The following is a 121,896-nucleotide window of genomic DNA, read 5'->3' on the forward strand; positions in this document are numbered from 1 at the left end:
AGGTCAGAGGGAGAAGCAGACTCCCCATGGAGCTGGGAGCCCGATGTGGGACTTGATCCCAGGACTCCGGGATCATGACCTGAGCCGAAGGCAGTTGCTTAACCAACTGAGCCACCCAAGCCCCACCGAAGGCAGAGGCTTTAACCCACTGAGCCACCCAGGCGCCCCTCGAAATTTTTTTTTAAGATTTTTTGTCCATTTATTTGAGAGAAAGAGCACGCAGAGCTTGTGGGAGAGGGGCGGAGGGAGAGGGAGAAGCAGGCTCCCCACTGAGCAGGGGGCCGATGCGGAGCTCGATCCCAGGACCCTGGGACCATCACCTGAGCCAAAGACAGACACTTAACCAACTGAGCCATCTAGGCGCCCCTGGAAATTTTGTTTTATTTTATTTTGTTTTTGTTTTAGTTTTTGGATTGGACATCTTAAAATAATAGTCCTTTACTACAGATGGTCTGCGAAGCATTGACGCAGGCTGCTTCACTTCAGAGTGGCTCCTCGACGTTGGGAAATGTCAGTTCATTTCCTGAGGTGCAGTGGGCCACCAGCTTTCCCCTCAAACTGCAGGCCCTTTACTCGGAAAAGAGGTGGAAAGAGAAGAGAAGAACTGGTTGGAAAGCCTAGGAGGACAAGGAGGTGTGGGGGAAATGGCAGGGGCACAGGCAGGGAAGGGCCTTGAGTGGCGTCTGTCCACAGGAAATCTCTGTCCTTCAGTAGGGAGGGAGGTGGTCGGCAGGTTCTCCTTCACTGGTCTCAGCTGACAAACGCAAGGCAGAAAGTGGGGGTGAGTTCTGGAATCCTCTTCTTTCTCCACTGTGGGTCATCCTGCGTTGACTCAGGAGAGTGTGGTGGTTAAGCCAAGCTCCCCGTCACTGCACAGAGTGGAAAGACACCTCCACACCCCCCACCAGGCTTTGATGTCTGTGTTCTCTCCTCTCGTCTGGCACTTTGCCCAGCCTTCAGGAATGCTTCGGTGGACAGAACAGGTGCTGTCAGCATGGCCCTGAGGGGCCCGGGAAATCTTTCTTTCTTGGTTTGGAAGCAGCTAGATTGTGCTCTCACGGGTTTTCCCTCGAAGCCATTTTCCCCTCCTCTGTATCTGTGTGCTTGGTTTTTGAGGTCTAAGGCAGGATGTCGTACTGATCCTTCTTCGCCGTTCAGCGTCTATACAGCATTCCTGCCCATAGAGATGTTTGGAACCTGCTTCTTACCTGCCTGTCTTGGTGTCTTACACCAACCGTGTCTTTTTTTTCAGTTCCTCAATTGTTATGTCAAGCGGGACAGGATTGAGATCAGAGCTCTGTGGCACTCCCTGAGTGACTTCTCTTCCTGTTTCCATGGACTCAGTACCCCATCTTCTGGGTTCAGTTGTTTGACAGATTTATTCTTCTACATAACCGTCCTATTGTCTAGCAAGATATTGTGGGAGGAACTGATAACCTCTTTCCCTTCCCTTCCTCTGCCCCCATCTCTTCTATCAGAGAGAGAGAAACCTGGAATAATAGTAGCAGTGTTGGGGTGCCTGGCTCAGTCAGCAGAGAGTGCAAATCTTGATCTCCGGGTCATGGGTTCAAGCCCCACATTGGGTGTGGAGCCTTCTTAAAAAAATAATAATAGTAGTAATAGTAAGAATAATAAAATCTGATTGGAGTTTGCTTTAAGGCAGCAAAGAGAAAAAATTTTTTTACCATAAAACTTGGTATAATCTTTTATTAATTTTAATTTCAGTATACTTAACATACAGTGTTGTATTAGTTTCAGGTGTACGATATAGTGATTCAACACTTTTCTACATTAGTGCTCATCATGGCAAGCGCGCTCTTGGATCCCCGTCACCAATTTCTCCCATCCCCCCACCCTCATCCTCTCTGGTGACCATCTGTTTGTTCCCTATAGTTCAGAGTCTGTTTTTTGGTTTGTCTCTTTTTTTTTTCTTTGTTCATTTGTTTTGTTTCAGAGTCTGTTTTTTGGTTTGTCTCTTTTTTTTTCTTTGTTCATTTGTTTTGTTTCTTAAATTCCACATGTGAGTAAAATCATATGGTATTTGTTTTTCTCTGACAGCTCATTTTGCTTAGCCTTATACACGCAGAGAGGAAAACTCTTCAACACAGAGTGGTGTTTGCTATAATTCAGCCAGACTCCGGTGCTAGGAGAGAGCTAGGGGTTCCTCCTCAGCCCTGTAATAGAACTTAGGCTGGTTTCTGTGAGGAGAGCTCGCTTCAGAAGTGGTATGGTGAAGGAAGGCCACTGGGTAGGCTAACCTGGACCTGGAATTTGGGGTACACATTCACCTCTGTTCATGAGCTTGGAACAGTTGTTCTCCCTGGGGGCAAACTTTCCCTTGGGGCACACGTGACGTCTGGCAGGTTTTCATTGTCATGACTTGGAAGAGGAGGTGTTTCCCTGGCATCTGGTACACAGGCAGCCACTCTCCCCAGCAAAATGGTGTCAGGCCCCAAATGTCAGTGGTGCCTAAGTTGGAGAAATGCTGGTCCAGAATTTAGCCCATTTTAAAAACCTGCCCCACTGAACTTGGGGGAAGAAAAATATGCATCTGGCCAAACTCGAGGCCACCTCCCTAAAGATTCTAGTTTCATTGGTCTGGGGCCCAGCCCTGATGTGATGTTTTCATGAAATGCCCACCCCTCCCCCTGGCCCTTTGTGGTTGGCCAGGGTTGAGAGGCCCAGGTGAGTCTGGTCTGACAGAGGCCACAGGTGAGGTGGCTCTCCCTCATTTTCTTGTGACCCAGGGTGTTATTGAAGGGTTGTTGGCTCCCTGAGCAGGGAGCAGCTGTGGAGAATCTCATTGGAGATGGAGAAAAGCACCCACCCCCAGCCCTAGAGGGGTAAGATGGAAGTTCAAGTCAGGGGCTTTTGTGAGAACTGGGATAAAAGAATTTGAAACCCTTCTGGATGGATGTTCCCAGGGCTCTTAGCCTAGCTAGTGGATCAGACTAGTGGCCAAGGAGAAAGTTGCCCCTCCTCAATGTGGCCCTTGCCTAGGCACAGGGCTCCTTGACCCAGAGGGGGCTGGATTTCCACTCCGACATGCCTCTTCCTCCAGGCACCTTTGCACAGTGCACAACCTGATGCAGCGGCCCTGATCGCAATTTGCCTTAGCTAAGACCCCCTTGGGGCAGGAAACAAGCCAGGTGCTGCCTTGTGGGTTCACAATACAACAAAAACAAAACAAAAACATTTGGGAAAGACTCAAAGAAGAAACCAGATCCGTCCTGCAGGCAGCCTTGAATCCCTATCCTGATGGCGGGCCACAGGTTGGAGGCTTTGGGCTTGTCCTGATGTCCTTGGAGGTGGTCGAGAACAACCCAGGAAATGGTGAAACTGGGCTGCAGAAAACTGCAACAGCTGCATTCCCAAGACTGGGGGTGGACATGGGGAATTTTCTGTGCCTTGTGCCTGTCCATCAGCTGACCTGGAAAGAGAACCTCAAGCCCCATTCCAAACCCCATTCCAAACGGCAGTTCAGCAGGCTCCCCTTCCAGCTCTTGATTCATTCCCTTACAAGAGAGAAACAAAAAAGCTGTAGTATGGACGTTGGTGTCCTCAGAGCCGCACACCTAACTTCAAATCCCCTCTGTGCCCATAACGGTGAACTGGGCAAGTTTCCAAGCACCGGTGTCTTCTTGGGTAAAATGGGCATAATAGTACCGAACCTGAGACGTGGTCGTGAGGGTCAGATCGGTGAACGTGGCCGTTAATAGCCAGGCCGCAGGGGCCATTGTGGACCCGATCGGTTGTCCCTTCACCCAGAATGGCTCACGCGGCTCTCAGCACAGATGACAGCGTGGGGGGTCTGGGATCTGGGAGAAGGTTGGGCACCCGTGTGTGTATTCGGGGTGCGCGGAATCAGAGAGCAGGAAGGTGTTTGGGGTCATCCGACGTGCTAGGGCACGTTCCTGGAGCTCTCCGGCCCTAGGGGGCCAGCCCCACTTCCAGAAGAAGCGCTGGGAGCAGAGGAGGGGCTGGGTCAGAGCCCCGGACCGCGCCAGCGTCCGGGGGAGGCGGAGGAAGGAGGGCAGGCCCCAGGCGAGCCGGAGGGAGGGCGAGAGGGAGGGGTAGCGGCGAGAGGAGGAGTTTTCCAGCTAGGCTTCACCCGCTCGCCGCGCAGCCCCTCGGCCCCGTCTGTCTCCTCCGCCGCCTGAAGGCGCGCGGCGCAGCCGAGCCGGAGCCGAGCCCAGCCGAGCGAGCGCAGTGCGCGCCATGGGGAGCCCCGCACTCCGGGCCGCGCTGCTGCCGCCGCCGCCGCCCCTCCTGCTGCTGCTGCTGCTGCTGCTGCTGCGGGTCCCGCCGAGCCGCGCCTTCCCAGGTAGGACCGGAGGCGGGGCAGTGTCCTCGGCCGGGCGCCCTTTGTCTGCCCGGGACTTGGCTTTGGCGGCCCCGGGGGCGGGCGGCGGCGCGTATCGGGCTCGCGTCTGGGCGCCGGGAGGGGAGAGCCGGCTGTCGGCTCCACTCCGGGCGCCGCGAGCCGCGGACCCTCTGGTCTGCGCTGCCGGGTGCCCGAGCGGACCCACGTTAGCGCCCGAGACCACGAAGGGAAGTTTGGCGGCGGGCTAGTTTCTCCCCACCTGGAGTTGTGCCAGACACGGTGTCCCGCCGACACCTCGGCGCACCGCCGAGGCCCAGGGGGCGGGGGGCGGGCCCGCAGCTTGTCCTGGAAGAAGCCCCTACCCGCTCCCCCTGGAGGGCCCGGGCCACCCCTGGGGGCTGCAGGGCAAGCGCCGGGGGCGAGCAGCTCCCTGGGACGGCACAGGCTGGGGCCTCTCCCGCATCCCCCAACCCCCCCTGCTGGGGATTCCGAGAAAGTCTGCGCCTCTGGGAGAGAGGTGCCAGCTGAGAGTGGTCACTTGTGGCAGGCGCTCGGTTAGCCCCAAGGAACCGGGACTACACGCCCGCTGCTCGGCGAGGCAGGGGGTGTGGTTTCTTGTTGCTCGGGGGCGTGGTCTCTAGCATCTAAGGGGCCCCAGGTAGTTATTCGGTAGTTATTCGGGGCTCTCTTGGTGTTGACAAAAATCTTCCGATTTGGTGTTCACAAAATCTTTTTAGATTTGTCCTTTAAAAAAGCTTCAGCTGACTCCCTCATCTGGGAGTCTTTGGTCAGCAGAGGCTTCAGGAGAGCAGGACAACATGGATGCACCCCTGTCCCCCAGCAATGGAGAAGAAATCCGGGGGTGCAGTTTAATTTAGTGCTAATGGGAAGGTGGGTGGTGTGAACTTCAGGGCGTGCAGACATTTGACTTTGTGCTCAACACTATGGGTAGTTTAAATCGGGGGTCCAAGGAATGAACCTACCAAGTTCTGGGTGACAGACCGGTGTCGGTGGAGGGTTCCCAGGTAGTGGGGTACAAAGAGGTAGAGAAAGCTGCTGGAAATACTCCGCACAGCCCCAAATGAATGAATGACTCAAACAAGTGTGTAAAGTGATATATACGGCAACTGTGTTTTGAGCTGTTTGGTAGGAACTGATTCTGGGCAAAGTAGAAAGGAGACTTCATCCTCTGCCCCAGGCAAGTGCCATTCCCATGCTGCCCACTGCTGTTTAGCAGGAGTTGGGTTACAATGAACCAAGAGGGGAAGGGGAGGTCAGTACTGGACAGGGAGCAAGAGAGAAGTTGAGAAGCTGGAGACAGCCTTTCATGCTGAAGTCCCAGGAATCTCTGAGCTTCCTGTAAGTCTGCTGGAGCCTTTCTCAGCCAAGGGGCCTCTTCTCTTTTTCCATCTGAAATCCCTCTGCTCTCCTTTCTCCCAGCTTCTACCCTAATATAGTGTAGCTTGCTGCCAGGGCCCAGGCATCCGCAGGAAAATGGGTGTTCCAGTTTGGGCGCGCCTCTCTGTCTCTGGGGAACTGCCCCTGGCTAATTCTGCCAGCCTGCAGGCTGCCTCCACTTTGGCCCCTCTCAGTGGGGTCTCTCAGGAAATGTGCTCTGCTGGGGCTTGGGAAGGCTGGGGAGGGGAGACTCTCTAGGCCAGTGGGTCCCAGGGCAAATCCCATCAGCAGAATTGACCCTAAGTGCTGGGCGACAGAGAGGGTTTGCAGATCATTTCAGAGGAACTACCTTAGCAAGTGGACATTATGTCTCTGGTAAGAGAGAAGGTAAGAGGCCTGGAATCAGGAACCTCTAAAAGAGGGAGGCGGGGACGAAGGGCCCCATCACAACCACCACCATTATATAACTATCTGAGATTTAATAGCAAAGCTGTCAGAGTGAGAGTAAATCATTCCCACTCCTGGAAGGTCTCTGGAGTTCTTCCATCTTTGAATTTGATGCAGCTTTTTTGGCATCGGATTCATTCTTTGCAGCCCAGCAAATACACCGTGTCTACAAAAATCCACATGAAATGTATAGAAAGTTTGTAGCAAAGTTATCTGTGTTTGATTGTGTTTGTATGGCTATAAGAGATAAAAGTTTTTATTCTGTTCTTTTTGGGGCTTTTTTTGAGGTATAGTTGACATTACATGTTAGTTTCAGGTGTATAACACAATGACTTGCTATTTGTATACATTGTGAAATGATCACCACCAGAAGTCTAGTTACCATCAGTCACCATATGTAGTTACAATTTTTTTTTCTTGTGTTGAAGACTTGGAAGATTTACTCTGAGTAACTTTCAAATATCCAATACAGTATTAATTAACTGTAATCACGATGGTGTACATTAGTACATCTGCATGGCTTATTTATTTTGTGACTGGAAGTTTGTACGTTTTGACCCCCTTTGCCCATTTTACCCATTCCCCCCACCCCCAACTCTGTAACCACCAGTCTGTTCTCTATATCTACGAGCTTAGGGTTTTTTGTTTTGTATTTCAAATTGTACATACAAGGGAAGTCAGATGGTGATTTGTCTTTCTATCTGACTTACTTCACTTAGCATAATGTCCTCAAAGTTCCATGTTGTCCATTGCTAATGGCAAGATTCCTTTCTTTTTTGGGCCTGAATAGTATTGCTCTGTGTGTGGTGTGTGGTGTGTGTGTGTGTGTGTGTGTGTGTGTATCTACACCACATCTTCTTTAACCACTCATCTATCAGTGGACACTTGGGTTGCTTCCATATCTTGGCTATTATAAATAATGCTGCAAAGAACATGGGGATGCAGATATCTTTTTGAGTTAATGTTTTCATTTTCTTCGGATAAACACCCAGAAGTGGAATGAATGCTGGATCATATGGTAGCTCTGTTTTTAACTTTTGGGGGCACCTCCATACTGTTTTCCACAGTGGTGCCCCAGTCTGCATTCCCACCAACACAGCGCAGAGGGTTCCCTGGTCCCCACCTCCTGGCCCATGCTTGTTACTTCTTGTCTTTTTTTTTTTTTTTTTAAAGATTTTATTTATTTATTTGTCAGAAAGAGAGAGAGCGAGCACAGGCAGACAGAGTGGCAGGCAGAGGCAGAGGGAGAAGCAGGCTCCCCACAGAACAAGGAGCCCAATGCGGGACTCGATTCCAGGACGCTGGGATCATGACCTGAGCCAAAGGCAGCTGCTTAACCAACTGAGCCACCCAGGCATCCCCTTCTTGTCTTTTTGATGATAGCTATTCTAACAGGTGTGAGGTGACAGCTCATTGTGGTTTTGATCTGCATTTCCATTTTTCTTCTGTGCTTAAATCAACTCTTAAAACCTCATTTACACCTGAGAGTTCGGAGGTTCATGCTACCTCATCCTGGAAGCCAAGTTGAAGATGAAGAATGAACAAAGTGGGCCCCAAGAAAGGCTCCATGAATCTTATGCTGGGAGAAAACTGGTGAGCAGGCGTGGTTTCACCAGTCAGGAAAACCCAGTGAGGTTTGTTCAAAGCCCAGCCAGATCACATGAGCCAGAGCCGTCCTCCGAAGTGCCACCTTCATAGATAAGTATTAGGAAGTGAACACCTGCCCCACAATCTACAATTAAAGTCTCTCCGGAGGCAGGCTAAGCTAGAAATTTCTCTTTGGAGTTAAAAGGTGTAAGGACCTGACAAAGTTCCTCTTCATTAAAAAGGGGGAATTAAAAAGCAGGGAGTTTGGGGAGAGCAGGACATCTTCATCGAGCATTTTCTTCACCGAGAAACTTGCAGTCCAGTCACAGCTTTGTGAGCTCAAAGACACACCAGAAACTGTCCTTCAAGCACTGTCTTCAGACCTTCCCATCTCATCAGTCTTTACACCATAACTGAAATACAGGCCCTCTCTTTTCCATGATTACCGTACCATTCTCACTTACAATCTCCCTCATTCTGATTCATTCTACTTTCTCTGGCCAGATACTGGTCTTTTAAGTACAACTACTTTTACACCGACTCAAACACTGAGAGTGGCAGCTGCCTGTCCTCTCTCACGTTAACTAGATAGTTCCCTCAATTGGGAAGCTTCTGCCTTCCGTTAAACACCCACGGCACTCCATGTTTCTCTTGCAGTGTTTATGACATGTGTTGTACGGTACAATAATTTACACACTCCTGTATACTTCTGGATTCTGACTTCTGGAAGGCGGGCACTACCATGTCTTCCCCTTCTTTGTATTCTGGGGCCTAGCCGAGCACCTGGAGCCAAGAGGGTGTTTGTGCTGGTCAAGTTACTGGCCCTGTAATGTGGCTGATGGGCCACTGGAAAGAAAGGAGCTGAGAGAATCGTGCACGGGTCAACAGGGCTCTGTGCCACCAGGAATCTCCATGCAGAGTGACTGTTGCTCGCTGGCCATAGAGGTTGCTTTTTCAGTCCCTGAACACCCTCTGCTTAAGCAATAACCTTCTCTGTTGGGGGTTGTAAGGTGAGAGACTTACTGCAGCCACAAGCTGGAGCATACATTTATTATTTTTCTTGGCCTCTTTGCTATAGTGGTTGAATGCTTTCCTTAGTGAAAGCGAATGTGTGCGCTCCATCAATTCCCCTTTCAGAGAACACGGCTAAAATGGGTAATTGAAAGTGAAAATTGAGTTTAAACAGAAGAAGGATTCCTTTTGCCAGGCTATCCCATAGTATGAGCTTGTGGCAGCCAAGTTATGATGAATACCCAGGTTACAGACTCACTTCCAGCTGAGCGGCGTGAACGAGTTCCAGGTCCTGGGGAGTCGCTCATGTCGGCCCCTTCCTTAGGTTGGCCCTTGCGTGAGTTCTCGACTGTCAGCTTTTATGGGCCATTGTTTATGGAAGCCTTTTAAGCCCCAGTTCTTTTTTCTTGGATATTTGAAAGTAGTTCTGAAATGGAAACTTTTTCCTGCCTTTTCTGATGAAAACGGGGCTCTACCCAGAGACTTTCAAGCGGACACAGAATGATGGTGTGCTTTGGACAGCGGGGTGAAGAAGGTGGGGAATTCCTTCTCTTGGTGTTTTCTGTCTTATGGGGAAGGAGACACGGGCTTATCTTTGGGGGGAAATGATGTAGCAGCGGTGGGTTGACAGGCTCTGGCAGCCCAGAGAGCTGCCATTGCAGGAGCCCTGGGCCTGGACATTGGAGAACGATGCTTGTGGATGGCTGAGGCCCGTGACAGTGGCCCCCAGGCCCAAGAAAGTGTAGCAGAGGTCCGGGCACTTCTCTATGAACATCCTAGAAATTGGAAAGAAAAATCCGCATGGGTGTTCTTTTTCTGGGGAGAAGGCCCTTCTCCCAATTCAGAACCACTACTCACTAGAAGCTCTTCATGAATTGCCTGAGCAAGCTGCCCTTAATGGACACAACATTGCACATGCGTAGTAAGATGAAATTGTCAGAGTAGGAAAACTGCGATTGAACTGCTGAGCTGGGGGTTCCTCAGGTCTCTACCAGAGGTACATCTTCTCCTCCTCGCTTAAAAAGCAACACCCAACAAAGCAGGCATAATCATAGATGGTAATTGCCTTCGGGCCTGGGTTGGCAACTCGTTGTACCCCTCGCTTAGCCCAGAGTCTGCGACCTGGAGGAGGATCTTTAGTCTGTATTCGTGGCTTAAAGAACCAGCTAAAATAATTTATCGCGGCGGAGAACAAGGGTTCTGTTTCAAATATCCTTGTAGGATTTCACTGGAATTTCCAAGATGCTAATTCCCAGAGAAAAAGGAATGCACGATGGCAAAACGTCAGAGGAAATTTGCACTGGCCTGAACGGGAGACCCACTCTGGACAGGCGACGAGCCAAGGCATAGTTAATGGCTGGGGCTGTTGGATGTCAGATCCCCCTGAGACATTATTCTAGGAGACTCAGAAACTCCTGGGAGTCCCAGAGGCAGGATTTGCAGATCAAGGTTTAAGGCTAAAGCTTGTGCAAGAGAGAAGCCATTGGTAGCATTGCTGAGCTCCCAAGTTTTCCAGATGATAATTGGTTTCACCTGGATCTTACGATCCGCATGGCGCGCTTGACCCAGAAACCTCTGGAGTGTTCATTCCGGAGATGCATGATTCACTCGCCCGTAATCCTTAGCACATACTGGATGTCTCTTTCTGCATTGTTCTCCAGGGAGAGGATAAATGGGCTTGGACCTAATGGCTTGGATTATCCCAGAAGTTTGGGGTTGTAAATTGAGTATCATGGTTTTAAAACTTTTTTATGAGTAATAGTCAGACAAATCCGAACACAGATTTGGGGGCAGACTTTCTGCTTTGGCCTGGAAATAGCATTGTGCGCTATCTCCTGCCCCGCTTGTTCTTGAGGTGACCTGTTGCGTGTTGGGTTCCAGGGGACTGGCCCCTGATTTCTCATGTCCCATTGCTGGCTGTTGGCAGCGTCCTCCCGGTTGTGCCGCGTGAGCGTTGTCTGTCCAACACCGACTGCATCCTGGGACCCTCTGACTGATGACTCTGGCCGGCCACTTACTGTGTGGGTGGCTGAGCTGAGTGACCGTGCCAGATCCAGGGATCCAGGAATGTTCAAAAACACTGGTTAATTTAGGGCCACAGGGCAAAGACTGAGCCAAGGTTTGGCAGGCTCACTGTGGAGTGGTGAGGAAGTGGTGGCGTGGCCACGTCCCCCACCTTCTGTGACTCTGCCCCCAGATTGGCCGTTCCATATAGGAACTCTAACAGACTTGTTGCCACTGACTCAGCATTCGTCAGACAAAGGCTCCAAGTCCTTTAAATATCCAGTGTTGAAATCCTGTTTCCACTTAGATTCCCATCTAGCTTTCCAAGGGGTGGAAACATGCTCTTTCCCCATTAGTTACTCATGGATCTGAGGCCTCCGGCTATGTGAGCAGGTCCTGGGGTCTCTTGTCCATTTCGTGTCCTCATGGTGGCTCGCAGCGTGTCCGTGGCATGAGAGCTGCTGGGAAGAACGCCTCCGGCCAGTGACCCTGCTGGGCTTTCAGGCTCTGTGGAGATTCTTGGAGGAGTTTCTCATCCACATCCAGGCTCCCCTGCGTGGGCTACCTGGTCTCTGGAACCATGGGATATCCGACTGGGAGGGCCCGAGACATAGCTCCTTGTGTCTTAGGGATGAGCCTCTGAGGCCCAGCGAGCTGGAGGGCGTTTGTCTGGGGTGACCTAGGGCATGAGAAGCACAGCTGAGTTTAGAGCTAAGTGGTGGCTCCAGAGCTCCCATCACTGTGCCCCGCCCCTGCTCTGGCCTTGCCCTGAATTGGGTCTTCAAGTGCTCACCCCGTGTGAGGCACCTGCCGGGCCCCGGGGGGAGAGGGGCAGGCCAGAACCAGTCACACGGCATGCGCTTGCCGGGCCCGTCCCCGTGTATTTCGGCATGGTTGTGTCTCCCGACACTTGGCTGCCACGGCAGGCTCTCACTCCTGGGGCCGCTTGCATGTTCCTTGAGGGCTGGGAGTCCCAGATGCTCCCTCTCTCCACCACTTGCTTTGAGCTCCCCAACTGATAGGTCACCATATTCTTAATGAGATCGAATTCATATCCCAGACCATTCACCCATGGAAACCAGTGCGGTGATTTTCAGCGTGTTCACAGAGTTGTGTATCCATCAGCACAATTTTAGAACATTTTCATTCTCCCCCCAAAAAACCCTGTGCCCCTTAGCCATCACTCCCCACCCCTGACACCCAAGCTCTAAGCAACCGTTTGCCTGTTCTCTGTCACTACACATTTACCCACTCGTTACATTCTGTATAAGTGGAATCATGCAGTATTTGTCCTTTTGTGCCTGGCGTCTTTCAGGGAGAGTCATGTTTTCAAAGCCCGTCCGTGTTGAGGCAGATATCACTCACTACTTGATTCCTTTGTACGGTTGAAGTCTATTCTACTGCGTGGGTAGACCACATTTTATCCATTCATCAGCTGATAGACATTTGTGTTTCCACTTTTTATGAGTAATACAGTAAACAGTCCTGTAAGTTTGTGGGCATATGGTTTCATTTCTCTTGGGTAGATACCTAGATGATTTTCCAAAGCAACTGTACCCTTGTCCGTTCGTACCAGCGGCATGTGGTGGTTCCAGCTTCTGCACACCTCAATGACTCTTGATATTATCTGTCATTTTGATTAAGTGCTATCATTTTAGCTCAGGTCATTAACGGCTTCTACTCAAGGACAGAGTGAGAAAGCAGCGTCTGTTCTGCCAGCTACGAAAGGGGACTGGTGAGAGTCACCTACGGCTGTCTGCCACCCTTTCACTGCTGGCTGCAGGTCCACTGCTGGTTATCAGGCACCCTTGGGTGCATTAGAAGGAAAATGAGAAGGAAACGCCTTGTGTGGGTATGGGGGTACTGGGCTTGGTCAGGAGACAGACTCTGGGCTCATTAGGAAAAGGATAGAGGCCGACCCAGGACTCAGGACTGAAGAGTGGCGGGCAGGATGGTTGGAGACCCTGCTCCCTCTTTTGGTGGGTATGATGATGTAGGCAAGTCCCTGAACAACCTTACGCGTGTGTTGGTCCTTGTTCTCAGTGGCTCAGCCCATGTGGAATCCACCATAGTATTTCACGGCTTGTGACTGCTTAAAAGAACAAAGCAAGAAAGGGTACTGGCATATGGACAGCATCCTGGCATGCAGGAATCCTGGGATCCCCGGGACCAAGTGAGACTAGCGGAAGCTTGGGCCCCATGGAGCAGCATGTGCATTCGAATAAGATCCCTCTACTGATCCTTATCCACGGTGAAATTTCAGAAGTACTGGTGTGATGAATGAGTTCAGCCCTTTGCCAGAGCAGGGCGGCTGGCCTGTTTCTATGGGCCACACAATAGCTCTCCATCCCTCCTTCCCCCCCTTTCCTGTGGGCTTTGCCTTCATCAGGGTCGCTAGACTTCCTTTCCGAAGTTCCCGACATTTCTGAGATAAGCCAGCCCAGCCTTTAGGTCTCTACTCCCTCTTCCAACTCCAAAACAAACCCAACCCCGAGAGGGACCTTGACTCTGTGTCCTTTTTTTTTTTTTAAAAGATTTTATTTATTTATTTGACAGAGAGAGATCACAAGTAGACAGAGAGGCAGGCAGAGAGAGGGAGGGAAGCAGGCTCCCTGCTGAGCAGAGAGCCCGATGTGGGACTCGATCCCAGGATCCTGAGATCATGACCTGAGCTGAAGGCAGCGGCTTAAACCACTGAGCCACCCAGGCGCCCCTGACTCTGTGTCCTTTTAAGCCCTCCTGCCTGGCTGAACCTCCAACAGCAGCAGCAGCAGCAGCAGCAGCAAAGCCGTCTTTCGGTGATGGGTGACAGGGGCCTCGTGTGGCTCTGCTCTGCAGTGAATTTGTCCTTTAGAAATGATTTCAGCTCCTTAAGAAAGCCACATGAGGACGGTCTGGGCCTCCCCTCTCCCACCAGCGAGACCTCATCCTGTGACTGAGAACTGGCACCTCGGGGACTACACATCTTTGTCCTAGAAACTGATGCCCTGGGGTGAGGGAGGAGGCAGCCCTGTTGGGGGTGGGGGACAACACCAGTGGGAAGTCAGAAGAGCACACGCTGCCCCTCGCCCTCAGCACCCCCCATGCCCCTCCCCGTAGCCCCACGAATTGGGCAAGTCAGGAAGACTGAGCTGGTAACAGCAATAAAAAGGGAGCCTCCCACTTTTCCGGGGCGGGGGGGCGCAGGGGAAGTTAGGGTTGATATTCTGCTTTGGCAGATCTGGGCTGGGGACTAGGAATCTAGGGCAGGGATCTTCAAAGTCAGTCTGGGCAGGCCAGATGGGGCCCGCTGCCTAGTTTTGTGTGACCAGCGAGGTGAGAATGGTTTTTCAGTTTTAAAATGGTTGAAGTCAGAAGGAGAATTTTTTCTAACACGGGAGGATTCTATGAGATTCAGATATCTGTGTCACTGGGTCCCAGCCCGGTTCCCCCGTCTGGGTACTGTCTGTGGCCAGTTGGTGATACCACGGCAGGGTTGAGCAGTCATGACAGAAGACCGTGTGGCCTGCAAAGCCAGAAGTATTTATTGTCTGGCCCTTTACAGAAAAAATCTGCCTCACCTGAACTAGGGCTTTGCTGTTCCAGGTATGGACCGTGAACCAGCATCGTCCGGGAGCTTTGGAGAACTCTAGAATCTCAAAACTCACCTCAGACCTAGGAAATCAGAATTTACCTTTTAACATACTCCTAGGTATTTCGGGCTGCTTGCTGCTCATTCCCCATGAGGCTCATCTTGGCCTTTGGTCGAGGGTCTTTTAAGAGCTATAGGCCCACATGCTGTAACTAGCACCATACACTATTGCTGTCGATTCATGTGACAGAGATCGGGGTGTCTCGTTATCTGTGTTTGAGGCTTGGTCACCTTCCAGGCCCTCTAGAAACGAGGGTCTATTCTCTGCCAATTCTCGGCCAAGGTCTGGTATCCTAATTCAAAGCTGGAGGCCGACTGGCCTTTGCTAGCTGCTGGCAGACTTCCTTGAGGCTTCGTGCGTTTCTCAGCATCTTTCTGGATCTGCTGCCCTGCCAGGACCTTGCTATGTGGCATGGCCTGCAACTCTCCCCAGGCCCCTAACCTGGGTGCTGGGGGCTTGACTTGGACAATGTATCTTTTGCTGTTCTCTTAGGTGCGGTTAATCTTTCTGCTGGTCAGGACCATCCCTAATAGAACATTTCTATAAGTGGCTTCCTTGAAGCACTGCTTCCCGGGGAAGTTCACAGATATATTCTAGGAGCAGCAGAAAGCTGGGAAACTGCTGGGTTAAGGAGGCTTCTTTCGTACAGGACTGCTCAGGGTCATTGATATGCTAATGACCTCATTAAGTCTTTTTTTTTTTTTAAGATTTTATTTATTTATTTGACAGGCCGAGATCACAAGTAGGCAGACAGGCAGGCAGAGAGAGAGGAAGGGAAGCAGAGAGCCCGATGCGGGGCTCGATCCCAGGACCCTGAGATCATGACCTGAGCCGAAGGCAGAGGCTTAACCCACTGAGCCACCCAGGCGCCCCTCATTAAGTCTTTTTTAAAAAAATATTTTATTTTATTTATTTGACAGACAGAGATCACAAGTAGGCAGAGAGGCAGGCAGAGAGAGAGGAAGAAGCAGGCTCCCTGCTGAGCAGAGAGCCTGATGCGGGGCTTGATCCCAGGACCCTGGGATCATGACCTGAGCCAAAGGCAGAGGCTTTAACCCACTGAGCCACTCAGGCGCCCCTCATTAAGTCTTTTTAAAAAAATTATTTATTTAACAGACAGAGATCACAAGTAGACAGAGAGGTAGGCAGGCAGAGAGGGGGAAGCAGGCTCCCCACTGAGCAGAGAGCCCGAGGCGGAGCTCTATCCCAGGACCCTGAGATCATGACCTGAGCCGAAGGCAGAGGCTTTAACCCCCTGAGCCACCCAGGTGCTCATTAAGTCTTCAGGGAGAGGACCAGGGAGGCTAGGGGAAGACCACCGACCAGCAGGGGCAGCACCACCTGGGAACTTCTTTGATCTGTAAATTCTCAGGCCACCGCATCCAAAGCTACTGAACCTGGCTGTGAGGGAAGGGGGGCCTAGCAGTCTGTTTTAAAAAAACTTCTTGGTGATGCCGATGCTTTGTGCAAGTGTCAGATCCACCCGTGTGGTCATTTCCAAATTGTTTTCTCACGGCATCTCACTAGACTAGGGTTTCACATTTGGTTTTGTGCTTTTTATTTATTTTTTATTAAAGTTCATTTAGCATACAGTGTTATATTAGTTACATGTGTACAACATAATGATTCAACAATTCTAGACGTGACTTAGTGCCCACCACGGTAAGTGTGGTCACCATCTGTCACCCATGTTAATACAGTATTATCGACTGTATTCCCTATACCTTACTTTTCATCTCTGTGACTTAATTCTTTTATAAAATTGGAAGTTTCTCCCTTTCACCCAGCTCCCCACCCCCTCCCCTCTGGCAGCCACCAGCTTGTTCTCTATAGTTAAGGGTCCATTTAGGTTGTTTTTGTTTGTTCATTTGTTTTGTTTTGTTTTGTTTTGTTTTTAGATTTGACATATGAGTGAGATCTTATGGTATTTGTCTTTCTCTGACTTGTTTTATTTAGCGTAGATTCCTGTAGGTCCATCCATGTTGTCACAAATGGCAAGAGCTCATTCTTTTTTATGGCTGAGTAGTATGCCACTGTATGTGTGTGTGTGTGTGTTTGTGTGTGTGTGTGTGTGTGTGTTTGTGTCAGAATGTGTGATTGTCTTTATCCATCTGTGTATCCATGGACATGTGGGTTTCTTCCATATCTTGGCTACTGTAGATAATGCTGGTATAATGGTGGGCATGCAGATATCTTTTCCAGTCGGTATTTTTGTTGTCTTTGGGTAAATACCCAGTGGTGGAATTACTGGATCATATGGTAATTCGATTTTTAATTTTTTTTAAAGACCCTCCATAGTGTTTTCCACAGTGGCTACACCAGTTTCTTTCCCACCAACAGTGCCTTTTTCTCCACATCCTCGCCAGCACCTCTTATCTCTTGTCTTTTTGATTCTAGCCATTCTGACAGCTGCAAGGTAAGATCTCACTGTGGTTTTGGTTTGCATTTTCCCGATGATGAGTGATGGTGAGCATCTTTTCATGGGTCTGTTGGCCATCTTGTGTCTTTGGAAAAATATCTGTTCAGGTCCTTTGCCCATTTGAATCAGATTCTTTTTTTTTTTTTTTGTATGCATGTGCTGAGTTGTATAAGTTTTTTTTTTTTTACATATTTTTGGATATTAATACCTTATTATATAGGTCATTTGCAAATATCTTCTCCTAATCAGTAGGCTGACTTTTCGTTTCGTTGATTGTTTTTTCCACTGGGCAGAAGCATTTTATTTTGATATCGTCTCAATAGTTTATTTTGGCTTTTGTCTCCCTTGCGTCAGGATACATATCTAGAAAGAAGTTGCTACGGCCAATGTCAAAGAAGTTACTGCTTGTGTTCTTGTCTAGGATTTTTATGGTTTCAGGTCTCCCACTTAGGGCTTTCCTCCATTTTGAGTTTATTTTTGTGTGTGGTGTTAGGAAGTTGTCCTGTTTCATTCTTTTGCATGTAACATGCTAGTTACAGCATGTGGGCCTATATTTCTTAAGTACCATTTATTGAAGAGACTGACTTTTCCCTGTTGTATACTCTTGCCTCCTTTGTCATAGATTAATTGACCATAGAAGTGTGGGTTTGTTTCTGGGTTCTCTATTCTGTTCCTTTGATCTACGTGTCTGATTTTTGTGCTGGTACCATACTGTTTTGATGATGACAGCTTTGTAGTATAGCTTGGAATCTGGGATTGTGATACCTCCAGCTTTGTTCTTCTTTTTCAAGAGTGCTTTAGCTATTCGGGGTCTTTTGCTGTCCCATACCGATCTCAGAATTGTTTGTTCTAGTTCTATGAAAAATGCTATTGATGTTTTGATAGGGATTGCATTAAATCTGTTGATCGCTTTGGGTAGTGTGAATAGCTTCACAATATTAATGATTCGAGTTCATGAGTCACCATATCTTTCCATTGGTTTGTGTGATCACATGTTAAAAAAAATTATTTATATGACAGAGAGAGATCACAAGTAGGCAGAGAGGCAGGCAGAGAGAGAGGAGGAAGCAGGCTCCCTGCCGAGCAGAGAACCCAACTCAGGGCTCAATCCCAGGACCTTGGGATCATGACCTGAGCCGAAGACAGAGGTTTTAACCCACTGAGCCACCCAGGCGCACCACATTTGTTGTTTTTAAAGGAAACTGTGTTTTTGGTTCCAGGATAGGACGTTTGAGAAGATGACATTGAATTTCTTTTTTTTTTTTAAAGATTTTATTTATTTGACTGACAGAGATCACAAGTAGGCAGAGAGGCAGGCAGAGAGAGAGGAGGAGGCAGGCTTCCCACTGAGCAGAGAGCCTGATGTGGGACTCGATCCCAGGACCCTGGGACCATGACCTGAGCCTAAGGCAGAGGCTTTAACCCACTGAGACACCCAGGTGCCCCAACATTGAATTTCTTGAAGCTGGTGGAAGTGCCCACTGCAAACTCGGGGAGGGGGGGAAAGAAAAAAAAAAACACAAACTTTTGGGTAGCAACATCTGTCCCACATCTGTCCCACTAAGCAGTTGTATGCATACTTACTTAATAGAAGTTTCTTCCAGTTGAAGCCACCAACTTTTGGCTGGTGCGAACATGTGTTCTTTAAAATGTGTTTTTGTGTATTAAAATGTGAAGAAAGCCAGGAACAGCCCTTGAGATCTATTTCTCTCCTCTGCACAACTGCCCCTTCTAGGATACTCTTTTTTTTCCCCCCCTCCTGAAAAATTTCCTCAGGGAAATCCCACCCCACCTTTCTAGATCAGTCAAGTCCAGTTGGCTTTTGCTGGTGCCCTTGTCCACAGCGAGTGACCCTTCTCTCCACGGGAACGCCCCAGGAAGCCTTCAGATCTGAGGGGATGGCCTTTCCCCAGGCAGCACCTCTCAGTGCAGGGCAGCTGGCTATTCCTTCTCAGTGCTCAGCCCACCACCTCGCCTTCCAGAGCTTTCTTCTTTGCATATTGTCAGGGCAGGTGGTTGGGTGGACACTTTTCATTCTTTGCTATCGAAGAGTTTATAAATGCTGTGTTGTCTCTGAGTTTGAAAATGCCAGTGACACTGAGGAGGAACCGGAATGGGGGGTGGGGACGCAAAGTTCTCTTGCCCAGACCTTTGCTCTTCTTGTTTATACAGAGGTGAGGCCGCAAGAGCTGACGTGGTTGGTGGGTTCTTGGCTTGGTTACCTTCTGCCCAGAACTGTAAAGAAGCACAGTCACCTCACTGTCAGGCCATGTGACCTTAGCCAGCACCACATTCTGGGGCCTTCTGCTGAAGGCCTTGCCACAGCCTGCCTCCCTTGGATTTCGTGTGTGTTTCAGTTGACCTCTGAGGAGGACCGCTGAACCTTTGCGGGACCTTCTGCCATTGCTTTCACGCCGCTGTCTGGTTTCATGTTAAAGGCTGACATCTTATTGTATGTCAGCCTCAAATGTGTGTGGTCAGCCTCCAGAGCCTTGGGGATCCCCCTTGGTGGGGACAGGCGTTGCTGTTTGTTGAGGGCCCCTGCTTTGGGCTGACCTCGGAATCAGGAGCCTGTCTTCTCCCTGTTTCTCCTCTCTTCCAGCTTTAGGTGGAAGTGGGGCAAGGCCACGCTGTGGTTCTTCATAATATGAAACAATAGAAGGAGAAAAAAAACTGACAAAAATATATTCTTTTTCCCTCAAACGAGAGTAATGCCTTCCTTTGTAAAGTCCTCCTTTCAAGCTGCTTTTTGTTAGCTGTGTAAAATATGCCCGCCCTGAAAATTTCCCACACCACATGCTGTCTTGTCTTTGCTGATGAAAGGCGGAGTGCCTGGGCACTGTGGGCGCCATCCACTCTGCCCAGTGTCTCCCCTTTGAGGTTTTGTGTGGAAGAGTTTCAACACAGGAATGAATATTCTCTCAGGAGAGGCAGCTGTAGAAGCAAGGCTGTCTCTGTGAGCTGCTCTGTGGCGGGGATCGCTCTCTCACCAGCTCCCTGCCTTTCCACTTGTATTTCTTTTTTCTGGAGGAAATAAAGTTAGAATAGATAGTTAAGAGGAGCCTGAATGGGGAGAGAAGGTGTTTGGGTGCAAGACAGGGAGGAAGAGTTCCCAGTGGGATGGAGCCCTGATTGCCCACAGCAGTGGCCCAGCCAGTGGTACCCTTACTGCCTTCCCTCCCTTCCCCAGCCCATCATGGTGCTTCCTGGGATCTCCTCCCATGAGCTACTCGTAGTTTCTCTTAGAGTCTGCTTTTGGGGAAACTCACATGAACAATGTCGAAGCTGGAACTTAACCCAAGATTTTAGGTTCTGACTCAAAGTTCTCTCTACTGCTGAATTCATTCCTGTCAAGCAGAACTGTCTAGGTCAGTCATTGAACCATAAGTCAGACTTCATGAAGAAGCCTGGGGAGTGTTTCAGTCATCGGTTGCTGTGTAAGAAACCATCCTGAACCTTAGTGGCTTAAACAACCCCCGCCACTTACTTGCTTGTGATTCTGCAATTTGGGCAGGGCTTAGTAGGGATGGCCCCTCTCTGCTCAACCACCCAAGATAGCTCCACTCATGTGCCTGGCACTTCCTCTCAGATGACTGGAATGGCCGAGATGGCTGGGCCTCCCTTTCTACCTCTTTGCAGTCTCCTGTGCTCTACATCTTCTCTGTCTCTCCGTGTTGCCTTCCTCTTTTCTTTCCATGCAGATAGCTTCTTTTTTTTAATCCACATTTTTATTTAAATTAAATGAGCCAAGATACTACATCATTAAGTACAGACGTAGTGTTCAATGATTCATTAGTTGCATATAATACCCATTGCTTATCACATCACGAGCCCTGCTTAATGCCCATCACCATGTCCTGCTCTGTGCTCTGTGCTCAGTCAGAATCTGCTGGAGATTATCTTCCTCTCTGTCTCCCTCTGCTCTTTCCTTGCTCTCTCTCTCTATCTCTCTGTGAAATAAATAAATAAAATCTTTTAAAAATAGAAAAATTTCTCTTTGCCTACTTGGTTTAGGTTTTTTTGCTGTTCTTTCTCCTGCTCCTTTAGATGTAAGGTTACCTTTTGCCCTCGGGATTTTTCTACTTTAAAAAAATTTTTTTTAATTTATTTTTTTAAATTTCTTTTCAGTGTTCCAGAATTCATTGTTTATGCACCACACCCAGTGCTCCATGCAATACGTGCCCTCCATAATACCCACCACCAGGCTCACCCAACCTCCTACCTCCCCTCCCCTCTTCTCGAGGAGTGAAATCCAGAGCCACTGTGACTCTTAAGGCCCCAGTACAGAACTGTCATGGCCTCATTCTTGTCACATTCTACTTGTTAAAGCAAACCACAAAGCAGGCCCAGGTGGTGGTGAGAGTGGGTAGACTCTGCTTACTGAAACGGAAAGGGGGGTATCGTCATGTGCAGCATGGGGGGAATCGGTCAGTTTGGTTTGGAAGAACATACTGGAGATGTGAGTTTAATTTCCCAGGGTGTTTGCCAGGTGCCTTCTGGTGAAATGCTGGATCTCAGATGAGCTCTCTGTGTGTTAGCCTGTTCAGCTACAGAATGCAGCCTGCCCCGATCCACTCACTGCAAGGACATGGAAGTGAATACATCTGTGTCTGAGGAGTATCCAAGGTTCACTTGCCAGTACTTCCTGATACTAGCCCCGCCTCCATCCTTTGTTCCCCCAGGCTTCTCTCATTTTCTCTCATTTTCATCAATGGCAAAGACTTGAAGAAAAGGTAACTCAAAATAGATCATAGACAAAATTATAAAACCTGTAAAACTTGTTGGTGATAATATGGGAGAAAAATCTTTGTGAGCTTGAGTTAGATTTTCTTAGATATGACACCAAAAGCATGATCTATAAAAGATAAAAAAAATCACTTCATCCAAACTTAAAATTTAAAAACAGTTAAGAGAATGAAGAGGGGGCACCTGGGTGGCTCAGTTGGTGAAGCGTCTGCCTTTGACTTAGGTCATGATCCCGGGGTCCTGGGATCGAGTCCCACATCAGGCTCATTGCTCAGTAGGGAGTCTGCTTCTCTCTCTCCCTCTGCTGTTCTCCCTCTCTGTCAAATAAATAAATAAAATCTTAACAAGCATACTTTTTTTTAATCATATTCAGTGAGTGAAGGAACATATGGTACATCATTAATTTTTGATATAGTATTCAATGATTCATTAGTTGCATTATAAAATCTTAAAAAAACATCTTAAAAGAGAGAATGAAGAGGAGATAAACCACAGACTGGATAAAGTTATTTACAAATGCCATATAGTCCTGACAAAGCACTTTTATCCAAAATACATGAAGAGATCTCGAAACCCCAAAGGATAAGAAAACAAGTAATCCACTGTAAAGGGTAGGCAAAAATATTTTTTAAAGATTTATTTATTTACTTGAGAGAGAGCATGAACAGGAAGAGCAGAGGGAGAAGGCAAGGGAGAGAGAATCTGAAGCAGACTCCACACTGAGCACAGAGCCCAATGTGGGGCTCGATCCCACCACCTGAGCCAAAACCAAAAGTCTGACACTTAACTGACTGTACTACCCAGGTGCCCCCATGAGTAGGCAAAATATTTTAACAGACACTTCACCAGAGAAGGTATATGAAAAGACAGCCAACATCATTACCCACCTATTAGCTGGATGAAGTTGGCCAACTGAACTTCCGCTTTCTTTTGCCAAATGTAAACTGCCACCTGCTCCCCTAGGGAAGTGATTTGTAATGTACAGTGCAAATATAGGGCATGGTCATAATTCCCCCCAAAAATAACTTGCACACATTTTTGTATCTTGGAGAGGGCTGACTAGCCAGTTCTCAATCTCCCTCATTGGACCTTATGTGACAGACACCCACAAATTGTTGGCTACGACTGCTCGGTAACCGCTGGCCACTAGCAATTTGAGGCTGATCATTTACTGTAAGCTCGAGTGGACGTGAGTGCCTCCCACCATGCTTTTCCAAACCAGTCTGGTTTGTAGGGCTCCCTAAAAAAACCTCCCACTGTCTGCTTCTTCTGCCCTCAAGTGTCCTAATGTCCTTTCATTTCAAGGAACTTGCATCATGTATGCTCTACAACAAAGGGCTTTAGTGTTTCTCGGTACCATCAATAACTAAGAGATTTCCTTTGACCTTGTTTTTTTTTCTTTGATTGCATCTGTAAACAGTGGTCAAGTTTGAGATGTATTAGTTTGAATTCTCATATTTTATCATTTTCTCTAGGACCTAGTGTTAAATTCAACACTGAATGCTTAGTAGGACACTGATTATGTGAGGCGGAAGTCACAGAACATTTTTCATCTAGTGTCTAAATTTGGAAAAAGAGGCCTGGACGAACAGCTGCAGTATCCCAACTGATTTTCCATTTCTGTGAATCCCAAAGGCCCCTCTCCATGCATTTAAAATTCCTGGAATTCCTGAAATTGAAAAAATATTGTGAGAGGAACACACAGGGTTGTCGTTGTTGTTGTTGTTGTTGTTTTTAACAGCTTTATTGAGGTATGCTTGACACAGTAAACTCCCCAAACTGCCTTTGCGCCTTTTCAAAAATTAATTGGCAGATTTGCTTATTGCTGGTCTGTTTCTGGGTTCTTTGTTTTGATCCATTGATCTTGATGTCTTGCATTTGCCAGTGTCACATTATTTTGATTTACTGTAGCTTTGTAAATAGTCTTAAAATTGGACAGTGTGCTTCCTCCAACTTTATTCTTTTCCAAAATTGTCCTGGCTATAAACTCCATATAAATTTTAGAATCATCTTCTCTATATCTACCAAAAAAAGCCTGCTGGGATTCTGATTGGAATGATGTTAAATTTACCAATCAGTGTGGGGAGAACTGCTATCTTTCTTATTGTGAAACTTCCAGTCCACAAACACAGTATATCTCTCCATTTATGTAGGTCATTTTTTTATTTCTTTCATTAGCATTGTGGAGTTTTCAGAATACAGATCGGGTATATGTTAGATTTGTACTTCAGTATTTCATTTCCTGGAGCTATTGGAAATGGTATTTTTAAAAATCACTTTCTAAAGATTCTTTGCTAGCAGATAGAAATACTATCGATTTTTGTGTTTTTTTTTAAAGTTGTGGTATAATTAACATAAATGTTATATTAGTCTCAGGTGTGCGATATAATCCAGCAATTTCATAATTAGTAAATGTTTTTTTTAAAAAGATTTTATTTATTTATCTGACAGACAGAGATCACAGGTAGGCAGAGAGGCAGGCAGAAAGAGAGGAAGGGAAGCAGGCTCCCTGCTGAGCAGAGAGCCTGATGTGGGGCTCAATCCCAGGACCCTGGGATCATGACCTGAGCCAAAGGCAGAGGCTTTAACCCACTGAGAGACCCAGGTGCCCCAGTAAGTGTTCTTTTTAAAAAAAATTTATTTATTTATTTGACAGACAGAGATCATAAGTAGGCAGAGAGGCAGGCGGGGTGGGGGGAAGCAAGCTCCCTGCTGAGTGGAGAGCCCAATGAGGGGCTCGATCCCAGGACCCTGGGACCAGGACCTGAGCCAAAGGCAAAGGCTTAACTGACTGAGCCACCCAGGTGCCCCTATTTTTAATTTTTAATTTTTAATTTTTTTGCCCCTAGTAAGTGCTCTTCATCCCCTTCACCTATTTCATCTATCCCCCCACCCACCTCCCCTCTGATAACTACTACTTTGTTCTCTGTAGTCGAGAGTCTTTTTTTTTCATTTGTTTTGTTTCTTAAATTCCATGTACAAGTGAAATCGAGTTTTCTATTTTGACTGTGTATCTTGAAACCTTGCTAACCTCAGGAGATAGTTCATTCATTATTTAGGACTTTCTAAGTAGATAATAATGCCATCTGCGAAGGGGGCATGTGTACTTCTTCCTTTCCAATCTGCATGCCTTTCTTTCTTTCTTGTCATATTGCATTGGCTAGGACTATCAGCATAATATCGAATAAGACTGATGAGGGTAGATGTCTTCACATTATTCCCAATCATTGGGAGAAAACACTCCATCTTTCCCATGGAACATAATGCTAATGTAAGCTTTTTATACATCCTCTTGACAAAGTTTCTTTCTGTGAACTTTGGACATGAATGGATGTTACATTTTATCAAATGCTTTTTTAAAATAATCATTTGATATGCTCATGTGAACTTTCTTTTTTAGTCTGTTAATGTAGTAGATTACATTGATTTTTTTATTGATTGAATTTTTAAATATTAAGCCAGTCTTATATTCCCAGGATATATACCACTTGATGTTGGTAATTTTTTTTTATGTATTGCTAACTTTTATTAAGTAATTATTTCACTGGTGACTTTTACATCTATGTTCGTGACGGATATTTTCCTGTATTTTTATTTTCCTGTAGTTTCTTTGTCTGGTTTTGGCATCAGAGTTAGGCTGGCCTCATAAAATGAACTGAGACATATTTTCTCCACTTCTTTCTGGAAGAGATTCTGTACAATATGATGTTATATCTTCTTTAAATATTTGGTAGAATTCACCAGTGAAGTCATCTGGGCCTGCAGATTTTAACTACAAATCCAATTTCTTTAGTATTTATGGCATTATTTGGGTTATTGATTACATCCTGTGTGAGTTTTGGTAGTTTGTGTTTTGAGGAATTGGTCCACTTCGTCTAAGCTGTCAAAGTTATATGTAGAGTTGTATGTAGTGTCTTTCTCTGCTCCTGAGATTGGTAACTTGTTTCTTCTCTTTGTTTTTCTTTGTCAGTCTTGCTAGAGTTTTATCAATTATATGAATATTTTCAAAGAGCCAGCTTTTGGGTTGATTTTTTTTCTATTATGTTCTCTATTGTGTTGTTTCATTGATTTCTGCTTTTATGTTTATTATTTCCTTCTTGCTTTGGTTTTATTATCTTCTCTTTATCTAATTTGTTAAGGTGGAAGCTTAGGTTATTGCTTTGATAACTTTTCTCTTCTTTCCTTTTTTTTTTTTTTTTTAAAAGACCTCTCTTTTAAAGACTTATTTATTTATTTGGTAGGGGGCACAGAAGAGAGACTCTCAAGCAGACTCACTGAGCACAGAGTCTGATGAGGGACTTGATCCCATGACCCCGAGATCATGACCTGAGCTGAAACCAAGAGTCAGACATTAAACCGACTGAGCCATCCTGGTGCCCTGTTCCCTCTTCTCCAATAGAAGCATCTGATGCTATGAATTTCCCTCTAAGTTCACTTTAACTGCATCCCTGCACTCTTTCTCTTCTCCTTCTTGAACTCTGTTGCCTTCAATGCTGGGCCTTTTGATTTTGTCCTGTAAGTCCCCAAACAACAGGAAGAGAGATTGAAAAAAGCTGACCAGGCAAGGGGGAAGACTCAGAGTTTTAGGTGCCTGCGGACCCGCTGCTATGTGCTATCACTCCTGCCCATCACCACCGCAAGGTTACCTGGGGCCTGGGACATAAGAGAACAAAGAAAACCAGCAAAAGAAAACTGGGAGATTTTCTACTCCCTGTGAATACCAGGAGTGTCCTTTTCCCATTCATGAGCCACAGCTACAGGGCTTCTTCTGGAACTCTGTCTGCAGCCAGTGTCCACTTCTATGTCTGGGCTAACCTGAGTTTAGCCCAGGGGAACATCACCACTGATTTGGTGGTACTTCGGATTCTGTCTTCTCCAGTCTGCCTGTTAATGTTTACTTTCCAGAGTCCTCAAATCACTGTTCAGTGTACTCTGTTCGGGTTTTTTTAGTTGTATTCTGTAGAAAGGTCAAGGTGGGGTGTACTTAACCCCATCTTACCCAGACCTGGAATCTTGTGAGCTGTTTTTCAAATGTTACATGATCTTCTTCATGGTGGCCAAGTAGGTGATTTCCTTCCTCCTGTCTTTCTTTCTTTTGTTTCTTCTTTTCTCTCTTTCTTACATTTCCTTGATGGTGATACCAAGTATACTGTTAGACCTTGATAAATAATTTCTGACTTGACTTTGTTCCAATGCAAGCATGCTTTTTGCATTTGCATGGTATTTTATAAGTATCACAATTTTGAGAAATGATGGGAATGCTTTGCATTGGAAAACATTTTTTTGCTTTCCAGAGAGATATCTACTAGGATGAGACTAGGAAACAATCTCAATTTTAAAAATAGGCAATGCTTATGGGGTCACCCCAAGAGTTCAAAAGGATAACATACCTATCTGTGACACAGGTATCATTTATTTGTGTTCCTTTGAGTGAACCCAGTTCCATCTAAAGTGGTTTTTTTTATGACATTATGCCAATAAATATCTGTTAATGATTAAAGGAACCAAACCATGCAGAACAGTTATGCATCAAATGCTATTTATACTTCTTTTGCCTTATTAGAGAACTCATATTAGTAGCAAATGACCAATCCTATCATCAGTCCAAAATTGGACTGGAAATTGTGAAATTAACAGAGATTCAGTAAAACACGATCTTTTACACAAATGAGGCTTCTGATAAACTTTTCAATTTCTTACTTTAAGACTGTTTTCATATCAAATGAAACAGCTTTCATACATAACTGAAATTATATCCATTTATGTAGCGAAGACTGAACCTGTGAGGAAGTGTGTGCCACATACTGTCTGCTGACTGTTTTCTACCACAGACCTAGGAGCTGTGCAGGTCGTGCGCTAGGCGACTGTGGCTCAGGGGGTTGGCTCTGCTCCCCACTCTGTGCAAGCTGTTTCAGATCCCAGGGAAAGCAACCATGCATCCTGATTTTGAGCAGATATCTGAACTTGACTGCAGCTGAATTTCAGTGAGAACCGGGGCTCAGCAAACAACAATTTGCGTTAACATCCAAGTTCTGCTCAAAATATCAACAAAAGCCAAATCCCCCCATTGAATAGGCTCTTTTGAAGTCTTCTCTTGTGAAACAACACTGTTGACGTGTAATTCATCATTAGCTCATAAAAACACTTTGGGAATATAAACCAGGATGGGCTGTAAAATGGAGCCTTGTTGCTTTCAACTAGAACACTCAGCCTGGATATCTGAGACCTCCTCTCGTTCTCTCCAGCCACTTTGTCGTCTTTCAAGCTCATCTTCCTCCTCATCTGTGCCCTTCTGCTCACGCTCTTGAACTCAGCCTTTCCCTCTGATGCAATGGCTGTGTTTAACAATCTTCAAAAGAATACACCAACTCCATGTTTAAACGGGAAGACACCCAGGCTCAGAGATGGTGAGGCCAGCCTCGGTCGCACAGCCAGCTGGCAGCGGAGCTGGATGAGGCTTCCTAGCATCCCACTCTGTTTTTTTTACTCCCAGGCTTCTAGAAAGGCACTGTGCTATTCGTAGAACCTCACCTTTGAAGAGACCATGCTGAATTGTTCAACCACTTTCACCTTTTTTCCTGCACCTTTCAAGAATGTGCAAAAAGGATGCGGAGAAATGGGAACCCTCCTACACTGTCGGTGGGAATCAAGCTGGTGCAGCCACTCTGGAAAACAGCATGGAGTTTCCTCAAAAAGTTGAAAATAGAGCTACCCTATGACCCAACAATGGCACTACTGAGTATTTACCCTAAAGATACAAATGTAGTGATCTGAAGGGGCACCTGCACCCCATTGTTTATAGCAGCAATGTCCACAATAGCCAAACTATGGAAAGAGACTAGATGTCCATCAACAGATGAATGGATAAAGAAGAAGTGGTATATACATACAATGGAATACTATGCAGCCATCAGAAACCCGAAATCTTGCCATTTGCAATGCTGTGGATGGAACTAAAGGGTATTATGCTAAGTAAAATAAGTCAGTCATAGAAAGACAATTATCATATGATCTCACTGATAGGAGGAATTTGAGAAACAAGACAAAGGGTCATAGGGGAAGGAAGGGAAAAATGAAACAAGATGAAACCAGAGAGGGAGACAAACCATAAGAGACTCTTAATCCCACAAAACAAACTTAGGGTTGCTGGGAGTTGGGGAGGTAGGGATAGTGTGGCTGGGTGATGGACATCGGGGTGGGTATATGCTATGGGGAGCGCTGTGAATTGTGTAAGACTGTTGAATCACAGACCTGTACCCTTGAAACAAATAATACATTATTTGTTAATTAAAAAAAAAAGAATGTGCATGGAAATCAACTCGAGATGAGTTTAGAAGTCAGGATAGACGTGCGAGTCTGGTTGCAGTTCATTTCTTGAGCTGAGTGCTTTTACGTGGCTCTGCTCAGTTCGTGACAACTCATAGGTCTATGCATGTTTCTGGAAACAAAACACTGATTAAAAAGTATATGGAAGAGCAATGACTCTCACGGTGGTCTGGCTGGGAAAAGTGCGGAAGACGAAACAAGTGGCATCTGGAGTGGCCCCTGATTTTTTTCTTAGGCCTCAGAACCTAATCTTCTACGAATGCCCTTTATGATGCCACAAGTCATCTCTCTCATCCATCTTAAAAATTCATTTTCCTCTTCAAGGTCTTTGATTCTGCTCTCTGGGTACGCTGGCTTCCCAGCGCCTGCCTAATCTTTGTACCATCAGTGTTGCAGGATCCTGCTTCAAAGCAGGCATTTGCTGAAAATCAGTGGTAATCATGCCGTGAGCTTGGCCCCCACCCCGGGGCACTTACTTATTTAGTATTTGCTGTGTGCACTTTCGAACAAGCCAGGGCCCATCTGGATTTAGAATTTCCCTGAATGTCTGTGCTCCAGGGTTCCAACAGTATGTGTGAGGGAGTTTGTAACTTCTTTTCTGAATGACGGCACAAAACCTCTTTTCTCTCTCTCTCTTTTTAAAAGATTTTTATTTATTTATTTGACAGAGATCACAAATAGGCAGAGAGGCAGGTAGAGAGAGAGGAAGGGAAGCAGGCTCCCTGCTGAGCAGAGAGCCCGATGCGGGGCTCGATCCCAGGACCCTGAGATCATGACCTGACCTGAAGGCAGAGGCTCAACCCACTGAGCCACCCAGGCACCCCCTCTTTTCTCTTTTTGCATTGAATCTGAGTCAGAGGAAGTGATTCTTCTTTGAGGCCTCTCTCTCTCTCTCTGTGTCCCCTACCTTTCCTTTTATAGCAGGGGAAGGGGCAGGAGCCCAAGTTTGTACCCAACAGTGGATTGAAAGCCATAGATCCTCCCCCGCTCCCCAGGGCTGACCAAGTGATCTTTTGGAGGTGTTCAACACTCCGCTTTTTAATTATTTCTCTCTCTTATGTTTAGAGTTGTCTATTGTCCCTTCCTTCACCGTTTTGCCCATCCCCCTCTCCCCAGTTTGCTTTGCAACCACATACAAGTCAACCCAGGGTCTGTGTGCGAGACATTATTTGGTATTACAATTTTACAGAACTACAGAATCTTAACCTTGGAAAGGGCCTTAGGTCTCCACCCTTGTCCCCAGGGCAGTGTTCCCCGGCTCACTTCCCCTGCTCAGTGAGCTTTGATGGTGTCTCAAGATGGGTCTCAAAGCCTTAGAAAATTTTCCCCCAAATTGAGTTGAAATCAGCCTCTGGGCAAACTTCCAGACATTGTCCCTGGTTTTCACTTTGGGGAGTATAGAGACCACGTCTCTCTTTCTATAGTTTCAGCCACAAGAAATTGGAACACAGGGATCCTGTTTACCTGTAGTCTAATGTTCTTCAGACTATAAATCAGTTTCCCAACCATTCAACAGGCTATTTGTTTCCTTATTTACTTGTTACTAAAGCTAGCGCCCATTGGCCGCTTTTTGGTTTTTCTTTCTAACATTTGCCAGCATATCTGTGTCATTCACAAAGTGTGGCCCCAGGAATTGGCCTAAACGGTCTGGTGCTCCTGGTGGAGTGGTTCAGTCTAGAATAAACTAGTCTTCTGGAGTGTAGCCTCTGCCCTCTTGCTGGTCACTTTTGCTTTCTCCTTTTTAGGACGTGCTTCCCCTGTGAGTTCACAGTGTGGACCACTAGACCCAGTTTGCCAGGGCGGATCCCACCACACTGGGTTTGTACGGCTTAGTCTGGGAAGAGAAGTACAAGACTTCAGGCTTATAATCTCTAGTCAGTTTCTCCTTGTAGGTTTCCAAACAGCTACTGCCTCTGATGATTTCTTCATCTGTCATTTTTGCCTGCCATAGTCAGTGCTGCTGATGTCCTGCCCCATCTCCCTTCAGCCCACCTCTGCTTTCTCCCACCGCCCAGGTAGACCGTTCCCACTCAAGATGACAGCTTCTTGCCTTACATGTCACTGTGCCTCAGAGGTTTTGCCTGCAGGCTTTCAACTGCTGTGGGAGCTTGCTTGGCAGAAAGTTCTGGAAGGGTAGAAGATAGAACACCCATGAGGCCTGTCCTCAGGCAAGGAGGGGCAGGAGTCAGTGGATAAATGGCCTAGCTTCCAACTTCGGTCCCCAGAGCTTCCCCAGTGGGAATGAGTCTGGTTTTCCCCAGAAGCAGCCTGCTCATTAGCACAACTTTGTGGACTTTTCTCTCTCTTTCTTTCTTTCTTTCTCACCTCCCAAGTGACCGACCTGCACCCAAGTCCTTGTCTCAGGGTCTGCTTTGGGAGGAACAAAATCAAGAACCTGTCCTCTCCAGCTTTGTGTCTTCTGAAAACTCTTCTTCTTAATTCTCCTTCCACTCCTAGAACTCCACAAAGCCCTACAGCGTGTCTCCCAGAAGAGCATCACCTATTAGTGGATTATGAACTCCAGTGAGTGGGTCAGGACCAACACCATTTTGAAACTAAAATGAAATAGAATAGAAAATATGAGAGGGCATGGCCCTCTCATATTGGTGTGTGACATTTATTTTTTGATCATATAAGTGTATGTGTTTACTGAGTCACAAGATACAATTTATTTCTTACTGTGGGTTGTGATAAAAAAGAAGTTGAAAAGTCACTGCCTTTGCAAACACAGTATATAAATCAGTATATTTTTAGGCTATTCCTATTGGCTTAAGGTATTACCATCCAGTCACAGGGATAGAAAATGAGGGAGTGTGGCCCTTCCTATGCATGCAGTGTGCTGGGTCAGAAGGGCATTCTCTGGAGTAAACCAAGGAAATGAGGTTAATTTGGCCTGATTTCTTCTTTGTGAACCAATGCTGATTCCAAATTATCACTGTTTAAAAACAATATCCTGGTTTTTCTGTTTAATAAGATGTTCTCAAATGCAACAGAGGCTAGAATTGAAGCTTTTCATGTCTGTCTTTTTCCACACCCCATAGTTTGACTGGTTTGAAAATTGCCCGTCCTTAGTCTTTTTTTTTTTTTTTTCCCCCGTCCTTAGTCTTTGACGCTTCTTTGCTTCCCTGTCATTGTTCAGTGACTGTGAGGAATCTGTCCACAGTCTGCCCTCCATGTTCTTTTAGGCCCCCAGGGGGAGGCTGCCTGGATCTGGGAAGTTGAGCTCTGGTGAGGCAGCCCGCAGGGGGCTCCCTACTCCTGTTTCAAGCCCTCTTTCTGACTTGTGCTTTTTTCCTAGTCTGATGGCGGTTCATCTCCTCAGTGGTGCCCAAAGCACAAGCAGGAGTTGAGAAAATCTCCTTTTCGTCAGTTAACCCGTTAATGTTTCCTCAGCTTCTCAGTAGTGCAAAATTCATCTTTATCTTTTCGTCACCTTAAAACTCCTCCTTTACACTAAAATATATGGAATCTGGGCATTTTGTATCATAATAGGATGGATAAGACGTGGCCCTTCCTGGTCACTAATTAGCGACTCTTCCACATAACTGTGGGAGTAGCAGGCCACGGTGGAAGCTTCCAGATTCCTGAGAGGGGAAGACTGCATTTAGAGCCGGGTCCTAAAACCTCCCAAACTCTCCCTTCCTGCTTTCCATCCTTGAGACGTGACATTTAAGTTCTTTTCTCTATTTGCTTTTTTGGAAATAGCTATTGAATAATTGTGAAAGTCACAGAAGGCCATTGAAAAAATTCCAAAAGACTGAAAAGCATAAAATATAAAAATTAAACCACCTGTGATCTACTACCCAGAGATAGATAACCACTTTTACTATTGGTGTTTGTCTTTCTAGACTCTATTCTATACATATATTCAGGCAATGAAAGCAATGTTATTTATCCATCTAGGTTTGGGTAATCTGCTCTTTGTAAACTTGAAATTTGTGATGGTTCCCTCTCCATTCTAATTAATATTCTTGCCAATGGAGTGTTGGGAAAAATTTCAAACATGCTGAAGAGTTGAAAGCATTTTTATGGTGAATAACCATATGGTACTGATTCGATCCTACAATAATTAATATTTATTATACATGCTTCATTGCAAATCTATCCATGTCTCTATCTATCTAGTGTTTTAAAGTTCAAAAATCTGATTTCCCCACATTAGATATATAGATCTTAGCACCCCTGTGGTTTAGTCTGCATACCATTATCATTTCAATTATTATTTGTATCATTATTTTTAATAGCCATATCACAATTTATTTAACTAGTCTCCTTTTTTTTTTTTTTTTTTTGAGAAGAAGAGAGAGCCAGAAAGAGAATCTCAAGCAGCCTCCACACTCAGTTCAGACCCCGACACGGGGCTCAATCTCATGACCCTGAGATCATGACCTGAGCCGAAACCAAGAGTCAGAGGCTTAACTGACTGTGCCACCCAGGCACCCCTAACTAGTGTCCTCTTGATGGACATTAGAGTATGTTCAACTTTTTGTTAGTATAAATACCATCACAATGGACATCCTTGTTTGTGCACACTTATCTGATTGCTTCCTTAGGATGAATTTGGAAGTGGCTGGCTCAAGGTTCTTGTATAGTTTTTCCTTTTTGATATATATTTTTTTTAGTTGAGGTATTATCAACATAACATTATATTAATTTCCAGTATACAGCATAATGGTTCGATACTTGTATGGTTCATGTATATATTTTTTAAGATTTTATTTATTTATTTGACAGAGAGAGAGATCACAAGTAGCCAGAGACAGGCAGAGAGAGTGGGGGAAGCAGGCTCCCTGCTGAGCAGAGAGCCCGATGCGAGGCTCCATCCCAGGACCCTGAGATCATGACCTGAGCCAAAGGCAGAGGCTTAACCCACGGAGCCACCCAGGAACCCCGGTTCATGTGTATTTCTAAGGATCTTCACGTGTATTGTCACTTTGCCTTCCTGAAAGACTCTTCCGCATTGTACATCTATAAGCAACGTTTCTATTTCCCCACACTCTGAGCAATACCAGATATTACTGATCTTTTAAAGTTTTTCCAATTTCTTCAGGAAAATACATTTTATAGATTTAATTTATCAGCCTTGCCTCGTTTGTTCTTTCCCAGACTTCAAATCCCTTCTCATCTTGCCATGGCGAGCAGCACTTCCAGGTCCTTCTCCCCTGGGCAGTTCCCAACTTCTTGCTGCAGAGATGGGAAGTTCCATTGTCTGCTTAAGTTACTTCATGGACATGACCTTGCTTCTAGTTGGCACAGTTTTGTGGTCTGAGCCTCAAAGAGGCCTTTTCTGTCCACTCTGATAACACTCTTCTCAGCCCTTTTCCAGATGTACTGACCACACAGAAAGTTTCTCCTGAGCATTGGTAGTGACAATGGTAGGATACTGGCATACATGTTAAGATAAGAAAGCGGGGCTCCTGGGGGGCTCAGTTGGTTAAGTGACTGCCTTCAGCTCAGGTCATGATCCCAAGGTCCTGGGATCAAATCCCGCATCGGGCACCCTCTTCTCCTTGGAGATCCTGCCTCTCCCACTTCCTCTCCCTCTGGCTGCTACTCCTCCTGCTTGTGCTTGCTCACCCTCTGTCACATAAATAAGTAAATAAAATCTTTGAAAAAATAAAGCAAAAAAGTATTTAGGTAGACATTAAGGAAGGACTGTGGACCATCTGAGAGGTAAAATGTTGAAAGCTGCTTGAGAGTAGGCTGGGAAGGCACGGTCTCCAAATCTGAGTCTTCATTGGGACACTCTGTCCTGGAAGCCAACGTCTGCATCAGATTATCTTCCGAGAGCATTTCCAGATTTAAGACTCTCTAATTTCATTGGCAAAGCATGCCTTTTACTTGAAGCCCAAATGGTCATTCTTAAGACCTTTGAGGATAAACAAGTTCTTCTAATTGCAAACAAATGAAAAACCAACCTAACAAACTTTTTGCATCAAAGACATTATAATTTCTCTGGTTGAAAAAAAAAGTTTAATTAAACATTGAGTAGAACAAAAGAATATATAATAGGGGTAAACTCATAACAACAACAACAACAATAGATAGCTCTGTACCTACCAGCCAGTTTAATAAAAAGAACATTACCCAAAAAGAGCACAAGGGTTACCTTGAAGTCCTCGCTTGCCCGCCCCCCCCCAATTCTATCCCTTCTATCACCTGAGAGGTAACCAATACCCAAACTTCAGGTTAGTCGTTAGTTATTCCTCTGGCTTTCTTTATGCTATTACTGAATGTTTATTTATTTACTTATTTTTTAAAGATTTTATTTACTTATTAATTTATTTATTTGTCAGAAAGAGAGAGAGCACAGGCAAACAGAGTGGCAGGCAGAGGCAGAGAGAGAAGCAGGCTCCCTGCCAAGAAAGGAGTCCAGTGTCGGACTCGATCCTAGGACGCTGGGATCATGACCTGAGCCGAAGGCAGCCACCCAACCAACTAGGCCACCCAGACGTCCCTATTTATTTATTTTTAAAGATTTTATTTATTTATTTGACAGAGTGAGAGACAGCGAGAGAGGGAACACAAGCGGGGGGAAGGGGAGAGGGAGAAGCAGGCTCCCTGCCGAGAAGGGAGCCTGACGCAGGGCTCCATCCCAGGACCCCGAGATCATGACCTGAGCCAAAGGCAGACGCTTAATGACTGAGCCACCCAGGCACCCCTGAATATGTGTATATCTCTAACAATGTATTATTCACGTTTGCACACTTTTTTGGACTTTTGTATGAATGAGCTCGTCCTGAGTGTGTTCTTCTGCAACGTGCTTTTCTCAGTCAACATTAGATTCTTGATTTTGTTTATATTACTGCATGTTGTTTCAGTTTGTTCCTCCTGATTACTATATAGAATCCCATTGCATCAATGGGCCATAATTAATTCGTGGTACTCTTGGCATGAGTTTGGGTTCTTGTTAGTTTTATGTTGCCACCAACAGTGCTGTGCGGAAGGTTCTTGTGCAGTTCCCTGGAATAATGTGCAGGAATTTTTTTGGAATGAATACCTAGGAGCGGAATTGGTGGATCACCGTACACACAAAACTTGAGTTTGCGCAATAATGCCTAATCATTTCCTAAAGGCATTGTACCAATGAAAAATTCGACCACCAGGGTGTTTCTACTGCTTCACATCCTTGTCAACACTTGATCTTACTCCATGTTTAATCTTTTCCCAAACTGGTTGCATCACTGTGGTTTTAACTACTATTATTAATGAGACTTTAGTAATCCTATAATAGCAATAATAATGTCATTATAAATACTTACAATAGTGTAGTTATATTCTCCTGGGAGGGTTTTTTTCATTTTTTTCATCTTCCAGTCAGTGCCAGGGTATAAGACAAGAACTTTTCTTTCTAGGCCTGGTACATGAAATGGATTTCTTTCTAGCTTACTCTTTACACTGAGTGCGTAGGCTTTTGGTATATCGATTCTGTGTGTGTGATGAGGGGAGAAGGGAGGTCTCCTCTGAAACTGCCAATCTTGAGTGGGCCTCGTCCACAGAAATCAAACCTCAGTTTTGATAGTTGTCCTTGAGATGAAAGGTGATACTCAACCTATGCTTGTCTGACCAGGTTCCTGCCTTTGCAAAGGTTTTGGCTTCTGACTGTTCCTTCTTTTTTGCAAACTCAAGATGGATTTCAAAAAGTAAACCAAAAAATTCAGAATTTTTAATTGATTTTTATATGAGCATGGTCAGGCCCCCAGGCCTCCCGATACTGCCTGAAATAAAGTTCTACTTGCTTGACTTTGAAATTGATTCCCTTTCCAACTTATAGTTACTTTAACTGTATTTTATGGAATTAGACCAGCACAATCTAGTAGTTTGATGGGTCTAAGGACACTTAGACCTTCTCAAGTTCACATACTAGGAAATTCTCAGGGGAGATGGCTACCCCGTCACTTGTTCAGGATTTTACAATAAAACAGAGTTGCCTTTGCTGATGTGCTAAGATGTTTCCCATTTCCTGCCTGCCTTCGGTTTTCATTTGCATTTCCTTGCTCAGCAACTCATTGAAGAGTGGTAGTTCTAGGAGTCATCTGCCTCCGTGTTCTAAAAATGCCCACGTCTTGCTTCCCCAATGCATCCTTAATGAAGAAAAAGATTCCATACCCAATTTGATTATGCTGTATGTAATTTGAATGGGACGTGACTACCATACATCTAGGGAAAACTTTCAAAGACCAATACCACCAAAACAATTTAGTGACAGGTTTTTTATGGGATGCAAAATAGTGTGTTTCTGTTTTCCATTCCCTTTGGATACGCTTCATGTGAATACACAGATTGAATAAAATACTTCCTGTATGTCATCCAGGGCAGTGCGTGGGGTAGAGTCTGTCCTCTGAAGAGTAGGTTCTTATTCCTCCTTACAAGCCATAAACACCTGTGTTAGGACTCCCTGGTGTCTGGTTTGGCCAATAGGCAGAATAAGGTGGTGCTACACAGAGCTGCCTCCGTGTGATAAAAGGTTAGAGAAATCACTGCTCCTTCATTTCACTTACCTTTCATTTGGCCATTTCCTTCTTACACTGGACTTGTATCTGCTCATCAGAGTTGTGGAAAATAGCTCAGAAAGGTATGAGGATGTGTACTTCCTTCTTCACTGGCCCATGGTTTCTGAGAACTGGTCTCATCCCTGCAGATGGGGACTTGACCAGCTCTACCAGTCCCCTCCCTGCACACTGTCTTGCCTTGACCCTGGGGCTCACTGATGACTTAAGTTGCTGGAGGAAGGACAAAAGGAGCTTGTCACTGCAGGCCCTTCTCCAGCAAGGGGCTGGGAAGGGGCCAACTTGCCAGCATGCTCCTGTATTGACAAGTTGCAGCATCCTTGACAACAGCCAAGACATAAAAAATGGGAATTGGTGTTTGCATCTGGAATTTATGAGCTTTGAATTCTTGGACCAGGGGATTCTCAGTAAGAGAAACCAGGACACATGGAGAAATATCCACATCCGTATGAGTCTCTTTGCTAGACCCTAGGTCAGCGGATCAAGACTGCCAACTAGCAGGATGATTGTACTGGAAATAGAACGAGCCAGAATGCCGTGTCCCAGGGTGGTGGGAGCAGCAGATGTGGGATGTTGCCGGCGCTGGAGGGAGGAGAATGTCCTTTCTTTGTAGTGAGTACTGAGTCACCCCCAGGAACATCTAAAGTTCCACTACATGATGATTCAAAATTGCTCTTGTAGACTCTTTGGGGGATCTGATAACCATTTATAATATGGTTTCCAAGGGGACACCAAGTGCAGGTTACAAGCAACTGACTCACAATTGTGCTTTTGAGACACTGCCATCTGTCAGTGGACAGCACTTTGGGCTCCCCTCTCACCAGTGCCTGAAATCTTGGTGGGGTTGGAAGCCACCCTGTGCATCTCTTTGGGCAGGAAGCTACATGTGGTATTTGTTAAATGATTCCAGAAGTCCATTGATCCAATATATTGCCCCCACTTGCCTGTTCTGCTACCAGAAATTTCTCTCTGAAGATTACAGGGTTCCTACAATGAGAGGGAAGCCATTTTGGGAACCCTTTCTATAACTGGTTGTGTTAAGGCATTAGATAAGTATGAGAGTGGACAAATGCCTTAGTTGATCTGTTTAGCAAAGCTTACTCTGTCATCAGTTTGGGATCCCTAGATAAGTTCTGTTATATGGTTATTTTCAAATTCTTTGCTACCTACAGAAGAAGATATATTTTACATCACAATCTAGAACACACACATACATGCACACTGTAAGTCATCCAATCCAAGACTCTTTCAGCTGCCAGAGGCACCATTATTTTGGGTACCATGAAAAAAAAATGATGCTGATTCAGTGATGCCCTCCCATAGATTATAAAGGTCATCACCATGAGTTTACAGAAATTAATTGTAAAAAATGTGCTTCCTAGAATCCATGAAATGTTATATATATAATATATGCTATATATATGTATATATATATTCCGTACTATATATATATTACAGAAACAAAAGCTTCATAATCCTTTTCTGTGTAGAGTGTGTTATTAGTATTTACTTTTTTTTTAAACCTATCCTGATCTAAGGTATTTTTTTTTAAGATTTTATTTATTTATTTGACAGACAGAGATCACAAGTAGGCAGAGAGAGGAGGGGGATGCAGGCTCCCTGCCGAGCAGAGAGCCCGATGTGGAGCTCAATCCCAGGGCCCCGGGATCATGACTTGAGCTGAAGGCAGAGGCTTTAACCCAATGAGCCACCCAGGTACCCCGTGATCTAAGGTATTTTATTCAAAATTAGCTGGTCCCAGTAAATTTGTTCAACAGCACACATGTGTTTTGTTTTGGGGCATGGAGCCCAACATGGGGCTTGAACTCATGACCCTGAGATCAAGACCTGAGCTAAGATCAAGAATTGGACACTCCACCGACTGAGCCTCCCAGGAACCCTGCACATATGTGTTTTATTATATATATATATATAGAGAGAGAGGGGGGGGGGAGAGCGAGAGCACGCGCGCATGAGCACAGCAGAGGGAGAGGGAGAAACAGACTCTCCAATGAGCAGGGAGCCTGATGCGGGACCCATGATCTGAGCTGAAGGCAGACAGTTAACCGACTGAGCCACCCAGGCACCTACACACATGTTTTAAAACTGAGCTATGGTATTGTTTTGAAATAAGGAATTGGAGGTGATATGCCGAGACTGATTTCTTATTCCAAACCAGATGTCATGCCATAGGTTGGCCATTCATTTCACTCAGATATGAATAGATGGGCTACTGTTTAAGTCAGAACTTTTGCTGGCAAGTAACAGAAACCCATCTTGAACTAGCCATGGCAAAAAGGAGATTTTATCGTTTTATGTAAAGGCAGGGGTGTGCTGGTGGGCCCAAGAATACTGGAGCTAAGGACTCAAATACTCAAACACCGTGGACTCTCTGTCTCCCTCTTTCCCTTTTGTCTCTGCTTTTCTCTGGTGTTTTCATTCTCATGGACTGGCATTTTCTTTGAGACTTAACGTTTGTCATTGGCAACTACAGGGCTCATATCTTCCTTCTTTTTTTTTTTTTTTTTTTTTTTTGCCTTTTTTTTTCCACCGGAGGAGAATCCTCTGGAGGATCTGATTGTCCCTGTGGTCAGGGGCTAGGATAAAGCCATCAGCATGAGAACCACGTGGGTGGCACGGAGAATGATGTGATTCTTTAAAAGGAGGGGACTCATTTCACCTAGAAGGATGCCATAGATGCCCCTCACACCTAGACAGGGGGTAGCACCGGGCTTTGTGTCCTCGGGCTTAGCCTCCCCCAGTGAGTATTATGCAAGACCTGAAGATGATCATTCTGAAAACCAAAATGGCTGTTGGCTCAGCTCTGCCTTCCTTTTTTCCCCAGAGTGCGGGTCTCCCAGTGAAGATAATAGTAACTGATAGCAGCCGGTGTGTGACTGTCAGTTCAAGGGCACTGGGTGAAAAATGGATGCTTGCACAATCAAGGAGAGAAGCTCCCCCAAAGGAAGCCATTCTACCTCCTGTCACGGGCAGAGCTGGTTAAATAAATCATGCATGAAGGCTTCAGGCTTAGTCCAGGTTTTCATCCTGGGGTGCTTGGGCTCCATTCTCTGCCAGGGAACCAGAGAATGTTGCCAAAGGACAAAGCCTCAGGTTTTAGCCGAGCATGCTGTGTCCTGTCCCTTGTAGACATTCTCATGCTGTTCATGTCAGGGCTGTTTGCAGAAAGTCTTTCTTCAACCTCCTCCCTCTTTCTGTCTTTCTCTATCTGCTGTTTAATCTATATTAAAATATCATTAGCTGTGCATTTATCTTTTTTAAAGGTTTTACTTGTTTATTTGAGAGATAGAGCAGGGAGGGGAGGGGCGGAAGGTGGGGGAGAGAGGGGGTCTGAAGCAGACTCTGCACTGAGCACTGGGTTCGATCCCAGGACCCTGAGATCATGACCTGAGCAGAAACCAAGAGTTGGATGCCCAACCGACTGCGCCCCCCCCAGGCGCCTCATCTAGCATGCTCAGTACACACTGCTACACTTTTATTTTATTTTTGTAGTATCTTTCCTGAAGCCTGTTATTCTCAGTTTTGCCATGATGTGGCAGAATTTTGTAAACTATACCACTGGTTTAGTGCCAAGAATGATGTACCAGTTGCCACTGTATTTGGGCAGCTTTCTTGAATCTTAAATACAGTATTTGTTTCTGTAAGTACAGCCTTCACTAAGGGAGGTGGGTGTCTTATTTGACACTGGCGGGACAGCTCGAACAGATCAGTAGTGTGTAAAGGCTTGAGGGGAAGAACCCTTTCTAGGGCCTCTTGGTGGAGGGGTACTTTGTTAATTTCACTGGGGCAGAAAGAGGAAATGAAACCCCACCATATTCCTTGAGGAGTCTGATATTTAGCTGGGAAGACAGATGAACCACATGGGTGGCGTAGGGACACACATCTGAAATGACTTCAGAAAATCCAAAGCAATACAAGATCAGCTCTAACTGAAAAATGTAAACAGAACATATCAGTGTGAAGAGGATTTAAAGTAAAGATTCGAGGGGCGCCTGGGTGGCTCAGTTGGTTAAGCATCTGCCTTTGGCTTAGGTCACGATCCTGGGGTCCTGGGATCGAGTCCCACATCAGGCTCTCTGCTCAGCGGGGAGCGTGCTTCTCCCTCTGTACAGCTCCCCCCCCAAGCCCCCCCGCCGCTGCTCACGCTCTCTCTTTCTCACGTTTTCTCTCTTTCTCAAATAAATAAATAAAATCTTAAAAAAATAATAGTAGCTCAGTGGTTTAAAACCTCTGCCTTCAGCTCAGATCATGATCCTGGGGTCCTGGGATTGAGCCCTGCATCGGGCTCTCTGCTCAGCAGGGAGCCTGCTTCCCTCTCTCTCTTAGCCTGCTTCTCTGCCTACTTGTGACCCCTCCCCCGTGTCAAATAAATATATAAAATATTTTTTAAAAATAATAAAGATTAGAAAAGACAAACTAGAGGAACCAGGCTTTGAAATAGTTTTGAAAACAGGCAAGGGACTAAGAGAGGAAGGGCTTTTCAGGTTGGCTGTGTGAAGGAGGCATGAAGACAGAGACCAGTGGTTGTGAAATTGCACAAGACTTATGGTCAGAAGAGTTCAGTCCTTCTTCCTCTTAAAATTGACATTCGCTTCATTCCTGGAGTGCAGACTACAGTCACAAGCAAGGTGGCAAAGGGCTGCTGCCCTGCCAGCTTTACGTCCTAGTCCCTGGGTCGTCACTCCTTCTTGGGGTGGCGCAGAGGACCTGAAGAGGCAATGCCAACGAGAGAGAGAGGCTGGTGAAGTTTACTGCTGTGCCAGACTGATTGGTTATGACTAGTTGGAGGGGAAGGAGAAGGGCAAGCTGATTTGCTTGACTACAGTGAGCCCAACTCCAGGTTGAAGGTGAACCTAATTCGAAAGCACGTAGTGTACTGTACGGTCGCTCCCTTTTACAGATGAGCAAACTGAGGCTCAGGGAAGGAAAGTGGCTTCCCCAGTCGAGAACATACAGGTAGTAGAGGAACTGGAAATTGATCCCAGGGCTCTTCCAATTGCATCCTGCCAGCCAGGATGGCGACGGGCGGTTGAAGAAACTCAGGACCTGCTTGACTTCTCATGGCATGGGACATCTGTGTCCCGAACAAATCAGGGGGAAAGCAGCGGCTTCCGTCACTGCTCCCGGAAGCCTTTCTTAGATGGCTGCCTTCATTTGGAGGGAAGACACACAGAATGAACAGGACAAGGCCATTCTCTACGCGTTTTCAAAACCTTCAGAATCACTGTTTTTCCAAAAGGCATATATTCTATGCATAGGAAGGCATATATTCTACCATGGCCTATCATTAGGGTGAACGTGTTATTAATTGTCCACTTCTGAGTGTGAAAAGCAGTGCTGTTGATAATGCTGGGACAACAGACGAGAAATGGGACTATCTCTTGTAAACCAGGGACACCCTACCACGTACACACCCATGTAATTGAAACAAAGTTGCACAAAGTAGTATTCATCTTTAATATATGTAACAAAGTGTGATATTTTCTTTTTTAAAATTGAAGTATTGTTAACATGCAACATTACATTAGTCTCAAGTCCAGGATGTAGTAATTAGATGAGTCTATACAAGTCTATATGTGAATCTGTGCTCAGGACAGAGGTAACTGCCACCTGTCACCAATGTTAATTACAACACCATTGACTGTATTGCCTATGCTCTCTATGCTGGACCTGTCATCCGTATGACATATTGATTAACTAGAAGCCTGCAAGCCTGTACCTCCCACTCCCCTTCGCGCATTTTGCCCATCCCCCCTTCTAGCAATCATCAGTTTAGTCTCTGTATTTATGGGTCTATTTCTGCTTTTTGTTTGTTTTATTTTTTTGATTGCACATATAAGTGAGATCTGTGGTATTTGTCTGTATCTGACTTATTCCATTTAACGTAATGTTGTCTAGGTCTATCCATGTTGTTGCAAATGGCAAGACCTCTCCTTCTTTATGGCAGGGTACGGTATTACTCTAATATATAATTACATATATAATGTAATATATAATGTGTACATATACATATATATGTACCACATTTTCTTTTTTTTTTAAGATTTCATTTATTTATTTGACAGACAGAGATCACAGGTAGGCAGAGAGGCAGGCAGAGAGAGAGGAGGAAGCAGGCTCCCTGCTGAGCAGAGAGCCTGACTCGGGGCTCGATCCCAGGACCTGGGATCATGACCTGAGCCGAAGGCAGAGACTTTAACCCACTGAGCCACCCAGGCGCCCCCACATTTTCTTTATATATACCATATACATATATATATACCATATCTTCTCTTCCTCTCTCTCTCTCTCTCTCTCTCTCTATATATATATATATATATATATATATATATAAACACACCCACAGCCACACCACACCTTCTTTAACCATTATCTATCCATGGACACTTGAAAATCCTAACATTTTCAATTCTATTTCCCTACAAAAGTACCATATGACCCATTAAATTGGGTTGAAAGTTTGCAACACCCAACTCTAGTTGATTGTTGGTACATGTGAGGGGCTTGGGGTGGTGATGGAGAAAGAAAAAGAGGGGGGGGCGTATGGTGAAGTGAATGTCTGAGATGTACTATAAACTTGTGCCTTCTGAACATTTTGATAAATGTGCTTCCCCAAGAAGGACACTGGTAACAAACATTTTCTTCCATCTATTCCTCACGATTCGCGAAAGGTTTAGATCGATCTTTCTGGAATCCATATGTTCCACTTGGAGCATGTCTCCTCCTGGTGTACTTGCTCCCCCCACCCCTACCCACACCCTTTCCCTTAGCTTTGGGCTTTCATCTGTTAGCCTGCCACTGATTTAGAACAGTAAGGCTTCCAAGGACAAGTGGCTCATTTATAGTTTCTGGCCCTCTGTGTACTTTTTCTGGGCCTGCATCTTGAAGCCGATGGTCTTGTAGAGCTAGTGTTGTCTCTGCTGCACTCCTTTAAACACACACATTTATACACAGCATCTGGACATCTCTCGTCTGTCTTGGAACTTTGCCAAGACCTAACAGAGCAGATCTTGCCTGCCGGTCAGGCATGTGGGACTCACTCCTGCCCCTCCTCAGTGGCCTCCCATAGATTAAGAAACATTTGTAAAGTTATCCATGGAGGAGAGAAGGGTTACCACTTTCCCCCTCTGTCTCCCCTTCTTCAGGGTCCCCCAAAATGTTTGAACACTCATACGTGTGCTACCAAGAGCCACAAAATGAGAGACTTGGGAATAATACTTCACAGCAATAAAATAACTTTCTGTAGGTTCCCACTTTGTAAAGATCTTGAGATTATGAAGGCATATAGGGGAACACAGAGATTTTCCAGCCTCAAAGGATATGCTATGGTAACATTTTGAACCCGAAAGTCATTTTTTCCTAAATAAATTTTATCATCTGATCATCTGAATCCATTGACTAAATTTGACAATAGTTTATTTTACTACAGAGGGTTGAGTACGTGACCTTTCCTGATATTTACACACACACACACCCCATACAAGATGGTTTAGATGGAGGAATTTGAAAACATACAGAGAAAACTTTGGTAGCGCCGATGCTCCTAACAATGCTTAATGCATTAAAAAAATTCTTGAAAAACTGAACAGGCCAGATAAAAGTTTGTCACATTTTAATATTTTTACCAGAAGCTCATTGACATGCACAGTGTCTCAGGGCACTAGAAGCCTAATTAAATAGAAGATGTGATTGTGAACCATCAAATAAGAAGCCTCTAAAAAAAACCAAGGATGGTCGTAATTATTTTATTTTAATATGGTATTTTGAAAACATATACATATGACATTTAGCCTTTCCAGCAACCCTATGAGGCATGGCCAATTGGGGTATTTGAGTTTTGGGGAGATTCAATGGCTGTCTTAACTTGGTTCCCTGGAAGCTGAGCCTGTGGTTTGTTGACAGACTGTTCTCAGGGAAAACCTATAAGTGATGGAGGGGAGCAAACGAGAGCCAAGCGAGGATACGGTCTCAGGTCAGGTCTAGCACCAGAAGATGCTCAAAAACTTGTATTCCGCAGGATTGCCCTCCCGCCCCCATCATTTTAAAAAATGAGGTTAAATTGGGGGCACAAAGTAGTCACTATTCTATAGAAATTCTGAAATCTGTCTGCCCAAATTTTGGTAGTTACTTGGTCATGCCTCACAGTCTAGAAAGAATTCTTTTTTTTTTTTTAAGATTTTATTTATTTGAGAGAGAGAGAGAGCAAGAGCAAGAGAGAGCACACAAGCAGGGGGAGCAGCGGGCAGAGGGAGAAGCAGGCTCCCCGCTGAACAGGGAGCCCCACTTGGGCTTGATCCCAGGAGCCTGGGATCATGACCTGAGCCGCAGGCAGATGCTCAACCGACTGAGCCACCCAGGCATAAAGAAGATTCTTTATGATTTTTCCTACCCTCTTGGCTCTTTATTCCACCCTCTGAGCATGCTCTCTTTTCTCATGAAAGGTCACACCTGTTGACAGCTAAGCAGTCTTGTGAGCCTGCTTCCTGACCGGAGAATTCTGGGAGTCCAAAGACCTCCCCTCATTCTGTAATGTTTCTGTTCCCTCAGTCATGCCAGGGATATTTCTGCGTGTGTAACTTATTAAGAACGCCGTGGGTCTCCTGTGAATCTTCTTGGAGTTCCTTCAACTAGACAAAAGCCATACCTACACATTTAGAGATATAGACTCTTTTCTGTTTGATTGAGAGGATCTATGAGACACATCCTTAATCTCTTTCAGGGGCCTATTGTATGACTGAAGGGATTCTGAGTCACCATCTTGATTGAACCAAGGATTTGACAGTCATATCTTTGGCTTCATCTTTAGACTGTGTTTTCCTGGCAGTGCCCCGGATTTGATCTTTGTTCATAAGCCATCCAAATGCCCTTTATACTTTATTATGGCTGCAGTGTAAACCCTTTGGCAAATCATTTGCTAGCACTAAATCATCTGGTTCCCACAAATACCCTATGGCTTCCAATAGTACACAGTGCATTTTTCTGGGGTGCCTGGGGGGCTCAGTCAGTTAAACATCCAGCTCTTGGTTTTGGCTCAGGTCATAATCTCAGGGTCGTGAGATTGAGCCCTGCATTGGGCTTTATGCCCAGTGTGGGGATTCAGATTCTTTTTCCCTCTCCCTCTGCCCCTCCCCCGCCTCAAAAAATAAAATAAAATAAATAAATTTTTTAAAAAAAGATTTTATTTATTTATTTGACAGAGACAGAGATCACAAGTAGACAGAGCAGGCAGAGAGAGAGGAAGGGAAGCAGGCTCCCTGCCAAGCAGAGAGCTCAATGCGGGGCTCGATCCCAGGACCCTGAGATCATGACCTGAGCTGAAGGCAGAGGCTTTATCCCACTGAGCCACCCAGGTGCCCAATTATGGAGACTTTATTTTAAGATTTTGTTTATTTATCTGGCAGACAGAGAGCACAAGGAGGCAGAGAGGCAGGCAGAGAGAGAGAGAGAGAGGAGGAAGCAGGCTCCCCGCTGAGCAGAGAGCCCGATGCGGGGCTCGATCCCAGGACCCTGAGATCATGACCCGAGCGGAAGGCAGAGGCTTTAACCCACTGAGCCACCCAGGCGCCCCAAAATAAATACAATGTAAAAATACGTTTTTCTAAACATCCAGATCTCGCCAGGATTGTCACATTTCTACTTCATGCACTGAAGCTGCACCAAGCAGGGTAAACCATCGCAGACACAGGAGCATAAGGACATGTGATTTATGTGTCATAAGAAACTTAAGGGAATTTTTCTCATCCTTCCAACATTTGCTGACTACCGATTCTGAATCCTATGCTAGATATACAAGACATATGAGACGTGGTTCTCACCACTGTGCTATTTAGAGGCATAATTTATCTTCATAGTTTTCTTCTTCTTCTTTTTTTTTTTTTTGACAGACAGATCACAAGTAGGCAGAGAGGCAGGCAGCGAGAGACAGGAGGAGGAGGCAGGCTCCCTGCCGAGCAGAGAGCCCGATGCGGGACTTGATCCCAGGACCCCGAGATCACGACCTGAGCCGAAGGCAGAGGCTTTAACCACTGAGCCACCCAGGCACCCCATAGTTTTCTTCTTGAATTAAGTCTAGACCTATGCTGTCTAGCATAGTAGCTACTAGCCACCTGTGGCTATTCAAATGAAAATGAAATGACAAAACCACTCTGTTTTCCTGTTGTACTAGCCATATATTTCAAGCTCTTAATTGACCCCATATGGTTAGGGGCTACCCTGTTGGCCAGCACAGATTGAAAACATTTCCGTCATTGCAGAAAGCTTCTATCGACTTCAAAATCTAGGGAAAAACAATAATCTAGTAAAGGTAAGGCTTTATCTCTGCTTTAAATATATTTCTCTCTCCTCTTCTGTACTAAAATCAGTCAGATATCAGGGAGATACTGCATGTGTCCTCAGTAAACATTCAAACATCCTTTAAAATAAAGAATGTTGGCTAATTGAACATAATAATAAAAAAATTTAAAAAAAGACTGATATAAAACTGTGGTTCTTAATACTTTCTGGATCACAGACCCTTATTAAAAATCTACTGAAGGTTAGCAGCTTTTTCCCCCGGAAAGTGTATTTATGTAGCAAAAGGCATGCCCGATTACAGGGGGTTCATGCACTTCGCGCACAGAGCCTTTCCGCTGATCCTTTAGGAGGCCGGGGACTCAGATTAAGAATCTCTATTGTAAAGGGGATTTTATTTTGCTATTGGCTTTTGGGATAAAATTGATGATGCAGTTTGCTATTTAATACAATGACTTTTGATAATAATAAGAGTATATTTAGAATAATGAGGATGAAGGGAAAAATAGAAATTTCCTACCAAACAATAAGAATGAAGAGCTGTCTTCAAAATAACTAAAAAATAAGCCCAGCCCTTTGAGTTAAAAATATAACATAGAACCGGCAGATCCGTCCATTTGGATCATGTGTTACAATCAATAAAGAAATATAGAGTTTTAGCAAATTGGCTGTATTTTCATTAGTCTCCAATGCTTCCCCCCACCCACCATGAGAACACGTTTAAGGTGACGAAAGGAGTATTCTCCTAGCCTTCTAAAACTGAAGTTCCTGATGTAATTCTAATACATATAATAGATATTTCTTAAGAGTGATTTGGTGCCTCAATGATACATGGACGTTCAGAATGATAAGGTGGGATTCGGTTGACCAGAAAGACCCTTATTTGAACTTTGGAGGAGAGGAGTGGCTGTTTCTTTGGAAATCTGTTGACATAGATGAAGTTTCTGCAAGGAGAGCAGAATTATAAATGGAACTGGCTCCAGGTATGGCTGAGGGACAGAAGCCTTCATGGCACCGAGTTTCTGATTTCTGAGCCAATGTTGAATTTGTGTTGGTGTGGAAGAAGCACTGAAGCATTCTTTCCAAAGAGTGGTAATCCGAACCATATGAGGACTGATTAATGATTGTCATAATAAGATCTCAGTTAACCAGAATTCTAGAGGGATAGACTTTTCATAAATCAAGAAGAATATGTTAAGGACCCTTCCTCTGTCCTCCCCACCGCCCTCTCTTTTTCTTCTTTCCTTTCTTTTCACTGTAAACCTGTGGAACATCCCCGATATGTATGAATCTCTTTTACTACTTATTAAACTTTAGTAAGTAAAATCTGCTGCACGTAAGTTAGTCTTTGGTCTGATGGCATCCTTCCCTATGTCCATTTTGTAGACTGGTTATTATTTTTTATAGAAGTCAATGCGTGAGTTTAGGCTGAATATTAACTGTACACTTTCAGAGGGGGATGGCTAGTATTCATTTATTTTCTTTTCCCTTCTTTTATCCCATCAGTAATAGGCAGTTAATTTCCCATTCATTTGTGTATTGGTTTGGATACAATCAGTTACAAGTAATAAACAACGTTCTTTACAGAAGATTAAATCAAAAGGACATTTATTGTTGACCTAACAAGAAGTCTGGAGGTAAGATGTCTGAGCCTGATTTAGTAGCCCAGTAAGGTATATCACAGACCCCAAGTTCTTGTTATCCTTCCACGGTGTCAACCACAGCTGAAAATCTTTAGAAGTCCCAACATCTTATCTCATGGTTGCAAAAGGGCTGCCATAGCTTCCGGCATTCACCCTTACACAATAGCTTCCAAAGCTGGAAGCGAGGAAAGAGGGCAAAAGAGTTTTCTCCCTGGGCAGTTTCCTCTTTCATCAGAGAGAAAATCTTTCCCATATTCCCCATCCCCCCAAATTGCACTTCTTCTTTCTTGTCACTGGCCAATCCCAAGTTTCATGTCTACCCCAGCAACGGTCATTGGCAGAAGGCGATTTGTGGTTTAAAGTCATGGTTGTTCATCTCCTGGGGAAGGGCACATTGCCGCTGAACAGGACCTTGCGGGTCTTTTAGCAAGAGAAAAGAGGAGAATGGCTACCAGGCCACCGATCAGCAGCTTTTGGTACACCCAGATTGGTCTTGCTTTTGGGGGTCCCACCCTTCCCTGGCATACCTGCTGTTGGGCTGTCAGTGCTAGGGAGAGCCATGCTAGTGGGTTGGGATCTAAGCGGAGGTGGGTGGACCAGTGTCTGTGAGCTGTGGCTAGTCAATTTATTCATCAGGATAACCTCTGCCAGGATTTTGAATTGAGGTGATCTGCATTATCTGTCTCGCAGTCTCTAAGTTTAGTAAAAGCAACAGTGAGAATGCTTGTCTCCCCTTCTGGCTCATTATAAAGACCCTCGTCACAGTGTAACCTAGAGGTTTCCTCTCTTGGGCAAACATCTCCCATTTTCCCCATGACACGTGAGTGGAGCTCGTACTCTTGACTTGAGCTAGTGGTGTGACCATACACGGAGTGTGCTCCTAACGGCCCTGGAGGCAAGGAGCGGGGTCGGAGCTCACAGTGGGAGTTGCGCGGGTGCAGGTGAAGGTGATCTACCCAGAGGGTAGAAGTTCAGCTTCTGGCAACTGGTCCTGCACTTGCTTGTGTGGCAGTCCTTTTAGATGCGCATCAAGGCTTTGGGATGTGAAGACTTGGCAGCGGTGGGGAATGAACCAGAAATATTAAATACCACAGTCCACCAGGTGCAGTCTTTCACAATTGTCCAGTACATTTTTAGAAACTTTAAAGTAATGATAGGGTCAATGGAGAAAACCTGAAAAGCAGAGAATAAAGGGGGAAATTTTCACCCATGAGTTCTGCTCGAGCATGGAGGCTTCTGGTATGTTGTTCAGCCATCTTCCCCATTTCTTTCCTTTTCTCCCTCCTTTCCTCTTTTCCTTTTTTAAATAAGGAAGGAATTCAACTATAAGTAAACGATTCACCCTGTAGACTCAACTGATATTCATATTTTCTTCAGATTTTTTTCTTGCTAAGATATAAGATGTCAGTGGCCCCCATGTATAGCATGTATAGCATCCTCTCTGCCCAGAGGAAACCACTAATCTGAAGTTGGTGTATATTTTTCCAACCCATTATCAGTTTTCTGCATATCTATGGAAAACATATAGTAGTGATTTTTGCATTTTAAGATGTGATGTAATTGACGTCACACTATTTATTATGTAACTTGCTTTTATTTACTGTCCATCATTGTGTTTGTGATTCCACCTTGTTTCATGTAGATGGAATTCAGCCATTTGAGCGGTGACAGCTGTCTATCATTTGAACACCCCCCCCACCTCCCCGTTTCCTTCTAGTAATGGGTTTATACAGTTGTTGTTACTAGAGGCAGTGCTGCCCTGAGCATTCTAGCGCATGGCTGTCTTTGCATTATGTGGGAGTTCCCGAGGCCGTCGTCTAACAGTGGGAGGGCTGGGACGCCTGGGTGGCTCAACCTTCGGCTCAGGTCATTGTCCCAGTGTCCTGGGATTGAGCCCGCATCGGGCTCTCTGCTCAGTGGAGAGTCTGCTTCTCCCTCTCCCCTTGCCTGCCATTCTGCCTACTTGTGTTGCCTCTCTCTCTTTCTCTATCTCTCAAATAAATAAATAAAATCTTTTAAAAAAAATAAAATAAAAGTGGGAGGGCTGATTTGAAGGATAGTTTCAAGTGCAGTGCCCAGGATATCTTCAACCTCATTGTACCAGCTCTACTCCACTGACACAGCATCCTTGCCGGTGAGGTTTGTGCCGATCTGATGAGTGTGAATTGGAATCTTGTTCTATTGCACCTTGATGACCAGTGAGGTTGAGGATTCTTTCATATTAACATGTTGTGGCTCCAAATCCAGGAGTTTTGTGCGTGTGTATCCTTTTTTTTTTTTCCCCCCAGGGGACTCTTTCCTTTCTATATCCTGGATAGTATTTCTGTCATCTGCATGGCAAATATTTTCTCCCAGCCTGGCGCGTGTCTTTAAACCTAGCTTATGTGTTTCTTATTGCACTGAAGTTTTACATTTTAGTGTGGTGAAGTGTAGCAGTATTTTCCTTTATAAGTGACGGTTTGTACGTTTGATTTAATAGTCTTTCCCTAACTCATGACCATGCAGATGGTCTGCATTTTCCCCCAAATGTTTGGCTTTCAAACGTGGGCCTATAAACTCTCTGGAAATGATTTTTTTGGTATGGTGCGAGATATTATTATTATTATATATTATAATAATATATATATATATATATAATATCTTATTATTTTTTTGTATGTGCATATCCATTTAATCCTAGCATATTTATGGACCATTCCCCCTGCTGATTACAATCCTGCCTTATTGTATTCCAATTTGACACATGTGTGTCCGTGTTATATTATGTGTGTGTGTGTGTGCGTGTGTGTGTAGCTTTATACTTCATTCTGTATGTAGTTTACAATATTTGCTTTTCTGCTTAGTTTTATTTCATGTACATTTCCCTATTCCAAACTTGATTAGTGAATATATAATAGCTTGTTGATAGAAGATAATTTGTTTGCTCATTCCCCTATTAAATTTTCCCTGTAATAAATAATATATGAAGAAGGTGTCTTAGAATGCTGATGCACCAGCAGGATGGGGCTGTACACCTGCCTCTCCAATAGGTCCCTTCCCTTCTTTATGGAGGGTACCCCCGCCCCCTTGCGATTACACATCTCGAGCTGTTTGTCCATGAGTGAGTGTCGTGGTGGTCCCAGAGATGCCCGGACCAGACGTTCCTTCAAGGAAGGACCAGTGGTCTCAGCTGGAGGCAGTGCTGGTCTTGGCCAGTCATCAACTTTCAGCCCCTTCAGAGATAGCCTCTGTTGTTGGAAATGCTTGACCCATGTTCACATCCTTCCAACACAGGCCCTACCATTTCTGCCCAGCCTGAAAGGCTGTCATTGGGCTGCCATCAAAGCTTGACTTCTTCTCTCCAAACCTGCTTCCTTCGTATCCCTTTCACAGGTGTTGATGATCCCTAATAAATTTCCTGTGCCCCAAACTCCATCCCAAAAGCTACTTTCCAAAGAACCCAACCTGTGACAGTTGTCCTCTTTGCTTTGAACCAGGAATAAGTCCAGAGTCTCTTACTGCCTAGGTAGATTGTATGGAGGCCAGGATGACTGGGGGGGGGGGGAAGGGAAGTGCTCTTAATGAGGTAGATCTCTTGACCCTTACTGGGAGATGGGCCATACGGAGATGAAGAATCCAACAGTTCTTAGAGAATTCCAGTCCAGCTCTGAATGTGGAGAGAAATGGAGACAGGGTGGGAGGGGAGGGACAGCAGATTCTGAAGCACTTCTAATATATTCAGAATGTATTTTAGAAACTAAGCTTCTTTGAGTTACATGCATAATAAAGTTTATTTTCCATTGTGAAAGTAATACATGTTTATAGTAGAAAATTTAAATGAGAAAGAAGAAAAACATCCAGTTATCATAGGCTCTTTGATACATTATTTTGAATTTGATTGTTTTACATTGTTATAAATCACACCATTTATATAATTTTGCTATGACACATTGTTCACTTAATGTGATAACATAAGTTTTTTCCACACTATTGTATCTTTTTATAAACATTATTTTTAATGGCTATATGACATTACAATCCAATGAATGTACTATGGTTTATTTAACCATGAGATTGACTACTTGGTCTGTTTGTAGTCTTCTGCTATTATAAGTGACATGGCAAGAAAGTCTTGGTGTGTAAAATTTTTTTCCAATATTTAGTATTCTTTCCTTGGGATAGATTCCCAGGAGTGGAATGACTGACTGGATAACGGGGTTTGAACATGGGCTTTTGATTTGTTAGATCGCTTTCCTGAAGGGTAATACTGGTTTTCATGTTCACTTTTTGATATTGAGAAAGGAACAGTTTGTGTAACTTTGTACCTGTCTTGGTGGCCGGAGAGCTAGTGAAGAACCCTGGAACAAAGGAGAACATGGAACTGGGCTTGTCTCGTTGGGGAGTTGGGGCCTTTTTCAAATGGACATGGTCCAGGCTTCCTCAAGTTCCGACTTTGAATTTCCACTCTATCTCTCATCCGGAATACATGTGGAGCAAGGACCATTACTCCTTTCCTTCTCCTGTATGGGGATTTGAAAAATCTCATAGTAGAGAATGCCCTCCTTGCCCTTGTCTGTTATGCTTGCAGGCCTCTGTAGGTAAACATGGGACCAAGATGGTGCCAACTCCATGGTCAGTGATCAGACCGGGAAGTCTAGAGGGAAATATATGATATGTAAATTTAAGACTCCGGTTTTGAAGTTTGGGCCCCGGTACTACTTTAAAGATGAAGAACCTACCACTTAATGGAATCCAATATTTAATATTCTAAAAATGATTCAGTTCCAACTTCCAAATGAGTTTAAATCTTAAAATTAAATGCAGACTTTCTCTTGGAGGCTGTGGTTTTCAAGGATAGCAAGACTCATTAAGAAACTTTACTTCAGCGATGCCGTGGTGAGAGGCTCTAAATAAACCTCCAGATTGTTGATTTCGGCCCTCATTTCCTACAAGTATACCAAAGTAGCCTTGTAGTTCTTCTGTCATTAAGAGATTTGATTTTCCTCCTATCTTCCACCCAAATTCATTTCACAAGACAGATGGACTTTTCAGATACCACAAACACTCAGTTCGACTGAGTTTTCTCTGACTGCTGGAGAAAATGTAGGCCATGTCTGAGTCACACACATTTTACTGCGTGTCCCCTGGCATGAGAGTCATATACATTGGCGTCTTCTCAGAGTGAAGTTGACTTTCTATCCTGAGTCCAGAATTTCAGTTGGCACGTGGTGATTCCAAAAGCAGTTGGAGGCTCATTTTGATTGGCTCTGGCAATCTCAGCCCAGCCAGGTTCACTCTGAGAGGTCCCCTGTCCCTTCATGAATGGCCATGGAAGCTTTCACTCTCGGCTCTGCGTTCTAATTGCCCCTCTCGCATGACTGTGCCAAAGCAATGCTTCAAAATAGTCATCCATATCAGTTGGCTTTTCTTGCTGCAGTTTCTGTTCTTTTTTATTGTAGGATCTGGAGACTCACCGCTAGAAGACGATGAAGTTGGGTATTCACACGCTAGATATAAAGGTGAATGCTTTGCTTGTGTGCTAATGAGGGACCTGCTGGTGCCAGGAGAACTTTCCTTTTTGCCTTGCAGAGCAAACTATAATAAAGTGACCAGACAACCAACACATTAAAGTGCGAAATATATTGAAAAATAAATAAGCTTATGCTCCCATTTAAAAAAAATGAAAAGAAAAAAAGAAAAAGCATTTAGAATTTTCTGAAGTGCTGTCCTTCAGCACCCAGTGGTCATTTTATTCTCCTAAGTTTCTTTACTGTCTTTACCTCTGCAAAGCCAAGCTCTAGCTGATGAAAGTGAAAATCAAGCCGTGAATTCTGCCTGATTCATACATTACGGCTAGAATGGTCCAGAGTAAACCACCCAAGGTCAGATCTGGACCCCATGCTGCTAATGTACTGAGATGAATGGGGAATGAGAAAACTTGATTTTCATAAGCTCATTTCACGGTGCTCTGAGTCCAGCTTGGCTCCTGAAATGATTAAGTGTGTTGTCCAGTGAAGCTTTAAACTCATGATAAAGAACTCCATCTCTACACACATCCGGCCATCCACCCCCCACCAGGTATAAAAAGCCTAATCAAGAAGCTTCTATGCAGGCTCAGGTAAGTATGTCCACAGATGTTCCTACTGGTGAGTCGTTTCTCTGAAACTTAGGGAGCCCTTGGAAAAGGGAAGGTAAATTGAGATTGAGACTGAGGAAGAATTGGTTAACAAAGTTCTGTTGTGGCATCTCGCCCAGGAAACTTGCCCACAGTCTAGCAAGAGGACACTGCCCTGCTCTATGGCGACGTATCTAAGCTGTGGGAGAGGCAGGGTAGTACTGGTCAGCCTTTGGACTTAAAGAGTCCTTTAGCTGTTTTCCACAGACGTAAACAATCTAATATAATGACTGGTGCCTATGTCCAGGTGTATTTCCCACCATATTCCACATTTTCGTATGCTCTGTGAATGCAGACAGACCCTCATTCTATTTTTTTTAAACATTTTATTTATTTGACAGAGAGACACAGCGAGAGAGGGAACACAAGAGGAGGGAGTGGGAGAGGGAGAACCAGGCTCCCCACTGAGCAGGGAGCCCAGTGTGGGGCTTGATCCCAGGACTGTAGGATCATGACCTGAGCCAAAGGCAGACACCTAACAACTGAGCCACCCAGGTGCCCCCAGACTCTCATTCTTATACACAACCTCTACATTAATTGCCTCAGGAATTAACCAATCAAGTAAAGGACAAGCTTGTTAGTTAGATGTTTGGAGGAAGGAGATATTGTGATTCCACATGCTTCTTAATTGGGGATTTTTTTTTAAAGATTTTATTTATTTATTTGACAGAGAGATCACAAGTAGGCAGAGAGGCAGGCAGAGAGAGAGGAAGGGAAGCAGGCTCCCCGCTGTGCAGACAGCCCGATGCGGGGCTCAATCCCAGGACCCTGGGATCATGACCTGAGCCGAAGGCAGCGGCTTAACCCACTGAGCCACCCAGGCGCCCCTTAATTGGGGATTTTTTTTTTTAAAGATTTTATTTATTTATTTGTCATAGAGAGAGAAGCGAGAGTGAGCACAGGCAGACAGAGTGGCAGGCAGAGGCAGAGGGAGAAGCAGGCTCCCTGCCAAGCAAAGAGCCCGATGTGGGACTCGATCCCAGGACGCCGGGATCATGACCTGAGCCGAAGGCAGCTGCTTAACCAACTGAGCCACCCAGGTGTCCCTTAATTGGGGATTTTTAAAAAAGATTTTTATTTACTTACTTGAGAGAGAGCTAGCGAGAGAGACCATGAGGAGGGAGGAGGGGCAGAGGGAGAGGGAGAAGCAGACTCCCCACTGAACAGGGAGCCCAGTGCGGGGCTCCATCCTGGGATCCCGGGATCATGACCTGAGCTGAAGGCAGACGCTTAACCAACTGAGCCACCCAGGCGCCCTAACTGAGGGCTTAAAAAAATTTTTTTTGAGTTCCTTGTTGAAAAATCTTCTTAAAACACGTGCATGCACATATGGCCCTTCACTTGTACAGTAGAAGTTGTCTAGTGCCCTCGGCTCGTTGTTCCTAATGTTAGCCCTCACCTCACAGCAGTGCAAGTGTGGGAGGTAGACCAGATGGCTAGTGCCTGTCCTAGAGTTTTAGGAATAAAACTGTCTTAGGAAATTGTTTTTATTGTCAGTTTTTTTCAGTTGTTTGTTTTTGTTGTTGTTGTTGTTTAGTAACCTCTATACCCAACCAGGGGCTCGCACTCACAACCCCGAGATCAGGAATCGTAACCTCTTCTGACTGAGCCAGCTAGGCACCCCAGTTTTCTTTTTTTAAGTTTTAATACTTTGATGCAAACCATTGTAAACAGAGGGTTTAGCTCTAGCTCCTCGGGTCCCTGCGTGGTGTCTGGCACAGAGCACTTACTCAATAAGTGTTCTTGAGTTAAAGAAAAGAAGAAAGTGAGATGGAATCAACGTTTCTGGTGGCCCCAGAATGTGGCAGGCATTGCTTTTTCGATTCTCTTGCATGGAATGCCATCATATGATCACACTGCGGGAAGAGGGAAGGCATGTGGAATATATATCATTATTTCTTATTCAAATGAAGGAACCACTGATCAGAGAGGGTAGGTGACTTGCCCAGAGTCACACAGCTAGCCATATTGCATTGAGGTCTGAAATCCAGCTGTTTTAACTCAATGGCCAGAGTTTGCTAATGGCTCCTCACTTGTCTGCTGTAAGACACTGTCTATCCCAGGAGCTCCAGTTAACTGGGGTGCTTACCACTTCGGCCTAGGGGGCGTAAAAGCTTTCCCGAATAATCAGTTTAGATTTCTTCCAAAATAAATCCTGTCTTAACGGAAGCAGCATAAGAGCTTTCTTTCGCTGAACCTCTGTGGTAAACATTTTGCTCGTCCACTTCAACTCACGGTGCTTTGGTGCACTTCCGATTCAAGTCACTCACTACCATTTTAATTATTATTACTGCAGGGCTGTTAAACTGTCAACATATCTTCTAGAGATTTCTCTTGGAAAGCAATCCAAAAGGAATTCCTTTTGCGAGTAAATGAGAACAAGATTTTTTTCCCACATGTTGACAACGGTGCACCATTTGGAGGTACAGTCAGCACTTCTGGGAGGATTTGAGGACTCAGAATATGGGACATATTCCTGCAATTTTCAATTGCATTGAAAATATTATCTCGAACTAGATGAACTCATGATACATGTATACCCAGGTCATCCTCTCCCGGACCTGCCGGCCTTCGATATTTGTCCTGGGTACATGTGTGGAAAAGCCAACCGTAACACGTGTGCTCAAGGGAAGGTATGCTGCTTCCTGGTAGCTTCTTCGAAAATCATGTCCCTCCTGAAAAAGTCCAGGAGCTGGAGAATGTGAGTGTTTTCAACGTGTGAGTGAAGGACAGGCTGAAAATTGGACACGCTTCCCGGGTTTCCATGGGTGGAGTTGTGATCAGGACACGGAATGCACAAAGGATTTGCCCTGGGCTGGAAGGTTTACCGGAGTCTACTCCGTTATCAGCCAGAAGAGGAAGGAAGGAGACAGGCATGGGTAGGGGGTCTGCAAGGGGTAAGGCAGAGTTTGAATTCTACAGCTTTAAAGCTGGATGATGGTACTTCGAAAAGAACTTAATCCACTCCTGTCACTTCTAGATGAGGAATCTGATTCCCTGAATGATTGAGTGACTTGTTCAGGGTCGCTAGGAGATGATAGAGTTGGAACGGATGCCCCCCCGGGGCTTTTGCCTCTGCCTGGTCTTGCATGCACCATACCCCGCCAGCTCAGTACGTTTTCCTCCTCCCTCTCTCTGTGTCCCTGGTATTCACCCCTCCCTCGCCACCCTTCCCCCACCCCCAGTGGGGGCTTCACTTTCTCTGGAGAGAGAGGCAGGAAGGGGGACCCAGTCAGCAAGAGGAGGAGACTGGGGATGGGGAGCACAGAAGCCTTGCTTGTTCTAGAAGGAGAACAAGACACGCAGGGAAAGTAAGAGGAAACGAGGCAGTGGGGAGGTTAAGGAGGAGCGGTGGGGAAGATAATAAAGAGGTAAAAGGACAGATGATTTTTAAGATTTTTTTAATACCACGGAAGTTCTCTGCCGAACTATAAAAAATGCTTCTCTGAGACTCAAAACAACTGGTGTATATTGGAGTTTCCTTGTAGGTGATCTTGCCTATTACAGTTGGAAAAGAAAGGCAAAGAGAAGGAGAGAGGGAGAGAGAAATATACCCCACTTCCAGTAGTCACGGAAGTCAGTAGGGTCCAGATCTCACTTCTGTTTGAGTAGTAGGCACCTGTGGATTTTTCCAGGATTTATCTTAAGATCTTTTGATGACAGAAGAAATATCCACAGCTCGGCATGCTAAGCAAACACACCCCAAGGGCTTCTCAATTACCTGTGATCTTGAAATCTAGTTTCATGGCTTACCTGGAGCCATCCATCACCAAAGAAGGAACCAGGGTATTTAAAACTGGTTCAAGATTCTTTTATACTTAAAGAAAATAATGGAGACATGTATGCTGTTTTGTACTTGACTTTGGGGTCCAGATTGTTCTCGTGTAAAACTGTTAGCACAGACTGTGTGTGTAAAATCCAGAGGAATGAAACTTGGTTCAAGGAAGGTCTGCAGGCCTGGGGCAAGCTCCTGTAAGTCTGCGCCCACTGGGTCGAGCCCACAGGACACGCCTTATGTGCTTGAGTCCTGACTGTAGGCCCCATGTGGCCGCAGTCTGCACAATATTATAGGATGAAAGTATTAGCCAAAGGAGTTGTGAAGGCGCAAAAGTGAATAAGCCGTCTGTGCACAAGCCCTGGGCATGGGACCTGGTCTTCGGGACTGAGAAGCAGTCAGAAACACACCGTCAGAAAATTCCCTGGACAGTCAGACAAGGTGTCCTCCTCCTCGGCCACATGATGGCGCACGCACCCCGCTCATGGACTGCTCAGGGGCCCGAGTGGCGGGAAGAGCCAGGCAGCCGGAGGGAGGGGGGCTCCTACACCTGGCATCCGTGAGACAGCCACCAGCTGGCTTGAGGGAGCTTGGCCCTGGTCCCCATCGATTGTGCGGTGGGCACTGTGGGAACTTGCCCACCGGGGAGCTAGCCTTGCCCTAACAATGTTACAGCTTTCAGCAAGCACCTTCCAAAGGCACCGGAGAGAGGTTCTGATTTATCAGTGTGATCCTATCTGTGCTCTGGGCAACTCCTAGCCCCAAATCAAGTCACCCCGGTATTCTGCCATTTGGGAACTTTGCCATGTTCCTGAAGAGGGGGTGTAACTGGGGACATCTGAAAAGGGGGTTGCTTCCCTATGAGGAGCAAGTGTTCTGTGATTTTAAGCCAAAATTATATCCCACGGCAAAACCCTAGAAATCGCAGCTTCATTCACAGGAAGTAAAATAGTATTGTGAGTTTTTACAGAGAATATGCATGCAGATTTGGAAAAACTCTATCCAATTATTGACTCCCCTGCCACTCTGCACAGATGGTTGGGGTTAGGATTCACAATGATACCCGTTGCCCTCCAAAGAATTCTGTTACCTCCTTCAGGGGTAAAGGAAAAGGAGCAAGCATTTATTGAATAAGTGCTATGTGCTGGGCGCTGTGCTAGGTGCTTAATATGCATTAATGGGTTCTGTTTGTTCTTCTTAGTGCCCCTGTGACAGAAGTATAGGTATTGACCCAGAAAGGTTAAGTAACTTGTCCAAGACCACGAAGTTAGTAATGGAAGAACCTGGTCTGTAGTCAGATATGTCTGATACCTAGTCCTATAATCATAACCTCCCCACCCAGAGACACCTTAAAGACTCCTTTTTAAAAGATTTTTTAATTAATTAATTATTTATTTATTTGAGAGAGCTGGAAGGAGAGAGAGGGAGCATGAGCAGAGGGGCAGAGGGAGAGGGAGAAGCAGGCTCCCTGCTGAGCAGGGAGCCCAGTGTAGGGCTTGATCCCAGGACTCTGGGATCATGACCTGAGCCCAAGGCAGACCCTTCACCAACTGAGCCACCCAGGTGTCCCCACCTTAAACACTCCTTAAAAGATTCCAAAACCTGGGGCAAAGCCAGCCAGGCACTTGGAGAAAGAGGAGACCCATTTTCTAAAGTTGTGCTGTCCTATCTCTCCCCACCTTTGTTTCTGCCACCTGCAGATACCCCGTGGTGCTCCCCCATCAAGGTGAAGTATGGGGATGTGTACTGCAGGGCCCCTCAAGGAGGATACTACAAAACAGCCCTGGGGACTAGATGTGACATTCGCTGCCGGAAGGGCTACGAGCTGCATGGCTCTCCCCAGCTGGTGTGCCAGTCAAACAAGCGGTGGTCCGACAAGGTCATCTGCAAGCGTGAGTAGCCCGGCCCAATCAGGACCGAAGTTCTTGTGTTCTGAGATGAGGGCTTTTTTGTTTTTGTTTTGTTTTGTTTTGTTTTGTTTTTTGTTAAAAAACTGAAGGTTACATGGTCTCTGATAAGAAAAACTCCCCCTGGTGGACAGACACCAGTGGGTTTAGAAGATGTGGTTGGAAGAGTGATGACACCTTTCAGACCGGAGAGTGTGATGGACTGTTTGGGCAATGGGGGCGAGTACAGAGGTTGTATTTGTTCAGGACATGCTAGCCAGCCCCTGGAAGTGTGCTGGGGATCTAGAAACAAGACACACACAGGCTCCTCCGTCAAAGGTCTCAGAGTAGCAGCAGAGAGCAGGGGAAAGGTGCACATCGCACCAGAAGCACCAGGAGAGGGAGAAGTCACCGACTTGTGTCTCTAGGGACAGTCTGGAAGTGTTCTCCGGAGGGATGGAGCTTCGGGAGGCAGGGCGAGTGACTGCAGAACACTATCCTGGGAAAGCAACTGTGCCTCGGGGGAGAAAGAAGACTGGGAGAGCATTTCAGGGGCTGACTTCCAGCTTGAGGAAAAATCACCTCTCATTCGGGCTACTCCAAGAGGCCCAGCATTGTTAAAGCACCTATGAGATGCCATTGTGATTCAAAACGGACACCATTTATTGAGCACCTATTGTATGCCAAGCATCTGCCCTGTGTCCAGTTTTTGCAACAAGTCTACTGATAGGGGTGCCGATACTGCAGCCATGTGTCCCAGCCCACGTGCACTATGCACCACAGTAACTGTGAATATATAATAGGCTCTGAGGCCCTGCTCCTACAGGACTGGGCCTTTTTTGAGGCAGAGAGAGAGCATCCCCACTGGGCCCCTAGCTGCCCAGGACTGACTGCTAAAGGATTAGGGAAGCCCAGTTTCCTTGCCTGGAGGCAGGCCAAACTCCGGGACTTGCCCTGCCGGGGCACCTTCCCTCCCCTGTCCTATCTTCTTCATCCCTCACTGGTCTCCCTTGGGAGCCCTTTTTTTTTTTTTTTAAAGATTTTATTTAGTTATTTGACAGACAGAGATCACAAGTAGGCAGAGAGGCAGGCAGAGAGAGAGAGGAAGGGAAGCAGGCTCTCTGCTGAGCAGAGAGCCCGATGTGGGGCTTGATCCCAGGACCCTAAGACCATGACCTGAGCCGAAGGCAGAGGCTTAACCCACTGAGCCACCAAGGCGCCCCTTGGGAGCCCTTTCTAACTAAATCACTCGCACACAAATCCACATCTCAGGGTCTGCTTCTGAGGAACCCAACCTAAAACAGTGGCTCAGCTGGGATGAGTGGCACACGGCCACCCCTTTCTTTCTTGGATTCTGTCCATTGTCTTTCAGTTGACTTGGCACTCGCTGTGTTTTCAGCATTTCTGGACTCTGAAAGACTACGGACAAAAACTAAGAAGCGCTGAGTATCCGGTTTTCTCTTTTTCAGAAAAGCGATGTCCCACCCTGGCCATGCCGGCGAATGGAGGGTTTAAATGCGTAGACGGCGCCTACTTTAACTCCCGGTGTGAGTACTACTGCTCGCCAGGGTACACGTTGAAAGGGGAGCGGACGGTCACGTGTATGGACAACAAGGCCTGGAGTGGCCGCCCAGCCTCCTGTGTAGGTAAGAAAATACCAGTCTTCAGGGGGCACATACTTTGGGAGGAGCAAGGTGTGTGTGCGTGCGTGTGTAGTGAATTTTAAAGGAAATGTCAACAGCCCAGATGACCCAGCTTTGATTTCTGAAGCTCTCTTCCTCCCTACTTCTCAGGCTTTTAGCCCAGACCTAACATCAGTCTGTAACTTGGAGTGGACCTGATAGCCCATGGCTTCGTCCAACTTTTGTTTCTTTCTCGGTTTGCTAATGAGGCCTCTGCAGACTGGCAGAGGGCTGCCTCTGTCCAGGGGATCTGCCTGTGGCACTGAGCAGAGTCATTGACATTTGCCAGACCGCCCTGCAGAGAACACCTATGTGCCTTTCAGCTGACAGCCGGAGTTCATTTGTTGTCGATGATTGTGGTCAGCAAGCACTCCGTGTGCTAAGCTGGGATTTGGAAATGTTACCTGACTCAGGGTTTGTTGAGAAATGGTTCTTACGGTGTGGTCCTGGGAGCCTGCAGCAGCCTTGAGAACTCTTTAGAAATACAAATTCTTGGCCTCATTACAGATCTGCTGAATCAGAGGCTCTGGGGATGAGGCCCAGCACTGTGTGCTTTAAGGAGCACCCCACCCGCACGCATTCTGGGCATTCTGAAAGGGCTTCAAGAGAGCCACTGATAGAAGACAGTACTTCTCAAACTTTAAGGTGCATCAAATCACCTGGAAACATTGGTGAAAATGCAGATTCAGCAGGTCCGAAGTGGGGTCTAGCAACTGGCATTTTCTCAGGCCCTCCAGGGGATTCTGATGCTCTGCAGTTTGAGAACCTGCCTTAGAATATCAAATTTGGGCAGAACTTTAATACCTTTATTCTCCAAATTGTGCCCTTGGACCAGCAGCATTAGCACCAGCAGGAAGCTTATTAGAAATGTCACATGGTGTGAGCAATCCCAAACCTGGCAGATCAAAATCCACATTTTAATAAGCTCCCCGGGGGATTCCTATGCCCTTTACACACTGAGGGAGACTGCTCTAGGACAGTGGTTTTCAACTCTGGCTTCTATTTAAATCTGAGTCACTGGGGCTCTGGTATTTTTCCAAACCTCCTTCCACGTGGTTGAGAACCACCATGCCAGAGGACCGTTTACTCATAAACTTTTAGAGCTGCCAGGACCCAGCCTTCCAGAACATTCTATTCCCTTCCTCTAGTCTACAGATGAAGGCTGAGAGGTCACCTGTCCTACTCAAGGTTGCATAGAACCAAGCCTGTGGCTCCAGGCTCTCAGGCCCAAAGTCCCTGAATCCAGAGACAGCTCTGGCACTAAGCTAAGGCCATAGGCCCTATGAGGCTGGCTCCTGTGCTGTTGGGATCTGACCATCCTCCTGAGAACCAGTCAGCTCAGTCTGCCCATGTGCTTTACCCAGGACTCCTTTCTGACTGCTCATTGTCTTGGGGCATATGCTTTGGGGGCGGGGGGAGACTGAAATTGGATGCCTCCTGGGGGCAGAAGTACAACAGCAACTCCTTTAGGTTAGTCCCAGGGGTGTCGTTGTGAGAGCGCGGCTGTCCGCGGTCCTCCCTGGCAGCCTTTTTCACTCTGCAGTTATGTGGGGACAGAGCTGTAGCCAAGGGACCTTGCCGAAGGTGTGACAGAAAACCCCATTCTGTCCGAGCCACAGCCTGGACCGCACCTAGTATCCGTTTGACGTGAGCAACCCGTCCAAAGAAACTCCGATGCTGACTCAGGTTTACTCAAGGCTTCTCTCTTTCTAGGACGTAGGTAGGAGTTTGTCTTGGTGGGTAATTGGGAAAACAGACACCACACTAGGTACTCCAAACAGAAGAGAATTTCCTATAGAGAATGGGTTAAAAAAAAATCTGAAAAGAGCCAGAGGAACAAAAGAGGAAAAACACTATTACCCGAGATGAGTTACAGCAGAAAGCTGTGCCGACCGAGGGCTGGAGGAGCAAACATTGGCCGATGGCTCAGGAGCCCAGGAAGCCCTCTCGGAAGCTCCCATCAGAAGCATAATGGCCTTCCGTTCCCAGGACGGTGCCTCCTGTGGGCAAACCTGCCTGGCGCCCAGCTGGCAAGAGGAGTCTGGGAAATAGAATTTTGAGACTTTCAGTGCGGGCAGGAACGGGGAGATTATAGAAAACCTAAACACCAAGGGATTGTTGGCCTCAGTAACTTTTTCTCTGAGGCTTTTGGCCCCTGGCCTAGACTCACCATAGTTCTCAGTGGGCAGAGGGCCCCACAGTTCTACTCATGCAGCGCTGGGGGAATGGTGGTGAGGGCGTGTGCCTCTGGGAGAATGGGACCCAGGGCCAGAGGTTTGGGTCAAGGGCCCCTCACAGATGTCACTTTCAGTGTCTCCCCTGTGACTTGGTGTGTGTGCAAGCTAGCGCCTCAGAACCACCACTCAGATTTTCTCAGCTCTCCTCCCTCGCGTGGGAAAGGGCAGAGGTGGACGGGAGGAGAGGAGATGCTTGAGAATCTTTCTGGAGGCAAGCGTTGGTGACGACTCCTCTTGGGATCACACTGATCAGGTGTCCAGATTGTGTGCAGTCGTGGAAAGAACGTGCTGATTGTTCTCAAAAAGCAACAGGCATGGCTTAAGCTGGACCAGATGGGGCTGGAACCTTCCCAGAGGGAGAAAGAACTAAGCAACGAACCCCAATTTTAGGGGATTTATCTTAGAGTTTGCCAGAGCAAGTCTCAGGCATGCTGCAGAGGTGGGAGGGGATCTTGTGCCTACAGTGAGGGTAGGGGAATGACAAAAAGGGGGACCCGTGAGCCACAGGAGAGCATAGAGTTCCCAGGAAAAGGAGACAAATGGACAGTGCAAGCAGGCAGTTCTTTTCCAGTAAGACACCAATAAGCTGGAGTCCATCCCCAGTGAATGTGACACCAGGGATGTCCTTGACTCTTTTGGCTTTAAGTGCATTACATTGGTTTAATCACTTTGTGGGTGTGTTGGCAAGGCTAGGGGGTCCTTGAGCATAAACCAGAGCCTCAGCCTATTTTAGATGCTGACACATGGTGGCTGAGTAGTTCCCAAATTTCCACACAATTTCTAGCACTGCATCTTGGCCAGAGCTTTCCTGAATGATGAGAAATCATCCCGGCTCTCCTCCAGACCCGGAGGGAAGAGCAAACCCTGGGCTCTCTTTTGACGCTGAGGCGGTCAGTCCTGTGGTCTGGCTAATTCAAAAGTGCCAGCAGTTAAAATTAATTCTCCCCTGCAGACCACAGGCTGGCACTGGATTCAAACCCATGGTTATTTCCGAAACAGATATAGAAAGAAGTCAGGGAAGGGGAAGAATTGTACTGCAATCGCAGGAGGGTAAAGTATTTGAAGAGCCACAACCGCCATTGATATATAAAAAAAGAAAACCTTGGAATGAAACAGCTATTGTTTTAGGGGATGTTTTTTCTTTCTTTCCATTTGTAGTTATTTTGGGTTGCACTGGCAGTTAGATAGAACAATGGACGGTGAGAATTACAAGTCCTCATCTAGAAACCAGATTTTGAGTTGAAACGTGATTTCTCCTTTAGACCAACCCTATGTCCTGGGCCAAAAGAGGAAAACATTAAAGAAAGTCTAAAAACCCCAGATAATGAGAACCCAGCGGGTGTCTTTTGACATGCAAAGAGCCCCAGTTAGCTGTTTTAAGGAACGACAGTGTGCAAACTGAGTGGGTTTCTGGAACTGCTCCCTGCTTGTTTTATGCTACCTCCAGAGTAGAATAGATCAAGAGAGTTAGCACAGATGAGATTCTGGAATAAAAAATTCTCTGAGATTACAGATACCCATGCACAGTGATGGCATGTTCTACTGGCTTCTCAACTGTCTGACAGCTGGGCTCACCCGCTGATGCACAGGGAAGTTTGCTGAGCTGCCCTGCCTTATTTCCAGAGAGTCCGTTGAAGATACAAACATTATGGGGCTAAGAATGAACCTATCAATCAATGTGTCGTTGTGGATCTTAAATTATGCTAAATCTCTCCTGGGTCAACAAATACACATCCTTCTGTAAACTTTCAGGAAGCTAATGTCGGCTTCGAAATAGCTGGGTTGATGGAGATAGTGGTGCACTTTTTCCCTGGCCTGATTTGTTAGTACAAAGTGAACATGTAACCTTCTGGTGGCCATCTCTAATAGAAACACACCACCAGCCACTCTTCGGTTGGGCGTCTCTCTGGTGAGGATGGTGACTTTTCACTGTGGAATTCATTGCTTCCACTCTTGCCTCTTTCGTCCATTGGGGAAAATCTTCTGATACCTTCCACGATACCAAAGAATCGGAACCACTTCCCAGAGACATCCACAAAGATTATACTCTGGCTGGGGGAAGCAAACAGTTGGGCAAGTTTTCAGCGTCCAGGTTTGTTTTGCCTTTGGCAGTCAGTGTCTTCCTGTGTCCCATGAAGTGGCTGCTTCCTTCCTCTGTCACCAACCTCAAACTATTTTATATCTGTATCAGTAATCTATTGCTGTATAATGGACAGCCCAAAATCCAGTGGCTCCAAATGACCATGTTATTTTGCTCCTGGTTGTTGGGGTCAGAAATTTGGGCAGAGCTCGGTGGAGACAGCTCAATTCTGTTCCACATGGTAATGGCTGAGATGACGGTTGGGGTCAGAGGATTCAAGATGGCTTCATTCACAAGTCTGGAACCTCAGTTTGCTCTGCTGGCTGGGGTTTGGCTGAATCTCTCTCCTTTCATAATTTCTCTTTTTTTTAAAGATTTTATTTATTTATTTGACAGACAGAGATCACAAGTAGGCTGAGAGGCAGGCAGAGAGAGAGAGGTGGAAGCAGGCTCCCCGCTGAGCAGAGAGCCCGATGCGGGGCTGGATCCCAGGACCCTGGGATCATGACCTGAGCTGAAGGCAGAGGCTTTAACCCACTGAGCCACCCAGGCACCCCACCTTTCATAATTTCTTATTCTCTTCACATGGCCTCTCCAATCAGATAACTGGATTTCCATAGATGTCAGCTCTCTTCCTTAGAAGACAGCAAAAGTGGAAGGTGCCAGACTCTTGAAGGGCCCAGACTGGGGATGGGCGTAGTGTTACTTCATGTTCAGTTAGTCAAAGTGAGTCATGAGGCTGGCACAGATTCAAAGGGATGAAAATTCGACTCTACCTCTTGGTAGGAGGTGCTGCATGTATATAAGGGGATTATGAGCCACCTTTGCACGAAATTCACCACAATATCCTTTGTTCAGAATTAGTGCTTGGAAGTCATTAATGAAATACATCTTGGAAGATGCCATACAAGATGCTCTACAGAGTAGTTTGAAAAAACTGGCGTGATTGTTCATATGCCAGTTCAGGTACTATTAACAAGGCCAAAATCATAATGCTTCAAATGAGACAGAAGTTCTATTCTTATATAAATATTTGTGCTTAAGCAGCCCTGGGTGGTGTCCTAGGCCCAATTCCTCACTTGCTGTTCAGGCTAAGATGACCGCTCTTGCTCTCCCACACATCCACGTTCAAACCAGGGTAGAGGACGCAGGAAAAAGGGAAGGGTATGCTCCGCCCACCCCTTTTAACAGCACAGCTCAGAAACTGCCCGAGTCACTTTTCCTCACAGCCCATTGGTGTAACGCATCACATGGCCACACCTAACCTCAAGGGCGGCTGGGAAATGTAGTCTTTATATTCCAGAAGCCGAAAGGTCCAGGCAGTTCTTTTGCTATAAAAGAAGAGGGATCAGAGACGGGGGGGGGGTAACCGCCACCAGTCCCTGCCCCACTGACTGTAGAGGGTGAGACCAAGTGGGCGTGACAGGTCAAGGGATAGAAGAAATGAGAGTAACAGTAGGTAGAAAGCCAGTTTGCTTGGGGTATGTAGGAAGTCAGGAAATGGGCACTGAATGGAGTCTGCGCCTTGTGAGGAGTGGGGGCAGCCCTTGACTTGGGGTAAGAACAGCATCCTGCCTTAGAATGAGGCAGAAAGAAGACCCCCCCCCCCCAGGTCATGCAGTCTCAGATACCACTAACTGGCCTATTGTGAAGCACCTGTTAATCACACGTCTAGCAGTCATCGCCAAACACAGATCTCCAGTGGAGATCTTCCACTCTTTGAGGAAATGTTTTACCATGCAGTTAATTTATAGCCTTAGTTTAAAAGGCTATTTTTTTTTTCTTGTTACCTGTTGGCCAGGACACTACCCTTTTGAACTTCTTTCTTATTTCTACTGCCCACCTGGTGAGATGTTTTGAGGATTCCCAAGCTTGCCAGATAAACAGTAGTTGATAGAGTGAAATATATTTGTTTCTGATATCTGTATCTATATCTATATATAAAGAATTTGAGAGAAAGGGATGAGGGGCAGAGGGAGAGGGAGAAGCAGACTCCCCACTGAGCAGGGAGGCCCACAAGGGGCTAGATCCCAGGACCTGAGCAGAAGGCAGATGCTTAACAGACTGAGCCACCCAAGCACCCCTTGTTTCCGATATTGCACATGCAGAGAGGTGACTAGAGCGCAGGAGAGGGACACGGTTGGTGAGATGTCTCCCCTGAATGCACAGAGGCCAGGGTTTCCACACAATAACTGACTCTGTGGGCATCCTGACTCAGCAGGGAATTGTAATTATGTTTCTATAGTAACTTTATTCAATTCATTCATGGAAATTTATGATCGCTTATAAAAAGCAATGATGGCCATGGCTGGATAATAATAGGCTTAGGTTTCTGGAACATCTGCTGAAGAAGGGAAGGCCAGCTGGTCTCGTTGGCTGAAAGTGAGGGTGCAACTGAACCTGCTTTTCTTGGATTCAGGGCAGAGCTGTAGCAGGTGACCCGAAAAGAATGTCCGTGTTGGAGGACACTATGAGGTCAGCGGCAGGCAGACACACAGAAGTGTTTGGCTTAGTACGAAAATTAAAAAACACGTGATCATATCTTAAAATCCCAGACCACGAGAAATTCCACAAGAGGAAACACTTCCCAGGGTACAAATGAGGATGGTCCTAACAACACTCCATCCGGTCGGCAGCCGGGAGAACGAAATAGTGCAGGCCGAGTACTCAGCCTGGGGCAGGCAGGCAGGATGGTACAGCATACATTAGCTGTTATTTATAATGATTGATTTTTTTTTTCCTCCTTGCTTCTACTTTGGAAGAGCATGGATTCTGAAAAACTAGGCCAGTTTCGGCTGATCATTGTTAGGCGGACATAAGCTGGCTTTGGGAAGCTCTGAGAGCCTTCACCCAGATAACCTAATTTGTAGCATGTTAGCTCACAATGTCCGCACGCGTGGTTGGATAGAGAAAACCCAGCACATGATTCAGATGTTTAGCTGCATGACGCAGAGAGTAGGAGTATCTCTTCGCTCGGACGGTGTCACCCCAAGAAAATATGGGAACACTGTAATTTTGCATTGAAATCTGTCTCCTGCCCTCAATCTCTCCTCTTTTATTTTAAATTAAAAAAAAATATATATATATATATATATATGCTTTCCAAGATGAGCGTGCCAGCTAAGCCAGCTAGAATTGACCAGCAGGGGGCAGGTGTCGTATACTCATCTTTGTGATTCACACACAGCTGTGAAACAGTCATCTCAATTATATGTGTATGTCTAACGTCCCCTCTTGTCACAAAAATAAAAGGATTATTTTTTTATTTTTTTTAAAGATTTTATTTATTTGACTGACAGAGATCACAAGTAGGCAGACAGGCAGGCAGAGAGAGGGAGGAAGCAGGCTCCCCGGGGAGCAAAGAGCCTGATGTGGGGCTCGATCCCAGGACTCTGGGATCATGACCTGAGCTGAAGGCAGAGGCTTTAACCCACTGAGCCACCCAGATGCCCCGGATTATTTTTTTTTAAAAAACTGAGCAGGGACGCCTGGGTGGCTCAGTTGGTTAGGCAGCTGCCTTCGGCTCAGGTCATGATCCCAGCGTCCTGGGATCGAGTCCCACATCGGGCTCCTTGCTCATCAGGGAGCCTGCTTCTCCCTCTGCCTCTGCCTGCCATTCTGTCTGCCTGTGCTTGCTTTCTCTCCCTCTCTCTCTCTGACAAATAAATAAATGGAATCTTTAAAAAAAAAAAAACTGAGCAAATGAAAATAGACATGTCAAATGCATTTAAAGCATGTTCCATTTCATCAGAACATGTGTGCACTTTATTTATCAATTTTGAGAGGCATATTATAGTACGTTTTAATACCCCTGAAATTGGGACACATCTCACAATGGATTATAACTTAGATGCCATAGTATATGGTAGTGACTCTATTGGGGATTAGCGTATCAAGGTTTGTAAATTCACACTCTGTCAATGCATGGCATAGAATGCATCTGAATTTGGATAGCTGAAGGAAAAACCGTTTAGCAAATTATTCAAAATTTTGGACCCTAAATCAAATGAGAAGTTTTTCAACAAGATATAGGAGAAAGTGTATGAAGACTATATGTGGTGTTTTTATCTCTCAAAGTTGTTTGTGGTTCAGAACCAAATGATCTTTTATTTTCATTCAGGTTGTAGCATAGCGGCATTTAAATAATTACCAGTTGACAAGGAAAGCAATGCGTATCTAAATGATGACTTGCTAGGCCATCTTTTTTTTTAAAGATTTATTTATTTATTTGAGAGAGAGGGAGAGAGCACACATGAGTTGGAGGGAGGGGTAGAGGGAGAGGGAGAAGCAGACTCCCCGCTGAGCAGGGAGCCTGACAAGGGGGCTTGATCCCAGGGCTCTGAGATCGTGACTTGAGCTGAAGGCAGGTGTTGAACAAACTGAGCCACCCGGGCGCCCCCTAGGCCATCTTTCAATACATTCTCTACCTGTTCGGAATCAAGTGGAATTTACAAAAGTCTGAAGCTCCCTCGCCTTCTTGTGACTTCACTTTAGCTATAACAAAATGAAATCCAACCCAGTGAGGATTGACATCTCATTTACTTGTAGCCCTCATTATCAGCCCATCCCTGATACTGAGGAAGCAGAAGATCTTTTACCAAGTGGAGACAATACTCGAGAAGCTACTCGGGGGCCCTTTGGAGGGCCAGAGCCAAGGCAAAACTACTATCCCCAGATACAGAACCATAGGTGTGGTCCTGTGGCAGGCGGAGGGCACAGTGGATCCAGACAGACCACTGTTTGTTGTAAGATACCGAGCAGTTGGGAATGGACATCACCAGAGGAGTGAGAGAGAGAGAGAGCTTGTTCCAGGAGGAAAGGCTTGGGCTGGGTTATAATCCACACTATCACTGTCTACATGCCTGGCCTTAAATAAATCACTTAAGCTTTCTGAGCCTCAGTTTCCACATCTGTAAAACAGAGCATTGGGTCATTCCTTGAAACTTCCATCCCATTTACTTTGACCTCACCTGGGGCCATGCTGTCATCTGCCTCGTGTCCTGTTTTGTGTATGGTGACAATAATCCGCCCCAATAGACTGTAAACGCTTGAGCGGCCCATGACACAGCAGTTGGAATGATGCCTTGGATAAGGCAGCCTTCAGTAGAACTATGTTGCCTTGAACTGAATCAAAGTAGAAGACAGCTAAGGTTCCCTTCTCTGATAATCTCTGATGCTGCTTTTAAAGGAGGAGGGATTCCCTGTGCCTGAATGACTTCTAGCTCGGAGGGCTGTAGCACTGTGAAGTCAGTAAGCGAAGTCTAGAAGTCCAGGGAGAAGTTTCCAGAGCTAATGAATTATTCCGGAAGCCGCCTTGCACGGCCAGGTTTAGCCATGCATGTAGGAGTTCTCTAGCCATCTTCTGAACTCAGGATGAGAGAAGGGGCAGGATGAATGGAGGGAAGAGAAATACAGTGGGGTGAACTTAACCCTTCAAAAATGGGGAGTGCCTAGAGCTGTGGGCATGTCAGATGCTGGGTATTGTGCCCCCAGTGGACAAGATATTTCTTGATGATGGTGAGAATCTGGTTATATTTTCAGATATGGAACCTCCTAGAATCAAGTGCCCGAGTGTGAAGGAACGCATCGCTGAACCCAATAAGCTGACAGTCCGGGTATCCTGGGAGACCCCGGAAGGGAGAGACACAGCAGATGGCATCCTAACTGAGTAAGTACACCTGGGCAGTGAGGAGGCTGTTGCTTCTTTTCTGAGAGACATTTAACTAGCCAGAGTGGGGAAGTATATCCGTGTGGGTCCATTTATGCACACAGAGTCACTATGGCGCTCCTTCAATAGGTCCCTCATTTGGGCTGCGTTTTCCTCGTCATCTTCAGAACCTGACCTCCTGTATATTTCACTTCTGTCCTTGTTTCTTGCCTGTCTCCACTATAGCACATTTACTGCCAGACCCTGAATGCCCAGAACCATGCTGAGCACAGAGCTGGGACTCGGTCGTATTTGTCAAGGGAGAGAAGGGAAGAAGGGGTGGTGGGAAGAAGAGGGACGGGAGGAGGAAGAGGACACCAACTGGTTCACTCTGGGATAGAACCTCCCCAACTGCCTGCCCAGGGTGCTCCTACTGTAGCCCCCGGGGCCTTACTAAGCCATCACCTACCTCCCTGGTGTTCTGTGAATATGGTTTAAGGCAGAACTTTCTAGCCCTTGTTTTTTGCAACTGCTTTTTTAAAAACTTGATTTTTAGCCTATTTTTTTAAACTTGGGACTACAACAGGGGTTCCTGGGTGGCACAGTCAGTTGAGCATTCAACTCTTGGTTTTGGCTCAGGTCTTGATCTCAGGGTCATGGGATGGAGCCCACATGCTCCGTGCTCCGTGGGGAGACCGCCTGAGACCCTCTCTCCCTCCACGCCTCCCCCTGCCCACTCTCTTTAAACTTTAAACTTTAAATCTTTAAACTTGTGACTATAGTAAACACTTACAGAAAAAGCTTATAAGAAAAAAAAGAAGCATTCTTCTGCCTTCTTCCCTACCCCAACCCCATGCCCCAGGAACAGCTGGGTGAATAGTTTGACATTCCTCCAGAATGCTTTTAAAAATGCATGATTCCCGGGATGCCTGGGTGGCTCAGTGGATTAAGCCTCTGCCTTCAGCTCACATCATGATCTCGGGGTCCTAGAATCGAGTCCCGCATTGGGCTCTCTGCTTGGTGGGGAGCGACTTCCTCCTCTCTAATTGTCTGCCTGCCTCTCTGCCTTCTTGTGATCTCTGTCAAATAAATAAATAAAATCTTTAAAAAAAATGCATGATTCCCTTTGGGAAAGTTTGGCTAAATATTGTTCTAATCTAGCACCTGGGCCTGTACCCCTGCAGCGATCTGCTTGGTCTTCATTGTCCCTAGAGGCCACTATTTCATGTCGGCACGTTCACATCCCTGCCTTCAAGTTCATGGCTCTGTCAGACCAACCCACTTGAGTGTGCACCTGCAGACAAGATACCTCTGATTCGCCGCCTCTGAACTACACAGCAGGGAAGCCCTTGCTATAATCCAACCCAGGCAATTATGGGCAATAAGAAAACATCTTTTACAAGGAAGATGTTGAGTCTTTCACCCTGAGCAAGACATTTTGTTCCTACATCCTGATCATTTCTCCCAGTACACCATTTAGCTTAAATAATCTTACTAGCTGTGTGCCTCCTTGTAACTCCTTAAAGTTTTGAGTATTAAGAAAATTATATATTTGCTGTCATATCTACATGTCACAAACCTCTAAGGAGAAATTTTAGGCAATTGGGATTAAAGAATAAGTCACAGTTGATATAAACAGGGGTTGGTTTTTATCGATCTTGGAACTTTGGGGCCTAGAACAATGCCTGGTCTAGGCCCTAGCCCATAATAGGTTCTGAGATCTTGACAACTGCAGTTGCTGTTGAAATCCTGCATAATAAACACCAAGTAATGGGTCACCAGATGACTGTGTTTGTCTAGCACGGATATAGACCTTGGCATCTTTATGGGTCATCTGTGTGTTATGGTTAGAAACGTGACTGTTTCAAAGACCATCTTAGTAGCCCCCAGCCTTCCGTTCCAAGCAGCTGTCTGCTTCTAGACTTCTACAGCCCGAACCAGCAGAGGCTTGGAGCAGGAGGCTGTGGGGAGCGCACTCCAGACAGAATGAGGAATTCTGAGAAGGCTGTCTCGTCACCTTTTCAGCTCTCACTTGGGCTCCTTGCTTCTCCGGCATGTCTCTCGTACAAGCTACTGTTCTATGGTCCCCTTCTGAGAGGGAAGGTTCTAGAGAGCAAGTGCCTCTCCAAAGCAGGTACTTCCTGTGAGTTCCCTTAGTTACTCCTCATGGCTGTTATTTGCAGGCCACAGATGAAACGGAGTCCCCGAGAGGTCAGCAGCCACCCATATTTGAAGCCTGATTCCTCTTGGGGTTATCTGCATTTGAACCACGCTTCATTTCATACCTTACAAACACACACCCTATCCACCTCTGTGGAAGCCTCTGGCACACGTTCGTTCTTAGCAAATATTCTCATAGTTGCTAAGAACTGTAGTGAGAAGGCAAATTAAGTATCTGTTGGGAAACCAACCCATCAGCCTGGTAGTCGATCATGCTGTCCGAAACTACTGGTGTTCTCATCAGACAGCCAAGAAGAAAGATGCTAGTCACCTTAGCTGTGTGATCTTGGGCAAATTTCCTAAACTTTTGGTGCCTCAATTTCTCTGTGAAATGGAAATAATAATTCCTATCTCATGGAGTTGTGGGGAGGATTAAAGAAACCAGTATGTGTAAAATACCTAGAACCATGCCTAAAATATGTATATAGTGTTTATGTACGTGCAAAGAACTATTACTAGTACTACTACTACTACATTAGGATAATCAAGGAATCACAATAAACTTGCCTTTTGCTCAGGAAAGATCTCCACACTGGGCCAAAGAGAAAAAACTAGAGCTAATTCTAGCACCCCCCTGTAAACCCAAATTTCCAATGGCTGCTTGGACTACACCCTCAAATGGTTTTCCTCACAGAAAATTTGTTCATCCTCCCCAAAGTAAGGCAGTTTACAGTTCTCCTTGGAACAAAGTTGGGATGGGAAGAAGACTTGGGGCCCTGGGTTCTCAGCCTCTGCCATCTTCTCTTCTATCCTCCAGTGAGAAAAATGGATCCATACTTTCCAGGAATTGGGGATTTCCACGTTCTGGTATCAGACTGCTCTTCCAAAGCAGAATAAAGCTCAGGAAAAGCTGTGTTCTTCAAGAAATCTTTGTTCTAGTCAAACTGACCTAAAGGCTGCCCCTCAGTATCTCCACATCCAGTCAGTGCCCATGAGGACCTAATTGTTGTTAGACCTTTAATGACCATCTTTGGTGTTCCTGTTTTTTTCTCCCCCTTTTAAGTGTTATTCTAAAAGGCCTCCCCCCAGGCTCCAATTTTCCAGAAGGAGACCACAAGATCCAGTACACAGTCTATGACAGAGCTGAGAACAAGGGCACTTGCAAATTTCGAGTTAAAGTACGAGGTAAGAATACTGCTTCTTGGCTTTTTCCTCTCTTTACAAGAGCAAAAGGAAATCGGCCCTCCAGCAGGAACCCTTTGTGAGCGCCCACTGCCGCGGGGATACTTGCCAGCTTTGGATTAGCCTCTGAAGATGAGGCGAGGAGAAGGGTGCCATCTTAAAGCCTGAATTTCACAATACAAATCCGGATGAGGTTCAGTGCTGGCAGATTATTTGAGGCCCGAGAGAGCAGTAAGCTAGTCTCGCACAAGCCCACAGCTGGCTATCCCAGAAGAATATTACTTTGATAACATTTTCCTCCCTGGGCTTGGGTGACCAGCTAAAGCCTGAAAGTCCTTCTGTAAAGGAGGTTGAGAGCCCCCTAATTTGGGCCACCAGGAGCCCATGTTCTTGGTGTTCCAGAACATTTATTCTCCCTGAAAAAAATACTTTGAAGATTTATGTTATGCCTCATGGTTTGGGCAGCTAATGATGAACCCTCTTTACTCTTCTGGGCTCAGCCTCCTCCTCTGTAACACAGGAGGCTAAAGCGCTTGATCTCAGTGGTCTCATTGCCATGAACGGTGACCATTCCAAGGCCCACCCACTAGCCAGAGAGTCCTACCTGCCCCCTCACTCATTCACAGGCCGGTATAGAAGTGCGACTGCCCAGCTGCCGCCTTCCCTGGGGCCTCTGTGGAGGGGAGCTCGTCACTGAGCCTCCCCTGGCCTTGTGTCCCTACAGTCCGACGCTGTGGCAAACTCAACGCCCCAGAGAATGGTTACATGAAGTGCTCCAGTGACGGCGACAATTACGGGGCGACCTGTGAGTTCTCCTGCATCGGTGGCTATGAGCTGCAGGGCAGCCCTGCCCGAGTCTGTCAGTCCAACCTGGCCTGGTCTGGCACGGAGCCCACGTGTGCAGGTACGCGTGCAGCCCTCTCTCCTGCCAGCAGCCGAACCTGAAGACCCTTGGGCTCTGGATTCCAGTAGAGGGAGGGAGGATTTCACTCCATACACTTTGAGAGGTTCAGTGTCATCCCTCTTCATCGGACGGGTGAACACGGTCCTCAGATTTCGAGGGCAGCTGTCTCACCCACCCTCCTCCTTGGTTTCTGTCCATCTTTGAGTTTCTCTTTCACGTCCTCTAAGGAAGAAGCTGGAGGTGGGAGCCCAGGGCCCACTGTTTGTGACTTTGTGAATCAACAGAGTCTGCTTTAGGTACCTGTGTTCTTCCCTTCTACAAATGGAAGGGTCTTTTTAAATTATTATTTTATGCAAAGCCAGGACACTACTACGTATGGACAATATAATTCCTGCTTTGCAGCATTGGTTTGAAAGTCACACAGACCTTGGGCATTCGGGACTTTTCCTCCTAATGCCAAATGAGCAAGATAATACCTACTACTTGAGTTGTTGTAAGGGTTAAATGAGGTTATATCCACTGAACGGTGGGATAGAGCAGTGCCTGGCCTGGGGCAGGCACTCAGTGCACGTCCACTCTTATTACCAAGGAACATAAATTGGGCTGTATAGTGATCATGGTGTGAAATTTGGACTAGTCAGAAAATTGTGGACATATCTTTTATTTATATACTCTACTTTCCCCCTTATTTCGGGGTACTTTCTCATCTTTATGCTTTCCTTTAATCCCAGCCATGCAGGAGAGAGAGACACACACACGTGTAGACCATCAGCTAAATGCCTAAGGTTCTTCAGTTTCATACCTTAAAGTAGAACGAACATACCTCTTTCTTTCCCTGTCTCACTTCCTGAGGCAGGGAAAGTAATGCCCATTCCCCCACCACCTCACCCCCCAGCCCAAAGATGTTCACATCTTAATCCCTGGAACCCATGAATATATTACCTGACGTGGCAAAAGGGACTTTGCAGAGGAAATTAAGAATCTTGAGATGCGGAGGCCATCTTGGATTCTCCAGGTGGGCCCAGTGTACGCACAAGTGTCCTTATAAAAGGGAGGCAGAGGGGGAGAGAGAGAGAGGGGCAAGGACACCAGACTACTGACTTCGAAGATGCCAAGAAAGGCCTCACCCCAGGAGACGGAGGTGACCTGTGAATGTTGCAAAAGGCAAGGAAACAGATTCTTCCCTAGAGCCTCGGTGGGGGGAGCAACATTTTGACTTTGGCCCAGTGAAACCCATTTGAAAAACTTCTGACTGCCGGGGCTGTAGGAGAATTTGTGCCTGTTAAGCCCCTAAATTTATCGTGATCTGTGAGAGCAGCAAGAGGAAACCAGTATAGCTCCCCATTCCCCAACCCAGCGCTTCTTGGGACCATCTCCCAAATAAACCACTTACAACTGGGGTGCCTGGGTGGCTCGTCGGTTCCATGGCCTGCTCTTGATTTCACCACCGGTCATTATCTCATGGTCGTGGGATTGAGCCCCGCCTCGGGCTCTGTGCTCAGTGAGAAGTCCTCCTGAGAGTCTCTCTGTCACTGCCCCCCACCTCTCCTTTTGGCTCTTCGCCCCACTGGCACGAGCACACGCTCTCAAATTTTTTTAAAACAAAAACAACTGGAACTTTGTCTTGGGGTTTACTTGTGCGTTTGTGTATGGTCTAGAGGGTGTCATCCCAGGCCATGTTGAGCCAGAATAAGTAGGGGGTTTCTCATCCATCTGGCCCTTTCTAATCCCAGCCATGAATGTCAACGTGGGCGTCAGAACAGCAGCGGCACTTCTGGATCAGTTTTATGAGAAAAGGAGACTCCTCATTGTGTCTGCCCCCACAGCCCGGAACCTTCTCTACAGGCTGCAGCTGGGAATGCTGCAGGTGAGTCCTTACGGCCAGGCCCAGGTGTGGAGGGGCGGGGGTAGAGCTCTCCCAGGAAGGGCCCGGTGATTTCATTAAAGGCCAAGGTCAGATTCAGGGCCTTGGCTATTTTCCAGGACCTCGGGAAACTGGCGCTTTAGGCCCGTCGCCGTTCATTTCTGGCTCTAGGGCATAACCTGATGAACATTGAGTCCCCAGTGCTAACCCAGTTGTTGTGCAACTAATAGGGTTTCTTTGTCTTGACCCGTAAGCCCGATCGACCTGCTGCCCAGGGCCAGCCAAAGAAGAGTCTTCTTTGGTGGACCTGTCTGGGATATGCCTATGCTGGAGGCCTTCATTCTGTTGTTTGCCCAAGAGGCTGGCTCAAGGGATGAGGGGAGTCCAGGGGCCTTCAGGCCCCAGATCCTGCCCCAGGGAACTTCCCTCACCGCAACCCCCCACCCCCAGCTCCTTCCAGAGTGACAGCTGTCTGTAAGAACAGTGGTTCTCAAAGTGTGGTCATCAACATCACCTGCGAGCTTGTTAGAAATGCAAAGTCTCCCCCATCTCAGACCGGTGGGGTCTAATTTACTTTTTAACAAGACCTCCCAGTGATTCCTGAGCAACTGAACGTTTGAAGCACACTTTTCTAGGAAATGTGCCCTTCTCAGCTGTGTAAATTTTATGACTACAAAACGAGGCAACCAGAGTCTTTTGGGGGGAAAAATTAGAAACAGAAAGGATCAAACTAGAGCTTGCTAGATTTTGTCCAGAAAGCTGGTTTGCGGTAATAGCAGCTGACCATGACTGAATGCGGAAGAGTCCGGATGTTCTGCTGGGTCATGGGCACCATGATGCACACTTTTTGAAAAAAAAATTTCATTTACTACAGTGAATAAAAATAAGACTAAGTGTTCAAAACAGTCTTGGTTGATGGGTACCTGGGTGGCTCAGTCGGTTGAGTGTCTGATGCTTTCAGCGAAGGTCATGATCTCAGGCCCACTTTGAACCCTGAGTTGGGCTCAGTGCAGGGTCTGCTGGGGATTCTCCTCCTCTTCCCCTTGCCCTGCTCATGTGCTCTCACTAGCTCGCTCACTCGCGTGCTCTCTCTTAATAAAATCTAAAAAAAACCAAAAAACCAAAAAAAACCCTAATTTTGGTTTAATAGTTTACAGCTTTACTTCTCATCTCAGCATTTATACAATGAATAAGGAGGAGTCTTTGTTCCTTCTCCCCATGTACTCGAAAGGTGCCCATAAACTCAGAAGAACCATGTGAGGTTTTTTTTTTTTTCCCCTTCAACGGAAACTCCGTTCATTACATTTTTACTGCCAGTCCCTGCCACCTTCCCTGCCTCCCTCCATCTTTGTATTGCCCTGTCCCAGCTGGGACTTCTCTTCAGGTGTCACAAGACTGCACGACTCCACTGTGGGGGAGATTGGCCTTGCAGGCTACACAAGCATATGTTTCCTCATTTCTTCTTCATTTTGTAGAAAAATGAATAAGCCAGGCAACTTGCTTTTCCTCTGTTGGCAAGCTTTTCCTCTGGGTTGCTTTTCCTCTGTGCTTTTGGAAGTGAAATTTGATGGGAACACGGCCCTACTCGTTCATTTGCGTGTGGTCTGTGGCTGGTCTTGTGCTCCGGCGGTATGGCTGACTAGTTAGGAAGGAGACTGTCCAACCCTGGGAAGCCTAAAATAGGCACTACCTGGCCCCTTATCAAAAAATGTGTGCTGTCCCCTGCCCTAGTCTATCCCATCTTTTCAGGTACTTGCTAAATTATAAATTAAAACATGCTGATGTTGGTAGGCAGAGTCCAAAGGCTCAGAATGGGGTCCCTGAGGACCAGCCACAAGGGTCCCTGTCTGCACCAGGATAGAAATCAGACGCAAGCCAGCAGTGAAAGTGGAGTTGATGGAAGGTGTGGAGAGAATGCAGGTAGAGAGCATCCGGCGAAACTCCGAAAGGGAAGGAGAGAATGCCTTTGTTCAGGGTCTGGGATGTTACTGAGGATCGTAGTCTGGGGTACATGTCCTCTCAGGCATCCGGGAACCAGTTAGAATGAAGACGAGGACCCACATGTCAGACCTTAGAGCTGGCAGGGGCAGGGGGGTTGGTTTTGAAGAGGCCTAGTGTCATTGGTCTGGAATGTGCATCTGATGACTTCCTCTAGTCATTCTCACCTGGTCCTTCCTTAGATGTCATCTGTTTGAAAGAAGTCATTAACAACCTTGTCCTTTCCTTTTTTTTTTTTAAAGATTTTATTTATTTATTTGTCAGAGAGAGAGAGAGAGAGAGAGAGAGAGAGAGAGATCACAAGTAGGCAGAGAGGCAGGCAGAGACAGAGGGAGAAGCAGGTTCCCTGCCGAGCAAGGAGCCCGATGTGGGACTCGATCCCAGGACGCTGGGATCATGACCTGAGCCAAAGGCAGCCGCTTAACCAACTGAGCCACCCAGGCGTCCCTGTCCTTTCCTTTTTTTAAATTGAGGTATCACTGGGGCGCCTGGGTGGCTGAGTCCGTTAGGCATCTGACTCTTGGTTTCAGCTCAGGTCATGATCTCAGGGTTCTGAGATTGAGCCCTGCACAGGGTCCGAGATTCTCTCCTCCTCCTCTCCCACTCAACTGGCTCATGCTCTCTCTCTCTCTAAGATAAAATCTTTTTAAAATAAAAAAATAATAAATTGAAGTATCATTGACCTGTAACATTAGTTTTAGTTCTATGGCACCATGAGTCAATATTGATATAGATTACGAAATGAGGGTCACACTATCCCAGTTAACATTTGTCACCAAACCTAGATATAAATTTTTTTATGAGAACTTTCAAGATCTACTTTCCTAACTACTTTCAAATAGACGATAAAGTATCATTAACGAGTCACTCTGCTGTACATTATGTGCTTGGGACTTTTTATTTTATAATTTGAAGCTTGTACCTTTTGGCCCTCTTTACCCACTTCACCCATCTTCCCACCCCTGCCTCATGAAAACACCAGTCTGTTTGCTATATACAGGAGATCACTTTTTTTTTGTCATCTTTTTCAGTTCTTGGAGATTCCACATATAAGTAAGATCATATGGTATTTGTTTTTCTGTCTGATTTATTTCACTAAGTGTAATGACCTCAATGACCATCCATGCTGTTGGAAATGGGAAGATCTCATTCTTTTCTATGACTGCAATATTCCATTGTGTACATATAGCACATTTTCTTTATCCACTCATCCATTGATGGAAAATTGTTTCCAGGTCTTGGATATTGTAAATAATGCTACGGTGAACATGGAGGTGCAGATATCTTTTGATAGGGTTTCATTTTCTTCAGACAAATATCCAGAAGTGGAATTGATGGATCAGATGGCAATTCTATGTTTAGCTTTTTGAGGAACCTCCCTGCTGTTTTCCACAGTACCTGCATCACATTCCCACCCACAGTGCACAAGGGTTCCCTTTCCTTCACATCCTTGCCAACACTTGTTTCTTGCATTTTTGATTTTGGCCATTCTGACAGGTGTCAGGTGATATCTCATTGTGGTTTCGATTTGCATTTCTCTGATGATCAGTCATGTTGAGCATCTCTTCATGTACCTGTTGGCCATCTGGATAACTTCCTTGGGAAAACATCTGTTTGTTTCTTCTGCCCATTTTTCAGTTGGATTTTTGTTGTTTTGTTATTGAGTTGTATGAGCTCTTTATATATTTTGGATATTAACCCCGATCAGATAAATGATTTGTAAGTATTTTCTCTCATTCAGTAGGTTCCATGTTCATTTTGTGGATGGATTCCTTTGCTGTGCAGAGCTTTTTAGTTTGATATATTCTTACTAGTTTATTTTTGTTTTTGTTTCCTTTTTAAAAATTTTAATTGTAGTATAATTAGCATATGGTGTTATGTTTTAGGTATACAATATAGTGATTTAACAATTATATACATTACTCAGTGCTCATCCAGATAAGTGTATCCTTTAATCCCCATCAACTATTTTACCTGTCCCCCTACTCACCTACCTCCCCCGAACCCCCCCCAAGCCCTATAACCATCACTTCTCTGTAGTTAAGCATCTGTTTCTTGGTTTGTCTCTTTTTTCTTTGTTTTGGTTCTTAAATTCACATATAAGTGGAATCACATGGTGTTTGTCACTTTCTGACTTATTTCACCTCGAGGATTATACCCTTTAAAAGGATTCATCCATGTTGTCACAAATGGCAAGATTTCATTCTTTTTTATGGCTGAGTAATATCCCATTGTGTGTGTGTGTGTGTGTGCGCGCGCGTGCGCGTGCGTGTGTACCACATCTTTATTTTCCATTCATGTATTGATGGACACTTGGTGTGCTTCCAGAGTTTGGCCATTGTATATAATGCTGCAGTAGACATGGGGGTGCATATATCCTTTTGAATTAGCGTTTTCATATTCCTTAGGTAAATACCTGGTAGTGGAATTACTGGATTGTATGGTAATTCTGTTTTTAACTTTTCGAGAAAATACTGTTTCCACAGTGGCTGTACCAGTGTGTATCACTACCAACAGTGCACAAGGGTTCCTTTTTCTCCACATCCTCGCCAATACTTTTTCTTTTTTGTGTTTTTGATTTTAGCCATTCTGACAAGTATAAGGTGGTATCTCATGTGGTTTTAATTTGTATTTCCCAGATGAGTGATGTTGAGCATCTTTTCATGTGTCTCTTGGCCATCTGTATTTCTTGTTTGGAAAAATTTCTGTTCATCTCTTCTGCCCATTTTATTTTTATTTTTTTTTAAAGATTTTATTTATTTATTAGAGAGAGCGAGCACAGGCAGACAGAGAGGCAGGCAGAGGCAGAGGACGAAGCAGGCTTCCTGCCGAGCAAGGAGCCCGATGCGGGACTTGATCCCAGAACGCCGGGATCATGACCTGAGCCGAAGGCAGCCGCTCAACCAGCTGAGCCACCCAGGCGTCCCTCTTCTGCCCATTTTAATTGGACTATTTGTTTTTTGGGGAGTTGAGTTCTATAAATTCTTTACATATTTTGGCTACTAAGCCTGTATTGGCTATGTCATTTGCCAATGACGTTCTGTAGGTTGCCTTTTAGTTTTGTTGATGGTTTCCTTTGCTGTCCAGAAGAAGCTTTTTATTTTGGTGTAGTCCCAATAGTTTATTTTCGCTTTTGTTTCCCTTGCCTTGGGAGACCTATCTAGAAAGATGTTGTTATGGCCAGTGTTAGAGAAATTACTGCCTGTGTTCTCTTCCAGGATTTTTATGGTTTCAGGTCTCCCATTTAGGTCTTTCATCCATTTTGAATGTATTTTTCTATATGGTTTAAGAAAGAGGTCCAGTTTCATTCTTTTGCATGTGGCTGTCCAGTTTTCCCAACACCACTTGTTGAAGAGACTATTTTCCCATTGCATGGTCTTGCCTCCTTTGTCAAGGATTAATTGACCATATAATTGTGGGTTTATTTCTGGGCTCTCTATTCTGTTCCATTGATTTATGTGTCTGTTTTTGTGCCTGTACCATACTGTTTAGATTACTACAGCTTTTTTTTTTTTAAGATTTTATTTATTTGACACAGAGAGAGCACAAGCAGGGGGAGAAGCAGAGGGAGAGGGAGAAGGAGACTGCCCTCTGAGCAGAGAGCCCGATGTGGGGCTCGATCCCAGGACCCAGAGATCATGACCTGAGCCGAAGGCGAGACACTTAGCCAACTGAGCCACCCAGGTGCCCCTCTACAGCTTTTTAGTATATCTTGAAATCTGGAATTGTGATACCACTAATTTTGTTCTTTTTCAAGTTTGCTTTGGCTATTTGCAGTCTTTTGTGCTTCCATATAAATTTTAGGATTGTCTGTTCTAGCTTTTTGAAAAATGGTGTTGGTGTTTTGATAGAAATTGCACTAAATCTGTAGATTGCTTTGGGTAGTGTAGACAAATTAATAATTGTTCTCCCAATCCATAAGCATGGAATATTTTTTGTATTTCTTTGTGTCATCTTTAATTTCTTTCATCAGTGTTCTATAATTTTCGGAATACACATCTTTGACCTCCTTGGTTGAGTTGATTCCTAGGTATTTTACTGTTTTGATTAAATTTATAAATGGGACTGTTTTCTTAAGTTCCATTTCTGACACTTGATTATTAGTGTATAGAAATACAATGGGTTCCTCTACTGATTTTGTATCTTCTCTTACTGACTTCATTTATTAGTTCTACTAGGCCTTTGTTGGGGTCGGGGTCCTTATGGTTTTCTATATGTAATGTCATGTCATCTGTAAATAGTGAAAATTTTAGCTTTTCCATACCAATTTGTATGACTTTGTTGTTGTTGTTGTTGTCTGATTGCTGTGGCTAGGACTTCTAATACTATGTCTCATAAAAGTGGTGATATTAGACCTACTTCTTTTGTTCCTGAGCTTAGGGGAAAAGCTCTGTTTTTCACCATTGAGTATGATGTTAGCTGTGGGGTGTTCATATATGGCCTTTATTATGTTGAGGTGGGTTCCCACTAAACCCACTTTGTTGAGAGGTTTTTTTTTTTTTTTAAATCATGAATGGCTGTTGTACTTTGTCAAATGTTTTTTCTCCATCTGTGGAGATAATCATATGGTTTTAGTCCTTTCTCTTATTGACGTAATGGATAACATTGACTTGTGAGTACTGAACCATCCTTGCATCCCAGGAATAAATCTCACTTGCTCATGGTGAATGACTTTTTTTTTTTTTAATGTATCCTTGGATTTGATTTGCTAATATTTTGTTAAGAATTTTTACATCCATGTTCATCAGAAATACTGGCCCGTAGTTCTCTTTTTTTTGTGGTATCTTTATCTGGTTTAGGCATCATGGTAATGCTGGCCTCATAGAATGCATTTGAAAGCTTTCCCACCACTTATAATTTTTGGAATATTTTGAGAAGAACACGTATTAACTCTTTATCTGTTTTAAGATTTTATTTTTACCTGAGACCAAGAGAGAGACAGAGCACAGCAGAGGGAGCGGCAGGCAGAGGGAGAAGCAGGCTCCTCACTGAACAAGGAGCATGATGCAGGACTCCATCCCAGGACCCTGGGATTATGATTTGAGCCAAAGGCAGATGCTTAACCAACTGAGCCACCTGGGTGTCCCATATTAACTCTTCTTCAAATGTTTGGTAGGATTCACCTATGAACCCATTTGGTCCTGGACTTTGGTTTCTTAGGAATTCTTTTATTACTGATTCAGTTTTATTGCTGGTAATCAGTCTGTTTTAATGTTACATTTCTTCTTTTTTTGCTGTTTTATTTTTTTATTAACATATAGTGTAGTGTTTGTTTCAGGGGTACAGGTTTGTGATTCATCAGTCTTAAACAATACACAGTGCTCACCATAGCACATACCCGCCCCCACCAATGTCCATCACCCAGCCACCCCATCACCCCCAACCCCCTGTCCACTCTAGAAGCCCTCAGTTTCTTTTTGATTCACTTTTGGGAGGTTATATGTTTCTAGGAATTTCTCCTTCTAGGTTGTCTAATTTGTTGGCATATAGTTTTTCATAATATTCTCTTCATGATTGTTTTTCTGTGATGTTGGTTGTTATTTCTCCTCCATGATTTTTCTTTTGAGTTTCTCACCTTTGTATTTTTGTTTTTGTTTTTGATTAGTCTGGCTAAAGATTTATAAATTTTATTGATCTTTTCAAAGAATCAGTTCCTGGTTTCATCGATCTGTTCTATTGTTTTTTTTTTTTTTTTTTTTTTGGTTGTATTTCGTTTGTTTTTGCTCTAATCTTCATTATTTCCTTCCTTCTACTGTTTTTTTTTTTTCCTTTCTGGCTCCTTTAGTTATAAGTGAAATTGTTTGAGATTTTTCTTGCTTCTTGAGGTAGGCCTGTACTGCTATATACTTCCCTCTTAGAACAGCTTTTGCTGCATCCCAAAGACATTGGACCATTGTGTTTTCATTTTCATATGTCACCCATTATTTATAATTTCTTCTTTTATTTCTTCCTTGACCCATATATCGTTTAGTAACATGTCATTTAACCTCCATGTATTTGTTTCTTTCCAGATTTTTTTCTCTTAGTTGATTTTAAGTTTCAAAATGTTATAGTCAAAACAGATATACGGTACAATCTCTGAATCTGTGAGACTTTGTTTTGTGGCCTAACATGTGATCTACTCTAGAGGAATGTACTGTGTGCATTTTAAAAGAATGGGTGTTCTGCTGGTTTTGGATGGAATGTTCTGAATATATCTGTTGATATATCTGGCCCCCAGTGTGTCACTGGAAGCTGCTTTTTCCTTGTTGATTTTTCTCATTGAATTAGCCATTGATGTAATGGGGTGTGAAAGCCCCCTACCATTACTGTATTCCTATCGATTACTTCCTTTATGTTTATTAGCTGCTTTATGTTATTTGGGTGCTCCCATCTTGGATGCATAAATATTTACAGTTATTAAATCTTCTTGTTGGATTATCCCCTTTATAATTATCCAGTGTCCTTTTTTGTCTCTCATTACATTCTTTGTTTTAATGTCTGTTTTATCTGACCTAAGTATTGCTACCATGGCCTTTTTTTCCACTTCCATTTGCGTGATAAAATTTTTCCACCCTTCAGTTTCAATCCGCATGTGTCTTTAGGTCTGAAATGAGTCTCTGGTGGGGGGGAACATAGGTGGATTTTTTTTTTTTTTATCCATTCTTACACCCTATGTCTTGATTGGAGTGGTTAGTCCATTCACAATTCAAAGTTCATACTGATCTGGATGTACTTATTGTCACCTTGTTACTTGTTTTATGGCTGTTTTTGTCATTCTTCTCTGTTCCTTTCTTCTTCGCTTTCTTCTCTTATGATATGTTGGCTTTCTTTAGTGATGTCCTTGGATTCCTTTCTCCTTATTTTTTGCATATATATTACTGTTCTGTTATTTGTGGTTACCACTGGGTTTAATATATAACATCTCTGCATATTAAGTTGAAGTTTGCTTAAGTTTGAATCCATTCTAAAAGCCCTAAAGGTTTACTCTGCTCCATCCCCTACCCCAGTTTTAGGTATGGGGTGTCAAACTTCACATCCTTTTATTTTGTGAGTCCCTTGACTGATTTTTATAGATATATTTACTACTTATGTGCTTCCTACTTTCCTTATTCCTGCTTACGGTCTCTCCTTTTCACTCCAACACTCCTCTGTAACATTTCTTATAAAAGACTGGTGTAGTGGTGATGAATTCCTTTAAGCTCTGCTTGTCCAGGAACTTCTTTATCTCTCCTTCTATTCTGAATGATAGCCTCACTGGATAGAGATCCTTGGTTCTAGGTTTTTCTCCTTCAGCACTTTGAATATGTCCTGCCACTTCCTTCTGGCCTGCAAGGTATCTGCTGAAAAAGCAGCTGACAGCCTTGTAGGGTTTCCCTGGTATGTAAGGGTTTTCTTTTCTCTTGATGCTTTTAAAATTCTCTATCAGTGCTTTTTGCCATTTTAATTCCTGTGTTTCTTGGTGTGGACTTCCTTGGGCTGAATTTGTTGGGGGCTCTCTGTGCCTCCTGGATTTGGATTTCTGTTTCCTTCTGCAGATTCAGGGAGTTTTCAGCTATTATTATTTCAAATTTTCTGTCCCCTTTTCTTCTTCTGGAATCCCTATAATGCAAATGTTATTATGCTTGATGGTGTCACTGAGTTTCCTTAGTATATTTTCATTTTTTATTCTTTTTTTTTTAAAGATTTTATTTATTTGACAGAGATCACAAGTAGGCAGAGAGGCAGGCAGAGAGAGAGGGGGAAGCGGGCTCCCTGCTGTGAGCAGAGAGCCCGATGTGGGGCTGGATCCCAGGACCCTGGGATCATGACCTGAGCTGAAGGCAGAGACTTTAACCCACTGAGCCACCCAGGCGCCCCCATTTTTTATTCTTTTTACTCTACCATTCAGCTTGATTGCTTTCTATTACCCTGTCCTCCAGGTTGCTGTTCTGTTTTTCTGCTTCCTCTAGTCTATTTATTCCATCGAGCGTGTTGTTAATTTCAGTTGAGTTCCTCATCTCTGATTCTTTTTTTTAATGTTTTCCTTCTCTTTGTTGAGAGTCTTACTGAGGTCCTCCACTCTTAAGTCCAGTGAGTAACTTTATGACCATTACTTAAAATTCTCTATCAGATATATTACTTATCTCCATTTATTTTAGTGCTCTTGCTGTGATCCACCCCCCCCCCGTTCTTTAATTTGGGACATATTCTGTCTCCTCATTTTGCCTAACTTTCTGTGTCTGTTTATGTGTTAAGAAAGTCAGATACAGGGGCGCCTGGGTGGCTCAGTGGGTTAAAGCCTCTGCCTTCGGCTCAGGTCATGATCCCAGGGTTCTGGGATCGAGCCCCACATCAGGCTCTCTGCTCGGCAGGGAGCCTGCTTCCTCCTTTCTCTCTCTCCGCCTGCCTCTCTGCCTGCTTGTGATCTCTGTCTGTCAAATAAAATAAATTAAAATCTTAAAAAAAAAAAAAGTCAGATACATCTCCTTCTCTTCCTGTGGTGTCCTGCAGAGCAATGTATCCTGTTCATCAGAACCTGTTTGCCTGTTCTGAGCAGGGTTTGGTTCCTGTGTTGTCGCTGGGCCAGAAGTATAGTAGCACCAAACTGAAGGGTACTTTCCGTGCGTTGGGCCCCAGAAGCTTTCATTGGTGGGTGGCTCTTGCACTCAGACCAGGTGTTTGCTCCCGGTCCACTGCTGGGGCCAAAGTCGAATTGATATGTGTGGTTTTTTCCCCTTTCCCCAGGGCAGGAGACACTTTGGGGAAGGTGCTAGCCTCTGTTGGGGTTGCTTACACACTGCTGCACTTGGAGCGCAACCTTGGATGAATTCCTGCCAAGGGTGTATTGGAGGAGAATGGAGGGGGGCGGTGTACAGTGCCAGTAAGGTGCCAGGGCCCACTGCTAGCCAGATAGGTGAAGAGTGCTGGTGCTGCACTGGTCCTGCTGGTGTCCATGTATCTACATTGGAGGGGTCAAGTAAGAGGCCCTATAGCTCTTCTGTTCTTAAAGAAATCTCTCCAAGATCACTGCCTCTCCAGTATACACTCTGAGATGAATAAACAGATCTTTTCTCCATATGCCCCAAACATTTTTCAAACTGCTGCATCTGTGCTGTATCTCAGCAGGGCTTTCTGTTATGCTGCCCCTTTAAGGGCAGGGACTCAGTTTCCTATAGCCTTCAGGCTCTCCTGCATCTGAGACCACTGATTATTTATTTATTTATTTATCTTATTTTTCAGTATTCCAAGATTCATTGTTTATGTACCATACCCAGTGCTCCATGCAAGACATGCCCTCCTTAATACCCACCACCAGGCTCACCCATCCCCCCATCCCCCTCCTGTCTAAAACCTTCAGTTTGTTTCTCAAAGTTCACAGTCTCTTATGGTTCATCTCCCTCTCCGATTTCCCCCAATTCACTTTTCCTTCTCCTAATGTACTCCATGCTATTCCTTAGGCTCCACAAGTAAGTGAAACCAGATGATAATTGACTCTCTCTGCTTGACTTATTTCACTCAGCATAATCTCCTCCAGTCCCATCCATGTTTATAGAAAAGTTGGGTATTCATCCTTTCTGATGGAGGCATAAAACTCCATTATATATATGGACCACATCTTTATCCATTTGTCTGTTGAAGGGCATCTTGGCTCTTTCCACAGTTTGGCAACTGTGGTCATTGCTATGAACATTGGGGTACAGATGGCCCTTCCTTTCCTCTTTCCTTACCTCTGTATCTTTGCGGTAAATACCCAGTAGTGCAATTGCAGAGTCATAGGGTAGCTCTATATTTAATTTCTTAAGGAATCTCCACACTGTTTTCCAAAGTGGCTTCACCAACTTGAATTCCCACCAACAGTGCAAGAGGGTTCCCCTTTCTCCGCATCCTCTCCAACACATGTTGTTTACTGTCTTGTTGATTTTGGCCATTCTAACTGGTGGAAGGTGGTATCTCAATGTGGTTTTGATTTGAATCTCCCTGATGGCTAATGATGATGAACATTTTTTCATGTGTCTGTTAGCCATTTGTATGTCTTCATTGGAGAAGTGTCTGTTCATGTCTTCTGCCCATTTTTTGACATGATTATCTGTTTTGTGTGTGTTGAGTTTGAGGAGTTCTTTATAGATCTTGGATATCAACTCTTTGTCCATAGTGTCATTTGCGAATATCTTCTCCCATTCCGTGGGTTGCCTCTTTGTTTTATTGGCTGTTTCCTTTGCTGTGCAGAAGCTCTTGATCTTGATAAAATCCCAAAAGTTCATTTTCACTTTTTTTTCCTTTGCCTTTTGAGACATGTCTTGAAAGAAGTTGCTGTGGCCTATGTCAAAGAGGTTACTGCCTATGTTCTCCTCTAGGACTTTGATAGATTCTGGCCTCACATTGAGGTCTTTTATTCATTTTGAGTTTATCTTTGTGTATGGTGTAAGAGAATGGTCAAGTTTCATTCTTCTGTACATAGCTGTCCCATTTTCCCAGCACCATTTATTGAAGAAACTGTCTTTTTCCCACTGGATATTTTTTCTGCTTGGTCGAAGATTAGTTGACCATAGAATTGTGGGTCCATATCTGGGCTCTCTACTCTGTTCCACTGGTCTATGTGTCTTTGTGCCAGTACCATGCTGTCTTGGTGATCATAGCTTTGTAGTAAAGCTTTAAACCAGGCAATGTGATGCCCCCAGTTTTGTTTTTCTTTTTCAACATTCCCTTAGCAATTCAGGGTCTCCTGGTTCCATACAAATTTTAGCATTGTTTGTTCCAGCAAACATTTTGAAAAATGCTTGTGGAATTTTGATCAGGATGGCATTGAAAGCATAGACTGCTGTAGGCAGTATAGACATTTTAGCAATGTTTATTCTTCCAATCCATGAGCATGGAATGTTTTCCCATCTTTTTGTATCTTCAGTTTCTTTCATGAGTGTTCTGTAGTTCCTCAAATGAGATCCTTTACCTTTTTGGTTAGGTTTATTCCCAGGAATCTTATGATTTTTGGTGTTATAATAAATGGAATTGATTTCTCTAATTTCCATTTCTTTATTTTCATTGTTAGTGTATAAAAAAATCAACTGATTTCTGTACATTGATTTTGTATCCTGCCACATTACTGAATTGCTGTGTGAGTTCTAGTAGTTTGGGGGTGAAGTCTTTGGGTTTTCCATATAAAGTATTATGTCATCTGCAAAGAGAGAGTTTGACTTCTTTGCCAATTTAAATACTTTATATTTCTTTTTTTGTCTGATTGCTGTTGCTGGGACTTCTAGTACTATGTTGAACAACAGTGGTGAGAGTGGCCATACTTGTGTTCCTGATCTCAAAGGGAAGATTGTCAGCTTTTCCCCATTGAGGATGATATTTGCTGTGGGTTTTTCATAGATAGATTTTATGAAGCTGAGGAATGTTCCCTCTATCCCTATACTTTGAAGCATTTTATTCAGGAACGGATGCTATATCTTGTCAAATGCTTTTTCTGCATCAATTGTGAGGACCATGTGGTTCTTCTCTCTTCTCTTATAGATTTCTTCTATCACATTGATTGATTTGCGAATGTTGAACCACCTTGCATCTCAGGGATAAATCCCCTTGGTCCTGGTGGATAATCTTTTTAATGTACTGTGGGATAATCTTTTTAATGTAATGTCGGATCCTATTAGCTAGGATCGTGTTGAGAATCTTAGCATCCATATTTATCAGGGATATTGGTCTGAAATTTTCCTTTTTGTTGGGGGTCTTTGCCTGGTTTGGGGATCAGGGTAATGCTGGCTTCATAGAAAGAGTCTGAAAGTTTTCCTTCTGCTTCAATTCTTTGAAACAGCTTCAGAAGAACAGATCTTATTTCTTTGAATGTTTGGTAGAATTCCCCAGGGAATCCATCAGGTCCTGGGCTCTTGTTTTTTTTGGGAGGTTTTTGATCACTGCTTCAATATCATTACTAGATATTGGTCTATTCAGGTTGTCAATTTCTTCCTATTTCAGTTTATAGGTTTCCAGGAATGCATACCTTTCTTCTAGGTTGCTTAACTTATTGGCATTTAACTGTTGATAATAATTTCTGATGCTTTTTTCTATTTCCTTGGTGTTAGTCTTGATCTCTCCCCCTTTCATTCATTATTTTATTAATTTGGGTCCTCTCTTCTTTTGGATTAGTTTGGTGAGTGGTTTATCAATCTTAATGATTCTTTCAAGAACCAGCTTCTCGTTTCATTGATGTGTTCTACTGTATCTCTAGTTTCTATCTCATTGGTCTCTGCTCTAATCTTGATTATTTCCCTTCTTGTGCATGGGGTTGGCTTAATTTGTTGTTGCTTTTCAAGTTCTTTAAGGTTTAAAGAGAGCTGATGTATTCTGGAGTTTTCAATTTTTTTGAGGGAGGCTTGGATGGCTATGTATTTCTCCCTTAGGTCTGCCTTTGCTGTATCTCAAAGGTTTTGGACTGATGTGTCTTCATTCTCATTGGTTTCCATGAATTGTTTAAGTTCTTCTTTGATTTCCTGGTTGATCCAAACATTTTTAAGCAGGGTGGTCTTTAGCTTCCAAGTGTTTGAATTCCTTCCAAACCTTTTCTTGTGGTTGAGTTCCAGTTTCAAAGCATTGTGGTCTGAGCATATGTAGGGAATAACCTCAATCTTTTGGTATCGGTTGAGCCCTTATTTTTTTTTAAGATTTTATTTATTTGACAGAAATCACAAGTAGACAGAGAGGCAGGCAGAGAGAGAGAGAGGAGGAAGCAGGCTCCCTGCCGAGCAGAGAGCCTGATGTGGGGCTCGATCACAGGACCCTGGGATCATGACCTGAGCTGAAGGCAGAGGCTTTAACCCACTGAGCCACCCAGGTGCCCCGAGCCCTTATTTTTGACCCAGTATGTGGTCTATTCTGGAGAAAGTTCCATGTGCCCTTGAGGAGAATGAGTTTTCTGTTTTAGGGTGTAATGTTCTGTATATATCTGTGTCCATCTGGTCCAACGTGTCATTCAAAGTTCTTGTTTCTTTACTGGTTTTCTGCTTGGATGATTTGTCTCTTACTGAGAGTGGCGTGTTAAGTTCCCCTACTATTAATGTATTCATATCAATAGGACTCTGTATTTTTATTAACAGTTTGCTTATGTAGTTGGCTGCTCCCATATTGGGGGCATAAATATTTAAAATTGTTAGATATTCTTGGTGGATAGACCCTTTAAGAATGAGGTAGTATCTTTCTTTATCTGACTACAGTCTTTAGTTTAAAATCTAATTTGATATGAGAATCGCTACCCCAGCTTTCTTTTGACGCCCATTGGCATAAAAGATGCTTCTCCATCCCTTCACTTTCTGTCTGAATGTATCTTTAGGTTCCAAATGGGTCTCTTGTAGACAGCATATGGATGGGTCCTGTTGTTTTATCCAGTATGTAGCCCTATGCCATTTTATGGGAACGTTTAGGCCATTCACATTGAGAGTGATTATAGAAAGATACATTTTTATTGACCTCATGTTGCCTGTGAAGTCCTTGTTTCTATAGATTGTCTCTGTAAATTTCTGTTCTATGTCACTCTTGTGTTCTTTCTTCTTTTATAGCACCCCCCTTAATATATGTTGTAGTGCCAGCTTGGTGGTCACATACTCTTAATCCTCGCCAGTCTTAGAAGCTCTTTATCTCTCCATCCATTTTGAATGTCAGCCTTGCTGGATAAAGTATTCTTCGATGCATGTTCTTCTCATTTAGTGCCTGAAATATGTCTTGCCAGCCCTTTCTGTCTTGCCAGGTTTCTGTGGACAAGTCTGACATTATTCTAATGGACCTTCTTCTGTACATAAGGACTCACCCCTATGAAGCCCTCAGAAGCTCCTGTCTAAAACTATGATTTGTGAGTCTCATAATTAGGTCCCTTGAGGTCTTTCTAGATTTGTGAATTTTGATGGCTGTTCTTTTTGCCCCTAGGAACCAAAGGCTTGTTCCTTTCCCCAGATTGGGAAAATTTTCATCCAGAATTTGTTCAACTATATCTTCTAGTCTTCTCTCTTTTTCCACCCCCTCAGGGATCCCAATAATTCTGACATTGGAACGTTTCATAGCATCATTTATTTCCCTAATTCTGTTTTCATGGCTTCTAAGATGTTTGTTCCATGCCTCCTTCTGATCCTTTTTCTCTACCATTTTGTCCTGTAGATCACTAGTTCTATCTTCTGTCTCGGTTACCCTAGCTGTTAGAGTATTTAGATTAGAATTGATCTCTTGATAGCATTTTTAACTTCTGCCAGGTCGGCTTTCCCTTCTGCCCTTAAATATTCTATGTTTTCACTAACGGTTTTCTCCAACCTAGCCATTGCCTGGATAATTGTTAACCCTGAATTCCCTTTCTGACATACTGGTTTATGTCCATATCCTATAGTTCTGATGGAGAGGGCACAGTCTCTGAATTTTTCCTCTGTTGGGTGTTCCTTCTCCTAGTCATTTTGGTGAGAGGTGGTTGAGGGAATGTATAGCTGAATGTATCAACCACAATCCTGGCAAGGTGCAACCGGGAATGCTTCTAAGCAATCAGAAGTCGCCACCAAAAAGAAAAAAAAAAAGGGGAAAAAGAAAACCCAGCCAGAATGAACCCCGAAAGTAAGATTTATAAGGTATATAAACAAAAACAGACAAAAAGACTGACAAAAGCAAATGACAAGAAAAAAAAGAACTCACCAAAATGAACCCTACAAATAAGACTTATATAATACCAGAACAAAAACAAATACACAAAACACTGACAGAAGATGATGGGAGGGTTGTTATAAATCCTGGATGTGGGCAAGGAAGGTTATTTTGGTTCTTCCTGGGTGTCTCTTGATATCTTTGTTAAAGGACTCAACTTTCTAGAGATAAAGGGAAATTAAAACTGGTTTATATATAGGGGTAGTATTGATTAGGGAAAGAGATTACCTTGAAGCTTATATCTATATGTATATTTTAAAAAGTAGAAAAGAAAAAGAAAATACAGGTATACATATGAAAAAAGTTCACGTTAAAAGGTTATTATGGAATATGTTGTATTAAACCTCTAGTTGTAATGGTAGGTAGGTTAAAGAAAGAACAAGAATCGTGAGAATGAATTAAAAGAAGCTGTATCTATGAAATATGTTTTAGGGCAATACTGGGAGCGTAATATATTGTTTTCTCCTGATATTGGGATTTTACAGTTTTATGGGGACCCTATGGTAGTTGTCCTCTCGTTCTATCGGCTGGCTTTCTGGGGGCAGTGCCTGCCACGTTGTTTTTCAGTCATTCTTGCTTGGGTTGAGTCCTCCTGCCCCATATCAGGGGGCTGGGCTCTGTGGAAATCAGTTTTTCAGGCTTTTGTTCTCTGGAGGTTCTTGTTCTTTGGTGGCTTTTTGCGGCTTTTCAGAGATTCAGAGGAAAGCAAACTGCATCCAGACCTCCGTCTCAGAGAAGCCTCAGTCGGCTCCCTTCTGGTTGGTCCAGAACACACAGACTCCCCTTCTGCAATCTCCACTGAGCCGTGCAACTCCCACAGGCAGTGCACATCCCCAGCCACCGTCTCAGGGGTTGCCCAAGCGCCCGCCTGTCCCTACACCACCATACCAAAACCATGAGCGATAATGGTCCAGGGAGCCCACTTCCGGGGGCTGCCCTTTCTGGGACTGCTGTCCGAGGACAAGGCCAGGTGCGCTCATTCACTTGGCTGTCCCACGTCTGCCTCTGCCTCCAAGGGATCCCTTCCAGAGATCGAGCTGAGTTCCTTCAGGTCCGGGCTGGGAGCATCCCGACCCTTGGCCAGTCCTAGAGACTGCCAGCTAGCACCTGCATGGAGCTCTCTCAGGTGCAGGTGGGGAGTGTGGTTCAGATTCCAGTTGCACAGTGTGCACAGAGCGCAAAAGGCTGTGGTTCTAGAGAGCGTCCAGCAGACTGCCTCAGGCTGTGCAACCCTGGGGGCTCCAGGACCAGGAACTGGAGGCTGTGCTGCCACACTCTCTCTGGCATGGGTGGTCGCCAGTGGTGGCTGTCCTGGGTCCATGGGCTTAGACCCAGGCCCGTGACCGGCCGATTCCACCAGTTGCCCCTTAACATCTTTTGCTCTTTGTGAGTGCTTTTAACCAGACTCCAAGTCAATGCTGGTCTCCAATCACAGGGTACTTTCATATTGGGGTATTACTTTCCAGTGGGTCACTTCTGGTGTCTCCCTCCCCCTTCTGTTTATCCTCTGATATTAGTCTGTGAGTTCCCAGTATGCTTAATTTGTCCACTGTCGTCTTCTGCCCCTGTAGAGATCCAGCAGTGTATAATCCTACATCTCAGGCTGGTTTCATGGGTGTTCAGAGGGTTCTGGTAGATATTTAGCTCACTTTAGGGGACCAGTTGAAACAGGGTCTCCTACTTCTCCACCATTTTGCCCCTCCTCCCATAGTGGACATCTTTTATCTTGTTTATCCCTTAATGTATTTTTAGTACTCTTGTCTTTAAACCTTCATACTAGCTTTATGTGATCAATCCACCAATTTTACTATATATTTACCTTTACCAGTGAGTCTTTCTGTTATGAATTACTGCCCTTTCATTTCAGCTTAAAGAAGTGTCTTTCACAGTTTTTTGTAAGGTTGGTTTAGTGATGATGAATTCCTTTAACTTTTATTTGTCTGTAAAAATCTTTATCTCTTTGTATTCTGCATGATAACTTTTACTGGTTAGTCCTCTTGGTTGGGAGTTGTTTTTTTTTTTTTTTTTTTTCATTTTTGTTTGTTTGTTTGTTTGTTTTCCCCAGCACTTTGAATGTATTGTTCCTCTTCCTCTCTTTTGGCTGAGTAATATCTCATTGTGTGTATCTCCTATTTTCTTTTTTTAAAGTATTCTTTAACATACTTATTTAAAATACTTATATATTTGACAGAGATCACAAGTAGGCAGAGAGGCAGGTGGGCGGTGGGGGGAGCAGGCTCTCCACTGAGCAGAGAACCCGATGCGGGACTTGATCCCAGGACCCTGAGATCATGACCTGAGCCAAAGGCAGAGGCTTAACCCACTGAACCACCCAGGCGCCCCTCTCCTATTTTCTTAATCCATTCATCCATCAATGGACACTGAGGTTGTTTCTTTATCTTGGCTCTTGTAAACAGTTCTGCACTGAACACTCTTCTAGTGAGTGTTCTTGTTTCCTTTGGATAACTATCCAGAAGTGGAATTGCTGTCATATGAAGGTTCTATTTTTAATCTGGGGGGTAACCACCATATTATTTTCCATAATGACAGCACCAATTTACATTCCCACCAGCAGTGGACAAGGGTTCCCTTTTCTCCACATCCTTACCAGGATTTGTTATCTTTTGTCTTTTTGCTGATGGCATTCTAACAGGATGAGGCTATCTCATGGTTTTGATTTGCATTTCCCCGATAAGTAGTGACTTTGAGCGTCTTTTCATTTGCCTGTTGACTTTTTGTGTATCTTTGGAGAAATTTCTATTCTGATATTTCCCATTTTTAAATTAGATTATTTGTGGGAATTTTTGTGATTTTTTTATTATTTAAATTCAATTAGCCAACATATAGTAGATCATAATTTTCAGATGTAGTCTTCAATGTTTTATTGAATGTTATTCAGTGTTACATATAACACCCAATGCTCATCACATCACATGCCCTCCTTAATGTCCATCACCCAGACACTCCATCCCCCCCACCCACCTCCCCTCCAGCAACCCTCAGTTTGCTTCCTAGAGTTAAGAGTCTCTCATGGTTTTTGTCCCTGATGACTTCCCATTCAGTTTTCTTTCCCTTCCCCTATGATCCTCTGTGTTCTTTCTATATTCCACATATGAGTAAAACCACACAATAATTGTCTTCCTCTGATTGACTTATTTTGCTCAGCATAATACCCTCCAGTTCTCTCCACAGTGGTGTAAATGGTTAATATTCATCCTTTCTGATGGCTGAGTAATATTCCATTGTTTTGTTTTGCTATTGAGCTGTAAGAGTTCTTTATATATTTTGGACTGTAAACCCTTACTAGATATATGGCTTACAAATATTTTTCCCATTCTCTAAGTTTTCTTTTCACTTTTTTTTTGTTTCTATTGCTGTACAAAAGTTTTTTTAGTTTGATGTAGTCCCATTTTGTTTTGTTACTTGTGCTTTAGGTCTATATCCAGATCAATGCCAAGACTCCTGTCAAGGGGCTTTTTCCTTAATTTACCTTCTAAGAATTTCATGGTTTCAGGTCTGATGTTTAAGTCTCTAATCATGCCAAGTTAATTTTTGTGGGTATAAGATACAGGTCTAATTTCCTTTTTTTACATGTGAATATTCAATTTCCCCAGCACCATTTATTGAAGAGACTGTCTTTTCTCCATTGAGTATTCCTGCATCCCTTGTCAAATACTAGTTGTCTGCATATACTTGGGTTTACTTCTGAACTCTCAAGTCTGTTTCATCCATCTGTGTGTCTCTTTTTATGCCAGTAGAACAGTCTTTTGATTCTATAGCTGCTTTGTAGCATAGCTTGAAATCAGGAAGTGTAATGATTCCTGTTTTCTTCTTTTCAGGATTGCTTTGGATATTTGTGTTCTTCTGTGGTTCCATAAAAATTTTAGGAATTTTTTTTTTACTTCTGTAAAAAAAAAAAAATCCATTGCAATTTTGATAGTGATTGCATTGAATCTATAGATGGCTTTTGGTAGTATGAACAGTTAAACAGTATTCTTTCAATTTATGAATACAGGATACGTTTTCATTTAATTGTGGTTTTTTTTAAGATTTTATTTATTTATTTGACAGACAGAGATAACAAGCAGGCAGAAAGACAGTCAGAGAGAGGAGGAAGCAGGCTCCCTGCCGAGCAGAGAACCCGATGTGGGGCTCGATCCCAGGACCCTGGGATCATGACCTGAGCTGAAGGCAGAGGCTTTAACCCACTGAGCCACCCAGGCGCCCTTAATTGTGTTTTCTTTGACATCACTGCCTTATAGTTCTGAGTAGAGATCTTTCACCTCCTTGGTTAGTTTATTCCTAAGCATTTTCTGTTTTCGTTTTTTTATTTTTTTAATTTTACTTATTTATTTGAGAGAAAGAGTAAGAGTACAAGCCAGGGGAGGAGCAAAGGAAGAGGACCAAGTGGACTCTGCACTGAGCACAGAGCCCGATGTGGGGCTCAATCCCAGGACCCTGAGGTCACAACCTGGGCTGAAATCAAAAGTCAGACACTACCGACTGAGCCAACATCAACATCAGGGATGTTGGTTTATCCTTTTCTGGCTGTGGTTTTGAGGTAATGGTGGCTTCATAAAATGAGTTTGGAAGAATTCCCTCCTTTTCACTTTTTGGGAAGAATTTGAGAAGGATTGATTTTAAGTCTTCTTTAACTGTTTGGTAAAACTCACCAGTGAAGCCATCTTGTCCTGGGCATTTTTTTGTTGTGAGGTTTTAGATTACTGATTCAGTCTCCTTACTAGTATTTAGACGATTCACATTTTCTTAAAGATTTTATTTATTTATTTGAGAGAGAGAAAGGGCATGAGTGGGGTGAGAGGCACAGGGAGAAGCAGACTTCCTACTGAGCAGGAGCCCGACATGGGGCTCAATCCCGGGACTCTGGGATCATGAACTAAGCCATAGGCAAATGCCTATCCAATTGAGCCTCCCAGGCATCCCAGACTATTCACATTTTTAACTTTTTCTTAATTTAGTATTGGTAGTTTGTATGTTTTTAAAAAGTTTTCTATTTCTTCTAGGTTGTCCAGTTTTGGCATGTATGTGTTCATAGTAGCCTCTTGTGATTCTTTATATTTCTGTGGTATCAGTTGTGACATCTCCTTTTTCATTTATAATTTTATTGATTTGGATCCTTTTTTTTTCTTTAGTCAGCTTAGTTATGTCAATTTTGCTTATCTTTCAAACAAACAACTCTTAGTTTGGTTAATTTTTTTCCTATTTTCCTATTCTATGTTTAGTTTATTCCTACCCTAATCTTATTTCCTTCCTTCTACTAACTTCTGGCTCAGTTTGTTTTTCTTTTTCTAGTTACTTAAGGCATAAAATTAGGTTGTTTATTTGGGAAATTTCTTAATACAGGCTTTTTAAAAAAATTTTATTTAGTTGACAGAGAGTGAGAGAGGGAATACAGCAGAGGGAGTGGGAGAGGGACAAGTAGACTTCCCTCTGAGCAGGGAGCCCGATGTGGGCCTTGATCTCGGGACCCTGGGATCATGACCTGAGCTGAAGGCAGCCGCTTAATGACTGAGCCACCAAGGCATCCCAATATAGGCTTTTATTGCTATGAACTTCCTTCTCAGAACTGCTTTTGCTATATCCCTTATGTTTTGATATGTTGTGTTTTCATTTTCATTTGTCTCAAGATACTTTTTTTATATCCCCTTTGAATTCTTCTCCAATACAGTGGCTGTTCAGGGAAGTGTTTGATTTCCGTATATCTGGGCATTTCTACTTTCCTCTCATTACGGATTTCTAGTTTTATATCATTATGTGCAAGGAAGATACTTGGTAGGATTTTATTCTTACTGAACTAAGACTTGTTTTGTGGCCTAATATATGGTCTATCCTAGGAGATATTCCATGAGTATTTGAAGAATGTGTGCTCTGCTGTTCTCAAATAGAAAGTTCTGTGTATGTCATTTAGGTCCATTTGGTCTATAGTATTGTTCAAATCCGCTGTTTCCTTATTGGCTATCTTTGGAGAGTGTATGATCTCTCCGTTGTTGATGGAGGGATATTAAAGTCCACAAGTATTATTGCTGTTTATTTGTCCTTTTAGCTCTGTTTTTGCTTTATGTATTTAGTTGCTCTGATGTTGGGTACATAAATGTTTTCAATTTTTTATATCTTCCGGATGTATTGATCCCTTTATCACTACATAATGAACTTCATCTCTTTTAAGATTTTATTTATTTATTTGAGACAGAGTGCACATATGAGTATGGGGCGGGGCACAGGGAGAGAGGGAGAGAGAGAAGCAGACTCACTGCAGAGCAGGGGGCTGAACACGGGGCTCAATCCCAGGACCCTACCCTGAGATCATGACTTGAGCTGAAGGCAGACGCTTAAATGACTGAGCCATCCAGGTGCCCCTTGTTTCTTTCTACCATTTTTAGGTTAAAGTGTTTTGTATTATACAAGTATAGCTACTTCTACTTTTTGTGGTTCCCATTTACTCGAAATATTCTTTTTCATCCACACACTCTGAGTCTCTGTGTTAAAGGCTAATGTGAGTCTCTTGTAGGCAGCATGTAGTTAGATCTTTTTTTTTTTAAATCCATTCACGTATTCTTTTGATTGAAGAATTTAATGTGTTTACATTTAAAATAATTATTGATAAGAATGTACCTTCTATTTTGTTATTTGTTTTCTTTATGGTTTTGTAGATCTATTATTTCTTATATCTTTACCTTCTGTCTTTTTGTGTGTGTGTTTGATGTCTTATGGTTTCAATATGTTTTGACTTCATCATGTTCTTTTGTATAATTACTACAGGTTTTTCCCTTGTGGTTACCGTGAGGCTTAAGTAAAATATCTTAAAATTGTAACACTCTATTTTAAACCAATATCAACTTAACTTCAATAGAATTCCTAAGCTTTATACTTATACTTCTCCTCCCTTTCACATTTTAGGTTATTGATGTTTTAGTTCACATGTTTTTATATTGTGTAACTAATAACAGATGATTGTAGTTTGAGTCATTTTTACTCCATTTTTTAACTTTAAAACTAGAGTTGTAAGTGAATTAAGCATCATCCTTACCATCCAATTTTGATCATATACTTTACCATCAAGTGACTTTTATATTGCCTTCTTATGTTTTTATGATGTCAGCTAAGTATTATTTTATTTCTACTTAATGAACTCTGTTTAGCATTTCTTGTCATGCAGGTCTAATGGAGATGAATTCCCTCAACTTTGGTTTGATCAGGAAAATCTTAATCTCCCCGTTTCTGAAGAACCCCTTCACCTGATATATTATGCTTGGCTGACAGTTTTCTTTTTCTTTCAATATTTTGAATATGCCAACCCATTATCTTATGGCCTGAAAAGTTTCTGTTGAAAAATGCACTAATTATCTTATGGGCTTCCCTTGTAAGTAACTTCTCTCTTTTCTTTTGCTGTTTCTCAAATTCTTGTTCTATCTTTGACTTTTGACAATTTACTTGTGGTTTGTCTCAGTATAGCCCTATTTGAGATCATCTGGGCATCTTTGATCTGGATCTCTATTTCTCTCTCCAGGTTAGGGAAATTTTCAGTGATTATTGTTTTAAATACACTTTCTGCCCCTTTCTCCCCTTTTATCCTCCTTCTGGAATTCCCATAATGTGAATATTGTTTCTTTCCATTCTGTCCCCTAAGTCCTTTAGGCTTTATTCCTTCTTTTTCATTCCTTATTCTTTTTTATCCTCTGAATAGTTTCAAATGCTGCATCTGCCAGGTCGCTGATTTTTTTTTTCCCTTCTGCATAGCCAAGACTGCTTTGGATGCTCTGTTTGGAATTCTTAAGTTGAGTTACTATATGCTTTCTGTATGGAATTCCTCAGTTGAGTTACTATATGCTTTAACTCTAGGATTTTTTTTCAATTTATTTTTTAAAAGATTTTATTTATTTGACAGAGCACAAACAGGGGAAATGGCAGAGGGAGAGGGTGAAGGAGAAGCAGGCTCCACACTGAGCAGGGAGCCCGATGCGGGGCTTGATCCCAAGACCCTGGGATCATGACCTGAGCCAAAGGCAGATGCTTAATCAACTGAGCCACCCAGGTGTCCCTATTTTTTTTTTAATTGTTGCTCTTTCTTTGTTGAACTTTTGAACTTCTTGTCTTGTTCATGCATTGCTTTCCTAATTTTGTTGTCTATGCATTCTTGTTCACTAAACCTAGAATTATTCTGAATTCTCTGACCATTCATAGATTTCCATTTCTTTAGCATCAGTTATTAGAGCTTTATTAGTTCCCTTCGGAACTGCCGTTGATGGGTTTCCTTTGCTGATTGTTCATGATCCTCGATTCCTTATGTTGGTCTGTACACATTCGAGTAAGTGTTCTCTTCGAGACTTTGCAGTTTCACTCTGGGGGAGACAGTTCCTCCGCAATCAGCTCAGTTTTGGTGTTTTGGCTGTGTCTGCTGGTAGTGTCTTTGGGCACGTGGGTCCTGCTCTTAGGGTCTATTTTAGACCTATTTAGACCTTAGAACTGTTTGAGTTCTAAGGCCGGTGGTTGGGGAATGGGGTGTGTGGACCACTACTGAGAAGAGCTGGATAGGACAGCTGGCTTGCTTTCTTACCCAAGTGAAACTGTAGGATGGGCTGGATTCTCAGGTCAGGCTTATTAGGCAGGACTGGCTACTATCCTCAGCAGGAGGTAGAGCTAGGACAGCTTCCCAGCTCTGGTGAGGGCAGGGTGCAGGATGAAACCCAGGGCCTGCACAGCTCACTGTTCGTGGACCTGAATGAGGCAAGAGCAGGCACTGAATGTCACGGACATGTGACGCTGCCAGTTTTGCTCTGCAGACAGGAAGAGTCATGGGCTCTGCCCTCTGTTCAAGTGCCACTCTAAGCAGGGTTGTCACATAGGCCATCCAGCATCCCTTGTGCTGTGGGAAGACACCCTGGTCGGGCAGTTGGGAAGCCGTACTCAGCAATCAGGTGATGAATGAGTGGGTGGTGCCTTGGTTTCCCTGTTGGGTTCAGTGGGAGCAGCAGCTGCAAGGTTGCTAATGCTCTTCATTTTTGGTCTTGACTCCAGTCAAGCCAAGCTTCAAGTTCATGTCAGAACAGGACTACTGTGTTCACTCTGGTGGTAATCAGCTCTGCCCCCCTACCTCCCAGCTTGGGAGCGGTTGGGTTAGGTAGTACCCTGGTGTTCTTACCAATCCTCCCTGTCAGAGGGAGGCGGGTAGAAGCCATATTCCACAGCCGGTGGGGCCATGACTCATGCTCCTGTCTTGGCAGGGCTGGAAGGGTTCACTTATGGCAACTCGCAGATTTGCCCAAAGAGGCTCCCTGGTCAGGAGTGGCTGTGAGTCTTGATCCATCATGGGTAGGGCAGTGAGTGAATTGTGCTGCCTGGGCATAGCCCAGAAAACCTCCAGGGTCGGAGGGAGAGCAAGAGCAAACAAAGATGGTATCCCCTGGCCAGTGTTCCCTGAGCATCTCTGTAGGCCTCTAGATGTGCGCCAAGCCTGAAGTCCGCCTGTTTGGCCAAAGATCCAGGACAAACAGGCCTCTTTCACAGCCATACCAGGGTTGTGCCTCAGTTGGCTGTCCAGTGCCCTGGGGGTGGGAGCCTGCCAGGAACTCTGACTGTTACCATCCCATAGGACCCAGGAATGCAGGCCCTTCCAGCCACCAGAGCCGGGCCATCGTGGGGCATTTTGTGAGTGGCAGCCACAAAAATCCAGGCACCAGACATTAAAAACTAGGGCGCCAGTTTTTACACAGCTCCCCTCTGGTAGATGCTGTTGCTCTGGAGTGTGGACAAGGGAGAGCATGAAGGGACGGGGTCTGCCATCCAAGGGAAGGGTTGCAGGCTGTCCTTTGAGGTGTATTTAATGAGAGGCAGCTGTGCTGATAAGCTCACAGGCCTCTTTCACATATGACTGAGCTACTGGGTCTGGCACCCCTTGCTGTGCCCTGAGGTGGTAGCCAATGAGGAACCCTCTCTCTTTTGGTTCTGGCCTGGAGGACCGCTAGCCGAAGCCCCACAGTTGGGTGATAGGGATGGGTTCCCTGGTGGCAGCCATAAAAATCAAGTTACCAGACAAAGAAATAAGCTCCTTTCTGGAAGATAACAGTGAGGTGGAATGAGGCAGACCTAGAGCCCAAAGATGGCATCCCCTGGTCACCACTCCCTGAGGGCACCTCTGGAGGCCCCTAGACGCATGCCAATCTGGAAGCCTGCCCCTCAGGCCAAACCTCCTGGACAAGCAGGCAGGTCCCATTCTCAGAAAGGATGCTGATAGGGGTGCCTGGGTGGGGGGCGGGGCTCAGTCGGTTCAGTGTCTGCCTAAAGGTTCAGGTCATGGTCCTGAGGTCCTGGGATCGAGTCCCATGCCGGGCTCCCTGCTTGGCAAAGGAGTCTGCTTCTCCTTCTCCCTCTGCTCCTCCCCCCACCCCGGCACCGACTTGTGCGCATGCTCGCGCGCGCGCTCTCTCTCAAAGAAAATCTCAAAAGACTGCTGGTGTATTTCAGTCTTCCTCTCTGCTGTGCTATAGGAGTTGTACTTCTCCAATAACTCTGTCTCCAATTTTTATGGTCCCTTGGGACCCAAAAATGCAAGCCCTCTCCCCCCTATGCCCAGCCTCTAGTGTCAGGCTCTCAAAGGGTGTCCTATGGGCAGCAGGCATAATAGGTCACCAGATGTCAAAACTAGGGCACCAGACGAAGACTGAAGCCTTTGATTACTGTGTCTTTTCTTACTGTGTTTGGGTGTGAGGAGCCTGGGACAAGGGAGTGGGGGAGAAGCAAGGGCAGATAAGGGGACTCTGGCAATACTCTTCTGTCCTTGAGAACAAATTTGAATTCTCTGGGGGGTGGGTTTGGACACCTTCTAGGATCTTCAGGTCATGCAAAGTCTCACCCCCTTCTGGAAATACACAGACTGCCAACTTGCTTAGGTTTTCAAAATCTGATTGCTAAGCCAACTCCGAGTGGTTTCTCTACAAGGGTATTTAGGTTTTATAACCACTGGTTGAACCCCAATTTCTCCACTGTTTTCAAGAATGTTTGGAGCAGGCAAATAAACTACCCAGAGCGGAACACTGCTGTTGCTGGCACTCTGCAGTTTGACCTGGAAGTCTTTCTTCATGCTCACACTTCTCCCTTTGTTGTTGCGTTTGTGTTTGTGTTTGTGTTTGTGTTTTTGTTTTAAAGCAAGCACAGTGTAGCCTGGATCTTCGACACATCACGGTGGTGGAGCTTGTAGGTGTGTTCCCGACCCTCATCGGCAGGATAGGAGCAAAGATCATGCCTCCAGCCCTAGCCCTGCAGCTCAGGTAGGTGGAAGTCCTGGCCTTAAATTGTACCCTTACAATGTACTTTTTTGGGGATCATGTTCCCTGATTTCTTGCTACTCAGTATTAATTCCACGTAACCTTCAATGTTGAGTTGCTTGTAGTCTGAGAGTTCTAGGACCATGCAAACTGGCATGGTGCTGCACATGCGTATTTATCAGGTGGTAGATAATTTCCTGTGTTGTCTTCTTCCCCCTTTAACCAAGGGGCTATGCTTTGTCTTTGCTTTGTCTGTCTTTCTGCTGAGTGGGGTTGGCGTGGGTAGGGAAAAGGCTATGAAAAGGACCTATGCAATCCTTCGTGCTGTTAGGAGAGCAGGCATCCAGTTAGCCTTTCCAGGCTTGGCCTCTTTTACCTCCGTGCTTCCAGGGTACTTGTCAATACCCCCATTTTAACAACTATATTTTCCTTTGGTAACACTTAACAAAGCTAGAATCATGGTGCTCAGGCTCAGAGTCGTGGTGCCTTCAAAAAGCAGAACTCAATAGCCAAAAGGTAATTTCAGAACAATCCCAAATATTTACTTGCCTCTCTTGACCACTGTGAAAAGGATAATTAGGCTAAAGCAAAACTGCTCAAAATCTTCCTTTCTCACCCATCCTTTTTCTCCCACAGTGCAAGGGGGGCTACGTGTTCATAGTCCATAGTCACTACTCTTCAAAGTCTTTCAGGGGCCCAGGCTGGTGGTGGTCCCACCATCCTGTAGAGTCAACATTTAGAACACAGGAATTCCAGGTTTCTGCAAAGGGGTTGGGAGAGAGGACAACAAACCCTACCCCTCTTTCATGCTTCCTGTTGGAAGCATAAGATTATTCTCTCCAAGTCCATTGGCTAGAATCCATCCCATGATTGCAACCGAACTTCAAGGCAGGCTGGACAATGCAGCCTTTCCATATTCCCAGAAGAAGAAAATGAAAGAGGACTTGAGCCCCATCTCAGATGTTCCAAGAGATTCACAGAGATCCCTTGGGAGAGTGTAGGATAGAAATACGTCCTTAGCCAGTGATGTCATAAAAGGACACAATAGATTCTTTAACGTGTCTGTTTTTCATCTGCCTTTTGGCAACCCCCCTCCATGTTTGATTTCTCTCTCTCCCCCCAGAAAGAGTACCCCATCCATACTAAGATCAAAAACTCAGAGGTCAAAGGAGGGAAGAAGAAATGAAGATATCTGAATTATCTTTAGTTGGCTGAAAGAGAAGGCGGGGTATACTCAGAACCTTTGGGATATACTTTTTTTTTTTTTTTTGGTCCTGCTGCATTGGCTAACACCTCTCCAGAGGTGACACTTATGAGGTCACCCCAAGATCCCCTCAACATTTGCTACCCAGTACCTAGCACAGTGCTTGGAACCCTGTTGGAGCTAAGTAACTGGAGGAAATGACTCGAAACTAAGACAAAGTTAAAATTACTATTTCCAGGTGTGGGAATAGCTTCTCAGAGGGTACTTGGAGTTCTCTTTCAAGTTGAAAACTGTAAACCTAGGGAGACGACTATGTTGACATCTGAAAATGTATAACAAAAATTCCCAGCGTGTGTTGGAAGCTGTTGGTAATTTAGAACTACTGGCTCACACCCTGTGCTCATGATTTTTTTACAAACCTGTCACAGAATCTGCTAGATGTTACTGTGGATTGCAGATATATATAGAGAGGGAATCTGGGTAAAATTCTGATGTGATTTTAAACGACTGGAATTTGAAGAACAGAAAAATCTGATTTAAGTCGTAGATGTTGGGATGACTCTAGAGCTCTGCGGGCTGGGGACGGCCAAAGCAACAAGAAAGTGCATACATGAATTATGTAGTGCTTCTCAAATTGGAGCAGCCTCCGAATCACTTGGAACACTGCTAAAACATAGAATGGGGCCCCATGCCCACAGTCTTTGCTTCAGTAGGTCTCGGATGGGGGCAGAGGATTGGCACTTTGAGCGTGTTCCCCAGCGTGGCCGAAGCCGCTGGTCTGGGGCTCACATCGTGAGAACCACAGGCCTTGTGGCTTCACAACTTTGAAGTGGAAATTTTGCAAAGCAGCCTATAAAAAGAGGGTTAATCATGACTGGGGAGCTGGAAGATAGTCAGGTAGATGTCATGCAGAGAGGATCTGTCATAGGTATTACCTAATGGAGTCAGTGTCAGGACACATGTTCCCTTTATCAGATCTGGAATAAGGGACTTGGCAGGTGGATGCTTTATCTTTTTCCCTTTGAATTCCACCCTAGGGTCTAGTGCAGATGAAAAGAGCCAAATTTGGCAAAGAATAGAAAGCATGAGAGAACAGGAGATGCAGAATGCCTGGAGAACCTAAAAATTCTCTTGTCTGGTTAGAATACTACTTTCCAATAGCACTGAAGCCATCATGAAGCAATTGACAGGCAGCAGCAATGCCTGGTGTTGCAAAGTTCCCACCTTCCTGTTTCTCACTCTCATGTGTTTTTCTTTAAAGATTTATTTTAGAGGGTGCATATGTGCATGAGCATGCTTGTGGGGGATGGGGGGGGGAGGAAGAAGGACAGAATCTCAAGCAGACTCCTTACTGAGCGTGGAGCCGGATGCAGGGCTTGATCCCAGGACCCTGAGATCATGACCTGAGCTGAAACCAAGAGTTGGATGCTTAATCTACTGGGTCACCCAAGTGCCCCCAGCACCTGTTTTGGAGACCTGAAGGTCTGGGCAAACTCATGTTCCCTAGAGTAACTTTCCAGCAATTGCAAGGGTGATAGGGACAAAGGAGGCCATTATTTTTATATGTATATTATTTTTGAGGTATAATTGACACTATATGAGTATACAAAATAATGATTCAATATTTGTATATATTGCAAAATGATGATCAGACTAAGTCTAGTTAACAACCAGCACCATATGTAGTTATATTTTTTCCTTGTAAAATTTTAAGATTTAGTCTTAGCTACTTTCAAACATGTAATATGGTATTATCAACTATAACTGCCATGCCTTACATTAATCCCCATGACTTATCTAGAAGTTTCTACCTTTTGGCCCCCTTCACACCTTACCCACCCACTAGTCTGTCCTTTGTATCTATGAGGTTTTTTTTTTGTTTGTTGTTTTAGATTCCACATAAAAGTGACGCCACATGGTATTTGTCCTCTGATTTATTTCACTTAGGATAATCTCCATAAGGTCCATCCATATGGTCACAAATGGCAACATTTTGTTTTACGTGAGTGCGCGTGCGTGTGTGTGTGTACCATATTTCCTTTATCCATTTGCCCATCAATGGACACTAACGTTGTTTCCATATCTTGGCTCTTGTACATAATGCTGGAGTAAAGAGGGTGCATATACCTTTTCAAGTTAGTTTTTTAAGGTTTCTTCAGATAAACCCCTAAAGGTGGAATTGGACAATTATATAGTTATTAATTTTTTGAAAAATATCCATACTGTTTTCAAAAGTGGCTGCACCATTATACATTGTCACCAACAATGCCCAAGTGTTCCCTTTTCTCCAGAACCTTACTAATGCTTTTTCCCCCCAAGATTTATTAATTTGAGGGGAGGGGAGGGGGGACAGAGGGAGAAGAGGGGGGAGAGAGAGCCTTAAGCAGATTCCCAGCTGAGTGCAGAGCATAAGTCAGGACTCAGTCTAATGACCCTGAAATCACGACCTGAGCTGAAACTGACTTGGATACTCAATGGACTGTACCACCCAGGTACCCCACCAACACTTACTTTTTTGTCTTTACAATAGTATTGTGCTAACAGGAGTGAGGTGATACTTCCCTGTGGTTTTGGTTTCCACTTCCCTGCTGATTAATGATGTTGAGATTGTTTTCATGTATTTGATGGCCATGGGTATATCTTCTGTGGAAAAACATCTATGCCATTCCTCTGCCCATTTTTAATTTTGTTTGTTGTTTTGTTACTGAGTTGTATGCACTCTTTATATGTTTTGGGTATTTGTCTCTTCTCAGATATGAGTTGCAAGTATTTTCTCCATTTCAGTAGGTTGCTTCTTCATTTTGTTGATAATGGCCTCTGCAGAAACTTTTTAATTTGGTATATTCCCTCATTTGTTTTTGCTTTTGTCGTCTTTACTTTTGTGTCAAATCCAAAAAAAGCATCACGGTGAAGTTGGATTTACTGACTATATATTCTCCTGTATGTTAGGGTTTCAGGTCTTCCATTCAAGTCTTTAAGGCATTTTGAGTTTATTTTTGTATACAGTGTATGACAGTCGCCCAGTTTTCCCAATATTTATTGAAGAAATTTTCTTACCCCATTGGAAGCTATTGGCTCTTTCATCATAAATTGGCCATGTGTGTATGGATTTATTTCTGGGCTCCCTATTCTGTTCTACTGTCCTATGGGTCTGATTTTATGCCAGTACCATACTGTTTCAATTACTATGGCTTTGTAATATAGTTGGAAACCAAGGAGCACACCGCCTCCAGCTTTGTTCTTTCACAAAACTGTTTTAGCTATTCAGCACCTTTTGTGCTTCTATACAAATTTTAAGGATATTTTTGTTCTGTTTCTGTGAAAATATTAGAAGAATCTGTATATTCCTTTGGGTAGTATGGACATTTTAATAATATCCAAATTCATGAGCATGGAATGTCTATTTTTTTCCTGTGTTTTTCTTCAATTTCATTCATCAGTGTCCTATAGATTTCAGTGTTCAGGTCTTGTACCTCCTTGAATTTATTTCTAGGTATTTTATTCATTTTCATGCAATTGTGAAAGTGCTTATTTTCTTTCTGACATTTCATTATTAGTGTATAGAAATGCGAAAGATTTTTGCATCCTGTAATGTTACTGAATTCAGGTATTCACACTTTATTAGTGCAATCTTTTTTTTTATTAGTGCAATCTTTAGGGATTTTCTCTTTCTACATATAATATGTCCTCTGCAAATAGTGACAGGTGTAGTATTTCCTTCCCAATTGGAGGCCTTTGATTTATTTTCCTTTCCTAACTGCTGTGGGTAGGATTTCTAATACTCTGTTAAATAATAGTGGTGAGAGTGGGCATCCTTGTCTTGTTCCTGACCTTACTGGAAAACCTTTAGCTTTTCAACTGAAGTATGATATTAGATGTGAGCTTGGCATATATACCCCGTGTTATGTTGAGATTTGTTTCCTCTGTACTTTGTTGAGAGTTTTCATCATAAACAATATTGAGCTTTGCAAACAGTTTTTCTGCATCTATTGATGAGCTTATTCTTTTTATCCTTCATTTTGCAAATGTAGTATAACATGCTAACAGATTTTGAACCATCCTTGCATCCCTGAAAGAAACCCCATTTGATCATGGTGAATGAGCCATTTAATGTATCGTTGAATTCAGCATGCTAGTGTTTTCTTGAGGATATTTGCAACTATGTTCATTAGGGATATTGGGCTTTCCTTCTAATGTCTTCATCTGGTTTTGGTATTAGGGAAATGCTGGCCTCATAAAATAAGTTTGGAAGTGTTCCCTCCTCTTCCATTTTTAGGAACCATCTGGGAAGGACTGTTACTATTGTTTGCTATAATTCACCAGTGAAGATGTGTGGACCTGATCTTCTGTTTGGTTGGAAGTTTTTTGATTACTGATTCAGTATACTTACTAGAATTTGGTGTGTTCAGATATTTCTATTCATGATTCAGTTTGGGAAAGTTTTATGTTTCTAGAATTGTATACATTTCTTCTGGGTTGTCTAATGTGTTAACATATAATTGTTCATAAATAGTCTATGGTTTTCTGTATGATTTTCTGTATTCTTATGTTATCAGTTGTAACATCTCTTTCATTTCTGATTTTACTTATTTGAGCTAGATTCTTGGTGAATCTAGCTAAAGATTTATCAATATTACTATCTTTTCAAAAAGCTAGCTCTTCTTTCATTGATCTTTTCTATTGTCTTTTTAATCTGTTTCATTTATTTTCACTCTGAACTTTATTTCCATTCTTCTATTTTGGCCTTTACTTGTTCTTTTTCTGGTTGAGGTGTAAAGTTACATTATTTATTTGATTTATTCTCTTACTTGAAGTAGGCATTTATCACTATCAATTTTCCTCTTAGAACTGTTTTTATTACATTCCATGAGTATTATTTTCATTTTTTTGGTCTCAAACTACTTTGTTGATAAATAGAATTTTATTGACTTTTTTCCTAGAGAACAAACTAACACATAAAGTACCATATATTTTAAAAGGGCACTAGTCACATGAAACATTCTCCAGAATAGATTACCTATTAGGCCACAAAGCATGCCTTAACAAATTGAAAAAGTGAAAGTCATACCATGCATGCATCTTTTCTGGCCACAATGCTATGAAGCTAGAAGTCAACCACAAGGAAAAAATCAGGAAAGACCACAAATACATGGAGGTTAAAGAATATACTATTAAACAATGAATGGGTCAATCATCAGGGAATCAAAGAAACAAATGAAAATGAAAACAATGGTTGAAGACCATTGAAATGCAGTAAACCCAGTTCTATAAGGGAAGTTCCTAGCAATACAGGCCTACCTCAAGAAGCATGAAAAGTCTCAAAAAAAAAAAAACTAATGTTTTACCTAAAGGAGCTAGAAAAAGAACAAACAAAACCCCAAACCAGCAGAAGGAAGGAAATAATAAAGATTTAGATCAGAATAAATGGTATAGAAACTAAAGACCAATAGAATAGATAAGTGAAACCAGGAACACAACCTAGAAGATAGAGATGAATACTGAGAAACCTATAACCTACCAAAGCTGAAATAAGAAGAAAGAGAAAACTTGAACAGACTGGTTACCAGCAAAGAAATTGAGCCAGGAATCAAAAACCTGCCAACAAACAAAACTCCAGGGCCAGATATCTTCAAAGGCAAATTCTACCAAACATTTAATGAAGAGTTAGTACCTGTTCTTCTCAAAACATTCCAAAAAAAAAAAAAAATGAAAAAGTAAGGAAAACTTCCAAATTCATTCTATGAGGCCAGCATTACCTTGATACCAAAACCAGATAAAGATACCACAAAAAAGACAGGTACATGCCAATTTCTGTGATGAACATAGATACAAAAGTCCTCAACATAATACAAGTAAACTGAATCCAACAATACCTTAAAAAATTATTGCAGGGCACCTGGGTGGCTCAGTAGTTAGGTGTCTGCCTGAAGGTTCATGAACCCATAACAATCCTAGAGAACACAGACCATAACCTCTTTGACATCAGCCACAGCAATTTCCTTCTACATATGTTTCTTGAAGCAAGGGAAACAAAACAAAAATGAACTACTGGGACCTCGTCAAGATAAAAATCTTCTGCACAGTGAAGGAAACCTTCAGCAAAACTAAAAGGCAGCCTACTGAATGGGAGAAGATATCTGCAAATGACATAGCTGACAAAGAGTTAGTATTCAAATACATATAGAACCTATGCAACTCAACACTCAACAGATTATCTAATTTTAAAATGGGCAGAAGACATCAACAGACATTTTCCGGAGAAAACTTACAGATGGCCAAGAGATGCATGAAAAGATGTTCAACATCACTCATCATCAGAGAAATGCAAATCAAAACCACAATAAGCTATCTCCTCACACCTGGCAGAATGGCTGACCTCAACATAAGAGACAACAGGTATTGATGAGGATGTGGAGAAAGGGGAACCTTCGTGCACTGTCGCTGGGAATCAAACTGGTGTAACCACTGTGGAAAACAGTACGGAGGTTCCTCAAAAAGTTAAAAATAGAGCTACCCTCTTATCCAGCAATTGCCCTACTAGGTATTTACCCAAACAATACATTTTATGTTTTTGGTGTCACAACTACATCTTTTTATCTTGTGTATCTCTTAACTTATTGTAGTTACAGTTCTTACTACTTACATGTTTTAACCTTTTATACTACCTTTATGTGATGAATCCACTAGCTTTTCTATATATTTACCTCTACCAATGAGATGTATACTTTCTTATGTTTTCTTGTTACTCATCAATGCCCATCCTTTTCAGCATAAAGAAGTCCCTTTACCATTTCTTGTAAGGGTAGTTTAGTGATGATGAACTCCTTTAGCTTGTCTGTAAAACTATGTCTCCTTCAATTCTGAATAATTTTTTTGAATAGACTATTCTTGGTTGGAAGCTGTTTTCTTTGAACACTTGCAATGTATCATGCCACTTCCTTTGGCCTGTAAGGTCTCTGCTGAAAATACATGCTGATAGTCCTCTGGGGTTTTCCTGTAGGTAACAAGCTGTTATTCTCTTGCTGCTTTTAAGGTTCTCTCCTTGTCTTTTTTTTTTTTTTTTAACACAATGGCTTTTTAAAAAAAATTTATTTATTTGAGAGACCGAGAGCATGAGAGGGGAAGTCAGAGGGAGAAGCAGACTCCCCATGGAGCTGGGAGCCCGATGTGGGACTCGATCCCAGGACTCCGGGATCATGACCTGAGCCGAAGGCAGTTGCTTAACCAACTGAGCCACCCAGGCGCCCCCCTTGTCTTAACTTTTGACATTTTAGTTATAATATGTTTTGGTGTAGATCTCTGGTTTCTTCTTCTTTAGAATTCTCTGGGCATCCTTGATCTGGTTGTCTGTTTCTTTCCCCTGTCGGGGAAGTTTTCAGCCTCTTTGTCTCTCTCCTCCTTCTGGGACCTCTTGTGTACAAATAATGGAATCATATATGCAAATGTGAGTCTGCTTGGCATTGTTCCATATGTCCTGAAAGCTATTTTAGTTGTTTACACATTCAGAGCAGCAAAAAGAAAAAAAGAACTTTAAATTCTTCTTTCCTGTCTTTGAGTTCACTGATCATTTCTCCATCTACATCACACACACTTTTTACATAATGGTTCTAATATTTTATTTAATTTCATTTTTTCAGTGTTCCAAGATTCATGTATTTTCACATTTTTGTTGTTGAATTCTTCAGCTCTGTGACTTCTGTTTGATACTTTTGTACATTTTCTTTTTTGGAGTTCTCAATGGACAAGACCGTTCTTTTTCCAAGTTCTGAGAGCATTTTTATGATCATTACTTTGAATTCTTTATCAAGTAAATTACTTTTCTCCATTTTATTAAGGTTTACTTTCCAAGGTTTGATCTTGCTACATTGTTTGGAGCATCTTCTTCTGTTGTATTAGATGAAACAGCCATTTCTCCCACTGTTGAAATGGTGGTCTTATATAGGAGATGATCCTTATTGGTCATCTGTTGCTGTAGCTTTTGATGGTCTCTCAAACCTTTCTGAGTCTCCAAGCAGACTATTTTATTTTCAGTAGCTTCAGTAGCTTCCAATATCTGAGATTGTGCCAATATGTATCCATGTACCAAAGGTGAGAATCTTAGCACTTCGATTCAGGCTCATTGGAAGCGAGACCCCCCCCCCCCAACCAGCAGCTGTTAAGGATACAAACATATATACAGTGTTGTGGGACTGTAAGTGTTAGCTCCACTGGTCATCTGAGCTGCATGATCAGGAGGTGTCCCCTGGGTGGTAGTCAAAAAACTGGGACCTCAGATAACTGCACAAGCTCCTTTCTGGGACATATGGGTGAGCTGTAGTGAGACAAAGGGACAGCACCAAGATGGCATCCCTGGGACTATGTTTCCTGAGAGCCCCTCCATAGGTTCCTAGCTGTGTGCTGAAGCTGAAGGCTGCCCCTCAGGAGGAGGTTCCAGGATAAACAAATGGGAATTTTTCACAGGAAGATGGGATCTGTTTTAATCTGTCCATGCGGTGCCCCAGGCCGGGGATAGCTTACCAAGAACGGTCTTCTTGATTGATACAGTCTGGTGGCAGCCCGGAATGCAAGTCTTTTTGGCCTCTGGAACCTGTGATCAAAGGGTATCCTCTGGGTAGCATCCACAAAATCCATTTCACCAGATGTAAAAACTGGGGCAGCAGACATCTGTGAGCTCTCCTCCAGTAGATGCTAGCACTCTGGAGAGCAGCAGAGGCACAGTACAAAGATAGCATCTCTCCTCCAAGGTCTCGGAAGGGTTTACAGTCAGTCCCTAGAGGTCGATTTAAGAAATCCGCCCCTCGTGCCGAAGCTATGATGATAAGCGAATAGGCCTCTTTCAGAGAAAGACTAAACTCCTGGGTCTGAACGAGTGGTGGTCTCCTGCAGGTGGTTACTGTTTAAGAACTTTATCTTGTTAGTTACTGGCTTGTAGGACCTGTAGGTGTCAGCAACATGGGCTCAAGAGCTAGATGATGTACAAGTGTCCTAGCAGCATCATCAGCAAGTATCAGGGAGCCAGGGAAGGTGTGCACTCCTTCCTGGAAAATACTACAGAGCTGTAGGGAGGCAGATGGTGTGTGTGAAGTTAGGGCCCATCAGCTCAAGTGATGCAAAGGGTGGTACTCACTGAAACGGGGATAGAGAGATGGAGGGGGACAGTGTTAAGGAGAGAGAGACACACACACAGTGAGACCAAGACATGAAGAGTCATAAGGAGGTGGTTAGAGGGAAAGAGTGGGGAGAGGAGCAAGGGAGAGAGAGACACAAATGGAGGGGGGTAGAGGGATATGAGGGAGAAGAATGAGAGAGAGACGTACAGAGTGGGGGAGATGGTCAGAGGGGCTGGGGGGAAAAGGAGGAAGAGGGGCGGAAGCTGGGACACACAAAGACTGGGACCTACATGGGAAGAGAGAGAGAGAGGTAGAAAGGCACCAACCCAGAGATACACATACAGAGAAAGGGAGACAGACACACAGGGAGGGAGAAAGAGAAGGATAAAAAGGAGAGAAAAGGAGAGACACAGACAAAGCAGGAGATGGACACGCATACAGAGAGGAGAGGGAAAAGGAGAGAGAAATGGGGAATAAGTGTGTAAAGGACAGATGGAGAGAAGATGAGTGCGACAGAGATGGAGTGCTTGTGAGAGCTGGGGAGAGAGAGATGGACAGAGCTGGAGGGAAATCAAGCCTGAGGGACAGATTAGGAACAAAAGAGCTCGAGTGTGTACAGCAGGGAGCAAGGGATGGATGGAGAGGGACAGAAGAAGAGGGAGAGCTGGATGGAGAGAGAGAGCGCCCACCAGCTTTAGAAGGCAGGATAGCACAAAGATGGCACCTGCTGGCTGGAGTCTGAAGAAGTAGCCCAAAGGCCAAAAATAAGAGATGGCTTCCACTGGCTTTAGCAAGACGGAGTGTGAAAATGGCACCCACCAGCCTCTGTCCCTGAGGCTCAGTCACACACTAAAAATGATCAAAGGAGCTTCTTTCACCTGATGTCTGGGTGCTTTTCAAATGGCTCCTTCTGGGCTGCCCTTTGGGGGGAGTTTGTAGGTTGAGCCCTGTAAGCACCATTTCTCCATTTACCACAGACCTGTACATCTCCTGTGCTTCGGCCCTATTGGTTTTCAAAGCTAGACATTCGGGGGAGCACGCTCATGTGCAGATCTCAAAAGACAGGGTTCCCTGTGTGGGCTGAAGAGACTCTGATCCTCAAAAGCTCCAGGTTTTCAGTTCCCTCATGATTGGTATCACTGTGCTGGGCGTGTGGCTATTTTGCTGAGACTGTGTTTGTCTTTTCATACCTGCTTCAATGTGGCTTTGTTCTCATTTCCTGATATGCAGTAGTCGCTCTGCCTGGTCTCAGGTTTTTTTTTTTTTCCAGAAGAAACTGTTCCAGATGTAGTTGTAAAGTTGTTGTGTCCATGTGAGGAGGTGACTTTCAGGATCTTCCATTGCCATCTTGAAACAGAACAGCCTGTATTATTTTATTGAGTCTACAGAGTTTTCTAGAAGATTCTCCAGAAAGCGCTCATTACAGGCATTTGTGTAACTCCAACACACTGCTGGCAACACCCCTCAGCCTGTGGGATGTCCCATCATCCATCTCCAAGATTTCTGTGGTCTATCGGGCATGGTGGGATACATTTCCAATGACTGTTGATCACCTGCTGACCTGAACACTCATTTCTTCCCATGGTTGTTTTTCTTCTTTATATTCTGTCCATTAAGGCACAAGGCTCACATGAGGAGCATGTGTGGTAGCAGATGGTGGCACCATGAGAGATTGCCACCCTAGCCTCAGAAGCACTAGAGCATCAAATGCTACATTTCCTCAGTGGTTGCCCTTTTCCCACAGACTCCAACCGCCACAACACGTGGTCTTTTTCGCCCTCCAGACCAGCTTTCTTTTCTACTCTTGTTCTCTGGGACCATTCTGCATTAAGACATCCCTCTCTCCTCTAGAAAAACCTAAGTACTCCTCTTTTTAAAGATGCAGAGCAGTTTATCTCCATTTTGACCCACTTCATGGTCTACAAACACTCAATTCATGCATTTCTCAGTCAGCTCCTCCTGAGCTGCTCTCTCCTGTCTCAGGAGACCTGGTAGAGAGATTTAACTGTTGTCTGTCTTTCCTTCTAGTCACTAGCAGCAGATTAGCAATTTAAGCTTCCCACTGAGCTAAAACAGAAATTATTCCCATCTTCCCCAAAACTCTCTTAAACGGCAGAAGCAAGTATCATCAGTTTGGATTTTGAGTAGCAAATATTTTCCCCTTGAACCTTGGGTGGGAGGAAAAATATTTCACTTTAAATACAGATGGCAGTGTATAGTCTGCCTTACATAGAACGTCTAGCTAAGTAAATTCAAAAGTAAAACCGAGAAGAGACTGAGTGGGCTCAGCTGATCAACTTGTTTGCTTTCCCTGGCAGTTTTCATCTAAACACGCTTCTGTTGCTACAAAAATCATTATTTTCCACAAGACAAATTCTAGTGTGATAGAGTAGGAAAAAAAAAATCAGACTTTTTTGGGAGGGAATTATCTGAGGTACAAATTATAATGAAGCAAGTTATTGGACCTGGAGCATAGACCAAGCTTAACCTCCTCTAACTGCCGTCCTGAGCTGGCTACTGCGTGAGCCAGAATGGGCCACAATTACAATGTTTGGAAGCTTACTTCGATCACCTTTGCCTAGTCCATGGTTTTTCAACCTTAGTACTATTGACCTTGGGGGCTGGCTGACTCTCTTTTGGGGGAGGCTTTCCAGTGGGTCTGAAGACATTAAGCAGCATCCCTGTGTTGCTAGAGGCTAGAAGTACCCCTTCCACTGTGCCCACGGAAAATGTGTCCAGACATGGCCAGATATTCCCTGGAGGGCAAAATCACCCCTATTAACCATGGACTTAGTTCTAGTATGTACCTGCTTGTGCAGACCTAGTCTGTAAATTTGGGTTGACTGCAATTTAACGCAGAAGATCTGTTAGGACTGTTGTACACACCCTGTAGTAACTGTTGGCACCCAGCGCACCAAGGGAGGCCCAGGATCTTGCTGATGGGTATAAAGCGGTACCACTTACCCTTTCAGGCACATACCAGTCATTTGCGGGAATCTTGTTAATAACTCGGATCTATTTCAGCAGGTTTGGGGTGGAGCCTGGGATTCTCCAGTGACGCTGTTAGTCCAAACACCATACTATGAGTAGCAAGGGTCTTTAGATGAGTAAGTCTGCAGTAGTAAGCCTTTCTCTGCCCACAGTGTCACTATAGGGCTCTGGCTGGTCCAACAGAACCCTTGGGAGTCCGGTTTGACAGTCTTCTCTCTGTCTGCCCTAGGTTGTTGCTGCGTATCCCACTCTACTCCTTCAGTATGGTGCTCGTGGATAAGCATGGCATGGACAAGGAGCGCTATGTCTCCCTGGTGATGCCTGCGGCCCTCTTCAACCTGATCGACACTTTCCCCTTGCGAAAAGAGGAGATGGTGCTGCAAGCCGAAATGGGCCAGACCTGTAACACCTGATGTGACGGTTCCTCCTCTCGTTCTCCACAGTACTAGGCACACGGAAAGGCCAGAAAAATATTCTTGATGTACAGATTTTTATTTGTAATTTTTAAAGTCTATTTTAATATGAGCTTTCTTTGCACTTAAAAATTACCATGGTGCTTTTTGTACTTTGAAGTGTACTCTCCAGAAATGGTGACTATGATAGGTACTCTTTCTCCTTATTCCAATCATGGCTGGTCAACTTTCTAGAGAAATTAGAAAACACAACCTTCTATATGCCTTCAGAGTGTTATTCAGTGTAACACATAACTTACTTCTATTTTGTTTTTTTATATAAAACATTAATAAAATATTTTGGAGCAAATTTACTAAAACTTATTTTGTTTTAAGCCCAAGCCCTACTTGGCTCAGTGGTTTTAGGAATGGAAAAATGTACTTACTTTCATCAGGAGGAACTCAGCTGAGCTGGGAGAGCTCCCTGACTCTCTAACAAACTCACCCTCCAGGTGGTAGAGTAGCTCATGACAGTAACAAGCCAAAAATCAAAGAGGTAAGCCTTTGATCACTCACTCTGACAGCATAAACAAAAAGCACCAATTGTCTCCTTTTATTTTTCCCCAATGACCATTGTTATGAGTCAGAGGGATCATCACCCTGTTGTGGGAATTCCATGTTCTGGGACCCTCCCCTTGAAGACAGTCCTACCAGGCCACGCCCAAAGCCACAAGTGCTAAACACACACTTACCTCCAGTCTGCTAACACATTTTTAATGTGTGCACTCAGAACCTTAGCAGCAAGTCAGTTCCCATAGGAAAAACCAAGAACTTGTGCTATGGCACTACTTTCTGGCAAAAAAAAAAAAAGCTCCCTAATTACTAACCATTGAACTATTAGAATCAAAGTAAACAGACATTTGGAAGATGGAGAAGAAGGATCTGTGCTCACCTTATCCCATGGGCACATCGAGTCATCAGCTACACGTATAAAACGAACTCTGACAATTGCCTGAAGACTGGCAGAACAGATCTTCTACAGCTGGTCATAGAAAGAAGGCCATGTCACAAAAGGTAAGAGGAGTGGAGATATGGTTGCGAACCAGACCCCACACCACATACTTCCCCATAACGTCTGGCTGTGGAAACTATTGGGGCTTCACTCTGGAAGAGCCCAAGGGTGATGGGAAACCGAGTTCCTGTCCTTAAAGAGCCAGCATACTAAATAATGGCCCAAGACCCAGCACAGAAGCAATAGCTTGATAAGCACCTAGGGCGTACATGATGGAGATTGATGAACCAATCTTAGAATGCATGTCAGAGATCTGCAGATTCCTCTGGGAACAAAAGTACTGGTGGGCA

At 44.3% G+C, this 121,896-nt stretch overlaps 1 protein-coding gene across 4 annotated transcripts; it reads left to right on the forward strand.

Annotated features, from left to right (window-relative positions):
* Positions 1–4,095: 4,095 nt before the first annotated feature.
* Positions 4,096–120,904, forward strand: SRPX (sushi repeat containing protein X-linked). 4 transcript variants are annotated; one of them, XM_047715698.1, is made up of 11 exons: positions 4,096–4,244; positions 4,275–4,324; positions 54,797–54,856; positions 60,988–61,179; positions 62,643–62,819; positions 72,714–72,840; positions 76,043–76,164; positions 76,886–77,065; positions 78,799–78,932; positions 106,719–106,840; positions 120,372–120,904. In XM_047715698.1, the coding sequence occupies exons 1-11, from the start codon at positions 4,219–4,221 to the stop codon at positions 120,553–120,555; spliced, it is 1,374 nt and encodes a 457-aa protein (XP_047571654.1). In that variant the 5' UTR covers positions 4,096–4,218; the 3' UTR covers positions 120,556–120,904. The 4 variants fall into 4 exon arrangements, with proteins under 4 accessions (XP_047571654.1, XP_047571653.1, XP_047571657.1 ...); XM_047715697.1 differs by having other exon boundaries at positions 4,096–4,324; XM_047715701.1 differs by lacking the exon at positions 54,797–54,856.
* Positions 120,905–121,896: the final 992 nt, after the last annotated feature.

This window comes from Lutra lutra, chromosome X (genome assembly GCF_902655055.1).
Source record: "Lutra lutra chromosome X, mLutLut1.2, whole genome shotgun sequence".
In the NCBI taxonomy this organism is placed as follows: Eukaryota; Metazoa; Chordata; class Mammalia; order Carnivora; family Mustelidae; genus Lutra; species Lutra lutra.

Bases quoted from the DNA above. Each gene is read 5' to 3' on its own strand.
- SRPX (XM_047715697.1), top strand. From the start codon at position 4,219: ATGGGGAGCCCCGCACTCCGGGCCGCGCTGCTGCCGCCGCCGCCGCCC. The intron at 72,841-76,042 runs GTAAGTACACCT...CCCCCTTTTAAG, and splicing joins GCAGATGGCATCCTAACTGA to TGTTATTCTAAAAGGCCTCC. The intron at 78,933-106,718 runs GTGAGTCCTTAC...TTTGTTTTAAAG, and splicing joins TGCAGCTGGGAATGCTGCAG to CAAGCACAGTGTAGCCTGGA.